The 112,973-nt window shown below is 38.5% G+C and overlaps 6 protein-coding genes and 1 long non-coding RNA gene across 8 annotated transcripts; 5 read left to right on the top strand and 2 right to left on the bottom strand.

Annotated features, from left to right (window-relative positions):
- The first annotated feature begins 13,427 nt into the window (after positions 1–13,427).
- Positions 13,428–27,825, top strand: LOC103715862 (agamous-like MADS-box protein AGL9 homolog). The gene is made up of 8 exons (XM_088709539.2): positions 13,428–13,758; positions 18,920–18,998; positions 25,298–25,359; positions 25,494–25,593; positions 25,918–25,959; positions 26,047–26,088; positions 26,201–26,340; positions 27,555–27,825. Exons 1-8 carry the CDS (start codon positions 13,574–13,576, stop codon positions 27,631–27,633), a joined length of 729 nt encoding a protein of 242 aa, XP_088565665.2. The 5' UTR covers positions 13,428–13,573; the 3' UTR covers positions 27,634–27,825.
- A 5,956-nt stretch (positions 27,826–33,781) lies between these two features.
- On the top strand, positions 33,782–41,265 carry LOC103713696 (uncharacterized). 2 transcript variants are annotated; one of them, XR_016398227.1, is made up of 3 exons: positions 33,782–34,293; positions 40,295–40,541; positions 40,675–41,265. It is a non-coding gene; the product is annotated as an uncharacterized LOC103713696 (long non-coding RNA). The 2 variants fall into 2 exon arrangements; XR_016398226.1 differs by having other exon boundaries at positions 40,295–41,265.
- A 19,372-nt stretch (positions 41,266–60,637) lies between these two features.
- On the top strand, positions 60,638–61,249 carry LOC103713697 (uncharacterized). Its single transcript, XM_008800707.6, has one exon. The coding sequence runs from the start codon at positions 60,793–60,795 to the stop codon at positions 61,003–61,005; it is 213 nt and encodes a 70-aa protein (XP_008798929.1). The 5' UTR covers positions 60,638–60,792; the 3' UTR covers positions 61,006–61,249.
- A 4,129-nt stretch (positions 61,250–65,378) lies between these two features.
- LOC103713698 (uncharacterized) lies at positions 65,379–69,058 on the top strand. The gene is made up of 2 exons (XM_008800708.6): positions 65,379–68,546; positions 68,730–69,058. Exon 1 carries the CDS (start codon positions 68,335–68,337, stop codon positions 68,539–68,541), a length of 207 nt encoding a protein of 68 aa, XP_008798930.1. The 5' UTR covers positions 65,379–68,334; the 3' UTR covers positions 68,542–68,546; positions 68,730–69,058.
- A 12,274-nt stretch (positions 69,059–81,332) lies between these two features.
- On the bottom strand, positions 81,333–82,796 carry LOC103713699 (uncharacterized). Its single transcript, XM_008800709.6, has one exon. It carries the CDS (start codon positions 82,426–82,428, stop codon positions 82,216–82,218), a length of 213 nt encoding a protein of 70 aa, XP_008798931.2. The 5' UTR covers positions 82,429–82,796; the 3' UTR covers positions 81,333–82,215.
- A 10,564-nt stretch (positions 82,797–93,360) lies between these two features.
- On the top strand, positions 93,361–105,329 carry LOC103713700 (CBS domain-containing protein CBSCBSPB1-like). Its single transcript, XM_008800710.6, has 14 exons — positions 93,361–93,619; positions 94,679–94,847; positions 94,938–95,070; positions 95,165–95,335; positions 95,491–95,569; positions 95,683–95,796; positions 95,901–95,967; positions 99,268–99,373; positions 99,529–99,587; positions 103,972–104,081; positions 104,161–104,291; positions 104,394–104,479; positions 104,587–104,676; positions 104,946–105,329. Exons 1-14 carry the CDS (start codon positions 93,510–93,512, stop codon positions 105,114–105,116), a joined length of 1,596 nt encoding a protein of 531 aa, XP_008798932.2. The 5' UTR covers positions 93,361–93,509; the 3' UTR covers positions 105,117–105,329.
- Positions 105,330–107,851: 2,522 nt separating this feature from the next.
- Positions 107,852–112,397, bottom strand: LOC103713701 (nuclear transport factor 2B-like). Its single transcript, XM_008800711.6, has 2 exons — positions 111,877–112,397; positions 107,852–108,271 (listed from the first exon to the last, which is right to left on the bottom strand). Exons 1-2 carry the CDS (start codon positions 112,171–112,173, stop codon positions 108,197–108,199), a joined length of 372 nt encoding a protein of 123 aa, XP_008798933.1. The 5' UTR covers positions 112,174–112,397; the 3' UTR covers positions 107,852–108,196.
- Positions 112,398–112,973: the final 576 nt, after the last annotated feature.

Raw genomic sequence — 112,973 nt, forward strand, 5'->3', positions numbered from 1 at the left:
TGAGGCATGCCTAGGTTCTTGAGGACATCCCCTAGAGTCCAATTCTGGTGTTGGGTCCCTAATAGATAAATTGGGTTGGCACAGTGTTTTAACTTGGTCTGGCACAAGTTAGCCGTCAGAATCTCAGATGTTTTAGTGCTTTGCTCCCCTATCCATTGAAAATTAACTTTGTTTTTTAAATGCAGTGATTTCTGGCTACATTCAGATTTACACATATGACTCCCAGAGAGATGGTTGGGGAGGGTTGATATTTAGTGGCACTGTATCTGCTAGTGCTTGTACATGGCTAGTGATTGAGATGTAAACAATCATGTATTGCATCAGTGGTAAGGCAAGTTCTTTTTAGTGGCCTAACTCCTTGATATCTTTGACCATTCCATAGTTCATGCTTTTTGGCATGCTAGTGAATGCAACTTGAGGAGTTTAACACTTTCATACACAGAACATGTTGCCTCTATTTGGAGTATTTGTTTCATAGCGCATCCCATTCTTTAGTAATCCCAGTTTGCGTTGCCCTAATAATCCAAGTTACATGAACTTATTGCTTTTCCTTTTCTTCTCTTTTGAGCTTAAAATTGTTCGTATGGTGTCATGTTCTGTCTCTGATCTCTCTGGCATGGTGTTTGCCTTCTCTGTCAGCTGAATCCATGCCAATTACGAAGATTCAGGACTGGCAGATCGATCTAAATGTTTGCTCTAGAAGAAGCTTTTCTTAAAGTTTGAAAGCTTGTAGAATATAAATTTTCTACAACTCCGTTTGCAGCAAATTCCTTCAAACAGGGCATGTGGCAATTTTCTAGTTGCCATATAAGCTCGGTTCATCCAGCTGGAATGACTGGTTCTGAGTCGAGAAATATTTTTTTATATAGATTATTTTGGCTAATCAGAACCTGCCATGATCTCTGCTCGAGATGGAAAGAAGAGGTAAGAACTTGGTTTTAAGTGCAATCTTCCCAAGGTCTGATATTACTGACATTTCCCAATTTGCAAGCAATGTAAGTCCAAAATGGAAGCAAATCCTTAATAATATCACGCTACGAAGGGGAGGGGATGCAAATGTAACATTAGTTCTTTATGTCCAACCGGCTATCAAAGTCAAACCTACGGGGATTTGACACTAGCTGCTTCAATTCTTGGGATGTCTCCCTCATAATATTCGTTGGTTTTTGATATATGCCTCGGAATTGATCATAACTGATATGGCAAGTCGACCAATGAGGGCTCACCATGTAGCCGTAGGTTGGTCATTGAGAGCCCGCTACATAGCCGACCTAAAAGGCATGCAAAGAGTCCTTCAAATTTCAAACTCTCTTCCACCTGATGATAATTCAACCCATTATCGTGAGTAGTTTCCTTACGTGCACAATGCCAGCCCTGATTTGGTTGGCAACATGTGCCAGCCCTCGTCTATGTAAAACAGACTTGGAGGCCCTCCATATAAGTTCCTTTCAACCCTACTATCATGCTGCCATTTTGCTATCTCAAACCTCCTATGTTTTCTGAGATCAGTGCCTGACTTAAGCATCGGAGGATTTCCTGTCGGACACTCTCAAGCAAGTGGACTTCCGTATTTTCTATTGTAGGTTGGATCGGGGTGCAGGAGCACCAGACCGAGTATGACCGTTACCACCCAACTCTTCCACGGTGGCTCAGAGATCAACAGTGACCCCAGACTGACCTTACCGACATGAACGGGCAACCCGCCTAGCTCTCCACCCCTACAAGCTGCTTGACACCTAAGGTCGAAACGGATTCCAGCAGCAACAGTTTTATTTCTTAAACACATTTCTTTCAGTGGATATAGGTGAATGATTGGAGTCAACACATGGTTAGTTGGCAACATATATAAAGCAATAGTAGGATCCAATCATGCTACTCAGATCGCATGCGACTCATTGCCTTCTTATATGCTTCACCTTAGTAGTGCTTCCATCACTGTGTGAACTATGTTGCGTTCTAAATAAAAACAAGCTCTTTTCCATTCAAAACCAGCCTTCTTCATGAGCTGGCCATGGGCAAATGTTGCACATCCAACAACTAAAATCTCACATAACCATGACCGTGATCAAAAAGTCAAAAACTCAGTAATGTTGTCTCGGAGTTCACACAATACCCAACGTAGCTGGACATAGGTAGAGTAGTTTGCATTATTTTATGAGGTTCAAACTTGTGTGGCTCCTGATTCATGTAACAAGGCATGCACTCGGTATTGGAAGAATGATTTCAATGTAGATGCAGAACGAGAAATTATCACATATTTTTATCCGTAGTTTGAGATCTGTTCCAAGGAACAACATATTTTATCGCATATGTACACAGATTTCTCAAATTATATCAAGTTTGCCGATGTTATTTATATGCAACCAATTGGAGACAGACTGTTTAGTTCATCATGCAGCAGGCCTAACCTTTAAACTATTTGGCGCCGTCGAACAAATTATGGACTGGCGCCATCCCGTGGGCATCCAATAGCCCTTATCTTGTCTGCTTGTACTGTTTGCATTTATGAACTATAAATTAAGATCTCTATAGATGTTGTAAGATACGGGGCTGAAGTCGGCAGCCCTCGCCGACTTCAGCCCCGATTCGATTCGGGAGGAACCGGAATAGAGGATCGCGATTGCGGCACCCCTCCTAGTCCATCCGCGGCCAATTCACGGCCGCGGATCTAGCTTGACCACCGCGAAAATCGCGGCGGAGGGCCGTTGCAATGGAGCGTTAAAACCCCATCTTTCCTTCCCCTAGGGCCACCGCCGAGCCCCCTCTTCTTCCTCTCCTCCCTCTCCTCTTCCTCTCCTTCCTCTGCTCCCGCTTCCCAAGTCGCCGGTGAGCCGCCTCGGCCAACCACCACCACCACCCGAGCCTCCCCTGTTTCGAGATCTCCTTCCTCTTCGGAAAGTGCCGTCGCCGCCGCCGCTTGACACCGGATCGAGCCTCCCTTGGCCGAGACCCACTACCTCCGACGACCGCCGATAAGCTTCCCTCCTCCTTGTCTTCGTTTCGTTGCCATTTACCCTTGATTTTCCCCTCTGTTTTGGCCCCAAACCGAGACCACTCTCTATCTCTTCCTCCCTGTTGGCCACCGCAACGGCCGCCAGCCGCCATGGCGGCCAGCTGGCCGTTGACGAGGGGTGGGCCGAACTGGGCCAAGGCCCAGTTCACTGTGGGCCCAACTTGGGCCCAGTTGGAACCTGAAAAAAAAGAGAAAGAGATGAAACCCAGTCTAGACCCGAAATCCGAAATCCAGTTCAGGCCCGAAATCCGAAACCCGAACCCATTTAGCCAATAAATGAAATTTTGCAGATAAGCCCTTGACAGTATATTATTTCACAAAAAGGGTATTCTGTAATTTATGTTTGATCCCTATAAGAAAGATTTATTGCGTAAAGGTCCTCAAATATATTATTTAGTCCCTTCACTCAAGTTTTATTATAGAATAGTACCCCGTAATTAAGTATTAGTCCCTGCAATGAATTTTTATTGCATAAATGAACCAATTAGATTCCAACCTTGGGGGCCTTATTGGGCCGGGGTATGCGGGCCCATTGGCCCGTGTTCGATGTGAGCCCTATCGGGCCATGCCCATTATGGGCCAACTCTGGGCCCTGTTAGGCCATGTCCAATAATATTATTTTTAGTTTTGCTTAGCTCTGAAATTAACAATGAAATTAATTAAATGTTAACAGGTGAACCTAATCCGCCTGCCTGAAGTAGGAATTAAGCGAGAAGAAGTAAGTAACTTAATACTTTAAGTGAAATTTCCAAATTATTTGATAAATAGATTAAATTCTGATAAATATTTTGTATTCTGTAAAATGGGTCAGGCATATTAAATGTTATTTGAAAATTATGTTATATGCTCTGAAATCCGCAAAATATGTTTGGATAATTTATGAAATGTATTTTTCTATTTATATGCATTCTCAGCATGGCTATGATCTATTCTGTTCTGTTCTGGCCCCGCCAATGGGGATTATACGTTGGACCTGTCGACTTGTAATATGTGAAAAACCGGTTTCGACACCGCGCCACCGGTGATTAGAATAGTGGTTTCTGGACACCGTTGCCACTGGTGACTAATAATAGTGGTTTCTGGCACTTTGTGCAACCCATGCCACTGGGTTATGTGGCCGTAGCCTATCATGTTGAGATTATTATATCAGAGTTTTGTAAAAATAATATTATTTGTGATTTATTCCAGACATTATCCTGTATTTTGATCTGATATACTCTGACCCCACTCTGGGGTATTTTGTTGTTTACTGGGCTAGTGTAGCTCATTATTCTGTTTTCTTCATTTTTTAGATCCAGAGGCTTGATCGCACGGGATTGGAGAGTGTGTTAGAGTTTCCGATGATTTTTCAGTTATTGGCATTTTAGTTAGTTTAGTTTGGATATTTGAATTATGTTGGCATATGTTATTTTGGAGTTTTGTAAGACTGCTTTTGAATGATTTTAAGTATTTTGTCAATTTTAAGCATCTGCTATTAATCCTTAAATAAAGTCTTGAACATCTGTATTTGCTTTGATGTAATCCGATGCCTTGCACGTCTACGCGGCCCGACGTGCGGGCGTGCGGCGTCTGCCGCGCCTCGGGCTCGGGGCGTGACAGATGTAAATCACCAAAACTTTAATACCAACTTTATTAAATCTCTCAATTCAAATATTTTTTTAAAAAATGGAAAAATGGAGAAGATCGACAAAAGTAATGTCTAGTTCCTCTTTTCTTTCGTTAATCCATAACAAATGAAGATACATAGCTTTTATTTATGCTAATGAGGTCCTTTTTGGAATAATTTGAGTTAGAATCCTTTTCTAATTTAAAGAGGACACAACCTTCTCAAAATAGACATGACTAATGGTAATATTCATGAAAAAGCTAAAATTCTACAAGAGATAGATTTCAACTTGTACATCGATTTTGGCTAAAAAGAGTCAATCGGTGCTGCTCCCCTAAGCGGCGTCGAGGAACGCCGACCTTCATAGCCTATCTCCACTGCCACCGGGACTGCGCTGCTCGGATCCATGGCTCATAAAATGTTTTCATAGAGCTCAAATAAGCCATCAAAAAAGATTATTGCTTTTGGCCATTATAATAGAAGATATGATCATTATTTGCCAAGTTAATATAAGAATATTGACTAATGCTACCTTTTACAATTAAAATGACATGAAATAGAGGCATAATGGTGTTGTTATTAAAAAAAGAGAGTCAGAATTTATAGAGTATGAAGTTGTTTTCTTCATGCTTTCTTAAAAGAATCTATATAATACATGTCATTATAAGAGCCCTTTTCACATTTAATCATGACCAAAGTCCCTCCAAATAGACTAGCGGAGGCATCTATTATCGCTAAAGACATTCTCTAATCTTCAAATAATATTGTTTTAAAAAATATTTTATTTCCCTCGATTTCATAGTCGTCGTTTGATGCTATAATTTGTCAACAAAATAAATTTTTCGTAAGAAAATGCAATAACATGTTGTTGATCCTTGTAGTTATTAAGCGACCTCGTATGGCAACCTATGTTATATAGGTTGCATTTTAGCTACATCGTCTCAGCAAATAAGTTCTTGGGCTGCCCATTTGATTCCTAAGTGATTGCTAAGATGGTGCCATTCATGCCATAATGAGTGGAGCATACATGCCTCAACCATTGAGTAAATATGACTCAACTAATTTGGCTTGAAATTGTCTTCTTTTATATATGTCAATTATGGATCAACACATGAGCTCAAAAATTGCAACCAATCAACGATGGGACAACTAAATCATGCAACATTACCATCAATATCTTTCCAAATAATTTGTTTTGCAACATTAGAAGGCAATAGCACTCAAAGAAGTTTGATTTCATATATCAGAACTATGTTCTACTGCATTATTATCAAAAGAAAAAAAGAAGGAAAAGTAGAAATAAAACATGTTCCATCATTTAGGTGACATTAGTATGTGCTTTGCATATTAGGAGCTGCCTCGTGAATAAAGCTCAAATGGATCATATAATAGTATGTATGTATATATATGTATCCATTTTTAATTAACCAATATAGATTTAAATATAGATATTAATTGGATATATTATTTTAAGAATTTTTCTCCAGTCTATAAAATACTTTACCCCACAATCTCTCCTAATGACAATCACATGTTTCATATGAGGGCAAAAAAGTAATTTAGCCACATTTACTCCTTTACCTCTTTTTTATTCTATTATTTTATTAAAACTACCATTATCATTGAACTCGTTTATTTCTTGAATTGTGAAATTACCATCACAAATGATTATTGAATTTGATAAGAGAGTTAAAAACTCTAGCCTTTTAAAGTAAAATAAAGTGCCGGTATAGTCTAGTGAATGGGGGTAAAAGAAGCGATGGAGCGAGGATAAGATATTATATGTAAAAGAGTAGGAACCTCATTTTAAATGAATATGGACATAAACTAGACCTTTATATCGGTACAAAGTAGGTACTGATCATAAAAAATATTAATGCAGATATAAATTGGATTGTTAAACTTTTATGAACCGCCAAATCAATGAAATTATTATATAAAAGATGAATTAAGTGAGATATTTTATCATGTCACCTATTTTACATTGAAGTGCATTAGAGCTATATAAAACTAAATCAGATTGCAAAATAGAACGAGATATGAGGATACCAATCGGATAATTATCCATCGATATCCATGTGTTTTTTCTTTCATGAGTATCGATGAGGATATGATTGTTGATCAAATGCTAAATTTGTATCCAAATTCAGATAAATTTGAATGCAAAAACAAATCTGAACTGATATTAGCCAGTCCATTTGCACCCTTATAAAATACCATGTTTCACAGATTTTTGATAACATAATCTCTTGTACAATACGTGAAAGAACCTGAACATGGCAAGATTATTGATAACAAGTGTACATTCTTCCATATTACATTGTAGACAGGTAAACATGAACATAACAATGAAGGTAGGTAATTGTAAAGCATACATGGAACAGCAAAGAAGAGACCATCCTTTAATTCACCAAAATCAAATAAAATTTTGGTCACAATTCATCTGAGAACATGAAAAAGAAGTATGATTTCATAAATTTTACAAGGAAGGGGCACTTTGGAGGATATCATATGGGGTCACTTCTAGAGGAAGTCCTCTTGAGTCTCAACCTTCTGGTGACCTGATATATTTTGAGCGAACTATAAGAAACTCAAGATGGCTCACCAAGTGCATCAATTCCATTCCCTTGCTTGCCTCCATGTGATGTGACATGTGAACTCAATGTGGTGCCAAATTGAGGCTGCAAGTAAAGTTGAATATTGACATCGCTTCATATTGAACTTTAAAAACTCAAAGAAGATATCATACTTCTAGTTTAGGAAGTAAAAGCAATTTAATTAAATCATGGCTACTGAGACTGGTACAACATTTAATACGGGGAGTATATGGTACAATATAGTTAGTGATATGGTTTTCGATGCAGTTAATGACTTGATTGAGCTTGCTTATGGTTGATGCATTTTGTGGTCTAATTGTGCTTACTACTACAAATTTTTGGCTAGGCCAATATTACACTAGAAGGTATAGTGGCCACGCAGAAGAGCTTAATTATTTAAAATATAAAAAAAATAAAAATAATAAGAGAGGTGTTTTATGGAAAGAAAACAACAAAAGTGGAGACATACTATAAAGATAGCCTTGTTTACAAAAATTCTTATCTCGACAGACATCAAAATAATCAGGAATTAGAAAGGCTTAAACTTGTCATTTAGTTAGAGAATAATCTTGTTATGCCTTCAACTGATAAATTTTTGGAAGTGGTGTCGAAGATAACATGGTCCTTAGTTTATCTAATCTCTTTTTTGTTATTTGTCCACTAAAAAGCATCTTGTGCTTCATTGTTATATTTAATCTATACACATTTGAATAAATGTTTTCAAAGATAAAGTTTTAGATAATAGAAAGCACTGGATCATCAATTGCAGGAAGGGGAGGACCTAGAAAGTAGCAAAAATTGCTAACCATGCCAAGAAGCTATACAAAAGTATTTCTTCTCCGTTCTATCCTGTATCATCTTACCACAACTTACCCTAGGATGCCCCTACCCTTATGTCAAAATTTGCTATTGTACGATATATTGTGATGCAACAAGGTATGCAGATGTACATATTTTAATGGTTACTAAAGAAAAGAATGCAATTCTTTTCTGAGGGAAAAATAACTCCATTATTGAGTGGAGCTAATCAGCTAAGTGGCTATCATACTTTACATGTAAATAATTTGCCCAAACTAGTTTTATTTGAGATTTTTGCAGAAAATGATGATGTTTAAGTACATTGTTAGTAGTGATTACAGGAAACATGTTGAACATATTGACTGTTGCACACCCACAAGTTGTTGTGCTTTGAAAAGTTCATCCATACTGCAATTCGATAACAAAATAATTAATGATGCTTAACATAGTTCAACAAAACCTTGCCAAATATATTGACTAGAAGAGATAATCCTCCATGCCAAGATCCTACTCTATTCTACAAGACAACCTTGATTTACCTGATAGCAAAAATACAAAAAAGTGTAGATGACCTTAAGATGTGCTCGAAGTGAATAATTGATCCTAGATGACTTGGTAATAATTATAAGAGTTAGGATATGAGTTAGCAAACTTAGAAACATCACAAAATATGTGTACTAATAAGGATAACATTTGACTTCTCTAGGCATTTCATACTCAAAGATCTAAAGCCTATTGATGGCACTGACTAGATTGATAGGTAGATTATTAACACTGCAATTAACTGCTTCACCATCCATAATATATTTTGATTTTTTTTTTTTGGTTAAAATTTGGAACTAAGGTTTTCAATATATAGCACCATTTGTTGATTTTTTTTTGCACAGATGTTGTTGATCAAGGGAAGCTCTATTATTAGGTGCCTCTAATCAAATCCTAGGTAAAAGAAATGCATGAGGGAATATTACTACCAGGTGAAAAGGCCATTTGCATGCACACAAAATTATTTAAGCTATATGTTAAAGTGTGATTAGCTTACTTCATAGGAATTGGTGGAATAAAAAGGGATGGTTGACATGATAATGTGCCAAGCTATCAATATATGGACCTGTGGAGCTTTTCGTGTGCACTAACAAGCACTGCTAAGCATTCACAAAAGAACTACACTCAATGCATGAACAACATTATACAAAGAATTTTTCTAAACAAGGGAGAACCAATTAATTACGTGTGGTCCTCATGGATTTATATGCATCTAATATGCCTCATGAAGATGGCAGATACTGATCCTTAAGACTAGACTAAACTATATAATGGTGAATACTTTAAAAAATACGAGATTACACATAATTTGTTTTCTAGATAAAGAGACAATGATATAGTTTAATTTTGGTCCACCCAGTATTTATTTGATCTTATCAAGAGATGTTACAGCCACCAATATTTAATATTGTTATTATATATTGTTTCTAGATGAGGAATTTATGTTATCCAAATTAATGCTACAGTCATCATACAAAGACTCCTTGAGAGCTCCTTTTTTCAATTAAAAAAAGAGAAAATATACCATTGTTGCTTGAGCTTGTATAGTCTTTGTCGATCTCGTAGGTTTTAGTGTCTTTGTTGTTTTCATAGTGCTGTTCGGATGGTAGCCTTAATCTTGAGTAGCTCATCCAAAGACTAAACTAGTCCCTTGATTTGATGAATAGTACTTTGCTAATTACCATTTTATGTTTAGTTTTATTTTTATGTACAACTAGACATGTTGTAGACTCATGTAAAAAATTCTTTGAAAGTCGAAACTGAGGATATAAATAAAAATATCAATCAAATTTCTATTAGAAAAAAGTAAGAGACAACCGAGATTAAACATAAAATGGCAGTCAATCCAGAAGGCAATCTCAATTTCTTTATTTTAATTTTACGTAAAATAGTTACAACACTATATATAGACAAATGGCCCTACCCACCACATAATGTCAAATGAAAGACCATCTCTCCAACTTTAAAGGTTCATTTTTGTCAAAGATAAAAGGTGCTATTACTTTTGACTATTGATGGAGGTTGGTACGCGTCTTTATTATAAGTGCATGGCTCCTAAAATTAACCAATCAAAAATAAAGTTTCATAAGTATAATGCTTTCAAAAAATCTAATTCTAGTTACCTTGCTCTTCTTTGACTATTTGTCCTTGTTAGACCCATTTCTTCCTCGTACTCCCCCTCTTTGAAGATCATGATATGAGGGGATTGGGAATCCGAGAGGTATTGTTTTATGGAAACCAATTAAGCTAATAAGACATGATTTAGAATAAGCTACAATTAATCATATATTAGCCACTTGAACCACATATATAACCAAGCCCCTACATGTGACCAAGGCCTCTGTTGATTCCATCCACTAGTTCTATGCATTCTTAAACAATGGCATTTCCTTCTCATGCAAATTAAAATTTTATGCAGGTTAAGATCTGCCACTTGCATTGCCCTTTTGAGGCCAACATTTGCGTGAGTTGTGATATACTTACACAATTTGCATGCACAAAATGGTATCCTATAATGTGCAAACACGACATTAGAAAAATGCGGCACCCTTATATCAATGCGGCAATTGCATGGTGCATGATCATGAAAATTTCATTATTTATGTACGTGTGCAAATGTTTAATACGACATCATCCACTTGTACATTCAAGAGGAATATTGTTCTTTTATACCATTAGTAGGTAGATTGGATGCGTAAGGGTGGCGATAGAGGTAAATTAGGATATGATGATGAAATTTTTTTTAGTTGACCATTTTGAAGTTTGTATTGTCCCTTGGAATAATTCTAGTTAAATCATGCCCCATTCAGATTGGGTTTTTTTATGTTGTTACTTATAATCAGCCATATTTAAAGTTTGTTTTCCAACCAAAATTCTAACTTCATCTATATCTACATATTTTTTGCCTAACTAGGACTTAGGTCAATGCAAGCAAATTTTATATGCACAGCTTAGTCAATTCCATCTAACCCATATGCAGGGCCGGCCCGAGCCTTAGGCGACCGAGGCGGTCGCCTAAGCCTTCGGGCCAATGGAAGGCCTCCAAGAGGGGAAGGGAGCAAAAAGATTGAGAGAGAGAGAGAGAGAGAGAGAAGTTCGATCCTTGCCTCTGTGATGCTGACCAAAAGGAAGCAAAGGCCCCATATAAAGCGGGAACAGGAGTTACCGGAGCTGGCTACGAGTCTTCCCCTTTGATGGAAGGGAGGTGGAGAGTTTCCTGGCCTGCAGAGGGGCAATTCAGGAAGTTGGGGACGGTAGATTTGTTTTGGGTGGAGAGGGGGAGAGAGAGAGAGAGGAGGGATTTGGTTGGCTTGATACACGCTTGAAGCCACTCTTATCTTTCATCCCTTCTCTTTTTTGGTTTTGGTCTTGGTTTTCCTTCCCTCACATTACTCCTGATCCAGCTGGGCCATCAGGAAGAAAGATAGGGGGCTTGGAGATGGACTTCTTGGAGGGTGGAGATCCTTTTAATTTTCTACTCTCGGTTTCTTCTCCCATCTTGGGTGGTAGAGAGAGAAAAGGAGGGAGGGGGTTGAATGGCTGCTGTGCCGTGATGTTGCAGTTGCTGCTTGGGTGCTCACTTGAAGGGGCAGATGGTCTTTAGCAAAAAAAAAAAAACAAAAAAAAAAAGAAGAAAGAAAAAAGGGGGGGGGGAGATGGTGGGATGGGACTTTTAATAATTAGATGGAGTGACTTTCCCATAATGCCCTTACTTTCTCTTATAGAGAGGTTCCTTTCTAGGCAAATTCTTTTCCTTACCTTGACCATGAAGTGCCATGGGATGACCTTTTCCTATTCTGCTCTAGCCTGACATGGTAAACAGTATTGCCAAGCATTATCTCAGTTATTTAATCAGTTTCATGGCCCTTCTTTTAGGACAATTATATTTCTGTGCTTCCATTCAAAAGTTATATTAAACTGAAGAGGCTTCTTATCTAGATTGTTGAAATAGTATACTTGATAGCTATCTATTTTTATATTACTTTTTAAAGTATTTTATACTTATTAAGCATTTTTATTATTAAAAAAAGAGGCCTTATTTATTGGATTCGCCTTAGGCCTCCAAATGTATTGGGCCGCCCCTGCCTATATGCAAGTTTGAAAACTGATGTCGAACCTTCATTTTTAGCCTAAAGCGATCATAAAGTTAGGTGGAGCATATAATTTCAACTACTCTCTTGATCATACCTACTTTGTTGTCTAAACATTCATTGATATGTCAAATTTATGACAGCATGTATCTTGTCCAGTAGAAAATAGTAGTCGCTTCTTGACAATCAAAGAACTATTTTGAAATTTTATATACTTTATGTGATTTATATGTAATCTAATGCTCAAGACATAGATTTCAACCATGGGCAAACTATTTAGAAAATATCAATCCTTCTATCTAATTGCTAAGATCAATTGACACATGTCTTTTCACGTTGATCCTTCTTAATATTTCTTTAATCTTTCGGTCATGCCAAATCCAAATGGCTGACCTTCGTATGCTCCACCCCTATGTAATAAGTGGGAGGACTCGTGCGGGCATGTATTTAGTCTCATATTGATTATTCGCTAGATAGATCTTGGACACTTATATAGGATCAAGGAATCCAAATAATACCTTCCGACTAGCCCTTTTAGGTGAGGTTTTAGATTGTGACAAATAGTATTAGTGCTGCAGCAAAGATTCATTGGGCTGACTACGGACTGCTCGTGGTGTTTATGACTAGATTTGAATAGATTTGAACTCTTAACCTAACGAAGACGTTTACAAACAACAGGACAAGTAGTTGAGTTACACTTATGCTTGTAACTTTTTATATATATAATTTTTTTTGTTACTTAAGTATTCTCCATATACAATTTTTATAATTATTCTAATCAAAACGATGTCTTAATCCAACTAGCACCCCAAGAAGCTTCTCCTAGCTTGCCAGTTGGTCTGGCTCTCCGAGGTTAAGTCGCAAGCCCGTCCGAACCAGTAGCAGGCATCATCCCCCGTTGCCCCATCCACACATCGACACGTGTCCACTTTATATCCCTCCTCCATCTCCTCGCTACCCGGTTAGATATCCTCAAGATTTTTTTCCCTCTCCCATCCAAACGCTCATACAGTCCCCAGCTCAACTCCCAAAACTTAACGCATCTGACGTGGGCTTACTTGATAAGTTAAGTTCAAATAATCTGTCAGTCAAAAGGAAGCCACGTGGACAGATAGATGGTTTTGTTAAATATTTTGAGTAGTGTAGCTTTCTAGCCTATTTAACCCCACAATTACGAGAACGCGAAGCCGACGAGGGACCAAAAGATAAAAAACGGAAACCCCGCGTTAAATTAAATAAAAATGATATAGAATAAAATAACACCAAGCTAAGCTCTCTTTTCATCTCTCGATCCATAAATAGCAAAGGAAGTCTCTTTCTTCTCTTCTCCCAACCAGAAGCTTTGCCCAAAGCTTTCTTAGCGTCTTCCATCGTCCTTTGAGAGAGAAAAGAGGACAGAGGAGAGAGAGAGGCGAGAGAAGAGAAGATGGGGAGGGGGAGGGTGGAGCTGAAGAGGATCGAGAACAAGATCAATCGCCAGGTGACCTTCGCGAAGCGGCGGAACGGACTCCTCAAGAAAGCCTACGAGCTCTCCGTGCTCTGCGACGCCGAGGTCGCCCTAATCATCTTCTCCAACCGCGGGAAGCTCTATGAGTTCTGCAGCAGCTCCAGGTAGTGGGCAGAGAACGAGAACTCGGTGAAAAAGGAGCGAGGAAAAAGCTTCTTTCTTATGCTTTTTTTCTTGTCTGGATGTTTTGTTATCTTTCTTGGTTTTGATCTACTTTCCGGTTTTAGATCTCAGGGAGAGGGGATGCTCTTGTTGCGGTTCTTGTGCTAGGTTTCCATTTTGGTGAAACAATAAAAAGGAAGTCAGATCTACTGAAAAAAAGAAACTGGTGATCTATAAAAATCGGAACTTTTTGGTTTTTAATTATATTTTTCTTCTTCAACTGATGATCGGAGCCATCTAGTGTTTGTAATGAGTTAGAGAAGGATCAGATCTGTGGAAAGATGGTGTTTTGGTTGCACCAGCTCTGGCTTTATGGGTTAGGGTTTCTAGTTTCTTCTCAGATCCGTTGTGTTCTTTGTTTAATTTCCTTTACATCTCTTTCTTTCACTCTTAGATGGGTTTCGGTAGTTTTTCCTTCATTAAGCTAGGATTTTTGTAGTCTTTTATGCAGTTGTGACGAATAACACGCTAGCTCTCGACGTCTGCTCATAAATTCTAGGTTTTCTCTCCTCAGATCTTCGTCGTGAATCTTTTGGAAAGTTTTATAGTTTATTTGCTGTGTCATATTTCAGCTGTGAAATTTATGCAGTGCAAAACGGTTTACGCTTTCTTTTCTTTTTCTGATAATCTTTAAGCTTTCTTCGAGGTAAAAAAAAAGGAAAAAAACTAAAAGAAAGGGTCTTATCTAGTTATGACGACATGAAACCTAGGTCGAGTTACCCATCAGTCATGTCTTTCTGTGAAAAAAGGTTGGTTGGTTTTCAAGTCTTCCACGTATTCTTCTATTATTTTCTGGTCTTAAGGTTGTGTAGTTTTTGTATGTGGATTCCATATGTACATGGTAATAACCATACGTTTGAAGCTTGTGATCTATAATCTCTGCATGGTCGTTTCCATTCTTGAGACTTTCTGAGTTGACCATTACTTTATGCTCTAATTCCTAGTATTTCTCTAGTTTTCCATGTCATTTCTGGTGCTTGTTGAGCAATAAATTACATTGAAGCTTTATGATGTGATTCTGATTTTGCTCTAATGAGTTTTCAGAGTCTCAGATTTTCAAATCCATCAGCAATTTAGCATATATAAGATTTTCATCAGCAATTTAGCGGATATAAGATTTTCATCAGCAATGTTGGATCTAAGAATTATCATCTGGTGAAATTATTTTGAATGTAAGATTTCATATGTAACAATTCCCCAATTGAAAAAAAGGAGGAAAGTCATGCTCAAAAGATGATTTTCAGATTGTTTCTTCTGTTTGTCCTTCCATTTTTTTTCCTGGAAAGCTAGATTCTGAAATCCTTGTTCTTCTCCCTCTTTCTATTCTTCGAAAGATATTCTGACCTCCAAGTCACTTTTCATTTCAGATCTCACGGTTATCCTTCTGATCAACTTCTTTTTATGTAATACCATTGTTGATCATTCTACTCATCGTTGTTTCTTCCCACTTCTTTGCCAATGGTTCTTCATGATTAGCAAGAAATTAAGGTACAACATATTGATGGTTTTCTAAGAATGAAAAGTGAACTTCAAGGAGATTGTTATTCACAAAAATTCATATAGGAGAGAAGTATTGGCAAAAGGCAGGTTAATATATACATATCTATTTGTAACCTCTCAAGTTAATAGCTTTGATATTCTAGTTTGATGTCATAATTTTATATGGTTACATGGTAAACTTCAAGGAATTTTTATATGGTAGCTTAGACTAGAAGATGTTTGATAGATATCTCCTTCTAATGTCTAATGTGTCATGCTTTTTTTTTCTTTGAGGAATCTAATGTTTTATGCATTAGATTTTGTGCTTTATCCTGAACTTCCCCCCACCTATTGTCTATATCCCGAACTTCATGAGCTTCTTTATCTTATATTTTAAGTTATGCATTTAGATTGCATTTACGTAATATGATGCATAAGCAAAGAGCTCACTGAGTAATTCTTTTCACTAGATGTTTACAATGTGCATATTATGGAAGTGTTTCTTTCATGTGATAGGCCTTCACACTTTGAGTGTCTTGGCAAATCTAGTGAAACAATGCCTTTAACTCATTTTTCATAATTTCTCTAGAAATTTCTATTTTACATCTGCATATAGAAGTATTTTAGTTTGAATTGGAATCATTATACTTGCATCTTGTTTGTTCTTTTCACCCATTTTGTCTTGTTTCCATCATTCTAGTTTTATAGAGGTTGATGTTGCACCAGCATTAATTTTGTATTGTGATGTATTTATAGAGATCTTATAACTCCAATGTTCTTCATGGTGATCCAAATAAATAAATAGATTAGTTGGCATTGAACGAGCATTCCATGAGAGCCAAGATATAACATATGGCACTATCAAAAACTTGTGAAGGTCACTCAGATATAGAACCTACTGCTTGGCACAAATTGCGACTTTAGCATGTGATGGTGATTGGCATGAGTTAGAAGCAAGCTTGGGTTCTAGTTTCATAATGTATGTAGAGCCTTATATTTTGGACAATATCCTATTCATTTCATGCATGATGGATGGTTGCTCCTTTTCTCAACTTTTTCTATTGTTTTATCTTTAGTGGAGGATCAACGTAGTGGCAATTAACATAAAAATTTTTGTTCTTGATGGGTTAGCAACCCCAAAGGACTACATAGCTACTCAAAATTAGATGTGCTCATAAATTTAAGAGGTATGAAGATTCGTTAAACAAAACTAGCAACTAATTCTTCGGGTAAGCATGTACTTAATTGGAACATATGTGGAAGGACATTGGGAAAAATGAAAAATTGAAGGTGTTGAAAGAGGAGGAAAAACAATTGAAGGAATAGTTCCTGATGAACCGAGGACCTGCTATTGAACTCCACTTATTTGTAAAACTCTTAACTATGCTCGAATTAGTTTGACAATTTCTTTTCAAAGGATTTGAAATGGTTAGTTAGGAATCCACACTTGTTATTCAATGCTTGAATGCAAACACTCAACAATTTTTGTCTCCAATGTACAAAGTGTTCATTTTCCCCATCCCTTTCCCCCCTAACCTCATAATCAATACTTTCTAGGTCTTTTATGCCATATGTTATACTTTTGGAATGAAATAAAACCTTAACACAAACATCATTCCAATTTGTTAAAATCATATATAATAATGAGAATTTGCATGGCAAGGCAATGGAGTTAGAAAAACTCAAATGGTAAGTTCAATATCTTGCCAAATGCAGAGTTGTATTCTTGGTCTTATTATATATAGCAGCTATATGGAGTCTTTCCTGAACAAGGAGAAGAAGCTAAAGAGTCATCTTTAACCTTCTGAAAAAATTGTTATAGTTTCACTTACGAAGACTAGGATTGGTTAGAAAGTCTAATAAGTCACTATATTTATATATTTAACAATGTAAGGAGACATAACTATAATAATGAAGTGAGAACTTTTGAGTTTTCTTTCACTTATCTTCGCCTCCATCATCTACAATTGGTATGCTTGAGTGGATTTTTAAGAGAAAGCCCAAGGTTTATGAACATTGACAAATAATTGAGGCAAACAATTGGTATGCTTGAAGGCAAACAATTGAACATTGGAAAATCCAAAATTGTGTTTTCTAGTGGAGAACTTATTTTTTATAACAATATAGGTGGAGAAACATTAAAGCATTTTTTTGTCCAAGAGATTGAAAAATATGCAAAATCTGAAGTATTTAAAGGCCAATGTTGCAATTTGCAAAGAGAAAGAACAATTGCACTCAAAGAAAGATCCTATACAAATAAGCAAAGATCACTATCCTTCACTGGAATTTGTTGTATTGAATGCATTGATGGTTTTATAGAAGCGAAAAAGTGGTTAACCCTGTTTTCAAAGTTAACTATAATATATTTTGAGGAATCAACTGTCTGAATTTGTAAAGCCTCTTGGTGTTAGCATAAGAGTCTGAGTTAAAGCCTCACTTTTCATGAACTCAATAAATTATTTATAGACATTGTCTATCTTCTTTTCAACAAGCATGATTTCTTTGAAAATTCTATTTATAGACATTGTCTATCTTCCTTTCAACAAGCATGATTTCTTTGTGAATTCTATTTGTATGGCATCCCGGTTAAACAGTGAGAAAACTAGAAGTGCAAATTTAGATGATGCTTAACTATTTGGAAGGTATACTATACCTTCATTTTTTTTTTAAGAGGAGAGTAATATAGAAAGTCTCCAAGTTAGTACCAGGTCATGTCCTCATAAAAATATTTAACAATGTAAAACTATCATTAAATTGGATATTTTGAATTTTGCTCTCCTTATCTCCTCCTCCATCATATACTATAAGTTGAGACAAAGAACATCATACGTAACAATGAAAGACTCCCCAGAAATCAATGAAAGTATGGTTTTTGGCCATATGAAGTAGATAAATATTTTGTTTAACTATTATCTTTATTGAAGCGGTATCTATAAAACTAGCTAGGACAAATAAATCTTGTGTAACAAATAACTTAAGATTCTTATAATGATGATAGGACTAACAAAGTCATAACACTTCATGCAATGGAAGGTTGGGAGATCCTTGATGAAGTATTCTTCACTTAACTAACAAAGTCACTAAATTATCTTATTCATTGTATTTAATGTAAAAATTTATTATGGTTATATGATAATAATAGATACTTTAAAGAAATGTTAAAATTATTTTTCATTTAGCTTGAATTTGTGTTAATGTTGATATATGAAATAAGTACTACTTTTTGAAGAAAGTAATATTTTTAGAAAGTATTTGTGCCCTTATTTTCGAACATAGTCCCAAAGAGATACACATATATTGTCACTCAAATGACATATATCTACTTTATTTATTAATTGGTTTTCTACGATACCTTAGTAGATATAATTATTTTTGGCAATTCTCATTATGAGGTGATATCATGTAAAGCTTTTAGAATAAATTAATCTTTTTATCTTGATGAATATTAATACAATTAGAGGTACAAAAGAGAATGTATTGAAGTTAAGGGATGTTTGATGCTTTGTAATTATATTATCCAGAAATTTTCTTTATACATTCTAATAGAAATTTTAGTTTTTATTATTTCTCCATCTAAATTTTTATTGAATATCTGGTTAATGTATGCTAATCTTTTGAATATAGTATGTTGAAGACACTTGAAAGGTACCAAAAATGCAACTATGGCGCACCAGAGACTAATATTGTGTCAAGAGAAACTCAGGTAAATGGATAAAACTATCTTTATTTTTTATCTTAATTTAACTTGAAATTTCTATTTGTAGTGAGTTTCCATCTTTTTTTTCTATGTTATTTCCCCTTAAGACCATTCTAGCAAACTGGTTTATTGGTAAGTATGGTCTATCAGTATTTTTAATATTTCTTTTGAATATATTAAACTTTAATGGTACATATAAATATATTTTTCTTATTTTTCTTCTTAGACAACATAGCTCAAAACTTGATAAATAAGTACATAAAATAGTAAATTAAAAAATTAAATTTAAAATGATAGTAATTGTAACTATTTAAAGTTTTATCTTGGGATGGTAGATTCTACATAAGTTTTAATTCTTTGTGTTATTTTTTTATCATTATCAAATATACTTATAATTTAATGCAAGATAAAAAAATCAATTTACAGAGCCATGTTCTATTGCTGAAATAATATGCTTGAATTTAAAAATTGAATTTCTTTTGATATATAGAGTTCTACTAGGTTGTCATATTATTAAGAATTCCAGGCACAATATTGAATTTTTATTTTCATGTAAAAATTATCTTTTTATTAGTTTGCATCAATAGACATTCAAGTTAATGAAGAAGGCAACTTGGTAAAATATGTATTTTATTTGTACATTTAATTCTTGGATTATTAAAAAAAAGGCTTACCATTATTTTAGAAAATTACGGTGTAAAGGTAGTAATTGATTATAAAGAAGATTAATTCACAAGATTTTAGGATTTTTTTTTTAATTTCAAGTTCATAGCCCTTAATATGAATCATTCATGATGAAATTCTATACCACTAGTCTTACATATTGGAATAAGGTTTAAAGTTACAACTATATTGAGAAATTATTCAATTAAGAATTGAAGCTTAAGGTCAACATATGGCCAGGTAATTTAAATATAACAAATAATTGGGTTGAATAAAGGAATATGTGCATGATAATATTAGTAATCGTGTATAGAGTTCTTTATTAACAAAAGATTAGGTCCTTGAATTTTCACTCTTTTTATTGAACTTTATTCAAGTTTATAGCTCTTAATATGAATCATTCACGATGAAACTGCATATTACTAGTTCCACATATTGGAATAAGATCTAAAAATTATGGCTATACTGCGAAATTATTCAAGAAAAGATTGAAGTTTGAGGTTAGCATATTATTCTTTTTGCAATCTTTGGATCCCATCCATTTTTTATTTACATTTTCCACCATGATCTTCATACATGAATTAGAAAATTATATTTCTAAAAAGGTGATCATATTCTTAATTTTAGTTTTCATAATATTACTTTTTTGGGTTTGTCTTTCATTCTTTTCTTTTTCATATCAACTATCCTGTTTTCTTAGGTTATCTAAATTCAGTTACTTGGGTCTGTCATATTTTACTATTCAAGTTTACTACTTATAATTGAAGTTAGCATTAATATTGAGAAAAAGCATATTCTATGATCATTCTAGATGTTGTAATATTTATTGTTTGATAAATAAATTTATCAAAGACTTCTGCAGTAAAAATATGGAGGATAAGGGCTACAAAATCAGTTTTACAGATAAAATACATAAAATGTAGTTTTAGTAAAAATAAATAAAGATAATATTCCATTCAAGGTTGATGGATGAGATTATGGATAAAGACATACATAATAGAATTGCAGCTCGTTGGATAAAGTGTACAAATGCATTTTGAGTCATATATGTTTGACTCATACTTCGGTAATTTAATAAAAATATTTAGAGAAATTTATATATATATATAGAACGAAAATAAATATATAAAATTATATATTCATAGAAAATAAATTGAGATGAAAATATAGAACATTATATCCTATAACATTATATATTTTGAAAGAAAATATTTATAGAATGACCATATATCCTATAACATTATATGTTAAATATATTGGATATAAATGGTATGCAAAATAATGAGTTGAATATAGAAGAAGTAAAAATATTGAGATGAAGTGTGATAAAACTAGGAAGAAGAGTGTATTAGAATAATTATAAGAGTTACATTGTTTAAGGATGAAGTTAAGGGTTTCCTCAAAAGAAATGGATAAACTTATGGAGATTGGACTTTTTAGGTGGAATGGATATATAGAAGGAAAGTGCCAAGAAACATCAACAAAGAGATGTAATTTATTTTTTGTTGAAAGATTTAGGAAGAGTAGGATAAAACTTGAGATACCATCAATGAAAGTTGTAAGGACATGGAGAAATTTGAAAAAGCTATCAATGCAATCTTGGATGAAAATGCTCAAATGAATATTCATAAAGCTGATCCCAAGTAATTAGGATAGAGCTTGATGATTATGGTTTGCTATTCTTTTACTTTGCTCTAATGCCTATGTTCATCTTTGTCTATTAAAGATCCTTTGGAGGCTTAACATAAAGCTTCAAAGAAGAGTTTGATAGGTGAATTTTGTGGGTAGACTTGATCTTAATCTTTGTTACCAATATTTCAAATCCAAGAAATAGAAATTGGGTGGAAGTCCTAAGTTATAGTACACATTTTCTACACTCAAAACTAATGTTCTAGAAAGAAAATTAAAAGGACAAATATTTTCTTAGAAGAAATAAAAGTTATGTACCAACTCGTTGTTTTGGAACAATCGAAAACTTTTATTTTGTTACAATACCCTGCAAGAATTTTTCTTAAGAGAATCTTATGAAAGTTGAAGATACCTACTCTAAAAATGCATGATTGAGCAAATCCAAGATGATGACATTCTAAGTATCTGTAAACATTGGAAGGAAAAATCATAGAAGGTGAAAAGATTTAGTTTTAGGCAAGAATACAAAGAAATAGAAATGATGTAGAGGAAGATCAATATATTTGAAAAAATCTTAGAAGTTTCGTGGATGAACTTTTAAGAAAAGGTAAGTTATTTATGTTATTTTGATTGTGTATATATATTTTTTAATGAAGTTGGAATGATAAGAACATGCAATTTACTTGTCATAGAGTTGATTTAGGATTGTCTAATGATGATAAAATAATGTTCAAATATAAAAGAAATTTTGAGTAAGAGGTGGATACTATGAAGAAGATATAGAATTTGAAGAGCTGCTAAATGGGTTGGATATGCTTTAGAAAACATATGTAACCTTTCTTGTTCTCTTTATCGAGTCTGTAGTATGAAAGAGAAAAAATAATCATTAGGTGAGCAAGATATTAAACAAAGTCATAAGTTATATTTTGTACAAAGATCCTAATTCTCTATATATAGAGGTAAATTTTCTCATGCAAGTCTATTATTGAGTTAAGAAAGAAATATTCAAGATATCCAATAAGCTTTTTTTGGATAACGAGTATTCTTTTAGACAATGGATATCCAATTATCATTAGTTTTTCAGGTACTTTTGTATTTCCTTTTTTTTAAAAATTTTGCATATATTTTTTATTTTGGCTACCTTTCTCATGCTTCTACTGTCATAATAATGCGCGGATATACTAGACCTTTTAAAGACTAGAGATGGGGATGCTTTATATGGCCCAAGGTTTTAAATAATGTTTCATCCTATTACAATGGACCCCATCGATATAATTATTGAAAACATTATTGACCATTATAATGATTTTTATTTTTTCAAAAAACTTCTCAAATTTTTAATATTAAAATAATCATTGGTAATGACTGTTACAATTGTGTTGTAATGAAAATAATGGATAATAATGAGAAAAATATAGAATTCACTTTCATTAGATAAAGTATTATATTTTTGACTAAATAATCATTTTTGGAGAGAATTTTTAGTTAAAAATGAATTTAAAAATATTATTTTATTCAAATGAAAGTACAATTAAAAGATATTGATCATTGTTTACATTATAACAATATGTTTAATAATAAAAAATAATGAAAAATAATGAAAAAATTTTCATTATTTTACATTAGCTTATCTCAATAACCCTTAATTATTATTTAAGACCACTGTACAGCAAAGTTAGTGAAGTTTTGTATAGACTAATGAGCTAGCTATTATATGTGCCTGAAGGCTAATAGTAGTATTTAAAGTGGCTTATTGGAGCCAAAATTGCTCATTCAGTCGCAAGAAAGCAAAATTGCTTCATTATGTTTCATAGTCTAAATGGCTACAACTTGAGTGGGTTGATTGGGTTGCAAACAAACTCTAACTTAACCCAACCTAATCTTGGGTTAGGATATCTCTAGCCTTTAAGCGACCCAATCCAATCTCAAACTAAATTCCGATTAGATTAGGTTACATGGGTTTAGTTTGTACCACCTTAATTGGGTTAGATCGGCTTGAACAAATATTTTAAGATAGGAAAATGTTTTAGATCTTTTTGTTAGATTACATATCTATTGAATTGAGATATCAATTGTTCATCAATTTCAATGATATACTTACAAATAATTTAACATGACTACAAATATAAATATATAAATAATCTATATAAAATATATTTTTATTTATAAATAATTGGATTGGGTTTCCTGTGAACCCTAACCTAAGCTACTTAAGATCGAGTTGGATATTTATTCCCAAATCCAATCCAAATTTATAACGCTTCAATCTAACCCCATGCAATGAATGGGTTGGAGGGGCAGGTTTAAATTGGTTGAGTCCTAATAAAGTTGCACCCCTAGTAATCTAACTAGCCCATAGTTTCAGAACCTTTTCTTTATGTATCTTTTTAACTGTCATCTAGATCTTTTTAATAAAAAGAAATTAGCAAATTTATTATATAATTACTCAGGAGTAGAATTAGACAGATTGTTTTGGGTTTTCCGATATATTGAAAACTAGCATGCTTCATCTTTTACCATTTGAATAGCAGCAGTGTCCAAAATATTGCATATCAAGTTTTGGCACTTCTACGAAAAAGTGTGAACTCTAACATAGCATTAAATTATGATTCAATCTTTGTTATTAAAAACACTTCAACAGATCTAACTGATTGTACATTAAATATGTACAAGCATACATATTTACACATACATCTACTTGCTACTGGTATGTATTCTTATGTTTAATTTCCTAAATTTTGTTTGTCATTGTTTTTTCGAGACCCCTGGATGCTTGATACTTAATGTGGCCTTATAACATTCTGTTCAAGGAAAACTGATATCTTTTTGATAGGTTCTTGTAACTTCTTTTGGATGTAATCTACATTGACATCATATATCTAACAATTACTAATATCGTTGTGGGCTTGGCCTTAACCATGATGGGTTAGACTAAATTTATTTGAGAAAATGTTGTTAGACTAAGTTTTATAGGTAAGAATATGTTGCTTGGAGTTGATTCAGGTTTGGCTTCCCTTAAGCTTGAATGGAAACCATTCTAGATCTCAAAAAACACGCACACAAGAAGCAATAGCATATTCTAAACTCATCATAGGTAATATATTACTGTCAATTTGATATATGCTCACCACTTAAATGGATCATAACTATTGGCGATGGAGGGACCTATCATGGCTATGTTAGTTTACACATTTCCTCTCTGCGTAAATCAACCTGAACTTTTTTTAAATGTTTCTTTGAACTCTGCCATGGGCCAGGCAAAGTTGTCCTTTTTTCAGAAATGGTTCAAATGTGTCGTAGAATGATCAAGAGGCTTCCATGGATATCCCTAACTGACTTGCTAAAAGAGGCCAAATTCAGCTAATGGTATAATTCAGTCCCGTTGAAATGGTATTTCACCCGAAAAAGCTTATAGCAAATTTCCTAACTCTCGTTGATCACCTCATTTTTGGCCATCTACATAAAAAAGCGAGCATTATGAAACCTAGTATAGTCCCTAATTCAATCCAGAAATATACCTATAAAGTGAGACTTGGGGATATAGTGCATATGAAAATTCATGCGGGTTGTCACCCTTCAAGTCATCTAGGCATCAAGAGGATTTTTGACATTAAAGGGTGCAACTTCTGTGTACTGGCGGACGACTACAAAGATGGAGTCACTTCTCCTGGCTTTCTTGAAACATCCAGTGATGAAGTCCATTTTAACACCACATGAAGGCACTCTAGCAATCTGCCAAGTGTTGATAACAATTTGTAACATTTAGGTATTAGTAAGCTTTTAAGAACCAAGACGGGTGGAAGGCCTGGCTGAAATTGGTTGCGACGGGGATATTAGTAGGTTGAACTATATGCTGTGACAAGAAGATTTGAATACTCTAAACGTTATCACCTTGTAATGGAAATAAGGGATACAAACAGATCATCACCTAGCAATTTCCTTGTGATACAACTTTTCAGATTATGTGAACCTTGTGCACTGGGGAAGACTAATGTACTTTTTTGATGGCGCAGAGTAGTCAGCAGGAGTATTTGAAACTTAAAGCACGTGTTGAAGCATTACAGAGATCACAGAGGTGGATTTCTTCCTCATTGATGATTTCAGTCTCTTCTATGCTCTGCAGAATTAAATGCAAATCTATATTTAGCCTGAGTACTTGAAGACCAATAATGGCATCTTATTTGTGTTCTTAAACCCCTGCAACTCCAGAAATCTCCTTGGTGAGGACTTGGGGCCACTCAGCAGCAAGGAGCTTGAGCAGCTTGAGCGGCAACTAGATGCATCATTGAAGCAAATCAGATCAACAAGGGTACTGTATATATTTCTTTCCCCACGCAGAATGTTTAGCATACAATGTCAAAGGTTCATAATTTTCTCTAATATAAACGCTTTTTCGGCTTGAGAAAAGTTACTGCATTAGTATCGCGGTTGAAGTCCCCTCCTACTCCCATGATGAAAAATAATGTCTCATTTATTTTAACGACCACATTTGTGAAGCTGGTGAATGCTTCATATATGGATAATTTTTCATAATTGAAGTCAGCTAGTTCCTAGTTTCTGTAAAATAATATAGGATATATTTACCTTGTCGGGCTACTTAAGCAACTCATACTGACCAATTATCTTCTCACAGACCCAATACATGCTCGATCAGCTTGCAGATCTTCAACGAAGGGTATGGTTAATGCAATCAAACAGCTTTAAAAAGCACCTTTTTTTCATTCCACCATTTCCTTCCTACTACCATTGTTCTTTCTTGCAGGAACAAATGCTCTGTGAGGCCAACAAAAGTCTAAAGCGAAGGGTAAGGAGGCCTGTTGTACCGAGAGCTCTAAATATGAATATTCTAGGTACATGGATTGTTTTACTAGTAAAAACTTGGAAGCTTATTATAGATTTTTCTTATGGATGTGCAGCTGGAGGAAAGCAACCAGGCTACTCAGCAGCAAGTTTGGGATCCCAATGCTCATGCAGTGGGCTATGGCCGGCAGCCGCCACAACCACAGGGAGATGGATTCTACCAACCGATAGAGTGCGAACCAACTCTCCATATCGGGTACCTTCTTCCAAGTGCCAGTTCTTCTTTTAGTTTTCTTCTCCATACATGAGAAAATGGCTCTATCCTTTGGAATAAAAATCACCCCAACTAACCTGTTAAAAGGGTCATGTTAAGAATTTGGAAGTATGTCAGCCACCTTGACCAAGAAAAGCAATGGCTTTTAAGGTCTGATCTCTACCTCCTTTACTTGCCGATATGGTGGGATCCATTGGTAGGTTGCATGTGGTTCTGCTACCAATGCATGGGAAATGCCCCCCAAAAGAGATCTAAAAATGACGGCCTACTCACAGAAAAAGGTGGATGATAATATCAGCCTCAGCTGGATCTTCTATTTCTTTGAGACTGCTGTCTGTTTTGGAACTCCTTCGTGGGTATTCAAAGCATTGCATGGCTGTTTCCAATCTTATTGATGGCTGAACCGCTCCCCTTAACATGCCTCGCCCACCATCTTTTTCAAATCAAAATGTGGCTCTGTTCTTTCAGACTCAAAGGACACTTGTCTTGCAAACCATTTTGTCAACTTAAATCGAGAATCCAGTAGCCTGTGCTCCAGTATACCTTGGAAGCCTATCACGCAAACAAATTCGATTCATTACTGAAGAACAATAATCACTGCATACCTGTTGATGGAAAGTAATGGAAACCACTTTTAACTCCAAACACTTAATATCAGGAATTACTTCATGCCGCAAAAATATAACGTTGCATTGTAATGTTGGGTAGTGGTTCTAACTCAAAGAGCTTCACATCATAATCCATAACATATTCAGGCTACTACAAGAATTTGGCAACTTGTGATCCAAGAAATGTATTATGAACTGTGACCTAGACAATGCGACGAGATGGTTTAAAGTTTTAGATTTGTACAAGATATATGGCTGTGGTATCTGGTCTCCAATCACAAGAATTATGAACTGGCAGTACAAGTGCATGCTTTTAAGATATGATAATCCCCATTAATGCTTTAATTTAAAAATAACATGGTTTTACACTTACCGTAAAGGAAAAAGCTCAAGATTTTTTCGTCCTTTCATGCTCCAGTCCACGAAATGCAAACCCAAGTGTTCAGATTACCTCTTCCAAATATTCTAGCAAACTATTTCATGAAAATGAAATCTTTCCTAGATGACCAGTCATGGTGTCAGAAACATCTATCTGCCACTCTTAATCTATTTATTTTTAATCAGGGCACTTTGTTATTTTTCCTGCAGGTATCATCCAGAACAAATAACGATTGCTGCAGCGCCTGGCCCAAGTGTGAGTAATTACATGCCAGGATGGCTTGCCTGAGGACAGATAATTGATTTACCTCTGCTTGTGTCCTCGGGGCATGTTGTGTGTTATATGACAATAGACACTTGCACTCCATGTCTTGATTGTAATGATCTGTAATTGGTAACTTCCGTTGTTTCTAGTAAGACAATATTGTCTACAAACCTATTCTATAAAAACTCCCTGAAATGGAGCTATTCTGCTACTGTATCCGAGATTTTTTGTTCCCAGATTCATGCTTAATTTTCTATATCAGTGTCTTGGAAGTAGGACTTCTTATATTTGGGTGGTAATTTTTGATCAGCCTGTTTTAGTTGTAGGTACAAGTAAGCTGATAGTTAGGTTATCATCTTGTTAGACAGCATTTTTCACCTGGTAATAATCTGTCACGCTGAAATCTTATTATGTAATATGGAATCTATATGCAAATATTCATCTGTTGAGGCATGCCTAGGTTCTTGAGGACATCCCCTAGAGTCCAATTCTGGTGTTGGGTCCCTAATAGATAAATTGGGTTGGCACAGTGTATTAACTTGGTCTGGCACAAGTTAGCCGTCAGAATCTCAGATGTTTTAGTGCTCTGCTCCCCTATCCATTGAAAATTACTTTTGGTTTTTAAATGCAGTGATTTCTGGCTACATTCAGATTTACACATATGACTCCCAGAGAGATGGTTGGGGAGGGTTGATATTTAGTGGCACTGTATCTGCTAGTGCTTGTACATGGCTAGTGATTGAGATGTAAACAATCATGTATTGCATCAGTGGTAAGGCAAGTTCTTTTTAGTGGCCTAACTCCTTGATATCTTTGACCATTCCATAGTTCATGCTTTTTGGCATGCTAGTGAATGCAACTTGAGGAGTTTAACACTTTCATACACAGAACATGTTGCCTCTATTTGGAGTATTTGTTTCATAGCGCATCCCATTCTTTAGTAATCCCAGTTTGCGTTGCCCTAATAATCCAAGTTACATGAGCTTATTGCTTTCCTTTTCTTCTACATAATGGCATGACAACATGCAGCTGTGAATCGACCTTCTCTTTTGAGCTTAAAATTGTTCGTATGTTGTCATGATCTGTCTCTGATCTCTCTGGAATGGTGTTTGCCTTCTCTGTCAGCTGAATCCATGCCAATTACGAAGATTCAGGACTGGCAGATCGATCTAAATGTTTGCTCTAGAAGAAGCTTTTCTTAAAGTTTGAAAGCTTGTAGAATATAAATTTTCTACAACTCCGTTTGCAGCAAATTCCTTCAAACAGGGCATGTGGCAATTTTCTAGTTGCCATATAAGCTCGGTTCATCCAGCTGGAATGACTGGTTCTCAGTGGAGAAATATTTTTTTATATAGATTATTTTGGCTAATCAGAACCTGCCATGATCTCTGCTCGAGATGGAAAGAAGAGGTAGGAACTTGGTTTTAAGTGCAATCTTCCCAAGATCTGATATTACTGATATTTCCCAATTTGCATGCAATGTAAGTCCAAAATGGAAGCAAATCCTTAATAATATCACGCTACAAAGGGGAGGGGATGCAAATCTAACATTAGCTCTTATGCCCAACCAGCTATCAAAGTCAAACCTACAGGGATTTGACACTAGCTGCTTCAATTCCTGGGATATCTCCCTCATAATATCCGCTGGTTTTTGATATATGCCTCGGAATTGATCATAACTGATATGGCAAGTCGACCAGTGAGGGCTCACCATGTAGCCGTAGGCTGGTCATTGAGAGCCCGCTACATGACCGACTTAAAAGGCATACAAAGAGTTCCTCAAATTTCAAACTCTCTTCCACTTGATGATAATTCAACCCATGATTGTGAGTAGTTTCCTTATGTACACAATGTCCGAACTATCTGCATAGGCATGATCCTCGGGTGAGATGTATATGTTGTTACCATAATTACTAAAGCACGTCCCTGATTTGGTTGGCAACAGGTGCCAGCCCTCGTCTATGTAAAATAGACTTGGAGGATAAGTTCTTTTCAACCCTACCATCATGCTGCCATTTTGCTATCTCAAACCTCCTATGTTCTCTAAGATCAGCATATGACTTAAGCATCGGAGGATTCCCTGCCGGACACTCTCAAGCAAGTGGACTTCCGTATTTTCTATTGTAGGTTGGATTGGGGTGCAGGAGCACCAGACCGAGTGTGACCATTATTACCCAACTCTTCCACGGTGGCTCAGAGATCAACAGTGACCCTAGACCGACCTTACCAACATGAACGGGCAACCTGCCTATTTCTCCACCCCTATAAGCTGCTTGACACCTAAGATCAAAACGGATTCTAGCAGCAACAGTTTTATTTCTTAAACACATTTCATTCAGTGGATATAGGTGAATGATTGGAGTCAAGACAGTTAGTTGGCAACATATATAAAGCAATAGTAGGATCCAATCATGCTATTCAGATCGCATGCGACTCATTGCCTTCTTATATGCGTCACCTTAGTAGCGCTTCCATCATTGTGTGAACTATGTTGCATTCTAAATAAAAACGAGCACTTTTCCATTCAAAACCAGCCTTCTTCATGACCTGGCCGTGGGCAAATGTTGCACATCCAACAACTAAAATCTCACATAACCATGACATTGATCAAATGTCGAAAACTCAGTAATGTTGTCTCGGAGTTCACACAATACCCAATATAGCTGGACATAGGTAGGGTAATTTGCATTATTTTATGAGGTTCAAACTTGTGTGGCTCCTGATTCATGTAACAAGGCATGCACTCGGTATTGGAAGAATGATTTCAATGTAGATGCAGAATGAGAAATTATCACATATTTTTATCGGTAGTTTGAGATCTGTTCCAAGGAACAACATATTTTTATCGCATACGTACACATATTTCTCAAATTATATCAAGTTTGCTGATGTTATTTATATGCAACCAGTTCATCATGTTGGAAAAATGTGCCTCGAAACTTGAAACGACTGTAATTGAATTTGGCTCAAGTTTGCTTGAAAAAGTCTGTGCCAACTGAATGGAATCGACCCCTAGCATCTAGGAGTCGACTCATGTGAAGCTTGAGTCGACCCCAAGAATGAGAGAGTCGACTCGCTATGTGCCACAGTGAAGAAATAGAAAGCTGTTTTTGGGGTCGCTTGCAGGAGTCGACTCCAGCCCTATTGGAGTCGACTCCAGCCCTGCAGGAGTCGACTCGAGGTCTACTCGAGTCGACTCCAAGATTGAAGGAGTCGACTCTCTTAGGAAGACAGAGCATGCCAGTTTTTGGAAGACAGAGCATGCAAGTTTTTGGTGCTGATACTTGGAGTCGACCCGAGGATGTCCGAGTCGACTCAAACTTATCAAGAGTCGACCCCTAAAAGTGAAGAGTCGATTCCTGATCATGGGATTGATTCAAACGATGGCAAGATGGGCTTTTGACTTAGGGTTTTGTTTGGCAAGTCTCCCTATATTTTGGGAACCTATAAATAGGGGTCTTGTGTGAACCCTAGGTGCGTAGAGAGTTCTTTTCGAGTCCTATCTCTCTTGTAAACCCTAGAAAGCTTGGATTTCTCTTGTAAGCCCTAGTTATGCAATCTCCAACGGGGAAGAGAGATTGTTGTAACCCTTGCTGAATATATTGAATCTGTGTGTGTGGCCTCCGTGGACGTAACCCGTATTGGGGTGAACCACGTAAAATTGTTGTCTTTGTGATTGTTTGATTTTATTCTCTACTACTTATTCTTCTCGATTCGTCTTTCCATAGTTTGGATTCAGAAAAGAGAATAGTGTGATCCAAGGATGAGTGCCTTCATCCATAATACATCATGCAGCAGGCCTAACCTTTAAAATATTTGGCGTCGTCGAGCAAATTATGGACTGGCCCCATCTCGTGGGCATCCAATAGCCTTTATCTTGTTTGCTTGTACTGTTTGCATATATGAACCATAAATTAAGATCTCTATAGATGTAAATTCCCAAAGCTTTAATACCAACTTTATTAAATCTCTCAATTCAAATATTTTAAATTTTTTTTGGAAAAATGGAGAAGATCGACGAAAGTAATGTCTAGTTCCTCTTTTCTTTCGTTAATCCATAACAAACGAAGATACACAGCTTTTATTTATGCTAATGAGGTCCTTTTTGGAATAATTTGAGTTAGAATACTCTTCTAATTTAAAGAGGACACAACCTTCTTAAAATAGACGTGGCTCATGGTAATAAGTATGAAGAAGCTAAAATTCCACAATAGGTAGATTTCGACTTCTACATCGATTTTGGCTAGTGCCACTTCATCTGATTCTTTTCGAATTAAGAGATATGCCACGCCAAAATTTTTCTCAAAAATGAATTTCTTGGTATCTTGACACTGGCATATTTCAAAATCCAAAAGATGGAATTTAGCCATAATCGCTCAGTTAGCTGCACCTTCAAAAAAGGCACCATGTTGTAAAGTTTGAAAAGTTACTTGCTTTTTAAGAAAAGAAAAGTATCTTAATCGGATATTGTATTGTATAGACAAGTTATTGCTTTTAGAAGTTTGAAATAGGATTTGTCTTTGGCAAATATCACTTCTAAATATTATCTCCAAAGTACATCGCATCTCCAAAATGCTCTACATCGAATTTGAAGATCCCGTTGAATCATCATTTTTTCTTTTCAACATATAAAAATTCAATATGCATTTTGATGATTATAGCATACGTGGATTCCATTTTATAAATATTTTAGTAAACAAATATTTTTGTGCAGCCACACCGACCCTTTTCTCGGTTCCTAAGGCCAAAGGGTTTTAATGGCCATCAATAAGGATAATGTTTTTTTAAGCACATAGGGTTGCCATTTCATACCATTAAAAAAATGTCATTCAAATGCAAAAGCATTCGTAACGCTGGTACTATATTGCTAGAAGCTTTTATTTCTAACCCTTGCTTTAATACAGTGATAATAAAATTAAATTTATTAATTTCTATCCCAAAAGTTCATTAAATGCCAACAATACTGTTAACAGTAACACTCCGGCCCTGGAGTACAATCACCATGCACCGATTTATTAGTTGTGCCCCTAACATTTTAGGGTATCTTTTTTGAGTGTGACATTTTAGGGTATCTTTGGCTAGATATTTGATTATATTTTTTTTTTCTAATTCAAAGCATTTCGAATAAAACTTTGGACTTCACTATTGCATAAAGCATTTGCAATTTGATCCCAAGATTTATTTATTTATTTTTTGCTCAGGAAAAGGGAAGAGAGGGATGAGGAGAACCTCACCTGCGTAGCAGCTCTTACTGGGCCCCCTCTCCACTGGAGAGTGTTCGATGTGAGTAGAACATTTTTTACTCATATCCTCCCCGCCCGTGGCAGAGCCTCACCAGGGTGGTAGCCCTATCTCCATGTGAGTACGTCACACCAGCATCACCTAAATAAAGGCAAACCAGATAGCAACTTTATCGGGCAAAGCAGACAGAGAGCATCCAGTCCCCGCATTTAATCGACGCCCACGTGTTTCGAATCTGAGCCACTCCGATAAAATCGAAGCTCCGTTCCTGCCGTGCTACCACCCCAATGGTACCCAAGATTTATTTTCAGTACAGACTAACAAAAGAAAAATTATAAAGACTCTCGTTTTGTCCCCCTCTCTCTCTCTCTCACACACACATAATACAAAAAAATAATTTCATATATTTAAATCTCTCATCGAGTTTGAAATATAATTATATTATTTTCGACCTAGATCTGGCCAACCTAAATATTATTTTTCTCTTACTCTTGACCCTCAAGGAATAAACCGAGTCCTATCTTCTTTTAGCCATTGTAGCCTAGATTTCAAGTCGACTCTTCGAAAGCTATCCAGATTCTTTACAAAATTAACAAGCTAGGTCATTGTTCGCTGCGAGGCACGAAAAAATCACTCCCGTTAGCTATAATCTGATTAAAACTTTTACCTCTTCTTCGTACCTCGTAACATCTAAGCCAACTTTTTCCTTCCTAATTTTAAACAAAATAACCTTTTAATTACTTTAGGAAAACAAGATACCCTATTAATTGCTCCAAAATAAATAACTACACTATTGATTCACTCTTTGCTCAACTAGTTACAGTAACCCGGGTGGATATATCAAAGTTTGATTATTTTAAAAATTAAATACTGTGTCCGCATGAATATTTATATCCAAGATTTACCCGGTGTGGGACTAAATATACGCCCGCATGCACCCTCGGGAGAGGGTAGAGTTTTGATCCCATTCTATCCACTCCCCCGCCCACCTCCATCGCCGGAAAGTTTATCCGCCGCCCGGGATATTTTGGGAATCCTCTTCTCCCTCCTCTCCCTCTCTCTTAGGGCCAGGGTTTCTGCCATGAGAGGCGAGGACGAGCCATCGCGGGTTCTCTACGAGCTCTGCTCCCTCCTCCTCTCCGTCCTCCGATCCCCCCACCTCGCCGTCCCGGAGATGCCGCCGCCGCCCCGGCCGGGAAGGCGGCCGCAGCCGCAGCTGTCGCCGGCGGGGCTGGCGTCGCTGCTGATCGGGATGTCGCTGGCCATGATGTTCTGCGGGTCAGTGACGTTCGTGATCGGGTTCATTCTGATGCCCTGGGTGCTGGGGATGGTGATCGTGCTTTGTTTCCTTGGGATCGTCTCCAATCTCTTAGGGTTGGGGGCGCGCGATCCTTTGCCTCGGCTTCCCCGCAGCGTGTAGAGTGTCATCCAACGAGGCGCCAGGTGAGATTTTCTTGTCTATGGATTGTTTAGTTCTTGTCTATGGATCTCTGTTGTGGTATCAGTTGAATTTTCTACTAAAAATTGGATTCTTACTTTGTTTTTCTGCATTTCTGATTGATTGATTGATTCTTGTTCCAAATACATGTGCTAATCAATGAACTTGATATGTTGCTTATTTCTGATGAATAAAATTTTTGATGTTTAGTTTGTTCCTGTTCTAGATCACTTTGAATCTTTCTGAGATATTCTGTTTCATGTTTGTAAAATCAAAACATGGTTTCATTTGTGTAAGGCGCTCTTTTGTCTGATTTAATGTTTGAATTTAATTACATACTTTTTTTTATATGACATAATTGCAGGTTTGTCGAATTATATGGGACATGTGAAGGTCTGGTAGGACGCTATATGTTTATTGGACTGTCAAGATTATGTCTTTGTTTATTGGTACTACAATAATAGTCTGTTTTGTTACCAAATGTTAGCTGTTTGTGAATGAGACCCCCTTGGAAGGCCTCTGGTTAGGGTTTGGCATAGTATCGGTCCTTTCCAATTATTCGGGGATGCATTCATGTATTTTTTTTTGTTGCTAAAATAGGCATTTCATACATCACGGGAATGAATGCATTCATGTATTCTCTGTAAGTCCTTTTCCTTTAGACAAGTGCTCAATTATTCTGATTCTTTGGCTCATAATCTGTGTATGGCTTTTTGGTTCCTCATTCTATCTTGTCCTTGTCTCATTTCTTATTGTTAAGGTCCTCAGATTCCCTATAAAAATTATTGGAGTGCAGTTGGGCACGTATATGTATGCATGAACCCTTTCTCAATGATGTGGCAGCATGTGGGGCATGCATGGTCCATCTGCTTTGGTCATCAATCTCATCCTAGAATCCTATAGATGCCATTTGCAGTGTGGGCTTGCTTTTTAAGTCACTTTCATGAATGAAAGTCCATCTCGGCGTGTCATTTATTTGATTTTTTAGAGTATTTTATTCTTTCCATCTAACATTAACTCACATCACAGACTGATCTCATGTTTATACACATTTTGAACTACATATAGCTGTGATGTGAGTCTTTGGGAACCGACAGATGGCACATGGAGAAATCCTAATATTTTCTTTTTGACCAAAGTAGAGCATGCTATTATCATGTTGTGATCTCATCATTTTGTCAACATAACCAGCAAAAAAAAAAAAAAAAAAACAAACTTCAAGATGTTTCAGTAGCCCAAATGATACATCCAATTAGTGGAACTTGCTGTTATAGTCTCTTTTGTTGATCATCCAGTGAAAAAGCATGCTCGAAAGCACTTAACAACAATTTATTCGTCCAATACAAGTTACCAACACTGTAAAGTGATCATGATGTTTGCTATTTCTTATCAAAGAAAAGTTCTCATTGCATATTTAATGCAATAAGTTAAAGGTCAATATATCATGACTTTAGTGTTGTCAAGAGCAAGCTTAAAACTTTTAAATTACATGACTGAAAAATGTGAAGCTATTTAGAGAAACGCAAGACTTCTGAAGTCATTATGACTTTTCTTTCATAGCACCTTCACCAAATGCAGGTGCTGAATATGATCTAAAAAGCTATTTGTGAATGTCAGTGTTGCTAAATTGGAGTTGGTGGTAGGCAGGCATGCAGGGAGTGTCTGGCTGTTGGAACCTAGGCCGGGTCCTATAGGTCAAGGCAGCCCAAAAATGATAAATTAAAAATAAAGTTAAATACAAGAAGCCTTGATGATTCATAAAACCAATAAATGGAACATAATTAATTAAATAAGATATAGTAGGCACAGTGAAGGGAAACTTCAAAGTGCAATCCCCACTTAACTCTAAGGATATTCCTATTCTTTCCTTTTTCTTCTTAGGGATCTGCTACTAGGCATCTGCACCTAAATCCACTTCACACACTCTCCTACTTCAGGTGACAAAGATAATAGTCAATTGGCTACCAACTTGGCAACATCTAGTACCAATTTATATATAAACCCCGTTCTCCATATTTGAACATTATGTGAAATTTATAAGCAGGTTCCCAGTCAGTCCCACCTGGTGGGCCATCTAGGCAACCAAGCAGCTGTGTTTTAAATCATCAATAGAAACTTAGCAATAAAGTGTTTTGTCACTTGTTTTGAAACCTGCATATCGTGCAGGTACATTTGACAACTCAGACAACATAACGAGCAACTCGTAGTTTTTTTCGTGTCCTGAACACTGTCATTTATCTGTCAGCTTGCAGGTGTATGTAATTGTAGAAAAGCATTGTGGAAGTCAATCATTAATTAATCCTGATAATGAAGCCAACATATTGTCTAATAAGAGATTGATTGCTAATAGAGTAATTGTACTAAAGGTACAGACTGGAATCATGTATGACAGGATGGGCTTGTATATATAATTATAGGCTTCTGTTTCCCCACTGCAGTTGTGCTGAAGTTTGTTGACTTCACAGCTTTCTACATACATGGGCAAAGTGTCTATGATGTCTGTGAGGCCTTCAGCAAAGAGCTAGGACCATTCTCAATTAGCTCCTCATTTAGCCGATTTTCTATTTGTTGTTGTAGAAATTTATACGCATTAGGACTAGTTCAATAGTGGAAATTTGGAATTGGTGGCCTTCAAGATCAAATAAATTTTATGTTGTGTTTTCTGTCAGATGTTAATGTTCGTGTGCAACTACCCCTTCTGTTCCAAGAGAAGTTTGTACACGGTAGGAAAATTTAATTTGTAAAAGTGGTTCTTAAACCTTTTATTCTTATTAATTGTCATTAGGTATTCCTCAATCTCCTTGGTGTCTCTAATAGTGTTATGAGTTCATAAAATTCCTCAGGCATTATCCACTATATGCTTCCTTGTCCATCTGCTCTTAATTGAGAAGTATTTCTTTCATTGTCGCCTCCATTTTCCCACTTTAAATTCCTGACCTTTTAGGACCTGTTCTGTCCATTCCTATGCAACGTCCTCTAGATAGTTTGATGATTTCAGGTCATCATTATCATCATCATTATTGAAAAAAACTGCTGATGAGGTTGCTGCCCCCCACTGCTAGGCCTGCAAGTGGGTTGGGTTGGATCAAGAATAGACACAACACAAATCCAATCCATATTTGAATCAAGTCAAAAAATTGAATCCAAATCTAATCCAGATCCATTTGGGTTGGATCAGATCGGGTATAATACTATATTTACAAGTCCATCAAATTCTTTGGATCAAATCGGTCACAAGTAATCTAAATATAAATCATAATAGACATATATAAATTGATTGTGTAATTATCATATATTTATAATAAACATAATGGTATGCAATATGTCGACGTAATATTAGATTTGATTGACAAATAGTTATAATTAACAACATAAATCATTGACTGAATATATTGTGAAAAGAAAACTAATTTTCTTATATTTAAGGAGAGTTTTGAAGCATATGTCATACCAGTTTGGGATTGGTTCAAGTTGGTTTCGGTTCTGATTAGAAACTTAGTGATTCAAATCCAATCCACTTCAAAAGAGGTCATGTTTTGGAATCCAAGCCTGATCCAAAAAACACTCTGCCTCAAGTTGGACCAAATTAAATTTGGATTGGTTCCAAATTGGAAGCAGGTCATCCAATTCACTCGCAGCCCTACCTACCGCAACACAGATATGCAAAGAGGCAGGACAGCAACCAAACCCTTATCTCAGTGGTGATAGATTAGATGCATGGCTAAAATTTTCTACAAACTTGTAAGGATAACTGTTAAGGAGATTGCCGCACCCACCTCACACCCACATAAAAATAGGCAGACTACAAAGAAAACCCTTATCTAAAAGGTGATAGATCAGATGGATGGCTAAAATTCCTACCAACTTGTGGGGTTACATAAGGAGGTTGCTGCACACCAACAATGACGCAGAAAGATGCAGGGTAGCAACCAAACTCTTATCTAATAGGTGATAGATTAGCTGGATGGCTAAAATTTTCTACAAATTTGTAGGGTTAATATATTATAGACTAATGGTGAATATGTGTGGATTCAATAAAACTTTTCTAGTGGTAACAATGTTATTCCTTCTCCCTGAGGTGGATCCCTGATAGATTAGTCGTTTCACTTAAATTTCATTTTTATGTAAGTTTTGGCAGCAGATTTATCCCACATTAGATATGACTTTTTCTGGCAAATGCTCTATGATATACTTCATAATTAGTCAAATGTGTTCTACTGCATATTTAGGATTCAAATCCAGAGATTCAGCAATCCTGCAATCCTCTATTTCTCAAAGCATGTAACCCTATCATAAGGTTTGCATTAAATTGGCATTGCAGCCCAAAGCTTGATGCTAATTTTAATTAAGTTTTCATGTCGCTATTCCATCATGGTCAGGTTGTATCTCTTCGGTGCCATAAACTTCCTTGAGTCAACTAGCAATAGCAATGCAAAAATTATAACTCGAAGAGGGTCATTTGCTAGGTTAAGGAGGTTACCCAGCAGTCCCCTGCTGCTTTTTGTACATGGGATTACCTGTGACCATCTTCACTTTCAGTGCTGTAGAAAGATCCATATGTCCTTTGTTGTGGAATTGCTCCCAGCAAAAATTTTCTTATTTTTTGAATGTTTTCATCTTGAATTATGATTTCTTCAACCCAGAGGTTATGTTTGATGAAAATACTTCGATACATCTTTCCATTTTGTCCAAATCTGATAGAAGCCAATATAAAGACCCCCATCAGATGCAGCATTTACCAGGAGGTTTAGATCCTTCCTCATGAGTCTTTCACTGTTAATATGAGCATTTCTGGACCGGGACCAGAACCAAAACCTATACACTTTAGTACCTGGCCATTTTTGTCATGAGCTGTGCCACAGAACTAAAGTTCCGAGCAACACAGCTATGTTCTTTCACAAGACAGACATACCAAGCTTCCAAAAACATTAGTACCTAGAAATATGCGCAGTCATTATCTGGTTAATGACAACATGATCCATCCTGAGGTGGTTATTTGTGTGATTAAATTTCTTTGAATAACAATTACAATGAAATACATGTGCAAGCCACTTTTGTTTTTAATAACTATTCAACTTTCATAGAAATCATATCCCTGCTATTAAAAGCAAATTAGGGGAGCAATTAAATGGATCTTCACAAGAATCAATAAAGTGGAGATATGGTGGTCTTATGCATGGTAGAAAGTAGGAACAGCATCATGGTTAGGCCATCTACTGCAGAGCATTGCCATCGGATAGATATTGTCTGGGAGAGGAGGCCAAGGAATAGAAGGGAGAGGGAAGGCATTGAATTTGTAGCTCTACGACATTTGGGATTTATGCTGTGTTTTGTCAGTCCTAACTATCCACGACCCGAGCTGGTTGTTTGCTGTATTGGATGATGCACAAGTTTTCCGACTCCTAATCTTGTGAGACATGATGATTTTATGTAAGGTTAGCTTAATTACTTGCTGTTTGATGACCTGACCATTTGATAGCAGTTGCATACTTCTCATCCTTCATCTTAAATAATGGCTGCTATGATGATTATAATGTTTTATTAACCATTGCAAGGCCAGTATTTATATGTTTTGGTTGATTTGGCAGTTGAATAACGTATTAGCTGTCACACATAAATAAGGGTTATAATAGCCATTACTTGATTTTTTTGATGTTACAATATTTATTTCTTTACTGTATTTTTTTCTATGTACAGAGTGATGTTCATTAAAGCATAACAGCACATCCTATGAATATGTTTTGCCATGTAACATCATCAATAAAAAGATGCTATAATTTTTACTCACAAAAGATGCAGTAAAAGGTTGGATTTAGCGCACAGCAACTGATATTACTTTCACAGTTGGTAACAGAGTGACCTCAGAATGATGTTATAACAGATCATAATGGTGCCATTGGGACCTTAACATGGAATAGAGCAGGAAAATTACACATCAGCTGCGTAACTTCTATTGTCATTTCTCATTGGAACCTTGATTTCATCTCCCTCACTTTGTCGTTGCAGGCCAGCTCTTTTCTAAACTTCCAATTGATGCCATGCCAAGCTACAGCTGAGATAGCAGTCGGCTCTCCTGTTTATCAAGAGCCGTCGAATTTTATATTGCTGGTCCTGGCCCACCGATGGTGGTACCAGATGCCTCTACTCTCCTGTCTAATGTCCATCCAAATGATTGGTTAAAATGTACGAGATAATAGCTATTGTTTGGTTCCTGTAACAACTCAGGACCTGACCCAAAAAGATTAGTTGAAAGGTATGGATTTTTTGATCCTGTATAAGTCTTCAAGATTTATTCAGCAAATAACTGATGTGAGACCAAACACACGCCTGCATAAGTCTTCACAGTTCTTGCTCTAAATTTCTCATCTTTTTATTATATTTTACAGCAACTTAGTCAGGAAAGATAGATGCAGGTGATGGTTGGTGAAACTATTTTTCCTTGGGTGCAGTCTTAGGTTGCCGGCAGCTCTCTGAGCTCAGACTGTTTCTCCTAGACTAGTGTCTTGGGTGCCCCCACCCTGCAACATGCTTAAAATCAACTTTGTACTTTATGCTGACACTCCTCTCTCTGCTGCAACCTCAGTGCCAGAAGCGGAGCTTCAACCAGCAGGATTTATCTTGGAGGCGATTCTTTTACGGTCGAACAGCATCCAAATGCCTATGCGGTCTCTTTATCCCCTGTTCACTGATATTGTCCACTTTATTTCACTGTTGGAATATCTCATTGCCTCCCAGACTCTTACAGAAGCTAACCAGCCAGCAGATGGGTTAGCTCGACTTGCTGATAATTTTGTTTTCTACTCTGCTTCCAGTCTTCCTCAACATATTCGTGCTCTTATCATGGCTGACATGGTAGGAGTCCATTTCCCCGTCTGTAAATGTTTTGAATTCTTTCTTTTGTTCCTGTTGGGGCTCTAATTCCCCCTGTGTACATTTCCTTATATTAACGTTCAAATCCAAGTTGTTCTCTGTGTGTATCTTCTATTATTTTGTCCGAGGGAGAACCGTGGTTCATCTAATATTGCATTCAGGTTAGAGACAGGGACGAGCAGAATCCTACGCACGTCGATGAATCCTACGCAAATGAAGCACAGAAAATTATATTTAGCTGTCACTCACTATCAGAGTGGATCATCCATATCCTTGCTTCTTTTAATCAATATCAATATCCTTGCCGAAGCCTGTGGGCCCTATGAGCACCGACTGCCATGCAAGTGATTCCACGTCCAAGATTTCTGCAGCCAAGCATCCCTAACGTGGGCCCCGTTGGAGGTCTCCATCTATTTCAACCTTCATCACCATTAATTAAGACTAATGCCGTTTCGCCTCTCTCTCTCCCTTCCACACACACAGTTAGAGATAGAGAGAGAGAGGGAGACTGTCAGAGTTGTAGGTTGTACCAAGTCTATGGAACAAAGGAATATTAAGAGAAGAGGAGGAGAAGGAAGAAAGATTGCATCTTGTGCGCAAAAGAATGATTCATCTTTTTTCGTATGAATTTACTGTTGGATTGTGCAGTGATCGATTGTGCAACGGAGCGATTCAATGGTCAACGTCGCGAGAAAAGAATAATTATTTTTTCGTGCAAAAGATACAGCCCGAATTCAGAAGGAATTTACGAAGGATGCAATCCGAACCAGAAGGAAGGAAGAAAGAAGAACGAGCCTCGTGGCCGTCTAGGCGCGGCTCTGTTCTCCCCATCTTGCGACGTTTGTTTTATTTGGTTCTGCTTTGTTTTGGTGCGTTTAATCCTTGGAAAAAAACGGAGGATGGTGTGATTTTGGTGCCTTGAGTCTGGCTCCGACTGACAGTCACGTAAGGGGCTCGCTACTTGGGATCCTTTCCCTCAGCTGGTCGAAATAAATCTTTTTTTAATATAGTTTATTATATGTCATTTTAAAAAATAATTATTTATATTTTTTAAAGTTATAGAAAATTTTTCTTGTAGGGTTCTATTTGGATTAATTTGAGCTAAATTTTCTGTTGAATTAATGAACTCAAAAGCTTATTTGAGCATGATCCACATCAACTAACATGTGAGGCTGAATCTTGTGAGAAAGAGAAAAAAAAATAATTTTTTTTTCTTCTTGCAGGCCACAAACCAACAGGCTACGATTTAGTTTGGGACTTCGATGGATCTTTAAAAGATGCTAGGTTGGGTGAGCTAATAGGCTCAAGTTCTGCAAGATATTTTACAAGAATATCTAAATAGATCATAATTTTTTTTTCTCTATTAGCCTGGAGGGGATCCCAAGTTGATATGGATGATATACTATGTAATTATCATCAAAATCTTTCTAAATATAGCTGGATTTGCCTTTTGGAGCATATCCACCTAGTTACAATTTAAGTCAATTCTTGAGCTGGTTAGTCATTTTTATGCTCGATTTAGAAAATATCAACAGAGTCAAATAGATGAACTAGAAGAAAAATTATATATCTATATCCATACTGGGCAATCAAAGGGGAGTGAGTCTAGGCTCTCCCAGCAAACCACAGGTTAAGCATTTCATACGCCATGCAATTTTTTATTCTTTTCTTTCTTTTGGTAGCCTCTTCTTGGTTAGCGGCACGGAGAAGGGCGCCCGCCCGCCCTTCCCTGCATGCTAACATGGAGAGGGATGCATGACCTCTCTCTCATGAATTTTTCCTTTTACAGTGACTACGGCGGGAGTAGAGCTGATCATGAGCCGAATTTTGGGCCTAAACTCTATTTATTTTTAATCGGGCTTCAGGCCAGCCTATGTAAAATTTGATATTTTTTATGCCCAAGCCTAGCTCATGATCATCTCAACCCCTCGTTGTATACATACTCTCTCCCACACTCTAATGTGAAGGTGACCACTCCATCTAAGAGAAGTGGAGGATGCTTTTGCCATACCCTCATGCACCCTCCCCATATTATGCCATGCACCACCCAACCTCTTTATAGGTCGACCCGCAATGTCTTCCATACCACCCACCTCTTAAAAATCGGATCCAATCTGGATCCACTAAGCAAGTCGGATCCGCTTTCCATCTAATCCGTACATGCCAGCTGTCCATATGAGAGAATCGGGGCAGAAGCCGATGATTCCACCATGTCCCCGTACATCCTCACCTCACCCCTACCCTATGCCACCTACCCCCTTTATAGGTCAACCCTTCACCACTAGAGCTAATCATAAGCTAAGCCTCGGGCCTAACTTTTATTTATTTTAACCGGGCTTCGGGTTGAATCTATGTAAAATTTGATATTTTATCTGCTCAAGCCCGACTTATGATCAGCTCTACTCACCACCCTCTACTCTTTCATACACATCCTACAACATGATCCCCCCATACGGCCAAACATGGTTCAAAGAGGAAACGGACGCAGGTCCCCTCATTTGTCTTTCCTATCCCCATGCACCCTGGCTTGTACCCCTTGCCCCCTCTATAGGACAACCCCTCACCGCCTTCCACTCCTCCCATACCCCATGCAGAACCTAGTGCATCTGCTCTAATTTCTCTCCTCGTTGTCCTAAGACCACCACCACCATCCCCCCTTCTCCCCTCCTATGTTTGTCCACCCTCACCACCATTAACCACTGTCGCCAACACAATCATCTCCTTTTTTTTCCTCTCGCTACTATTCTGCGTGCCGAGATAGGAGAAGATCAAGAGTTTTTTTTTACTATCGCTACTATTAGATCGAAAGATCCATGATCGAGACAGATAGACAAATAATGTCCCATCACTACTATTAGATAAAATCCATGATCTACACTAGCCAAAGCATTTGTGGTGTTTATATAATTATAAATTTCTTAAAACTGCTATAATAAAAAATAAATATATTTAAATAGTTAATTTTAATATAATATTTATTTATAGCGCTTTCTCTATCTTCACTCTTCAGTAGGGCTGAAAACCGGTTGAATATGGATCAGATATTGATATATCTATATTTGTACCTATATTTGTATCCATATTTTTTGAAATGAATATGGAGATGAATTAGATATTAATACATATACAAATCATATATTAAGCATATCCATATTTTTATATCTAGATACATATATAAACTGGATACTATTTCGGATATTAATCAAATTTTGAGCAAAATTCAAGGATGAAAACCAATAACAATAACATAATCGTAAAGAAAAGATTCAATTTTAAAAAATGTAACTTTAACAAAAATTAATTGAAACAAGAAGCCATAATCAAAATTAGAAAACTTCATTAAAATCAAGAATTCAATAATATCGATCAGGGCGTCAGTGCTCCTACATTTGGCGTGAGATATGCATTCAAGTTCCTCTAGTACTTCCTTGCATCTCCTGGGCGGTGGGAGATGGTCGCAGTATCGATGTTGTTGAGGATAGTTGGATGGCCGGATTGCCGCTATCCAGATGCCCTACCATGTTCGACCCAGTTGCGACGTTGGGGAGCAGATAGGATACTGATCGGATTCATCTGCTTTTCGTCAATGACTTAGCTGAGAGGGTGCTGGCCACACCTTTACCCCTTGAGGGGATGGTAGATAGGAGGATGTGGAGCTCGACTGGGAGGGCGAGAGTTACAGTCGGTGATCTCCAGAAGATAGTGTACTCAGGGACGGCCCGCCGGTTGGAGGGCTGCTGGATTTGGCGGTTACGAGTACACCCACGTGTGGCTAGGTTCTTATGGAGGGTGGCATGGGGCATTCTACCGACCAGAGGGATCTTGTCCAGGAGGGAGGGTCCGGATACCAACCGACTGCAAGGGATGCACTAGGGAGGAGGAGACCATCGATCACGTTCTATTTACATGTTTGCGGGCACTTCAAGTTTGGGGCCTTGCATCTGCTCACCGGCAAACCTTCACTTCGACGGAGTGTTTTCTACGACAGTTGAGGGATTCAGCTCGAAAACATGACACGACAGATAGGGGAGTAGTATGGGTCTATGTGGCATATCACATCTGGCTGGACAAGAATGCGAGGATCTTCGAGGGCAGAGAATTTTATCCAAGATCAGTGGCTGATAGAGCTCTTGCATATGCAGCCGAGCTGGTGAGCGCTGTAGTTAACATTTCACCTGGAGATTACAGGGATACCTGGGGTTCCTCTTTGGCTCCTGCAGCGCTTGGGCATGTGATGATACCGATGGTATCCTAGGATCCCCCACCCCCTGATTTTCTCAAGATGAATTTCGATGGCAGTGTATCGGAGGGCGACAGCAGAAGTGGCGTAGGCTTTGTGATCAGAAACTAGTACTCCATATTGATTGCGACCGGAGGTCAGCGCATATTTGGTGGTTCCATTCTTGTGGAGGAGTTGCACGCAACGTGGGAGGGTCTCGTTCATGCTAGAGTACATCTGGGTACTCGACGGGTATTCCTAGAGGGTGATTCCACCACAGTGATCGGCTAAATCCGGAGCCGGCAGGCCAGGTTAGACTTGCATCCACTACTACGGGACATTTGGTGCTTGGCGGAGGAGCTAGATTCATTCCGGGTTTGACATGTATTTCGGAAGGCGAACTGTGGACTGGGTCGCCTCCTTTGCAGCCCACCACTCCGAATTTGTAGTATGGGGTGTTTCCGATCGAGTGCCGCTGGCATTAGATCGTGAATATTTGATTTAATTAAAGGATAGATTTAACTAAAAATTATAATTTCAATAATATTTATTACATGCAAGAGATAGAACATAATCCATAGGAACCTACTTTCCACATCAGATACCAGATCAATAGTATAGTACAAGTGAATATTTGACGACTAGACTAAGGGTTCAAAATTTCCTACCTAGATTTAGAATTGGATTGAATGATTGACACTACCAACCGCCTCACGTTACCATTCACAATAGCTCGTCACCAAACTGGACAAGATTACCTAAGAGCAGGAACCACAGTAAAGAAAAACAAAAAGAAAACAATCAAAATCCAATCAAGTTAATGAAGAAACACTAGCTTTTTGAGATAAGACGGTGTAGAATCAAGAGAGAAGAAGGCCAAACACGGCAAAGGGGAAGAGAGCTCACCATTTTCGGATCAAAACTTGGCCGAGGTTCAGCTAGATTTGGCTGCAATAATCCCCAAATTGGATAGGAACCATGGCACCTCCAAAAAATCTCACAATCGTCACGGGTTGCAATCGTTGGGCTTTGAGCCTTCGGGCGTCGGAACCTAGTTGCTCGAAGATGATAAAGAGGAAAGAGGAACGAGTTCCGAAGTAGTAGAGGCATGTAGGGTGAGTTCTATGGCACCTCTAAAGAATCTCACAGTTGTCGCCAGTTGCAATCACTGCCTTCGGATCTTCAAAAATCGGAACCCTAGCCGCACAAAGACGATGAAAAGGAAAGTGGAATAAATTCGAAAGTAGTAGAGGCACCCAGGGTATGGCACCTCCAAGTAATCTCACAATTATCGCTGGTTACAATTGCCATACTTCAATCTTCTTGAACCTTAACTGCTCAAAGACAACGAAGAGAAAAACCAGGTTATCGAACGATAGAGGTTGCGGGGTGAGTTCGAATGAAAAGAAGCCTGACTGCTGAAGGTTAAAGCTTAAATGGTTAATCGAATTGAGGTGATGGATTATCAACAATCAAGTGCATTCACCATCGGGCTTAGAAGATCATTTTTTTTGTCATACTGATGTTTTTGGATCTGAATCTAGGTAAACTAATTTAATCTGACTTTATATCCGTATCGGAAAAATTTTTGAATCAACTATATCTTATCCGATCACATAAAAAAATAGTATCTAAAATTAATTCAAGTTAGATATGAAAAAAATACGGATAAAATCTGCCCCACTTTCGGCCGTGCAGTTACTTGCCGGACCAGTGCTTTTGAGTTGTTTTTTAAATATTAAACCAAAGATATTGAGGGGTGGAAAGGGGTTCTCATGGGTGGGTTAGAAAGCTCAGGGGGATTCGCTGCCGACATGCTAGGTCGGACTTGCACCCATTACTCCGGGACATCCGGAGCATGGGGGAGGAGCTAGACTTACTTCGAGTTTCACATGTGTTTCGGGAGGCGAATAGGGCTGCGGACTGGGTCGCCTCCTATGCAGCCCACCATTCCGGTTTTGTATTTTGGGGTCCCTCCGACCATGTGCCGCAGGCATGTGATCGTGTTTTGCTTTGTGATAGTTCTGAGCTCTCTCATCGTCGTATGTAGTGAGAAGCCGATAAAAAAAAAAAAAAAAGAAAAAAAAAAGAAAAAAGAAGAAGAAAGAAAGAAAGAAAGAAAGAAAGAAAGAAGAAGAAGAAGAAGAAGAAGAAGAAGAAGAAGAAGAAAGAAAGAAAGAAAGAAAGAAAGAAAGAAAGAAAGAAGCTCACGGAAGCACTGGGAGTGGGGCCCACGGCTGTGGGACCCTCCCTGCCCTCCACCGCCTCTGTAAATTTAGCTTGGCGATGGCCTCTGGAGCAACTGCACTTTGAATCCGTGGTTCTTAACCGTTCTATATTCCTTGGTTTTTTTTATTCTAAATCTCCCAACCCCCTCCCCTCTCGCTCTTATATTTTTGGCTATTAGTTTTAGTTCTGTGTCTAATGGTTCCCCTTCTTCTATAATATTTTTGTCTATCTCTACGGTCTTGCATTTTCTTTTATTATCCATCGCTTCTATCATTAAGCATGCCAATAATAACAATAAAAATATCACGTATGATTATATGGTTTTTTTTAAATAAAGTAGGTTAAAATTATAAATTTTTTGCTTGTGATTCTGGATTTTCATCTAAATTTCCCGAGCAAATCTATCTCCTATGGTATTTAATTATCTATAATTTTTTATATTATTCAACTTATTAAGCAGAGGCATGTTTCCAATACTGCCTAAAAAAAAAGACATGCATAAGATGATCTATCTTTAATTAATACTATGTTGTTTTGTTACTTGTTTTGTTTATTATTCTTTACTACTTATATCATTTTATATGCATATGTATTTTAATTGTTATTTTTATCAAGTCCTACCAATGATGGTCATACTATAAATTGCTTAAATCATATTTTTCTATACAATGAACCCATACCAAATGACATAAAATGAGAAAAATAGGTTCCATCAAATTTATTTATTCTTTTATCATCAATGCTGATAATTTTTCTTTTCTTTTTTTCACCTCTAGCATGGATGAGATGGGAGAAGCAAAATGGAGGTGAAGTTTCAGAACTCTCCTCAGCCAAGTGAAAAAAAAAAATGTTCAAAAAAAATTAACTATAATTGTATTTTTGTAAGGAAAAATAGCTTTTGTATTTATGTACCATCTATATCTTGATATAGGAGCAGTATTTTGTGAAAATCATCCCAGACAAATATATCAGAATTTTGTTCGGTGTCTAATATTTGATACAACTATTAGTTTTTGCTTATCACCATATTCCTACTTTTTTTCCCCTATTTTTCAATTAGACTTGCCAACACAGTATGGGTTACTTGCTAGTAGATCAAAAAGGTGGAAACATTAAAATAGATGGATTTTTTTTTAAGAAAAAGGAACTAAAATGGAGGTAATCTAGAATACCTCCTTGTTGACATATATCACATGCTCATTTCTTATGTTACTTTCAAGTATAGCTCTACCTAGACATTTCTAATGAAGGATCAACATCATAGGTTAAACTAGAGAATACAAGAAAGGAAACCTAGAGACTTAACTTGGGTTACATATGCATCTAAAAATCAAAAAATTTTGGTTAAGAAGGATCATGAGATAAATGTTACTTGACTCGGGTTAGTTTGAGATTAAAGCTTAGTTAGGGCGAGCCCGACCGTAATAAGAAGGCTAATCTCGCCCTCAACTGGGATCGAATCTCTGGTGAATCCGACCAGTGGAGCATTCATTTTCCGGAGCTAGCTTTCCGTCATCCCCATTTTATGGTAGGCATCGTAGTACAAAATATTTGCCGAGCTTCCATTATTAACTAGGACGCGCTTTACATCAAATTTATTTACAATCATAGAGATGACCACAGCGTCATCGTGAGGAGCCTCAACTCCTTCTAAGTCCTCGTCCGAGAACGAGATAGCTTCGGAAGTACGTGGGCGCTTCAGAGGGGTTTCTCTCCCGGTTGGCTCTTCAGCCGAGCCTCCTTCGGCCGAGCCTCTCCCGATGGTGTTGATAGTGCCAGCAATGGTCCTGTTGTCGTTTGGATTTTCGGGCGGCGTGGCATTCTCCGCCGGCCTTCTTTCTTCACGCCGGTTCTGCACGAACCGGTTAAGTACTCCTCAACGAATGAGTGCCTCGATCTCATCCTAGAGCTGGAAGCATTCCTCCGTGTCGTGACCGTGGTCCCGGTGGAAGCGGCAATACTTCCTGGGGTTGCGCCGAGCCCCTGTATCCCGCATCGGGGGTGGAGGTCGGAGGTAGTCTCGACCTTTTATCTCCATTAGGATCTCTGCCCGGGGTACATTAAGGGGAGTGTAGTTCTCGTACTTCCCCAGGGGCATTCATGGCCGCGATGGAGATCTCGATCGAGATGGGGACCTCGGTCGAAGCTGTCCCCGCTGTCGAGGTGGACTTCTTAGCCGAGGCAGGTTCTTATCTCGGTGGGGAGATCAGCTCCTCGGGCGGCCACGCTCCTCGCGGCGTCTCTTCTGCTTCTTTCAAGCCTGCTCGGTTGCGCCTCGTCTAGAGGCGATAGCCTCTTCGGCCTTCGCATACTTCCGAGCTCGGGCCAACATCTCAGTGAAGTCGGCAGGGAAACTGATGGGGACATCAGCTAGGTCCCCATTTTATTTGCATATTTGCTTATTGTTATTTCTGGGTTTATTTGTGTTTAGGGATTTATTTGTAGTTTATTCTATTCTGGGCTTATTTTCATTTTAGGGCTTATTTGTGGGGGATTATTTTATGTAAGGGGTTTATTTTAATTGTTCTTATGGGGCCCTATTTAAAGGGAACTTGTAAGCTGATTAGGGCTTAATGCAGAATTAGAAATTTTCTCCCCACCTAATCTCTTTCTCTCTTCTTCTCTTCTCCCTCTTCTCCTTCTCCTCCTCTTTCCCTTCTCCCTCTTCTCTGTTCTGGTTTAAATTCCCGCTGAAGCTCTTCCTCCAGATTTGGTCCGGCATCAACTTGGTATCAGAGCAAGAGGCTTTGCCCCTGCTGCCAAAGCCCGATCCAGATCGTCCGAGCCTTCCTGTGAAATAGAAGAAGACTGTGTTGGGCACTTCCATCTCCCGGCTACTCCTCCAAACCGAGAGCCAAAAGAAAAAAAAAAAAAAAGAGAGAACACTGCCGAGTCTGTGAAGGCCCAGATCGACAGCCATTCACCTCCGATTCCCCTCTCTCTCGGTCTGTGTTTTCACCAGAGCAAAAAAAAAAAAAAAAAAAAAAAAATCGGATCACGTGACCTGCACGGGTTTCCAACAAAAAAAAAAAAAAAAAAAAAAAAACGGATCACGTGACCTGCACGGGTTTCCAACAAAAAAAAAAAAAAAAAAAAACCTAACCTCTGTTCTGCCGAAGAGGAAACCCTAGGGTTTCCACCGCCTCCTTCGCCGCCGTCGCCGAGCTCCGCCTGCAGCGCCACCACCGACCGTCCGCCGTTTCCTCCTCGCCGCCTCTGCCGTGCCGTTTCTGCCGCCGACGCCATTTCCTCCGTCACCCGAGCCCGCGCCGTCCCTGTGCCCGTGCCGCTCGTGTCGCTGCGCCGTCGCCGCCCCCGCCCGTGCCGCTTCCTGCCGCCGCCGAGATCCGCCATCGCCTGAACCCCTCCGCTACGCCGCCCGAACCAGCTGCGACGCCGTTGGGCAGCTAACACACCACCCGAGTCCGCCCGCTTCCTCCGATTGTCATCGTCTCTCCCTCCACTGAGCCACGCCACCACGCCCCGCCGCTACGCCCGCCTCCGCTTGCCGCTGCACCAGACCACCGCCTCCACCTTTCCCCTTTTCTCTCCACTCCACCACACCCCGCCGCTACACCCACCTCCGCTTGCCGCTGCACCAGACCACCGCTTCCACCTTTCCCCCTTCTTTCCCCTCTTTTCCACTCCCCTTTCGGTCCCAGTTTCTCCTTCACTCGAGCTCCATCGCGCCCGATCCACTGAGCCACCTGCGGCCCAACTGACTGCAGGGCCCGCCACTGATTCCCGATCCACCGTAGCACCTGCGGCCCACTGACTGCAGGGCCCGCCACTGATTCAAGGATCAACTCACAAGCCTTCCTCATTTACAGGCCCGCTAGCCACACCATACAGTATACCCCAAAGTTGACAGGTTCAGCAGGCCCCCAGTTGCTGTAACGCGACCAGATTCACGCCATCCGACGACCCGACTCACTGCGTCCCGACCGTCGCCCCAGCCCACGAGTACCTGATTCTGATTGGCTGTATCCGCCACAGGTAATAGGTTCTTCCTCCCTTGGACTTGCTTATTTAGATATGTTCTAGTTCTCTTGCATGACAGCCCTGTTTTGAAACTTATTTTATTGTCAAACTGCAAAACCTAGAACATTTTTTCACCACACCTGTCCTACCTCCCAATTAAATCTAAATATTAAATTAGCACACCTTAGTGTCAGGACATCATCAACATCCATAGATCAGATTACTTTTAGACTTTGAATGACTGTAAAACGTGTTTGCAACCTAACTTCTTATAGTGACTAATTTTCTACTTTAATTCTGAAATAACCAAAGTACAAATTAGTAACATTTAATTTTAAGTTATTTTTGTGAAAAGTTGCTGATTTCCGAATTCATAGTAGGTTGCATTAGTGAGTTGCATCAGTAGGTTGTCCTGCATTACCTTTAGACAATTAGGGTTCATTAGTAGTATTGCATATCATATCACCAACTAGAGTAGCTCCTGTATGCCCACCCGTAGTGGTAGAGAGTACCTCCTCACTGACTCCCAGACCCCTTCATCCACCATGGACCCCAGAGTCATACAAGATATTCTAGAACAATTAGCTGCAATACGAGCTGATCACGACGAATTCAAACGTGAGGTCCGTGCTCAAATACAACACCTTAGGACTCCGGAACCATCATCCCCAATCGCAGCTTATCCCGAGTTTGGTTTGACCACACCGCCTGCAGCTTTCCCCCATCCCCCTAGGAACCAACATCATCCTGATCACCAGCGCGATCTTGACGAGCGACTACTTCGTACCGTGCGAGTAGAAGCCCCTACATTTGCTGGTCAATTAGAGCCGAGCGTGTACCTTGATTGGAGAGCAGCCATGGATAATTATTTTGAGTGGTACGATATGACTGAAGATAGAAAAGTACGGTTTGCCAAAATGAAGCTTATTGGGCAAGCTCACTGGTACTGGCATAACGTTGAACATCGGCGTGAGACCCAGAGGCTTCCACGCATCACCACTTGGGAGGATATGAAAGAGAAACTGAATGAGAAGTATCTGCCATTCTCTTACCGACAACGCCTCATGGATAGGTGGCAGAAACTAACCCAAGGAACTTCAACTGTTGCCGATTACATTGCACAATTTGAGGAGTTTCACATGAGGTGTGGTGTAATTGAAGAAGAGACTGTTACTCTTTCTAGGTTTCGGGCAGGACTCCGTGAGGAGATCCAGAAAGAACTGATCCTCCGAGAGATTACTACCCTTGGCCAGGCATACCAATTGGCTCAAGACGTGGATAGTTTTTTACGAGTCCCTGTGGTGAGACGTACCGATTCTCGGTTCTTACCCCCAGGAGCCCGACCTAATCAAAGCCATCTCCCACAACCTAGACCACTCTCCAACCATCCTTCACAGCCTGGTTCTAGCCAAACACCGACTAGGACGTTCCCGGTGCCTGCTCAAAGTACATCCACTGATAAAGGAAAAGGCATATTAGGGTCCAACCCGCCCTTGAGAAACCAAACCCAGTGTTTCAGGTGCCAAAAGTTTGGCCATATTGCGTCTCAATGTAATGCCAAGACCTATTTGATGACTGAACTGGAAGCAGGAACCCAGGATACTGAATGTGTCGAAGAAGTCTATGAACCAAACATCGAGGATTTTGTAGATGACTTTGGAGACGAAAAGACCGGGTTAGAATTTGTTCAGACTGAATACCAAAATGAGCCCACTGATAGGAATGACCAAAACCATAGGCTCCATGTGGTTAGGTGCACACTAGCCCAAACAAAGACCGAACAAGACTGGCGAAGAACCTCCCTATTTTACACACTTATTAAGATCAATGGTAAAACATGCAAAATCTTATTTGATAGCGGGAGTTGCATCAATGCCATTGCATCTGGAGTTGTTTCTCGCCTTGGCCTAAAATCTACCCCTCATCCTAATCCATATAAAGTAGCCTGGGTAGATAAGACGTCCATTTCGGTTTCAGAAAGGTGCCTTGTCCCGATTCAATTCCTATCTTATAAAGACGAGATTTGGTGCGACTGCCTTCCGATGGACGTAGGTCAAGTCATCTTAGGAAGACCTTGGTTATACGATAGGGACGTCACACTTCATGGTCGGTCAAATTCGTGTAGTTTTATGTTCCAGGGTCGGAAAATTATATTGAATTCATTGCCTCCTAGAGAGCCCGTACCTGAGAAGAAGGGTGCTACACCACAAAAAGAAGAGTCACTCCACATCATTACTTCGAAAGAGGTAATGAAAGATATCGAAAGCCATTCACCTGTGTTCGCCCTTGTGGCCAGAGTTATTAATGTGGAGTCAAATGTCGAACATCCGGCCGCCGTAGTCCCTTTGTTGGAGGAGTTTCAATCTGTCTTTCCGACTGATCTTCCAGAGGCACTCCCTCCAATGCGTGATATCCAGCACGTAATTGATCTCATTCCTGGAGCGTCACTGCCAAATCTTCCCCACCATAGACTCAATCCAAACGAGCACACTGAACTGAAACGCCAAGTTGACGAACTCGTCACTCGAGGGTACATTCGTGAGAGCTTGAGTCCATGTGCTGTACCTGCACTCCTCACTCCCAAGAAAGATGGCTCTTGGAGGATGTGCGTCGATAGCCGTGCTATCAATAAAATCACGGTAAAGTATCGTTTTTCCATTCCTAGGCTGGACGACCTTTTAGACTACATGTCTGGTGCTACAGTTTTTTCCAAGATCGACCTAAAGAGTGGGTACCACCAGATTCGGATTCGTCCTGGGGATGAATGGAAAACAGCATTCAAAACCAAAGATGGACTCTACGAATGGTTAGTAATGCCTTTCGGATTAACAAATGCTCCAAGTACTTTTATGAGGGTGATGACACAGATCTTGCGACCTTTCTTGAACAAATTTGTCGTTGTATACTTTGATGACATCCTCATTTATAGTCAAACTCAAGAGCTCCATCTTTCACACCTAAGGCAGGTTTGTGAAGTCCTGCAGAGAGAAAGCTTCTTTGCAAACCCTAAGAAGTGTGCCTTCCTGACTGATCACGTCACTTTCTTAGGGTTCATAGTATCTTCCAAGGGTGTCTCCGCTGATCCAGAAAAAGTAAGCGCGATAGTCGATTGGCCTGAGCCCAAGACCTTAGTCGAAGTACGTAGTTTTCATGGTCTGGCTACTTTCTATCGTCGCTTCATTAGGAATTTTAGTTCCATAATGTCTCCTATCACAGATTGCATGAAGAAAGGAGATTTTATCTGGACTAAGTCGGCATCCCAAGCATTTAAAGATATTAAGCATAGGATGACCGAAGCACCTGTCTTGCGGCTCCCTGATTTCACTAAGGTATTCGAGGTCGCATGTGATGCCTCTGGCGTTGGCATAGGCGGTGTGTTAAGCCAAGAAGGTCACCCTGTCGCGTTCTTTAGCGAAAAGTTAAGTGACGGCAGGTTGCGTTATTCCACCTATGATAAGGAATTCTATGCGGTAGTGCAAACTTTGCGACATTGGCGACATTATTTGCTACCGCAAGAATTTGTCCTGTATTCAGACCATGAGGCTTTAAAGTATCTCAATTCTCAAAAGAAATTAAACTTTCGACATGGCCGATGGATTGAGTTTCTACAAGCCTATACTTTTGTGCTGAAACATAAAGCTGGAGTTGAGAATAAGGCTGCTGATGCGCTCAGTCGACGGATCTTCCTCCTATCCATGATGAGCACTGAAGTAATTGGTTTTGAAAGGATCAGGGAACAATATACCACCTGTCCCGATTTTAGTAATGTATACCTGACCTTACGAGATGGAGTAGAGAGAGAGCACGATGATTTCTTTTTACACGATGATTATCTCTTTCGCTCCGACCGATTGTGTATTCCTTGAACTTCTTTGCGAGATTTTCTAGTATGGGAAGTACACGCTGGAGGACTGTCTGGGCATTTCGGGAGAGACAAAACCATTGAGATGGTGGAAAGACGTTTCTTCTGGCCGAGTCTCAAGAGAGACGTGGCCAAGATCGTCGCTCAGTGCCGCACATGTCAATTAGCAAAACAACGTAAACAGAACACTGGGCTTTACACTCCACTACCAGTTCCTGATTGTCCGTGGCAAGATGTTAGCATGGATTTTGTGTTAGGGCTTCCACGTACCTCGACCAGACATGATTCCATTTTTGTAGTAGTGGACCGGTTCTCTAAAATGGCTCATTTTCTACCATGTTCTAAGACTTCTGATGCTTCTAGGATTGCGAAAATCTATTTTGACGAAGTCGTTAGACTCCATGGTATCCCTAAATCTATTGTGTCCGATAGGGATGTTAAATTTATAAGCTATTTTTGGAAAACTCTTTGGCACATGATGGGTACCAAATTAAAATTTTCCTCTGCCTATCATCCCCAAACTGATGGCCAGACCGAAGTTGTCAACCGAAGTCTAGGGAGTCTTCTCAGATGTCTGGTAGGTGAGCATACTAGGACTTGGGATCTCGTGTTACCAACTGCCGAGTTTGCATATAATAGTTCGGTCAATAGGACCATAGGCATGAGTCCTTTTGAAGTGGTGAATGGTTATAAACCTAGGCAACCCATAGACTTGATCCCCATGTCTCATCAGCATAGAGTCTCTGAGTCTGCACAATCATTTGCTTCACACCTGTATTCATTGCATCAGGAGATCAGCAAAATTATTCACTCTAATAACTTAAAATATAAATCCTTTGCTGATTTGCACCGCCGTTATAAAGAATTAAATGTAGGTGATTCAGTCATGGTAAGAATTAGACCTGAACGACTTCCTTCGGGGACGTTCAAAAAGTTGCAATCTCGTAGTGCGGGACCATTCAAAGTCTTAAAGAAAATCAGTTCGAATGCGTATGTTGTAGATCTTCCTGAAGACTATGGGATTAGTGCGACATTTAATATTGAAGATTTAGTCCCATACAAGAAATCAACATTCATTCCTTCTGACCCTTTTGTTGATACATCCACTGTTGTTGATCACCCTGCTCTAGCACCTGCTAGTGAGCCTCCACCTCCCCAGTTTCATGCACGCAGAGAACACATAGAACATATATTAGATGAGCAGGTTATCTCTACCAGGAGAGGAAGCTACCAACGTTACCTTGTTCGGTGGAAAGGTCGACCCGAATCAGATGTGTCGTGGATTTCGCGAGCTGAGTTGCAGCGCCTTGACCCGGATCTTCTGGGGCAGTACGACAGCCGCCCCGATTTACACTCGACGGGGTCGAGTTTTTCTCACCCGGGAGGAGTTGATGGGGACATCAGCTAGGTCCCCATTTTATTTGCATATTTGCTTATTGTTATTTCTGGGTTTATTTGTGTTTAGGGATTTATTTGTAGTTTATTCTATTCTGGGCTTATTTTCATTTTAGGGCTTATTTGTGGAGGATTATTTTATGTAAGGGGTTTATTTTAATTGTTCTTATGGGGCCCTATTTAAAGGGAACTTGTAAGCTGATTAGGGCTTAATGCAGAATTAGAAATTTTCTCCCCACCTAATCTCTTTCTCTCTTCTTCTCTTCTCCCTCTTCTCCTTCTCCTCCTCTTTCCCTTCTCCCTCTTCTCTGTTCTGGTTTAAATTCCCGCTGAAGCTCTTCCTCCAGATTTGGTCCGGCATCAGAAACTCTTCTCAATAGAGAAGAGAAACCTGTAGGATCGAGCCCCAGTCTTCAGTGCCGACATGGCTATCGACTGGTTGAGCTCGCGAACCTCCCAGGTTGCAGCGGTGAAACGGTCGAGGTAGTCTTTGAGGGACTCTCCCTCCTTTTGCTTGATATTAAGGAGGGAATCCGACGTTCGCCGCTGACGTCGGCTGGCAGCAAAGCTGGTGGCGAACTGTCTGCCGAGCTACTCAATAGAGGATACCGTGCTCACTTCAGTCTAGAGAACCCGAGCCGAGCCGTTTCCCGAAGAGTCGTTGGGAAGGCCTTGCAAAGCACATCCTCTAAGGACCCCTGCAATGCCATTAGGGCTCGGTAACTTTCCAAGTAGTCGAGGGGGTCGGTAGTTCCATTGTAGGGCTCCACTTGGGGCATTTTGAACCTCGGTGGGATCGGCTCATCCTCGATCTGGCGGAAAAAGGAGGACTTGGTGGTGAACTCAAAGTCACCCTCGCGCCTTGCCTTCATGCTGTGGAGCGCCTCAATCTGGCGCTCGAGCTTCTCGACCTTCCTGTCGAGTTCTCTGCCCTAAGGGATTGCCACGGTAGTCTGCTCCGATTCGGATTGGTCCGGGGCTAACTCAGCTTTCGAGTGCTACGGCCTTCTGTCTATGCTCCTCCCTAGCAGTTCTCTCCGGGAAGACGCTCGGGCTGAGCCTTTGTAGCAGCACCGTTCTTCATTGTTGGCTCTCGAGGAGCCATGAAGATTTTGGCCATGGGGCGCCGGTTCGTCTGGAGGAAGCACTGGCTGGACCTGGACCTGTGGAGGCGGCATAAGTGGGGCCTCCGTACGTTGCAGGCCTTGGACGGCTGCGGCCAAGGCTTGAACTTGTTGCACCAGGATATTGAACTATTCCGGCTGGACTTGAGGGACTGGGTCCGCCGGAGGTCTTGGCGGTGAATTCTGGACAGAGTGTCTAGGGCTTGGTGGGGGACGTCGGGAGGCATTGGAGGCTCCTTTGCTTCTCAACTTCATGGCCACAACTCGGTCCCTTCCTCTAGCGCCAACTGTTGCTGGAAATTGGACCCGGGGGCGACCACTGGCTGAGAAGGAGGAAGCTCCGGCAAGAGATGGTGGGTGGTGGTCTGTCGGCAGGCGGCGTCCTCCAGGGGACCTGCAAAAAGCCGGTGACCGGGGTTTCCGGCGCCAGCCCTTCGATGCTTAAGTCAGAGAGGGCTAATGTGTAAGGGGAGAGAGATTATCTTCTCTATTTTTCAAAGTCCAGACCCCCTCTAAGAGGGAGGGGTTTTCCCTTTTATAGAGGTGTACAGGATTACCTGTGATGTAACGGGGCGAACGAGTTACCGTTATGATTGAGTACGATCGTATGAATTAATGCACGATCGTGTGAATTAATGCATTACCATGGGAGATCAGGCTAGAGCCAGTGAGTCGTCGCGGCTGATCGGACGTAGTCGAGTGGGTCAACTGGTTGCCGTGGAGAGCCTGAGATCCGTGGATAGCATGCGCATTAATTGTTGAGTGAGCCGGAGATCTGCAAAGGCCATGCGTATTAACTGTTGAGTGAGCTGGAGATCTGCGGAGGCCATGCGCATTAATTGTAGACAGCGGTAGCAGGGCATGGTCCCCGGTCGAGCTGCAGAAGGATGTGACCGCAGCGGGTGGATGGTGAGGTCGGGCTTCCGAGGTCAAGAATGCTGAGGTCGGGTGCCCGGGTCGGACATCTTGAAGTCGAGCGCCTGGTCGGGCGCCAGATTGGGAGCCATGAGGTCGGGCGCCTTGAAGTCGGGCGCCCCCAGGTCGGGCGCCTCCAGGTCGGGCGCCCCCGGTCACGTGATGGCGATGCGTTCACGTATTTTGGGGCAATCCATTTTTCCCCCAACAATTAGTTTTCAGAATTGAGAAGAATAGATGCTTTCTTCTCTTAAGGGAAATATAGTCTATCTCTACATACGCACGCGCGCACTCATATATATATATATATATATATATAAGGTCTCGTCGCTTCGGTGAATCACTTGAGCCCTGAGACATTTTCGGTGCCATGGAGATATAGGCCTGAAATTTTATTTTGATGATGATACAGATATTATTTATAAAATTTTATTAGCCGACAAACTTTATCCTTTTTGACATACTTGTCACATCATTTGAGATCGTGGATGTTATGTTTGCAAATCGAGATAATCCATGCAGCTAAAATCAATAAATGATAATTGCATGACTAATTTATTTGACAAATTACTGAACATTAACTACCAAAAAAATATAGGGAACACATCTATATATTTTTTTAAAAAAATATTATCTCAACAAAGTTGGAGGACTGAGATATCCCCTCAACTACTTGCTAGTGTTTCATCAATAAATGAATTAGTTTTGAGTAAATGAATTAATTTACTTTATAAAAAGGAATTGGGCAAAGTCCAATTAATCTTTTTAAAAATTAATAAATGAATGAATGGACAAATGACTTTACAACCGACCCATTTTAGTCTCGAATAACCTACTGTACTCTACAGGAAGGAATATTTTAAACTGTCTTTACTTTTTTTCTCCCAAAAATTATTTAATGGATTAATTTTGTAGTTAGTATATTAAAATAGTTTATTACACTTCAACCTTGGACCAAATGGAGTTCCACAGAGATCTACACAGGAGGGGTTACCCTTCCACACTCTCTGAACATAAAACATTTTTTCATCAATGGGAAAAAAATGGTTGTGCAATTTTTCCTATCAAATCTCTCTGTTACTACTTTAGAATTTAGAAAATTGATGATGCAAAGGGTTACCAAGCACCATATGATCTCATACATTAATGCTCAAAAAAAAATATTAATGAATTTTTTCATTATCCCATAATTAAGCCAAAAAGGCAAAACTATAGCATAAACGATATCTTTTATTAGAAGCATGATGTGTCAGAGCCTTGATTGAAATCTATGTGGGATCATGGTATTCCATACCGGTCTGAACCAAATGGTACGGGCATATCATACCGGTTTAGTACCGGTACTCGGTACAGGTGGCTTACTGAAACTCGATATGCCAAAAAAATCTCATACTGTATTGTACCAATACTGTGCTAGTGTGGTACGGGTATAAAGTCTGGTATCGATATCGAGACAGTGAATCTTACTTGAAATCATTCTAAATAAAACAAAGTAAGGAATCTCAAGCTCCCAACTTTGTTCTGGCTATTTGCAATTCTATTGGCATCTTGAAAGGAGGACAGTCATTCGAAGTCTATTCCTTTGCCACAAGTTCACAAGGAAACAAGTAATTAATGGGTCTCGAGATAGCTTTCCTAAAGGCTCATTCCCAACTTGTCCTACCACCATATGAAAAGAAGCCATGAGTGGCCCATGATCAAAAGGATTGGTGTAAACTGTAAAGCATGTATTCCCTTTTAACTTAAAAAGCTACCACCCCTTGGTTCTTTTCCCTCCCCTTGCTTTCTTCTTAAGTGTGGCTTCTCTTCCTTCTCCAAGAACATTTCTTATTACCACCTACCATTCTTATCTGCATCAAAAAAGAATAAACCATCCTTCTTTTGAAGCTTGGGGAGGAGAGAGATCAAGATGTCGACGGATTGGGGGCCGGTGATCATCGCGGTAATCCTCTTTATTCTCCTATCACCAGGTCTCTTGTTTCAGCTACCAGCGAGGACAAGAGTAATAGAGTTTGGTAATATGTACACGAGTGGGATATCAGTTCTGGTTCACAGTATCATCTTCTTCGCAATACTAACCATCCTGGTGATTGCAGTAGGCATTCATGTGCATGCCGGATGATCAAAGATGGTGAAAGTTTCATGGCCTTCCACTTCGGTTTGGACTACTCTATGCTTTATATATGGTTCCTCTGAAAATTGTTCTTTTGCTTTGCAACTGTAACTTGGTAGAGTTATTTGGTATTTTTATCCATCTTCACATAAGATGCATCAATTTGGATTCACAAGTGTATACTGAATTATTGATGTTGTGCCATAGTTGGGGAATGGATGAACTTGAGTCAAAAATCAAAACCATTTATGAAGTCTTATCTTCTAAAATAACCCATTTATTTCATTTTAATTGCTTTTCTTTTTTAAAAAAAAATTGATCTAGGTAAGATTGGTGAGTAATTTTAGGTTACACAATAAAAGTAGTCATGCCCATCAAATTTGGTGAAGACACTTTAATTCTCAGATCTCTCCTAGTAGTGTTTAAAATAAATTCACAAGGAAATTACAAAATAATTGTACCAAACTTAATCCTGAGTTGGGATCGGCTTGAAGAATCTACTTTCCAATCTAGTGATCATCTCCAACAATTAAATCTTGAATATAGGAAGTGTAACTGTCACGCCCCCGCCTGCGCGAGGCACGTGAGGCACCTAGTGCCCACGTGGGGGCCACATGAGGGGGGAATACGAGGCTCCCCTGCCAGATATTGTCCGGTTCTGGGGCTTCACGCAAGCGTCCTTCACCCCTCCCGGGTTTTGTTTTCCATCCAAAATGCGTCTGTAGGATTTGGAGTCACCCGCCTCATATGCCCAGGCTCTGGAACGAGTCTTTCCGATGTGGGACTATTGGGCTCCACACCCTTTCCACCATCGGACAAGAGCCGTCCTCGGCTCTGATACCAAATGTCACGCCCCCGCCTCTGCGAGGCACGTGAGGCACCTAGTGCCCACGTGGGGGCCACATGAGGGGGGAACACGGGGCTCCCCTGCCAGATATTGTCCGGTTCTGGGGCTTCACGCAAGCGTCCTTCACCCCTCCCCGGTTTTGTTTTCCACCCAAAACGCGTCTGCAGGATTAGGAGACACCCCCCTCATATGCCCTGGCTCTGGAACGAGTCTTTCCGATGTGGAACTATTGGATAAGATCCTAAATTGTTACAAATGGTATCAGAGCGGACCCGGCCTATAACCTATGTGGACTAGGGGACACTGCGGCACAGATCTATTGGAGCTGACCACGGGCTGATCGTGGTATTTGTAATTAGATTCGAATGGATTTGAACCCTTAGCCTGACGAGGACGTCAGAGCTTGAACGAGGAGAGTATGTGAGGATCCGTGCGGGCGTGTGTTTAGTCCCACATTGGTTATTCGCTGGGTAGATCTTGGGTACTTATACAGGATCAAGGAACCCAAACAATACCTTCCGGCTAGCCATTTTGGGTGAGATCCTGGGTTGTTACAAATAGGTGTGAGGCCCAATAGTCCCACATCGGAAAGACTCGTTCCAGAGCCTGGGCATATGAGGCGGGTGTCTCCTAATCATGCAGACGTGTTTTGGATGGAAAACAAAACCGGGGAGGGGTGAAGGACGCTTGCGTGAAGCTCCAGAACCGGACAATATCTGGCAGGGGAGCTCCGTATTCCCCCCTCATGTGGCCCCCACGTGGGCACTAGGTGCCTCACGTGCCTCGCGGAGGCGGGGGCGTGACATTTGGTATCAGAGCCGAGGACGGCTCTTGTCCGATGGTGGAAAGGGTGTGAGGCCCAATAGTCCCATATCGGAAAGACTCGTTCCAGAGCCTGGGCATATGAGGCGGGTGTCTCCTAATCCTGCAGACGCGTTTTGGGTGGAAAACAAAACCGGGGAGGGGTGAAGGACGCTTGCGTGAAGCTCCAGAACCGGACAATATCTGGCAGGGGAGCTCCGTATTCCCCCCTCATGTGGCCCCTACGTGGGCACTAGGTGCCTCACGTGCCTCGCAGAGGCGGGGGCGTGACAGTAACCTCAAAGGGAATCGAGTAGATTCAAATTCATTATGATGGTTGTAATATTTGTTGGATGCGAAATGTGTACTGGACACATACAAATGTTATATTTATTTTAGAACAAAGCGAGTGCTTAGTTGCAAATTGTCCAAGGAAGAATGTATGTGAAGAATTATATCTTTTGAATCTATAGTCCAATGATTATGTCCCTCTTCAATTTGGAGAAAAAGTTCCACTTTTGAATCTATTGAGAGGTTTTCTCAATGAATTTTTTTTTCTGAATTATATCTTTAAAATAATTGGCAATAGCAGCACCACCATTCTCAAAGCACATAGAGTTGAGGGCAACCATTAAACACTATCATCTGGATTGTGTTTAAAATGCGGCCAATGTTGAAAGGGCTATCTCTTCCTAAGGATACAACTTTTCAAATCATCTAAAAAAAATTCATAAAGATATTGATTTTCCTTGTAGAACTGATTGACTCTTTTATAAGTTTCATAGATTTAGCCTTATACATCTAACATGATGAAGGGGCCAACTTACCAAGCTAGTAAAATTTTTGGTAGTCGTAACAAAAGATTTGGGATCAGCTCTTACCTTTACCATGATTTATTAGGTTAAGAGTATTTGGGAGAGAACTATAACCCACGCCCCACCCCTTCCGCCATATGACCATAATTAATATTTAGAGTAGATCGCCACAAAATTTAAGACATAAACTTACCCAATTGACCTATTATTCAGAAAGCCTCATCTATGAACCCTATTTCCATATAACATACTCATCTATTATAAATCCACTCTGGAATGCTTATCCTTTAAAATATAAAGTTCAATCCTTCAAAAGAACAGAAAATGACCTGCTTCTTTTCCTTTTCTTATGACAATAATAACTAGTAAATCTCTTTTTCCTTGTATAAAAGATAGAGAAGAATGACCTATACTACTGCTCTTTAGCATTCGCATGTAAAGATGGGAGGAACAATTTACCTTCTTGTTTGGCTCATTTCTTAGGGTTTGCGATGATAATGGTGGTGATGGCTTGGTGAAGGTTATAGCTTCATGAAAAATAGAAAGAAAATATAAAATGATGAATAAAGTTAGAACACGAGGCCTAACATTATGGACTGGACCTATCACTAGCATGATGTCATAAAATATGAGTTGTTTCAGTCTTCAGAATATGAGAGAGCTAGGCTCATGAGCAAAGGATACAAACAAAATAAGATGAGCAGCCTCAAATCTAGCATCCCAAATGGCATGTCTTTTTCATTTTTGGATGCAACACATTTTTCTCCTCTCTTTTTCAAAAATATTTTGAAAGTGCAATCACCGTATTCGAATCATGATCCCAAGCAATCCCTTAAAAGAGGAGTGTCAATGATCAGACCAAGACTGATTAGAATTGCAAGTTGTGTAACATATAATTTAAGCATTAGATTTGTGAATTGGCAGAGTCAAATGGTGGCATCCCCATTATATTTCCTGAATTAAAAGAAAAAATATGCTCAGTCGAACCTATTACATTTGGTGTGTTTGCTGGTCAAAATCAGTGGGTTCGTTGCATGTTTACTAATGATTGTTGGTCTGATCAGAACTTTATGGCAGCAGTTAGCCAAGTATGTGGTTAGGTTAAAGAAGTCTGTGACTGGACTGATCTTGTTCATCCTTCAGCCTGCCTAACTAAATAATTTCATTTGATAGCTCATTGTCAAGATCAAGTTGGCCAAGCATGAACCTAACTTGAGTTAAATTTGGGCCTAGTGTTAGACCAATTTCAAATAGGTCAGTTTTGGATTCAAGAACTAAGCAGCATGAGCAAATCCAATCTCTTGACTAGTTCCTTCTATGCAACAATTTGTACTTTTAGAGGGCAGTCTTGTAAATATAAATGTATTTCTTTGCAAATATACAAAAATATTAAATCAAATGACGGAATTATTATCATCCATAACATGATTCCACTTGCCTGCACTCCATATGTGCTACATCTACTACAATATAAATATAACATAAGCCATGGCATGAAACTTCTGATTAGGTCAAAGATTTTCATGCGATCGTTGTGGTATGGAATATGCAATTATTCATACGAAAGCATATATATATATACATCTACCCAACTACCACATGAAAAAAAAAAGAAGAATTCCTTGTGTTTTTTTAGTATGCTTGTCCTTATTCTCCTATATAAGACAATTCAATCAAATAGTATTTGCAAGAATTATAATTTATTTCAGAATTATTAACGAAAGCAAAAAATTCAAATTTATGCTTAAGAAAACAAATTAAAGTAGAATACAAAGGACTGAGGGAACTTATTCAAGCTCTTGTTATTCTGGAATCAAATAGGGCCTGAAGGACTAGACCTAACCTAGACCTTGGTAGTCTATTAATGGGTCAGATTACTTCCAAAGTCCGGTCTAGGTCAAGGAGTTACATTCAAATTATTTATTCTAGCTATTTTTTCTCTCTCGAGTGGAACGGGCTCCAATCAAATTGGGCTCAATTGTGTTCCATCCAGTTTGATTCGGATTTAGATCAGATCCTGATCTATCTAATCCCACCAATTTGTAGCACTACAACCGAATAGCGGAATAGGGGTGTCAGTGGCTTATACACTGAAGCTGGCCTAAACTAAAGGACTAGATTAGAGAAGTCTGGTTACTTTATTGGGCCATGCCTGACAAAGTGCAAATTGGACCTCAATTTATCCCTTCTGTTTTGTTGCTTCGAGGACCGAGACTATAAATCAATCATTAGATTTAATTCTTCAAATTATCATGTGGAGGAACTTTAGGACATCCTCGGAAAAAGTCATCCGGTGTCGTAGCTAATCAAGTGGCTTTAGAAGCATATGTATAAGCTCGTAACGAGGGACATGATTTTGCTCGTAAAGGTAATGAAATTGTCAGTGAAGCTAGCAAATGGAGATATGAACTAGCCGCTTCATCCTCGAAACCCGGTTCCTGAGTCCCTTGGCCCCTAATCCCTCTTCGTCAGATATATAAGTATAAATAAAGCCAGAATTACTTGTTTGTGCTTGATCTGTTCTATTTGAAGACTTCATTTCTAGATCTACTTCGATTCAAATCAATTCTTCGAACCTGCCACAGGCTTTCCAATTTTCTGTCAGATGGAACGAACCTTGACTGTTTGAACAGCTTTTAAACCACGGAGTGAACCCAGGCTTAATTTTCCCAGTCTGAGCTAGCCCTAGAGCTATAGCATATTAGGCAGAGTCTTTCTGTATACCTTCCTACAAGTAAATCTTGCTCTCATCTAAACCCAACTTTAGAACTACTATAACCAACGTGCATCAAAGTTGTAGCATAACTGCAGTGACCTATCTCTGGAGTGTGATTTCCAATGTGATGATTATTTCAAATATTTTAGCTTTGTGATAGAGATGGGCAGGTACTCTGAGAAACCTCTTTTCAAGAGACAACAGCAAAGTTGGTGAGGCATCACTCATGCATTAACAGATCTGAAACTAATTCATAATAGGCCTATTAGTTGCTCTAATTGCTTTTATGCATGTATGTTCTTGCATATTTGCTGTACATAATTTGCCAAAGTGCTTTTAACTGCAGTTTGAAGTCAATCTGAAAATAGGCTTGGCCTAGCAATATCATGCAAAACAACCCCTATACAACCAAAGTGTATTTTGTCTCAACTTGATAAATAATCAATAGCATGCAAGTCAAGGCAACCCCTATTACAACCACAAGACAACCTTGATTATTACAAATTTGCTTCTCAGCTTTTTGTCTGATGCTTTGTCAGAGGAGACACCTCTTAGACATGCTTATCCAACCCTATGATCTTGCTGTCGGAAAAGATGCTAAGGTAACAGATATTTTAAATGAGGAAAGAGATCAGAATTGGATCATTGATTTAGGAATCTAGTTACTAATGGACAGGCTCTTGAGATCTTTTTTTACATGCTTAGTTACAGGGAATCAATCTTTACCTTTTTTCCTTGGTGATGGAGTAAGAATGGAACTTTTTATGTTCACAACTGCTACTCAATAATCAATATGGAGGAACTTCTTGTTTAATAGCCACAAATTTCTGGATTTTACCTATTCAAAAGAAGATCAAGGTTTTCCTTGTGGTGCTATTCAAGAAAAAAAAATCTTATTAATTTTTCAAACTTAGGAGCTTTTCTAGGCACGGATCTTTGTGGTGCATGGGTCACCCACAAAGAGCTGTGCAGTCCTCGAGCCATCATTAGGAGATAGACGGTCATCAAACAAGACGGTCCACGAACAAGTACTATGTCATGCATAACATGTATTTTGGATAGTCGTCCATCTTTTGGTGGCGGCCATCAAGGGTTACACAACACTTTGCGGTGCACCCGTGCACCACAGAGGATCCTAGCTGACCTTCCCTTGGCATACATGAATGTAAGCCAGGATCTTTCAACCAAACTGGCCTAAGTCCTATTGGCCTATCATAATTGTAGTTTCTGGTGTTTAAGAAGAAACCATACTAGTCTGCATGTCAATTTGTGCACCTTCATGTGAGGGACCATTGTTTCACCTACTGCATTCAGCTGCTGTTGAAACTATTGGAAATAATTCAAACTTGTGCTGAAGAGAATAATCAATTGTATTTTGTTTTTTAAATAAGTCAAAACGTGTCTAGTTTGTTGCTAGGATGTTGGGCATGTTTCCTAGTATGTAGGACAGTTTTAACTAATGCTATGATGTAGGACTGTTTGTATTTGTTAGAGAAAAAATAAGGCAAGTGTAGAACGTGTTTACTTCCTTGTCAAGTCACCAAGTCTATTTAAGAATATTATGTTATGTGTTCTGAATGTATAAAAAAAAAAGAAGATTTTTTAATATAACAGAGCCTTTGTTTTTCAGATTTTCTGTATCCTCCATATCTGGTCCTTGTTTTCTATTCTCTGTATTCTCTTCAAAAACAAGTCAAAAGGTAATTGAAAGAACTTTAAAGTGATTCAGCTTTATCATGCAAGCATTACTTGAAACCTGGTTAGAACAAGCCCAAGTCCAATTAGACCATGGCAAACATTCCCCAACCTAATCCGCACTCCGTAATCTAAGGCACATTTCCAGGTCTTCATTATAATATTACTTTGTTATCACTAGGTTGAAAGGAGCATATACCTTTTTTTTTTAAAAAAAAAGGTGGGTTCCTTGGCATGATTGTTCTATTCTAGCTTTCCCAGATTCCCATCCAAGCAATGGGCATTTTGGCATCCGAGGTGCCTTTTTCTTCTCATTTCAAGAGCATCATCTTCTCTCTGTCATCTTGGATCCAAACACTTCAAAGGTCTCGTTCTTCCTCTAAGCTCCTCCTCTCCCTTTTTCTGAGGTGAAACATAAGCTTCAGAAGAGGTGGTCAGTTTAAGGCAGTTGGAAATTTCCAACCATGAAGGATTGGGCTCCATCCATCATAGCTTCAGCTTTGTTTGCATTCCTGAGCCCCGGAGTAATCTTGCAGCTGCCGGGGAGGAATCGGCCGGTCGACTTCATGAACATGAAGACCAGCTGGGTCTCCATTCTGGCCCATGCTCTCATCTTTGGTTTGCTTCTCATGTTGTTCCTTGTCATTCTGCAAGCTCACCTGTATGTCTAATGAAGGTGGTGTGAGGCAGATTATAGTTCTATGTTCAGCAGTCTCAAAGGATCAGTCTTGTTTTTTCTCATCTTTTTTTTCATTCTTCTTTTCCCACTTTTATGAGGTTGTGTTATCCTTCTCTGGGCATGAATTTCATATGATCATCTCTAACTGAAAAGAATTTCTTTGGCATGCACTGGCCGCAGATTGCATCTGTCTTGAAGGTGACTCAGCCATGGTAATCGACTGAATTTAGGGCTGGCACAGCAGCGACGATCAGCACTCGCTGCTTCGGGACATCTATAGGCTTTCAAGGGAGCTTGACGCTTTTCGGATCATTTATATCTTTCATGAAGCGAATAGTGTCGTCGACTAGTTTCTACGGGAGTGCCTCGAGGCCGTTCCTCCCCCTCTTCATCCACTCTTTTTTTTTTGGATTTTGCTGGTGCACTCGCACTTGTTTAGCGTAAGGTGCCGTTGTATCGAAAAAGAAGAAAAAAATCAAAAATTCCTTTCCTTTTCCACTAACAAGAAATATTCTGAAAATTGCGTAAGACAAACTTGTCACACTCTATGGGTAGTCAGTTCAACAAGTTGATCATGCAATGTTGGCAACTCACTAGTTCCAAGTGAATTGCTCTTAATTGCAATTGTTAGATAGTTAATGAGCAAAAATTTTAAGATCCCTAATAATATATTTTTCTTGAAAAATTTCATGGTAATATAATTTTTTCTCTAAATTATTTCGTTAATGCACATAGTAAAGCTTACGAAGGTTAGTACTAAGAACCTGAGTTCGAGTCTCGAGTTAAGTTCAAAACATAAACTAGAAGGGATGAAAAATTCGGGGACATTAAAATGTAGGTTTAGGTCCAAAAGACGATCCATGCTGTGAACCAATGGCACCCCTTTTCTGACTCTCTTTTTTGTGTACTTTTCTTTTATTATATTCTTCAATACTTAACAATGCTACAAGGAGATAATGCCCACTATTGTCAACTAAGGAGTTTTAAACTAAGTTACTAACATAATTAAACTAGATATTTATCATTGTTTCTATGATGATGAAGCTTCTCCATATTTGCTTGCGCATCAGAATCATAGTTCTTCATGTTGACATTGAGATATGTATTTGTAGCCTGTTTATGTTCACTGAAACGAAGAAGAAGATTTTGACAAACTCAACCCTGACAACTTGCTTTTGTTACATATAACATGAAAATGAGTCATATATATTTGAATATTTGTTCATTTAACAAAATAATTATTATTTTTTTGTTTACTTGGCACTCCTGTTATTTATTATTTATTTGTTTGTTTATTTTGTTATTTATTTATGTATTTATTTATTTTAAATCAATTAAGATAATCAAGCTAGGCAGATACGATGAATAAAATAATGATTAAGCCTTTTAGCACCAAGTGGGTCAAATGGGATGCTCCCGCAAGTAGAGAACTTGTTTCTTAAGAGCATCTCTGGCTTCTCGCCTCTATCTTTTTAGGAAAATTATACCCTATACCACATACATCATATGGTCTTGTACCACGTCAATCATCTCATCGTCTTCCTGTGGGCTTCATTAATTCATCATGTATTAGTGTCAAAAATGACTTTCCCATGGCCAACAAAGATAGAGTTTTGAGTGTCAAAGCACTTCCATGTCCCTAACATCATGGTAGATTTCAAGTGAATCTTGGATCATCTAACTTGGAACTTAGACCAGAAAGATATGGCCAAAAATGCAAGACAGTGTCGATGTTGTCAATTCTTGTTAGAGATAATTCATTAAAATTAATTTATAAAACCAAAATGAAAAGTTAAAAATCTGGATTGAAGGCATATTAGGTACTGTCCTAGGAGTATTATTATCCCCATTGCGTCTCAAATTTAGGGATGAAAGTGGATTGGATAATATTCATTCGAATCCATTTTCATATCCGAAACTATCCAGATATGGATAGAAATTTGATCATCCGACTAGTATCCGTATCGGTATCTATATTCGCCAAAGAAAAATAGATATGTATATGGATAGACAACTATTTGATCCATATCTAAATATCTAATTCCATTTGTAACCCTATTTAATTTATATAGCATTAACAATTCTTTAAAAAATGAAGGACCATATTAACATGTTATTAACTTAATTTATGATCCACTTAGTAATATCTTTGATTCTGTGGTAATAAAGTTTAATTATCCGACTTATATCCGTATTTATATCCATATTTTTGGTATCCGATTTGTATTCTCATTTGTTTAAAATAAATATAGATATGATTTTTTTACATTCGATTAACATTCTTATCTGTATTTATATTCGTCAAATAAAATAAATATAGATATGGATATCTTAATTAGTATCTATTCCGATTTCAACCCTACTTAAATTATTAGAACTCCTAGCTTGGCCTAGCTCCTTCTTGACATAGCATGAGCACATACAAGGCGATTTGATCAAATCCTTCGGTTGCCCCAAAAAAATTAAAGATTTTATAAAAACAAGATGGAGAAAATATGATGACTACTTTCTTGTGTGATCGGTAGAAAGTACCTAGGCCCGATTCCAAGTAACTATAGAAAATCTGGTTAAGTTGGATCCAATTAGGTCAGGCCTAAAGTCTGGGTATGGATTGATCCAAGAAATTTGGAACCCTATGTTTTAAGCATATATGCTTGAGGGTGTGAACCCAAGCTTGAAAGATTAAGATTAAGCTCTCGGGTTACCACCAATGAAACCCCTTGCAATGCCAAGTTCCCTTATCTTTTTCCTGATGGCAGCCTCAGCCTAATCAAGAACCAATGCATATATAGGTCTATCACAGCACCTCCATGGCCGAAGGGTTGACCTTCTCATGGGCATATTGTCATGCCCCGAATTCGGTTCATGACACGGCCGTGTTATTGCCAAGTTAAGCATACAATAACACGCAGTCACTTTAAAAAAAACTTCAAATTGTAAACAACTATATTCATGAAGGTCATTAAATGTTCATGTATTAAAATCCATACAAAGCTTCTAAAAACAATATCAACATTTAATATTCGTCTTTCCCATAACCCTGGAGCATGTTACGCTCCTTGTTCCAAGCATCTCCTATTCATCTGTAAAGATATAATTAAAATGGTGTGAGCTATAAAACCCAGTAAGTAAACAAGAATAATCTTATCGGATCCAGCATAATATTCTTCATACTAGTGCATTATTTTAAGAAACTAAAGGTTGTAATAAAGTAAACACTTTATACAACATATAATCAAACCAGACTTAAAACTTGTCTTTATTCCATGCTTTGAAATCCGTACTCATCATTATTCATGCTTTGAAATCTGTGCTGTAATAAAGTAAACATTTCATATAATCCAAACAGTCATAAATTATGCAAGTCCATTTATGTAACTTCATAAATATGATTATGCATCATAAAACTTTTGCCATATATGCATCATAAAACTTTTGCCATTATTCCATACTTTGAAATTCATACTCTCAGATGGTAGTGTAGCTATGGCCGCTCTTATTCCCACGGCAAGGCCTTTACCACTGCAGGGTCATCTTCCAGTTACTATTACCCACTGGCGGGGGTCGTAAAGCCAAGTTACTTTTACCGACTGGCAGGGGTCATATGCCTAGTTACTGTTACCCACTGGCGGGGGTCATACATAGCGATCTGAGAGTTCTTAAAACATATCATGCTTTTCATAAATCTTTTCTCATAGATACATTGGAAAGTGAATAATGGCATTATGCTAATAAAACTCATGATCATGCTGAAAACTTTATTTTTCCATGCATCTTTCTACATCATCATAATCATGTTTACATAATATAATAATAATAATCATGATGGATGCTATGTATCCAAAATCATGTAATCATTTGCCAACACATGCTTGATCCTAATTTTGTGAAAACATAAATAATCATATACAATTTCATAATCGAGTAATCATAAGTATTTGATAAAACATAAGATTATATCAGGTACGTTTTCCACAATTCTTATACATAATTCCAATTGCATAAATAATACTTTTTCATCTTATAAAACGTGATACATGATCCATAATAAGATTAAGATAGGTTACTTACCTTAATTTGCTCACCAAATGCCAATTCTCCAATACCTAACAAGATCATTAAATTACATGTCACTTGCACATTTAATTTCTATTTATAATCTTAAAGTCATTTACAGCCCATTCTTAGGACTCAATTTCATTTTCGGGTTCATAGCCTAATTCAATTTCTGGTTCAGGCCCATGGCCCAATTCAATTTCTGGTTCTGGTCTAAGCTAATTTATGGTTCGGATTTGATTCCATTTCTGGTTCAGGTCTGGGTCCATTGCATACTGGCTCAGATCTGACCCAATTTCTGGTTCAGGTCTGGGTCAATTGCATACTGGCTCAGATCTGACCCAATTTCTGGTTCAGGTCTGGGTCAATTGCATACTGGTTCAGTTAATTCTGGGTTAAAAATTATTTAGCTCGGACCAAGGCCCAGCCCGGCTTTAGGCTTCTAAATCCAAATCTCTTTGAAGCCCGCCCCGGAATTAGGCCCATTTCGGCCCACCGAACTCTTCATTTTATTTTTCTTTTTCTTTTTCTCCTCCTTTTCTTTTCTTTCTTTTTTCCTTTTCTTTTCTTTATTTATTCCTTTTCTTTTCTTTCTTCTATTTCTTTTCTTTTCTTCTTCTCCCTTCCCGAACCTTCTCTTTCTTCCTTCTTCGTTCCATCCCGATCTCCTCCCCTTTTCTCCTTTTCTCCCACGAAACTGGGGAGCGAGCTCAGCAGGCGCTCGGGAGGAGGCCGGCCCGAAGCCGGCGGCGCGGCGGCACCTGCGGCGGCCGTGGTTCCACCTACAGCACCCACGGCCCGACTAGGAGCTCTCCTCCTCCACCTCCGACGGAGGAGATGGGGCACGGTCACCTGTCGAGGAGTGGCAGAACCGGCCGAAGCTGGTGGTGCACGCGTAACGCGCGGCCGACACCTGCGGGCGGCCCGACGATGTCCACAGTGTCCCGAGCCGGCAGCGTCCATGGGCAAAATAGGGAGATCCCGCTTCCGGCTCTTCTTCTCCGGTCATCTTCGGCCGAAAATCAAATCAGTTCCACCCATGGGAACCCGATTTACTCCAGCCGAGGGCTCTCCCCATGGACCGGCCGGTACGTTTGCATTTTAGGTTTACTAGATTTAGGATTTGATTTACAAGGGAAGAAGGTGGAGGGAGGAGATCCACCGCATGAGTCGGCCGTAACCTCGGTTGGCTGAACCGGCGTCGGCTCAAGGTCATCCCCAAGCTAGGTCTTCCCCCTTCGTCCTCCTCATCTTCTCTGTTAGCCTAGATCTCATCTAGCCAGGTAAATCATGAATGAAAGAAAGGATTAAGGGTTTACCTAGCTCCGGGAAGCCGTGAAGTATTCCCGGCGACTACTATGCCTGCTCCGGCGGCTCAATTGCGGTGACGAGCTGGATTGTCTCCTCCTCCGTCGCTCCCGATCCAGCTCCTTTGGACAGAAGGAAAAGGAAATGAGAGGCAGTGAGAGGGTGAGGGATGAAGCATCTCTGAGAAGACTCCTAGGTTCTTATAGCCCTGGTGTGGGGGAGTGGGGGAGAAGAATGGTGGTGATCGTGGCTGCCAGGCAGTTGTAACCGCCTCAGCTGGCGATCACCACCTCTGGGTCTCCAAATGGGCCGGCCATGTTAGACTTGGCCCATTAGCTCACTGTCTTATGGGTTGGTTTTCACACATATTGTTTCCTTTGATTCGCAGCGAAGTTCTATCATCTTACACATGCTTCGTTGCCCTCTCGTGCGATCCTCCATTGCTTTTAGGCTTTTTCTCTTGAATTATAGTTGATTTTTTCCTATATTAGTGTGGTCAGAAGGATATTATTTCATACTTTCATTTGTTGATTTGTTTTTCTCCTAAAGTTAGACATGTGATTATCAGATGTAGAATGGCATACTACTCAATATAAAACAGATGTACCAGCGTAGGAACTAGAACAAACATTAATTAAATGAACAAAAAGTGACAGAAAAAAATATTTGGGAGAAAAAAATAAATTTATCTAAAAAAATAAATGCGGAAACAATAATTTCAGCTTCTCATAAGAAATCTCACATCTCTTTAACACGCCTTATCTCACCTAAAAGAATTCTCTTATGATTTTCACATTACTCTCTCACATGCTCTCTCTCCCAGTATAAGACAAAAACATCATCATTTTCCACTTCCACTAAAAAACAAACTCAAGTATATGATACCTAAGACTCAACCTAACTTAATAGAGAATAGCACTAAATAAATTTCTAACAAGATAAGGACTCAGCAAGAAATCTCAATGCCATATTGGGCTTTTGTTATGGGTCTACTGATGTTTTCGATCTGTAGAATTTTATGATGTTTGTCTCATCTCATCTTGTTTTGTTAATCTTCTTTCCTTTTTCTGTTTTTTTATACAATTTACTTCTTGGCCTGGGATTTGTTCTTCTAATTCCTGGTCCGTTTTAGCATTTCATAACTTCAATCAATAGATGTTTTTATTTTGCACCATTTCTGTAAACCCCGGACCAGATGGACCGGCTTGGACCAAAGTCGGCGGTCCATTTGGTGGTTTCGGGAGTAAGGCGGTGGAGAACCGCAGCTGTTGAGGCAGTTAAAACTGCCTAACAGCCGCGGTCCCCCACCCCTCCGAGCTGGATGAAGAGCTACAAAAGCCCATGGAGTCACAGAGAACTCCATCGACCATCTCTTACCCCCCTACTCTTTCTTCCTTCTGTGCAAGGTGTTGGATCGAGAGCAGCGGCGCCGGAGGAGGAGGGGTTGACAGCCTGTCACCGCACTGTGCCGCCGGAGCAGGCACAGTAGTTCGCCGGAATCCCTCACGGCTCATCGGAGCTAGGTAACCCTTTAATCCTTCCTTTCATTCACGGTTTACCTACTGTTAGCTTAGATCTAATCTAGCTAGGAGGTAATTAATTGAAGAAGAGGGATTAAAATAACAGAGAAGAGGAGGAGGAGGAAGGGGGAAGACCTAACCTGGGGATGATCTTGAGCCGACGCCGGTTCAAGCAACCGAGGTTACCGCCGCCTCATGCTGTAGATCCCCTCCCTCCATTCGAACATGGATCTTCTTCCCTTATTAATCAAACCCTAAATCTAGTAAATCTAAAATGCAGACGTACCGGCCGATCCATGGGAAGAGCCCTCGGCTGGAGCAAATCCGGTTCCTATGGGTGGAACCGGTTTGATGTTCGGCCAAAGATGACCGGAGAAGAGGAGCCGAAGGGAATCTCCCGGTTTTGCCATGGATGCCGCCGGCTTGGGGGCATCGTGTATGCCGTCAGGCCAAGCATGGGCGTCGGCCGCATGCTACATGGGCACCACCGGCTTCGGCCGGTTCCTCTGCTTTTTGAGGAGTGCCGTAACCCATCTCCTCCACTGGAGGTGGAGAAGGAGAGCGGCCAACCGGGCCATGGCCGCTGCAGGCGCCGCCGGTTGGCTGCAGCGCCGCCGGCTTCAGGCCGGCCTCATCCCGAGCCCCTTCCGAGCTCACCCCTAGCTTCGTGGGGGGAAAGAGGAGAAGAGGAGGAGGGGATCGGGATGGAAAATGGAAGAAGAAGAAAAGAAGAGAAGGTTCGGGAAGGGAGGAGAAGAAAGAAAAGAAAAAGAAGAAAGAAAAGAAAAGAAAAGGAAGAAAGAAAAGAAAAGGAAAATAAAAATAAAATAAAATAAAAATACTGTGGGCCGAATTGGGCCTGATTCCGGCGGTGGGCTTCATATGAATCGGGCTTTAAAGGCCCGAGGCCGGGCTGGGCCCTGATCCGAGCCCAGTGTTCTTAAAACCAGAACTAACTGGGCCTAAAGAGTTCAAGTTTTAATATAGGGACTAAATGGAATATAGTTTAAGGCTAGGCTCCCTTTAAAATAATTAGAACTGATAAGATTTAATTAATTAATTGTGTTTCTGGGCCTGAGTACAAATGGGCCCAGTAATTGAATCAGGCCAAGGGCCTGATCCAGAATCTAATTAAAAGTCGGGCCTGAATGCAAATGGGCCCAGACCTGAACCAGAAGCTGGATCAGACCTGAATTAGAGGCTGAACCAGAAGCTGAATCAGACTTGAACCAGAAATTGAATTGGGCCATGGGCCTGAACCAGAAATTGAATTAAGTTATTAAGAAAGACAGTAATTAAATGAAGTCGAATGTGTAATTAACAAGTAATTTAATGATGTTGCTAGGTCATTGAAAAATTGGCACTCAAACCTAAGTTTGGTGGGCGAACTAAGGTAAGTAATCCTGATATAATCTTATGGTTTATCAAATACTTGATTATGAAATTGTATATGATTATTTATGTTTATACAAAAATTAAGATCAAGCATGTGTTAGCAATAGTTGCATGATTTTGGATATATAGCATCCATCATGTTTATTATTATATTATGTACACATGATTATGATGATATAGAAAGATGCACGAAAATCAAAGGTTTCAGCATGAACATGAATTTTATTTATCATGATGCCATTATCCATTTTTCAATGTTTCTATGAAATGAGATTTAAGAAAAGCATGATATATTTTAAGAACTCTCAGATCGCTATGTATGACCCCCGCCAGTGGGTAACAGTAACTAGGCATATGACCCCCGCCAGTGGGTAAAAGTAACTTGGCTTTACGACCCCCGCCAGTGGGTAATAGTAACTGGAAGATGACCCTGCAGTGGTAAAGGCCTTGCTGTGGGAATAAGAGCGGCCATAGCTGCACTACCATCTGAGAGTACGGATTTCAAAGCATGAATAATGGCAAAAAGTTTTATGATGCATAATCATGTTTATAAAGTTGCATAAATGGACATGCATAGTTTTATGTTGGGTTTGATTATAAAAAATGCTCTTGTTACTACAACTGTTTGTTCTTCAAATAGTGCATTAGCATACATAACATATTGCTTGATCCGATAAGATTATTCTTGTTTACTTACTGGGCTTTATAGCTCACACCATTTTAATTATATCTTTACAGATGAATAGGAGATGCTTGGAACAAGGAGTGTAACATGCTCCAGGGTTATGGGAAAGACGAATATTAAATGTTGTTTTTTTTTAGAAGCTTTGTATGGATTTTAATACATGAACATTTAATGACTTCCATGAATATAGTTGTTTACAATTTGAAGTTTTTTTTGTGTTTGCGTATTATTGTATGCTTAACTTGGTAATAACACGGCCGTGTCATGAACCGAATTCGGGGCGTGACAATTTCGGCCTCACGGACCCTCATTTCAAAGGGTATGCATGACGAGGATACTTCAAGTTGGGCAGAAATAATGCAGTTAAGTGCAGGAGAAGCAAAATCAGTTTTTGCAAGGAGGAAATCTTAAACACTTGCATTCAAGATAAAAAAGCAAAGAGTAGAGAATTGAAGGAAAACACTCTAATTTACTTTTTAATGGGTTTTAATGGAAATTGTCAAATAAATCATCCTCCCACTGGTCATGAGTTCCTCTGCTTCCACATGCCCATGCATACTAATACATATATGTACTTATAGAAACCTTGTGTTGTTTCTTTGTTATGGTTAATTGAGCCTTTTAATGATGGTAGAAGGTAACTCAGAGTCCATCCACCCATATCATTGCCCCTAAACCAACCTCACTCATTACCAATTATACAACTTTCATTTGAAGAAGCAAGGTCTTCTCAAGATTCGTCGTCTCGATATCGGATCCCGTACGGGTATCACACTAGTATAATGTCGGTACGGTATGGTACGGAGTTTTTAGGCTTATCGAGTATTAGTACGCCACTCATACCGAGTACCAGTTCTGAATTAGTATGGTATGCCCCGCATCTCCTAGTTCGAGCCGGTACAGTGTACTATGATTGTAATGTGGTAGGTGAATCTGCCATTTCGGCTAGCACAATTCTGTGTTTCCTAGAGCGAGCGAGAGAGAGAGAGAGAGAGAGAGAGAGAGAGAGAGAGAGGAGGGGGGCGGGTGGCGGGGGGCAATTCTAAACCATCTCATGTAGGTGATATTTGCAAGAAGCTAATTCTTGGTTTCTAGGATAACCTCAAGCACGTTGTCAATAGAAGATTGTTGAAGTATATTGATTTAAGACTAAATACAATCAAGTCCGTAGTGCAGGTGCCATATTACACTATTACCTCCTTAATTACCAGGTTTGTCTATCTTTGAAACTTCATATATTTACAACTACTTTGATTTCATGTTTATCGAATTTTTCATGCTCCATGCTTCCTCCTCTGGCCTATAGTCAAGTAGTTGCTTTCCTACTCCACATTGGAGAGGTTCTAGGTCCGAACTTTGGTACTATTATTTATCAAGTTTCCCTCTTTTAGTCTCTAAGGGAAGAAACAAAAAACTCCAATGGTTTGTTAATCCTCTGCGGCTAGATCAGATCTGACTAATTTATGCTTTGATCCCTTGAAACTATATTTTCCTACATCAATAACTACTGAGTTGCCGTGGGTGTTCAAGCTCCTTTCTACCGAAAATTATATAAGAATATTCATATAACCATATTTTCCTATATTAAATGGAACTAAGGATCATAAGAAAATCAAGATTACAATTATAAAGTATAGATCAGAATAACCGAACAAGATATAGAGTGACCATAACCATAACTATCAAGTCTTGTTCTTATTATACTTAAAAAAAAAAAAACCCATCATTAGTTCCAATCCAAGATTATTTTCTCAAAATAAGAAAAAAGAAGAAGATGCTATCGTAAATGCTCAAATAAACATGAAGCAATAGAGTGGGTAAATGTAATTACTGTTAAAATCTATTGATTGATTGATTGTGCCAAACTTAATCGACCTTACTAAATTTCACTTGATTGATTTGTGATTGATTGTGCCAAACTTAGTCGGCCTTACCAAACTTCGTCAACCTCCTAGTCTATATAAAGGCTGCTCCTGTATATTGTTAGAGACAAGTAGAAATATAATTTTTTTCTCTTTTTCTTCAATTTCAACAATTACCAAGATTGTGCACAAGCTGCCTGAGTGATACGAGGACGAGGTCATATTTAAGGCTTTTTTTCAATAGAAAATAACTGAGCAAATAGTTTATTGAAGGTTATCACAGATGTCATTACTCACTCCAGCCTTGCTTCTGTAGGAGTTCTCCTGTTTGCAGTTTGTTGTTTAATCCTTGCCACATGAAGATCTTTCATCTTTTTTGGGGACAGCACTGCTCCAAACGCTTGCAGAACAAGGACAGAATCTGTGGAAGGAATGAATTGAGCCATCTAGGAGACTTCCCAAGTTGCACCAGCTCTAGTAAAGAGATGAGTTAATTAAATTCACTAATGAGTTGATCTTAAAGCGGCAAGATGTTGTAGGTTCCAGTTCTGATTTGAGGCATTCCAAACCTTTGACCCCTTCAAAAATTGTGTGAGAGACAGGAAGCAAATAGTGCTGGGAAAATTTCTTGTGGAGGGATATCTCCTGGCCAACAATCTTTCTACAAGAGAATACTATATCTCCAATGCCCAACATGAATGCGATTCCAATCTAGGATGGATTGAGAGTCCAGTTTGAAACGGAGGAGTTTGGCATCTTGAAGCTCCTTCTATAGTTAGAACCTAACACCTTTGGCACCCAAAGAGCCTCCGTTTTGATAAGAAAGCTTGATTGATGACCTTCAAATTGTCTCTGCGAACAATTTTTCAGTTCGCTAGGCAAGAGAAGCTTGATACCATGTCACAAGAACATTCAATGGATTCTATCCACTTTCTTGCAATAATATGAATGACCAGGCACAGATGTTTTGACATCCAAGATATTTGAGTTATATTGGGGAGATTCAAATTTGTTCAAAGTTATTTCATGTTAAACTTGGTGTCTTACCATGTTCAATATTTAATGTCATATTATAGTCTAAGTAGATTATTTTTTTTTTTTTTTACTAAAATGGATGTATCATACATTATGGATATAGATACAACCAAAAAAAATAAAAAATAATAGATCCTGAAGTGCACTAAGTAGCTCCCTCTTCTCCATCCAAAAAGTATCTCCGAAGTGGTTGGCCATATAGGAGCCTTTTAAATTTTCTCCAGTAAAAGTCCTTCTGTCTTGGGTTCACCCATGACATGGTTGCATCTTCGGTAGAGTATAAATAAAATTTATCATTCTAATAAGACAAATGACTCCAATATTATTAAATAACAACAATCCAAATATAAGTTATTAACCATTCAGTGGTCCCGGTGGATTTCTATTTCATCCTTATCGCTAACTAGTTGACCTACTTCAGTCCACTGCTATTCCCTTGACGCTCTGAAAAGATAATAAGAAACTAGCATGAGCTAACCAACTCAATACAAAAATCCCCATAAGCATACCCTAACATATAAAGTGGTATAAAATATAATGATAAACATAATTGATCAAGTAATAGCAATCATAATATGTATATACTAAAAATAATCAATCATCAAAATCTGAATACCAGTCGATAAAAACTCAAGAGGCATCAATTATGTGCCAACAAAGCAATTTGCCTCAATAATATTTTTAGATGAGTAATTTATATTCAGATTAACCAAGTTGGACTCAGTGACAATTGCAGGAGTTCACAACAAAAACTTCCAATTATCTTTTTAGCATTGGAGTAGCCACGGTCATGCTCTAGCTTGTGACTAGCAAATAAAATAACGACATTACTGCTCATGGCGGAGCTATCCATAATGCCATGTTCCTACCTATGGCGGGCTATCCACAATACCATAAAGCTTGCCTCAGACCACCGGGATGGGAGGGGAGGTGTTAGTGAGGACGCAGACGGCAACGGCCAGCCGGATTGAACCTAGGATTTGAGGCTTCGTCGGTTACCCGGCAACCATTGGGAGAAGGGCTAGAATGCCGGCAACCATAGGGAGAAGGAAAGAGAGACATAATTATGTAAACGAATCAGCTCTGTGTGTGTGTGTGTGTGTGTGTGTTTCTTTGAACTCAATTAGAGCAACATTATTGAATGAAAGACATGAAATGAAGCAAGTAGGTCATTGAAGTCTTCCGATTCTTGTATTGCTTTGGTAACAGAAGTCCTCCAATTCAAGCATTGTCTTCATCAAGATCTCGAGAGTAACTGGCTCATAAAATCCACTCAACATCAAGCAAGTAGATATTCCCATTGCTATCCGACAAATTCAACTAAACATAGACATGATCGTCAATACATTTCAAACAAATTATGGCACCGTTATTATACTCTTACAAACAAAATATTGAGCATGGTACCCCATTCAGTTACAGAACACTACAGCACAGAGATTGAAACAAAACAAAAAAAAAAAGACCAAACTCATAAAACACAAAGTGATAATATGACTGAACAATGATTATTTTTTTTTTTTTGATGGTGAGGAAAGATTACATTGAACTAGGAGAACCCATCTGGGAATCGGTTCCAAGATGTTATCTTGTTTTTTTTATTTTTGGTGGAATACATTGAACTAAGAAAACACACATAGGAATCAATTCGAAGATGGGATTTCTTTTTTTTTTTTTTGGTGGAAAGAAAATTGTACACTGGACCAAAATGAGATTTTGGAGCAAAGTTTACACTGAGCTAACACCACTCATTTGGAGACCAAGTCCAAGATGGGACTTTATTCTAGGTGCATGCATGACAATAGTTAGGAGCCGAGATACATGTGGACGCCGAGGGCAAGGAGGAAGATGGCAATGAGACCAAAGAAGATAATGGCATGGATTACGATAGAGACTCCACTTGTCTGGAAGTTGCCAAACTCCACTATTCTGTGCTTCCCTGGGATCTGGAAGAGGAGTCCCGGAGAGAGAAGAATGAAGAGCACCACCGCTATGAACACTGGCCCCCAGTCCGACATCTCCTACTCTTTCCTGCTTCTTAGACCTCTGAATTTCTCTCTCTCTGTTTCTCTGTTCTCTTTATAGAGAACCACCTATGTGATGATGTTATCTTCCCTCAATATATAAAACCTTTCAAAGTTAAAGTGGGGAGGAAGTAGCAGTAAGAAGTGAGAATAGGGTGGCAGGGAGTGTGGTGGAAAGAGGTTTAAGGTGTGGGAATCAAGGTAGCTGCCAAGATCCAAAACCCCACAAAGGCAGCCACCACTCACACCTCTCCCACCACTCCAAAACTTTTATTTCCTCATCCCGGATTCCCCATGCAGCTTTGCCACCTTACTTGTCCTCTTGTAGCTTCAGGGGAGGCATGGACCGCAAAGTTAGGTCAGAGGATGTCTTCAAGGGTTTGGGTCCCCAATGGTAGTTATAGCTAGATGGGTCCATATTGAACAAGTGCTAATTAAAGACCATATAAGGCACCAATGGGTGTCATTGCTTGGACTTGAATTCACCATACTTGTCACATCCGACATTATATTGAGATGGCATGGTTCCCTATTTGATCATGTTACAAGATAAAGTAGCCAAATGATTGAGTTAGAATCTTTTGCAATTTGCGAATCGAAAAATATTAGGGTTACATTAACGACACATCTTAGGTGATCTAATATAATGAGACTCATGTACATATGTCGCATGCTGTTCAATTATTTACCATCCATTGATACATTAAACAAAAATGATTTAACAACTTAGAAATCTCATCCAATTTTAGCTTCTTTCAGCTAGAAATTTTTCTCATACTTCATTTGTTTGGTGGCTTGAAATTGTTTGTCTCTATGTCAAGCAATTATCTCGAATGAGATTTCCTAGGCTTTGCTTCCTAAGTTTTGCTTCCTATCTTAGCACTTTCATTCAAGTAGGAAAGATGCAAAAGTACTTGAAAGAAGCTTTGCAGTCCAAAATTATTCGGGGACCCCAACTACATCTCTCTCCTCACCAACTTAACTATTAGATTGGAAACTACAAACAGTATGGATCCAAATGAGTCCAAATCTCCAAAACTAACCTCACCACCACTTGATGCCCCTGCTTGGAGGATGTGTCCTTCCAACTACCTTCTTAGACTTCCATCAACAAGGCCAAGGGATGCACGAGAGTGCATCCACTGGTAAACGATAAAACAAGCCAAAATAGATTGATCCTTGCAAAGAGTAATTAACTATTCTAGTGTGGCCTGCTTCCATCACCCTTGACTAAAATTTAAGCAGATCTTGCTGGAAAATCCCAGCAAGATGCTCCATTGGAAAAACAGATGTAAGAGAGCACTTTAGAAGAGGGTGGATTAGTGGCAGTTCTATGTAGGACTCCGAATGATCATAGAACTGCTAGAAGCTCATAGTCATTTGTTTGATGAACTGGAATGCTCCCCGCTCTACGTTTAGCCTCAACTAGACATAAGCATTGAGAATGGGGCCTTTCATAAGGGAGCAGAATGTCATGGGGTGAGTATTTTTCTGACTCTAGCATCCATACGGTTGCCTAGCATACCACACATCAAGGCCAGCCCTCTTAAGTCCTTTCCTTTGGATATACATGTAAGCATGCAGCAATCCAGCAGCATGCACCTCCATGCCTTCATCTGGCAATTCTGTCGAACTAAATATACACAGTATCCTCGAGTGCCTGCAAGCAACCTGATCCTTTAGGTCAATTGCAATGCTCATGCGTACCTTTGTGCTATAGCATATACTCTTTCCAAGAGTGCTCCGTAGTTAGAACCTCCGTTCCGATTCCATAGCTTTGCCCCACAAACCAAGTACTGATCACCCAATATATTATGATTCTTAGAAAAGCACTTCTGTGCCATGGCATATCTACTGTGCAACTGATTTGCAAGCCACCAAGCTACCCTTCAGGGCTCAGTAGAACATGAAGCCAACATGTTATTGGAGTAATCAACTCAAAGAACTCAAATAATCCACAAATAATTTAATATCATTGAAACAACTGGTTCCGATGCATATCCCTTTGATGTCGTTTTCTTTCGATCCAAAATAAAATGAATAATACCTGTAGATCGGTTCGAGGCGTGTAATCACTGTCTTTGAAAGAGATTCACCTTCTTACGTGCACCGGATTCTGGTGATCCCTCCCAAGATACAACGAACCGTTGAATTTGTCGACGTGTACAGTACTACAAAATCTCTTGAACTCAGCAAGAACTTTTTTGTATGCTCGTACACAATAGATTTAGAGCCAAAGGACAGAGAGATCGGCGAAGAGGAGACCAACAGCAAGATCTCCCCTCTTCTCTTCTCCCCTCACCGCTTGAAAGAAAACATCAGAAAAGAAAGGAAAGAAAAACCAAAGAAGGAAAAGCCTCTAATGGATATGAAGCGGAATTACATGAGGGTGAGAGGGCTCTCCTCTCTCTCCCACCTCGAGTAACGTTGGAGCCGAATGTATATATGGCATTCACGATGGGTTTAAATGAGTTTAAATGGGGTGGAACGGTTTCATAATCGTTTCAAATTTCAAAACCTCTTACACATGCCCCACAAACCCTCGAAGCTACGATTAATCTTGCATGTTGGAGCTCTCTCAAGTTCCACTACTCAAGCTCCTCTATAGGTTCTCATACCATGATCCCAATTTGGCATCCTTGGCATGCCTTCCCATACATGGGCACACTACTCGATAATGTTTATAGTTTGTTCGCATATAGCTATGCACTGCTACGATCCTCAAGGTCAATAGCCATATTGCCCAATATTCTCTATCCACAGCCTGTTCGTATACCACTATGCACTGCTATGGCATTGGCATCCAAGCTTGCCTTTTGAGTAAATATATTCGACCGGCCAACCCTTGTATCATGGTATCCTTTCCTCGACTTGATTCTCTTGACCATCCTTGATCCATGGCCTAGCTCCAAGGCACACATTCCAATCGATATTCTATAAGCCACACTTATTGATGCGAACCCACAAGGATTAGATCCTTATAACCCACGGACAATATGGTATTCTAACCCCAAGAAAGCAAAAACCAGATTTTTGGATAATCCACTAGAACCCTTGAATATAATGAAACAAGGACCCAAAGTGCTGAAACGCCACAAGGTTGATCAATCCTTGATAAGTTTAGGCAGTTCAATGAAGAACATAAGAGAAAGCTTCTCTCAAATCTGAAATTCAGAACAAACTCATTGTTTTCCATTCTCTATATGACCTAAAATATAAATACTAGTCTTGGAACATCCCTCCAAGCATAAGAAACACAAAGCATTAATTAACTACCTTAGAACGTCCCTTTAAGCATGGGAAAGATAAAGCAACTAATAAGAAGTTTCAAATGATGAAAAGTCTTCATAAATTCGTGCACCCCATTAAATGAAGATAAAAACACCATGTTGAGCTCAAATTAATGAAATTCAGGTTCAAATGAATCAGCCCATGTATGAAATTCAGTAAGATTTCTTTATTTATGGTAGATTTGGCCCAAGTGTCATCAACAACTTCCATCTTGTACTTGAATGACAATGATGACTTCTTGTGAATTGCTCAAGCCCAACTTTATATCTGTAGATCCACTCGAAGCTTGCCTAGCCCATATGTTTAGAACAAGCCCAATTAGAGTTTCTCTAAGTTTTTTAACTTGAGACCTTGTAATAGACTCACTTGGAATGTGCAAAGGATCACTTGATATACTTGACTCAGCTTGTTCCTCTTAATGAGTCACATCATTCCCCCTTTCCTCAAAAGTATTCATCCTCGAATCATCATCTACATCAAAGGAAGAAAGATCAGCAACATTGAATATAGCACTAATGTTATACTCACCTGAAAGATCTATCTTATAAGCATTGTCATTGAACTTCTCAAGAACTTGAAATGGACCATCTCCTCTAGGATTCAGTTTGCACTTTCTTTGTGCTGGAAACCTCTCCTTTCTCATATGCACCCACACCCAATCACCTGGCTCAAAAACAACCTGCTTTTGTCCTTTGTTAGCCTTAGATGCATATTGTTCATTTTTCTTCTCAATGTGCTGTTTAACACGTTCATGAAGTTGCTTCACCATTTCCGCTTTCTTTCTTCCCATCAAGGCTAACTCTTGCATCGGTAGGCAAAGGTAGCATATCCAAAGAAGTTAGTAGATTAAAACCATAAACTATCTCAAAAGGTAAATATGCAGTAGATGAATGTACAGTTCTATTATATACAAACTCAATGAAAAGGAAGCAATCTTCCCAACTCTTCAAATTCTTTTGAATAACAATCCGAAGCAATTGAGTTAAAGTTCGATCAACGACCTCAGTTTGACCGTCAGTCTGTGGATGATAAGCTGTAGAAAATGACAACTTAGTACCAAGCTTTTCCCACAAGACCTTCCAAAAGTAACTAAGAAACTTTACATCCCTATCAGAAATAATACTTTTAGGGACACCGTGAAGTCTCACAATTTTCTTGAAGAACAAATCAGCAATATGCATGGCATCATCAGTTTTATGGCAAGGAACAAAATGAGCCATTTTAGAAAACCTATCAACTACCACAAATATTGAATCCTTACCTTTCTTTGATCTAGGCAGCCCCAGAATGAAGCCCATTAAGATGTCTACCCATGGTTCACTAGGTACAGGCAAAGGCGTATAAAGCCCATGTGGTAAGGCCCTAGATTTATCCTTCTTACAAGTTATACATCTATCACAGATTCGTTCTACATCACGTTGCATCCTAGGCCAAAAGAAATGTTCAAGCAAGACTATTAAGATCTTTTTGACACCAAAGTGCCCCATTAACCCTCCCCCGTGAGATTCTTTGACAAGCAATTCACACATAGAGCATTGAGGCACACATAACTTATTTTCCTTGAACAAATACCCATCAACTCTATAAAATTTACCAATTGCTCCCTTTTCACAAGCAACAAACACATCAGCAAAGTCATGATTATTGGCATACAATTCCTTGACATACTCAAAACTAAGCAACCTTGCATTTAAAGAAGTAAGAAAAACATACCTTCGAGATAAGGCGTCTGCAACTATATTCTCCTTACTTTGCTTGTATTTGATGACGTATGGGAAGGTTTCAATAAATTCCAGCCATCGAGCATGCCTTTCGTTCAACTTTTCTTGACCTTTAAGATGCTTCAAAGATTCATGATCTGTGTGAATGACAAATTCTTGGGGCCAAAGGTAGTGTTGCCAAGTCTCTAATGCCCTCACAAGTGCATAAAGCTCCTTGTCGTATGTTGGATAGTTCAAGAATGCCCCGTTTAGCTTTTTACCGAAATAAGCAATAGGCCGCATCTCCTGCATCAAAACAGCTCCTATACCAACTCCCGAGGCATCACACTTAATTTCAAAAATTTTATCAAAGTTAGGTAACGCTAATACAGATGCAGAACATAACCTATCTTTAATAACATTAAATGCATGCTCATGTTCATTGCCCCATTTAAAACGAACAAATTTTTTAATAACTTCAGTGAGAGGTGCAGCAAGTGTGCTAAAATTCTTGACAAAACGCCTATAAAAACTAGCTAAACCATGAAAACTTCTTACCTCGGTTATGCTTTTAGGTGTTGGCCAGTCTTTAATTGCCCTTACCTTCTCGTCATCAACCTCTATTCCTTGTGCACTTACAACGAAACCAAGAAAAATAACCTTGTTCATGCAGAAACTGTACTTTTTATGGTTAGCATACATTTTTTCTTTCCTTAGCACATCAAGTACACATTGTAAATGACGCATATGTTTATCAAAATCTCTTCTGTATACTAAAATGTCATCAAAGTATACCACAACAAACTTCTCAATAAATGCACGTAAAACATGATTCATTAACCTTATAAAAGTGCTCGGTGCATTAGTGAGTCCAAACGGTGTTACTAACCATTCATAAAGTCCATGCTTAGTTTCGAATGCAATTTTCCACTCATCTCCTTCCCTCATCCTAATTTGATGATATCCAGACTTCAAATCGATTTTAGTGAACATGCTAGATCTATGCAACTCATCTAGCATATCATCTAACCTAGAAATAGGATGGCGATACTTTACCGTTATGTTATTCACAGCTCCGCAATCAATGCACATCCTCCATGAACCATCTTTTTTAGGAACTAGAAGTACAGGAACTGCGCAATAACTCAAACTCTCTCTAATATATCCCTTTGCCATGAGCTCTTCCACTTGCCTCTAAAGTTCCGTAGTCTCCTTCGGATTACTTCTATAGGCTGGACGGTTCGGAATGGCAACTCCAGGAATGAGATCAATCTGATGTTCTATGCCTCTAATAGGAGGTAACCCACTAAAAACATCCTCAGAAAACACATCCTCAAATTCCTGCAATAAAGAAACAGCAACACTAGGAAGAGAAGGGTTAAGGTCATTAGCAACGAAACAAGTCTCTTTGTACACAAGTACAAACAAAGGCTGTTTAGCAAGATAAGCAACTTTCACATCACTCTCTTTTGTATAAAAACTCACCTTTCCCTTTTCTTTTCTCTCCTCTCTTTCTTTTTCTTTTCTCTCCTCTCTTTCTTTTTTTTCTCTCTTGTGGCCTTTCTTTTTTTTGCGCCACTTCGTTCTTTTCCTTTTGAATTCTCAGTCTTACTAGCATTTTCACTCTCTTTTCTTTTTGAACTCTCTACCTCACTTTCTGTCTTCAACTTCAATTGGTCTTCATAGACCTGTTTTGACGTTAATGGTACAAGAGTAACCTTTTGGTTATCTTTTACAAATGAGTACATATTCTTAAACCCATCATGTATCACCTTTCTATCAAATTGCCAAGGTCTCCCCAAAAGTATATGACTAGCATGCATAGGGACTACATCACACAGCACTTCATCACTATATCTACCAATTGAAAAAGAAATCAAAACTTGCTTGTTAACCTTAACTTCCCTACATTCATTCAACCACTGCAACTTGTAAGGTCTAGGGTGTTTAATGGTAGACAAGTGTAATTTTTTAACTAATGTGGTGCTTGCAACGTTTGTGCAACTTCCCCCATCTATAATCATACTGCATATCTTACTGTTTATATGACAACGAGTATGTAAGATGATCTCCCTTTGCTGCTCCATGTCATCTCCTTTAACTTGGAAATTCAAGGCATGTCTGGCCACAAGTGACTCTCCCTCCACTGGATATTCAACCCCATCATCACTAGCATCCTCAAGTGAAGGCATTAATTCATCACTCTCACTGCCGGTCAGCACGTCCTCATTGTCATAAATGTGCATGGTCCTTTTGTTTGGACATTGTGAAGCAATATGTCCTGTTTCCAAGCACTTGAAACATTTTATATCTCTATTTCTAGAGCGTTGGGAGTCAGATTTACCTTTGTTTTTGGTGGAAGCATCATTTGTATCCTTGAGTTTTTCCGTAGGAACAACTTTGTCATCCTTCTTCCAATTCGACCTTCAAGATGAACCAGAACCCGAAGTATACTTTGCTGCCCCCTTGCGTTTTAACTGCCTTTCCACCTTCATTGCCATATGCACCATATCTTCTAACTCCACATAGTGCTGAAGCTCCACTACTTTGGCTATATCATCAAGAGGAACAAGCTGAGTCAAGTATATCAAGTGATTCTTTGTACATTTCAAGTGAGCTTATTACAAGGTCCCAGGCTAAAAAACTTAGAGAAGCTCTGATACCAAATGATGCGAACCCATAAGGATTAGATCCTTAGAACCCACGGACAATATGGTATTCTAACCCCAAGAAAGCAAAAATCAGATTTTTGGATGATTCACTAGAACCCTTGAATATGATGAAACAAGGACCCAAAGTGTTGAAACGCCACAAGGTTGATCAATCCTTGATAAGTTTAGGCAATTCAATGAAGAACATAAGAGAAAGCTTCTCTCAAATCTGAAATTCATAACAAACTCATTGTTTTCCATTCTCTACATGATCTGAAATATAAATGCTAGTCTTAGAATACCCCTCCAAGCATAAGAAACATAAAGAATTAATTAACTACCTTGGAACACCCCTCCAAGCATAGAAAACACAAAGCATTAATTAACTACCTTGGAACATCCCTCCAAGCATGGGAAAGACAAAGCAACTAATGAGAAGTTTCAAATGATAAAAAGTCTTCATAAATTCGTGCACCCCATTAAATGAAGATAAAAACACCATGTTGAGCTCAAATTAATAAAATCCAGGTTCAAATGAATCAGCCCATGTATGAAATTTAGCAAGACTTCTTCATTTATGGTAGATTTGGCCCAAGTGTTATCAATAGCTCCCATCTTCTACTTGAATGACATTGATGACTTCTTATGAATTGCTCAAGCCTAGCTTTATATCTGTAGATCCACTCGAAGCTTGCCTAGCCCATATATTTGGAACAAGCCCAATCAGAGCTTCTCTAAGTCTTTTAGTCTGGGACCTTGTAATAGGCTTACTTGGAATGTGCAAAGGATCACTTGATATACTTGACTCAGCTTGTTCCTCTTGATGAGTCACATCACTTATGCTCCATAATTAATTGGCTCCCATGAGCTCCTGCAAGGCATCACCCAACAATGTTCACAAGACTTGCCTGTTTGGGTAGGCCAAACCATTGCCCACTAGTCCCGTGTTGTTTTAATACTCTATCTTACAGATCATATAGAGTAACCCAGATAATTTCTCCAGCCAAACATCTGCAAGTCCTCATTGCATAGTCTAGCGAACTCATCCGACCAACATTGCCCCGAACACCTCCATGTGAGACCATTCAGGGATGGAAATGCCTTGCCCCAGTAAGCCTGTGTCCTATGGGCCTATAAAAGTCAGGAATGCTTCCAAAGCACCTTGTCCTCCTCATTTCCATGAGAAATCCTTGGATCCACATATGTCTTGGTAGTCTACTGCCATGCCAAACATCATGCTTCCCAAGTCCTCTGCTATCATGCTATGGCCATGTTGTGCCACGAGTAACTATTGCTCCTCATTACCCCAATAAGGCATCCACTAGATGGTCACCATGCGGATTCCAAATTATCGTGGAGCATTATAGCTTTTGGCACGCATAAAATTCTCTGCCACACTATGCCATGCCCTGTCGGCACCTCTTGAAATGAGCTTGCAGCTACATGGGTGACAAGTGGCAGTATTTTCAAAGCCATGAAGCAGTCCATGCCAACTACAAACTGAAGCATGCTCCAGGCCTCATCTTCAATACCATCGGTCACTAATATCGGGTCAGCAATTTCACCATCACATCATGTTTGGAAAGCTGAACAAAGCTTTTAATAATATCCACACAACATGTGTCCAAGGGATGAATGGTGATACAACCATCTTGCTTGCTTTCCATTTGTATTGACCAACTCTTCTAGAAGATTTTCCTAGCCCTCATCCCAATCATTACTACTGTAGTTGGTGGATTCCATAGGCGATTCATTTCTCGTTTCTTTCTCTATTTTGGCTCTTCCCATTCTCCTAAAATAGCTCTCAATATATTGAGTTTTTTACATAATCAACACTATATATATATATATATATATATATATATATATATATATATATATATATGCATAGATGTATGTATTTATACATGTATGTATATATGTATATATTTACATATATGCACATATATATGTACATACATACACATATATGTATATGCACGTACATGTGTATGTGTGTACATATATGTACATACATACATGCACACACACACATTTATATGAGTTTAGTGGAATTATATAGGCTTTCAAGATAAGTATCCTAAAATAAATTTGGGCTATACAATAATGTCAAGAGTTACTAAAATTGATCAAAACTATTAAAATAGTTTACTAAAGCATCTTTGAACTTTTGGATGCAACTCTAATTTATGGTTCATGTCTATACAAGATATGTCTTGCTACTTAATATTGCTGGCTAAAAGTTAGCTACATTCTCTATGGCTATCAAGTCTTGTTTTTCCAAGAAGATTAGCATAGACCTAATCACTTTCATTGAGAAAATGAAAGAAAAATATCTACTAAGTTATATGAAGAGATATTATATTTAAAGGAGTGCTTGCAAAACTTAGAGATAGCCGATCAATAAGCAATTCCACTTAAAAATTTTGTATTTTTCACTAGTAAAGCTATTGAAAAAAATTTAAAGTAAAGCAAGCATTTAACCAATATTTTTATTACCTTATTTATGACCACTCATTTGGTCTAATTTTGAAATCTTTAGAATTTTCACACCTCATTTATTTTATTTTTTATGCATATAAAGTTAAAAGAAAATCTATTTTTCTATAGTAATACATATAAATGTGGATGTAAATCAAATAATTAAAATTATGGATCATCAAACCAAAATATGAGTATATGAAAGATAGATTAAGTATAAGATTCGTTAATTTTGCCATTATTCCTTTTAAAATATATGAGGGCTATATAAGATTATATTTTTCTTGCCTATTTATATGTTTCTCTTTTTCATTAATAGATATGTATAGGGATCTTAGATGGATAGTGAAATTTATATCTATATGTGGATGGTATCAAATAGGTAAATCGGATCTAGATAAATATTATCCTATCTATTTTTAACCCCTAATGAAATATTAAAAATAATACCTTTTGAAAAAAATGTGTATTTGTAAGTAAGATCGCAGGAACACATAATGGAAGACCAGTGTTTGCTGTTGTGACCAGACAGCTACCCCTCGTCCCCTTCGCTGCCACGTAAAACGACCCTCCCCAATTCTAACATTTCGGATCGTCCAATCATAAAAAACAAACGAGAAACTTGGATCGGGATTCCAAAGCAACACCCCCACACCCACACCCTCTCTCTCTGATAATGGGAACTCCACGTGTGGGAGACCCCTAAAATTGCTGGGTGCGAAGATGTGTGATTAAATGTTGGTTACATTGCTTCCCTTAATTTTTCTCCCTCTTTTAATACGAGGATACTTACCGTTACAAGAAGCTTCCGTTCCGTCGGAAACGGGAGAAGGAAGCGAAGCGACCGTAACACCTTCGTCTCTCCCCACGAGATTTTCCCGCTCCCTTGCCGGATATCGGAGCGACTCGTCACAGGACCGATAATTCCGACCGGAGTAGAGACCGGACGGGGATGGACGGCCACCGGAGGAGCATGTCGGTGTCCAGCTCGCTGGGAAAGAAGAAGCCCTCCGAGAATGCGGGCTCCGATTCCGGCCGGAGGCCGCCCGTGACTCGCTCTCCGTACGATCCTTCCCTTTGTTGCCATTTTAATTCGTCGGAGTTCTTTGTCTGATGGATTCCTTTTGATTCTTCCTCTTTCCTGTAATCTTGGATTTGGTTTCAAGAAAATATATATATATATATATATATATATATATATATATATATATATATATATATATATATATATATTTCCTGCTGTCTATTTTAATTTTTTTTCCATTTATTGTTGTTGGTGCTTTTTGTTGGATATGAAATTATTGTTGCATTATTCCCTTTGTATGATTATCTATAACTGCTTTTGGTGAGAATTTTTGAATTGTCACGGATAATGTTGGTAGGATTTGGAGAGTGAATTGAAATGAGGCTCTTGAATAAGATTTATCCTACCACTTATCATGGATATATCATTAAAATGCTTTATAGAACTGTTCATGGATGATAGGGGCGTTTATGGTGATCAAATTATCAATGTATAGAAGAAATAGTATTCAATGTGGTTAGGGTATAATATTTTCGTTTTGTTCACTAATTATTGCTAAAATTTATGACAGCCAAGTGAGCACCACCTTGGCTATCCTGTGAACAGAAAACATGGTATCCTTGCTCAATGTTTTCATGTTCTTGTCTTGGAAGCCTACCTTTTGTCCATATACATGTTACCATTGCTTGTAATCCACTCTGATTGTTATCTTCATGCATGGCTTTTACGAGTATAACATCCCCGTGTTGTTTCTTGATCCATTATGATATTCCATGTCAAAAGCTTCTACTTGCTACTGTTATAAAACTTGATGTTCTGGGAGGTACAACTTATTCTATGATTTTGCTTTAAAATGCAGTATTTTTGTCATGATTATTGGGCATCAGTCAAGTTAATGTTGATGGAGTTATGCTGCATTTGTACTTTTATAACTGCTGGAATATGAATACCTTAACCAATTATCCATCTATCAAGTACATAAATCTTGTAAGAATAAATTGATTTGAACTGGTCTCACTCAGTCCAATCTTTGCCTCAAAAATCTTTAAGAATAAACTTAGTGTGTCTATGCTGTGCATTTATCTCCTCGAGAGCAGGACTCTAGGTGGTGAGAGAACCGTAAAGAGACTGCGTCTGTCTAAAGCCTTAACAATGCCTGAAAATACAACAGTTCATGAGGCCTGCCGAAGGATGGCTGCTCGTAGGGCTGATGCTGCTTTGCTGACTGACTCGAATGCCTTGCTTTGTGGAATCCTGACAGACAAGGTCGCTGCCCTTTCTTTCATGGATAATATACTTATGGGTACTCGCTCTATCGTAGCACATGATGCTGCTTGTGTCTTTTCTGAATTGAAGGATATAGCAACGAGAGTCATTGCCGCTGGACTAAAGCTTGAGGATACACCTGTTTCCAAAGTCATGACACGGAATCCTATTTTTGTTCTTTCAGACACACTAGCCGTTGAAGCATTGCAAAAGATGGTGCGAGGTTTGTATGGATTTTAGTGCGCTATGGGATTTTTTGAAAAAAAAACTTGTATATGAAACCGAAAATGTTTTACCTTCAAAACTTTCAATTCCAGGAAAGTTCAGGCATTTGCCTGTTGTGGAGAATGGTGAGGTAATTGCATTGCTTGATATAGCAAAGTGTCTATATGATGCCATTGCACGAATGGAAAGGACAGCTGAGAAGGGAAAAGCCATTGCAGCTGCTGTTGAAGGAGTGGAAAAGCATTGGGGAACTTCTGTTTCTGGTGTGTGCATGGTGAATGGTTGAAAGTAAATGAGTGACATCACGTGATTGCATACTATCTAATTTCCTTTTGCTTTATACATCATCAAATCGTTCTTAATTATTATATGAAATAGCTCTCATTGAAGCTTCCTGTCTTCACTGGTTTCTGTGCAGGGCCTAATACATTCATTGAAACTCTCCGAGAGCGAATATTTAGGCCTTCTTTGTCGACCATTATTTCTGGGAATACAAAGTAGGCAACATCTTCATGTGGAATTTACATGAATTAATTTATTAGATTTTGTATGATTTTATTAAGATAAATTTAATGGTTTTATGATTAACTAGTTCTAACATCATATATAGGGTTCTTACAGTTTCACCAACAGAGTCAGTATTAACTGCAACAAGGAAGATGCTTGAAGTTCAAATAAGTTCAGCAGTTGTAACAGTTCAAAATAAACCTCAGGGCATATTGACGTAAGCTCCACATATATGTTTCTTTGAACTATAGTTTTTATTAATTTTTAACTCTTTTATGGTAGTCTTTATCTCTCTGTTTTTTCTCGTTGCTTTTGAATCAGTTCAAGTGATATCTTGATGCGGGTGATTGCAAAAAATCTTTCTCCAGATTCAACCCCTGTGGAGAAGGTATTAATACCCCATGGAGTCTTTCATTTCACAAATTTTGTTCTCTATGATGCTCTGCCATATGATTGTGCAATTAGCTTCCATATCCATTCTTGTGAAGAGCATTATGCTTTAGGTAATGCTTGCTTGTGATGACAGGATGCCAAAAGTAGAGATACCTCTCGTATTGTTCATAAAAAAAAAAAAAAAAAACATAAGAAGTTTTGTGGTCATTGAAGTACAAAATAATATTTTTTGTTTCATGTTACAACTGCTTTGTAATTCTCTAGTCTATTGTTTTCTTTCCTTTATACTTCTTGACTACTATACATTGGTACAAAAGTTTTTAAATATTGTATATTTTGCTTAGATTTGCAAATAATTAACATGTTACCCTGATCAGATCCTGTTAATTCACAAAAATATTCAGATTCTGAGCTTATTATTAATAGATTGTACTATTATTCATCGTGTGAGATGCATGTGCATTCTTCAAGGGAGGGAACTTGGATGGCTGTGACACTATCCAGCAAGAGTGCAGCTGCAGAAACTTTTATGCGCAGCCATGTAGAAGCTGCTGGGAACTCCTAGAAATAAATATCGAAGAAAATATATTTATCGTGAGCCTCATGCATGAAAATTACATGAAGGGCTTTGAAGTCTAGGAGTGTGCTAGACTACAAACCATTTTCATTATACATATGTGTGTGTGTGTCTGTGAGTGTGTGTGTGTGTATGTAGGTATACATATATATGTGTATATATATATATACATATATATCTATGTATATGTATATATATGTATGGGGATTGATAACCGACTCTCTGTTATGGTAAGTTATCAATCTACCCATTTTTCATTGGAGAAAAAATACTCTTACTTTTTATAACTCTTAAGGGTATTTTATATCTTTTTACAATCCCACATTAACTCACCCTCTCAACCCCCCAATTAATACTCTCTCCCTCTCTCTCTCTCTCCGGTATATATATATATAAGCAGGTATGTATATGTATGTATATATATATATATACATGTATATATATAGATGTATGTATATAGATAGATAGATATATGTATGTATATATACGTACGTATATGCATATATATATATATATATATATTAACATATATATATTAATATATATATATATATGTATGTATCTACATATATATACATGTATACATATATATATACACACACACACACACATACCTACACATATATATATATGCATACATATACATACCTACACACACACACACACACACACACACATATATATATATATACCGCAGAGAGAGAGAGAGAGAGAGAGGAAGAGAGTATTAATTAGGAGGTTGAGAGGGTGAGTTAATGTGGGATTGTAAAAAGACATAAAATATCCTTAAGAGTTATAAAAAGTAAGAATATTTTTTGTCTACGAAAAAATGGGTAGATTGATAACCTACCATAACAGAGAGTGGGTTATCAATCCCCTATATGTGTATATACATATAGATATATATGTGTGTGTATATATCTATATGTACATATATATATATGTGTGTGTGTGTGTGTGTGTATCTATATGTACATATATATATACACACTTATATACATATCTATGTGTACATATAAATGTGTATAAATATCTATATGCGTATGTATATATATATATATATGTATGTATGTATGTATGTATGTGTGTATATATATATACATAAATATAGATATATAGGTATGTATATATACCTATATGTACGTATATGTGTGTGTGTGTGTATATACATAAATATATAGATATATATGTATATGTATATGTGTGTATATCAAGAATCGCCGAACCGATACCGATAGGCGTATCGGTCAACCACCGGACCGGTTCAGCCTTCAAAAGCCCAAAAAAATTTGGCCTAGCCGATAAGGGCAGGTTCGGGCTAGTACCTTTTTTAACGCCGAATCGGACTAGTCAGAGATCGGACCGGTTCAGTATGGCTGGTACGGGCCGGTTCAGCATTCTTTGGTGTGTGTGTGTGTGTGTGTATATGTCTGTGTATATGTATGTATATGCATGTACGTGTGTTGTCTAAGTGACAAATTTATGAATGTATAATCCCCTTGTATCACATAACTGATGTATTGTCTTTGATCCAGACAAATTAAATGATCAAACACCATCTTCCATGTTGAGAAGTATTTCTAATTCTTCTTTTTTTGTTTGGAGGAAAAAATCCATCCATGATGAATATTTTCAAAAGTTTCTAATTCATTATAAGAAAAGGAAGTAGAGTTCCTATAGGAAATCTGATCATCTCCCAAGTTAAATTTTGGCTTATCATAGAAAAAGAATCAATATCCTTTCAGATAGCAGGAGGCCTCCCCTATGGCCATTTTAAGGTTGATTTGTATAAAGATAATGATGCAGGCTGGCCCCACACCCTTAGCTGCCACAAGACCCCTGAGTAACCTTTGAGCCCTTCCAAGACTATTAGAGAGAGGATACAAAGTGATACTTGAGTCACAAGTGTCCAATATGCTTAAATTTTGTGAATCAGGTTAGTACGAGGTTAAGTCATGGTCTTAGTAGCAGTCCAATGCACAACTGACTTAAAGATGTCTTCGCCACGGATAGCACAGGTTGAATCTGAGTCTCAATCACTTCCATTGTGTCTAATATTGATACTTAGACAGGTTTTGTCAGGTTTGGTCCAATTTTGTCAGATCCATACCTGGCCTCGTTGGAGGTTGTATCCTAATTTGGGACACATTCCCAACACATTTTGCTCCTTACATGGGGTATAAGTCAGGCTAGATATTGGTCTATTCAAGCCACTTGCAGGCTCCTACTATGTACCATAACATCGTGATTAGTATGCTACTATATGGATTGTTAGTGGTTCAATACCATGCCTAACAAAGGAACTCTTATGATAAGGTTTCATGCAGTCTAAATATCATCTAATAGATAGATACACTATGAACCGAGGCAAGGTTTGCCGTCTTGGTACCGAACCCCATACAGGTGCCACACTAGCACAGTGTCGATATGGTACGGTACGAAATTTTTTGGCGTACCGAGTGTTGATACGCCATCTATACCAGGTACCGATACCGAACCAGTACGGTATGGTATCTCCGTACCATCCGGTTCAGGCTGGTACGGCGTGCCTTAAACCAAGGTAATACCAGTCCACTGCTATATATCTGTTGTCAGAGTTGTTTCACAAAATTTTGCTAATGACATAAACGTACAACATGCACACTCACCTTTGACAAGTTGATATTTCAATTGCATGATGAAACTCAAAGCATGGAACATGGGATTCTCAAATTGCAGGTCATGACTCCAAGTCCTGAATGCGCAACTGTTGATACGCCAATCCTTGATGCTCTTCATATCATGCAGAATGGCAAATTTTTACATCTCCCTGTTGTAGATAGAGGTAACCTTTCTCTGTGCCAACAAAGTAAATAGGATGACAAATAAATATATAAGTAATATCTATGTGAGTGATAAATACGCATATAGAATTATTTGTATTTTTATTAGTGATAGCAATCCTTTTGATTGTTTCTGACATTTTGTTCTTTCAAATAGATGGGAAAATTGTTTCCATGGTTGATGTAATATGCATTACTCATGCTGCAGTAGCCACAGTAAGTCACTATTGTATTTCTGTTGGGCCATTATATGGTTTGTTTTTCCTTCACTTTATTTTCCAAATTTAGCAAGCTTGCTTCAACTGCATTTTAGATACCAAGTACCATTAACTAGTTATATATGACTAAATGCTGATATCAAGCTTAGCATTTGTCATCTTTTCTTCCAATCTGTCTTTAGTCAATTATTTGACTGGATGATAGAAGTCCATGCCTCAGAATCAGATGTAACTTGCTGACAATTTCTGTAGTAATCCACAAAAAATGCCACTAAATAACTATGCTAGTTTTGCAATTTCTAGTCCTACAATATATTTACTTCATTTCTCTCTTTGCTTCTTAATCAAGCCCAAATAGATGGGAATAGGCAGAATGGTTGTGGTTATGGTTCTCTCTTTGCTTCTCAAGTTTCTGCTCATCTTTGATATTTAAATTTTATGGATATTACTTGGACTTAGAAGAAGCTGAGTGGGCCAAGATGCTAGTAAACTGAGCTAATCCTACGATGACTTAAATGACAAAGTTGGAGTTCACGAAAGCCAAGATGGAAAATACTAAAAAAACCTCAAGGTAAGGATAAGGGAAATATTGATAACCAGACTGAGTTATGCAATAATAGCCAGGAATATTTCGTTTCTTGATTATCAAGATTCAAGATTCAATCATGTTATACACATTATTTTCTTATTAGAGGGATTGATACATAAATATTGTGAAGTGCTACCAAGAAAGCCTAATGGCTATGGTTTCACCCTAGGAATAAGGAAACTGATGAAATCATAGATGTTGAAGTACATGTTTTTGGAAACTGTAAGGAGATAATATAATGACCTTTAGAGACATTTATCTTTTAATTTTCCCCTCTCCTTGGGTTGGGGGGAGATGGTGTCAAATGAGGGCAACTAAACTTGAAGATTTTGCTGACCACTATGGCAGTTCAAATGATAAATTCTACAAAAACCACTCGAATAGTTATTGGAAAATCTGTGATAAGACAGCACATATGTAATAGACTTGGTATTTCAATGTTGATGTCCAAATGTCTAGGAAAGCAATCATGCTTTTTAGAATGACAAAAATTAAATGGCATAAAGTGGATGAGATATAAAACTGAAAAAAATAAGGTAAACCTGACAAAGTGAATATGGAATTTATCCATTTGCAATATGAGAGGTTGCCTTAAATGATGTCAAATATATCTGAGTATATAGGTGAGGCATCAGTGCGAGTCTATGTTGGATTATTCCCATATCCATTTCTTTTTAATGGACTCATTGCAAAGTGCAAAAACTAATACCCATGTCTAAGCATTGGAGTCGGGTGCTTAAAAATTGATGTTTTATCCCATTAATGAGAGCCTTGAAAAGTGTATAGAATCTAGACTTATTTGGAAGATGAGGGAGAAGAAAATTAGATAAATCAAATCAATATATAAAGAGTTAAAATGCTATCTTATTGATGATGGATTGGGAGAATAAGGACACATAAATAAGATTATTTCATAAGTTATTAAATGAAGACTCTGCCAGAGGATATTTTTTGAGAATGAGCATGATACCCCAGGTGGCATTGTAATTCAGATATCCAACACATGGATAACTGTCAAATTGATGCAATGTTATGAGAGCAATGCATAATACAAACTAAGAATCTTATTCAGTAAGATTTAAAGTTGGAACATCAAATGATTGGCGAAGTCTTTCTACCTTCTAGGCCTTATTATAAGAAGAAGATTAGATGCAACCTACAAATTTGCGGTCAACTAGTTGAATTAAACATATTGCCTACAAAATGAGGTTACAATGATTAGTGCAAGAATGATGATAATGACCTTAAAAATCCAAAGTTTGAGCACATGGTTCTGGTCTGAAATTTCTTAAAGATATACAAGTTATTTGAAATATTTTGTAAGCAATAAAAGAAGGAAAGTTTAGAAAAACTTTCAAAAATAATACATACTAAAAAGACATATTACACATTACTTTTAAAGTATATCTATGTTTTGTTGTACAGTTCAATGGTTTCAATTGATGACCATCAAAATATTTAAAACTATAAAAGAAATGAATTCATAAATTAAATTCAAAAAAACATCATTTACTTTTTTGTTTGGGAATCTTGCACACCATACACGAAAAATTGACACACTTTATTGCCACCAAATGCATATACTCTGGCAGTCTTGTGCAATGTTGGTGTAGAATGGACCTAAAGCCAATCCACATCGAAATGTGCAAGAGGTTCACATATCTTAGATTGTTTCAAGGAATAATAAGTTAAATTTTAATTTCTCTTTAGTTTAAGAAAAATGTAGTTCCTTGAGATCTATCTACAAAGCCTTTCTTGGTGTGAATCCCATATGCAACGATTTATGAATACTAAAAAATTCACGAAACCTAAGTAATCTTAATAACAAGCTTCTAGACCTAGATCTGTCATAATCAGTAACAATTGAAAAAAGAAAAAAAAGAAAAGCAGATCCAAAAGTGGTACTAAAGTCCAACGTTAATTGATCAACTTCAAGTGAAACCTAAAGGTCATAAAGATTCGAAACAAGAGTAGGTATGAATAGGTTCCTCATGGAACTGCTCCAAACCAAACTGTGTTGGTTTCTGTCAGAAAATCTTACTAACAAATTCATTTTTCTTTATTCTAGTGATGTCAACTATATATAATTGATAAATAGAAGAAAAGAAACTAACATGGTTTTAGTGAACTTGGGGGAAAGCATAGAGTACTGCAAGTAGTTATTTGGTGGGTGTGAAGGAAGAAATATGTAATAAAAGTTTACGCCAAGACTATCAAGTACATCCATGGAGTAGGGAATATTGTCAGTAGCAGATTTTTGAGAGAAGTTTCATTTTATGTTTTCCTTCGTTTTCCCTTTTTCTTGAGAGGACAATTGTTAGAAGTAGTTAGCAGAAGGAACTTCAGTTTCCTTTTATAGTAGCCTATGCTCGGTAGGTCATCTCTTTACATATTGTTTATGTAGCTGCCTCTCTCTCTCTCTCTCTCTCTCTCTCTCTCTCTCTCTCTCTTAAAAAGAAGAAAAAGAAAGAAAGCAAGAGGCTGCTGATAAGAAGTGCCGTGGTTATGTTAAATGATATGATATTGTGGTAATTGTGAAATGAGAATAAGTTTGAATGCATATTTGGATATATGGAGGATAAGACATAATTAGAAACAAATGGAATGATATTTAGGTGGGGAAAATGAAGAGCTTTCCAAACCTGACTGCAAAGAGATGACCCAACATCATCATTTCTTTCTCTCTTTCATTTTTTCCCTCAAAAAGCTGATGAGAAGGAATACATATATCTAAAGGTGTTAAAACATGTTAGACAAAGTGGAAGGGCATCTTTGAGAATTCAAGATCCAACATAAGACAACAATGATGCCTGCAATATTCTATGGAATACAATCGGCAATAATGAGGGTCCAAGCTCATACATTAGGCATCACATAGATGAGAATGATAAGGTGGAGAATTGTAAAACTAAGAAGATATTATTTGAACTGAGTGAATTGATGAAGGCATAGAAACTGAACTGGCCAAGGGAATGAAGATGGAAAACTGAGTAGATTTTGGCATCGACATCAAAGAACTCATGGCATCAGGAAAATTGAATGGATACAATATGTAGCTCAAATCGAAGATGTGACTGTCAAAAGAAGAAAATGGGGAAAGAATAAGTAAAGCCATATTTTTATAATTTTTAAGTTCAGTAGGCATTGGTTATGGACTATATTTCTAACACCTATAATAGTTATGTAATATCTTATATGAGGTTTTGCATTATGGAAGTGAATTATTAATCAATATTGAGGATGAAGGTGTCAGTATATTTGATCTATATTTAGTTCAACTCCTTTCCTTCGACAATATGCCACATAGTTATATGATACCATATTGGTATTTGGTATGTCTAGATCCTGGGCCTGAACTTCAGGCAAACGCTAGATCCTGTGGTGGTCCAAAGGTCACCATCTATGTCAAGATGTGACCTCATTACTTCTGACTTTCAGGCTCTTTTCTTTGAGATCACTTAGAGTACTGGTCTCAGAAATTAAACTATATACTTGGTTATATCATGTTTTCCATCATTTAGCTATTCTAGTTATCCCACATATCTCACATTGGTGCATAACTGTCACAATTCCATTTGCTTTAGGAACAAAAGCTGTATGCTAGGGATTCTGGGGTTTATCCTGTATCCAAATTCTAATTGTAACCTCTGCAATGAGAATATCGTACTTTGTACTTTTTTACAAGCATATGTAGTTAAGGTTTTGCAATTTAACTTATATATTTAGCTTTATGGTCTTTCTCTGTGCATTATTGATGGGATGTAATCTGGATCTCTACCTGTCATAAATCAAGGTTGAAAGCACAGGGGGAGTTGGAAATGAGGCAACAATTTCCATGATGCAAAAGTTCTGGGATTCTGCTATGGCCTTAGGGCCTTCAGACGATGATGACGATGCACGGAGGTTACATGCTCTAGTTTGCATCATGAGAACCTTCAATACTCAATAGCACATCTAACTCAGTCATGTGGTTGTGTTCCAGTGAAAATTCCATCAAGATTGCATCTGAAGGGACAGACATAGTAGGGTCTCCTAATCCTTCTTCAAGCTTACCTACCACATTCGCGTTTAAGCTCGAGGACAGAAAGGGCAGGATGCATAGATTTAATTGTGGTACGATCTGCGCCCTCATTATCTTTCAGTCTAAAAATATTGATCCCTGTTAAAAGTCCTGCATTCTTAGACGATTGGTCATGTTGGTGGTGTCCATTTCAGACACACGAAGTTTGACATACCTCATCACTTCCATCCTCCAGAGGGTGGGTAATGACATCGACAGGAATCATTTGCCACAAATTCTGGTATCTTAGAAATGCCTTTACTAACTTCAGCAGCAGTATATTTGATGGTAATCCTATCCTGTTGAGAGGTTCTTTAACATGATTCCTTTCGATAACATTTTTTGCAGTATGAAGACGAGGATCATGACAAAGTCATTCTTGCATCGGACAGCGACCTATCTGCAGCTGTGGACCATGCTAGACTAGTTGGTTGGAAGGTATCATGGCCTTGCCCCAGATAATTATCACTCTTTTATCTCTCCAATGCTACCTCGAACTCTCCTTTTGCTACCAAGACTAGCTGTCGTAAAATCTGGCTTTCAACCTTTTCTTTCGGGATGAGAAACTCTTTTCACCCATTGTCAGTTGCTTGCATGAATGACAGCTGAATCCTCTGGTGGCATCAGTTAGTCTCGATGCCTAGTTTGCTCTGGATCAAGGGAGTTCACTTCTGTTTTCTTTTTTCTTCCTTCTCTTCTTTTTGTAGGGTTTAAGGTTATATTTAGATTACACAGGCACAGGAGGTCGAAAGAAGCGAGGCGGATCAGGAAGTATGGACTATGCTAACACGGATGCATGGGCATCGGCGTATGGTGCGGTTGCAGCAGGAGCTGCACTTGTTGCTGGGCTCGGTGTGATAGCTTACCTGAAGAGATGAGGCTTGTGAGTGGTATCAATTCCTAAAGGCCACTCATCTATCCAGAAAAAAACAGCAAGCAGAGAGGTTAAAACACGCGATTCCCAACGGCCAATTTAAGTATCCCACCAAATTGCTGTACAAAATCATGAATGATATCATAATGATGCATGTGAATGTATACTAAGTATTCCCATTGTTACTGTATTAAATCATGAGAATGTTTCAGTGCTCTGGCCGTCCTTTGGAAAAAAACAGTGAACATGCTGTCCTCTTTTGTCTTGGATGATCCTGTGTTCCTCACGTTTTTGTTTGTGGGTGGGTGCGACAGCATGGATATTTGATGGTATTCATGTCTGAAAGGATTCCATCTACCTTGTCAGATACCTGATGACGTGGAACACATTAAAGTAACCATATTGCCCTGCATACATGTGCATGCAAAATATATATAAGAGCTTCTGCTGAATAGACTTGACTACGTCTGAACTGTAAGTTAAAAGTTAGGAGCCTTAATCCTATGATCCTACAAAGATTCCTTAAGCTTTTCATGCATCCCTAGTGCCTTGCCCTCTAATAACCCTACCATTTTGTTTTCGAACCTGCCCTCTTTCATTGTGCATCTATCCTTCTGAGATATACTGATTTCATCAGTCATTAGTCATGTATTAAGAAGTGCTCTTTACTCCTATACCAAGAAAAGCATAATTAGTCAAAATTTTCCTTAGTCATTTAGGAATTGCGAATACATTGTTCGATAATGAAGATTTTCTAGTTTTATTGTAGCATTGAAGGATTATAATTCTAGAAAGATGGAAAACTACAAAAAGCTTGAAGAGTTATTGTTATGTTGAGAGTACTCAGCCTTCTGTGTATTGGGATCGAAATGCGTATCAAAGATGGCACATGCAATTGGAATGGAATTGGATAAGTTACTTTCTTCCAGACTTGTGATGAGGTGGAACCTTTTACTTTTAAAAAGAATGTCTTTGTGTTGCCATTTGGCCATTTCATTACAATTCCATGCTTCAAATTGATCTAAGGAATAATACTGTGACACCTAGAGCATGTTACAATGTCATAGATTCATAAACAGAATTATTATCTACTTTAGTGTACAATGCTTAGAGATCAGGAGTTGATACCTTACGTCTCACGATGGCCGCCAATCTGCTCGTGAGAATTTGTCAAACTGTCCGAGTCATGACACTAATGACTTGATGAGTCAGAGACACTGAAACTTAATCTATGTCTGACCACGCTTCCTTCATTACCAATGGCTAGATGAGTTATTAAGCACCATACACCAGCTAGGAGAGGTTAGAGTTATGGCTGTATTCATCCAAAGGCCATGTACAGCAGTAATGCCAGTTCGAGTTATCAGGTCCATCAGAACCTGAATTAGTTATCCATGTCTCATACTCTCATCTGACTTAATATGCAATTCCTGTGAATCATCCTCAGGATTTCTGTGTCAAGACCTGTGGACTCCTTTGGGAGGGAGTATGAGGGTTCTGAAGATTGTTATTTGGCTATATCCAGCAGGTCTGAACTCTATTTCAGTCCGTTGTTTCAGCAAGGAGCATCCATCACATGGCCGTAGTTCTACTTCATGGCCGGAACATTATCCCCCTCTGGTGGTCTTTCAGCTGTAGCGCATGTTTCCAGAACTTCAATTTTCTTTCATTTTCCTAGCACTTCATCATTTTGTACAATGATGGGAACATAAATTTACAAAAGAAAATAATAACAATAATTTGAAGAGATTACATGACTATAATCTAAGAGAACAAAGTAGAACATGCATTGCCTCTTTGCCCCGATCATATCGTGTTGAGATGGTGTTGTTGCAGAAGTATCAACTATATGGATCGAACAAATTTCAAATTATAATACTTCACCATCAAAACAAACCATGTTAATAAAAGGACATGAGGACTTGCAGAGCAATGTTACCACTGAAGATGTTATTTCTCAAGTGCAGGAAAAAGACTCACACATGCAGCAGATGAGCAAATCACCTGGGGCTATAAAGTCTGTTTCAGCATTGATTGATTGGCAAACCATCAACTCCACAATAAATTTGGTATTTTATTCAAAAAATAAAAAGAAGAAGATTAGATGACTATAATCTAGGAGACATAGGAAAACAAGCATTGCCTCTTTGCCACTATCATATGGTATTGAGATGTTGTTGCAAAAGTATCCTGCACGGATCGAATAAATTTCAGACTAAAAGACTTCACCATCAAAACAGATTATATCAGTAAAAGGACATGAGGACTCGCAGATCAATATCAACTAATTCTGTAATGTTTGTTTCAGCATTGATTGGTTGACAAACTATCAGTTCCACAATAAATTTGGCAACAACACACTTTGGCAGACCATTGATTATTCCCTCAAAGAGGGCAGGCAGAAGCCAGACAAATCCAGTGATTCTTCCAAAGAGCAAAATAAAAGGGAGCGAGAAAATGAGTCAGCTAAACATCTCTCAGCTCTACATATGTTTCCAAAATTATACAGTCTCTGTTCTCAAAATGTGTTGCCCTATTATGCATGGAAAACCAAAATGCTCATGGTGCAGCTTATAAAACACAGCACCCCATGAGACAGGATGGATCTCTGATAGCATCATGAACAGATTCCACGGCCAGACTTAATATACATGTCGTGGTAAGCTTTCTTCCTTTATAGAGCCACAGCCGACCAGTTTCCAATGGATATTCTAGATCTTCCAATAAGATCACCTCAAATGAGAGAAAAGACAAGCCACCATTGCAAAAACCATACCATAGTGTTCGAATAACTTTTTACATAATCTGGCTGTCCAAACTAGCCATTTCATTATTGATCTACTGAAGAAAGCAACAAAACATGTCCCCCTCAAACAAGAGGAAATAATATATAGAAATGATCATGTTCTCATTTCTGTAAATCTATGGCAAGTTTTAACATTCCTTTTCAAACCATCGATTCAACCACAAAGCGAAATAAACAGCCAAATAAGAGAACAACCACCCTCATTCAATAGAAAACCCATAACACAAAACACTTTTATCGCCCGGCATTCCTGAAACAGCCAGCAGCTCTGAGACTCCTCAAGCATAGTTCAGCCGGAATATGTCATTCAGCACATAGAAGCTTCCCTGAGGTGTTGGCATCAAATGAAACATCTATGGAAGAAAGAAAACAAAGTGTCAATTTTGATTAGTTGTCATGATCAAATAGATGAGCACAACAAATATAATATTGTCTCGTGAAATGATGGAAAGCAACATGCATAAAGCAAGGGCAACAAGCGAATAGCTTTATTACATCTTACCCGTTATCAACTAACACAATCAACAAAAATCAGACACGACACTAAGTTTCAGATCTATTAAATTAATTTGAAAGTTGTCAATCAAAACAAAGGAATGGCACTATTTTTGATCTCACATAGACTGTTTCGTGACTCCCAAATTTGATGGTTGAACAGGTGTAGCCCTAACTTGCCATCTTGTGTTCACCAGAAACAGGTGATTCACTGGTTGGATGCCAAGGATTATTGTCCCCATTCACTAAAAGAGAGGTTCTAGATATCTTTCTACAATAGAAGGGTAAGTTATAGAAATGGGCTGAGTAAGGGGGACTAATATGTCTAAATCACTTAATTAGTATCAAATCAAATATTAGTTCTTTCTTTTATTACCATATCTCCAGAAAAGCAAACCAAGAAACACGAGAATGTAAATACACAAAAACAAAGACAGAAAAATGGCACGCCATGGTTAAGCATGTGGTTTGTTTTTTAAGAGGATTTACTGTGACACTGTCCACCAGCCTAAATTTTTGAAAATGACCTGGTTTGCCTCCCTGTCAGTGGCAGAGCCAATACTTTTCTCAAGGTGGAGCAGCAACAAGAATATAATACACACACATACACACACACACATAAACATGTTAAACCATGTAGAAAGAAAAAATTAATAAAAACTTTAGTAAGGACTCACTTTAAAGAGGCATGCAATAAAGATAGCCCAATTTATGAGGCTTCTTCATAGGTATCAAGATAATTGGAAATTGGGAAGAGTTAAAGAAGAGAAACATAAGCAATATTTCACTTAGTGACTCATACATGACCAAATTGCCATTCGTCTATTGTATCCCTCATCTAACTGTAGGTGAGGTTTTATACTTTTGATTATCCAAATTTGTCCAGCCTTCAAAACATCAAACTATTCCGACATGGTGAGAATAGGATCTCATATCAACACTCTTTTTATCTAACGACATAATTCTAATGGCAAATGAAAATTGTTTTATCATCATTCCCTTCTCTTTATTTTTATTTTGTATTTTAGTTTATACTATAGTTTTATTACACATATAATAACACAGCTTTCTTCTTACAACTTGATGAAACTTGTTGACAAAAGCAAAAGAAAAATCAAAGATAAGAGTTAAATAGTCCAAGAATAATGAAATATAACAAAGAGATGTTCAGCATTTTTTAAGCTAATGACATGGTCTAATATACTCTCAAACAAGAAACATCTTGCAAGAATTATAAATAGATGAAAATGAAGAAATAAAGAGATACCACCCATATGAAGAAGCTGTCCCAAGAAAAAGAAGAAGAAGAAGAAGAAGAAGAAGAAATGGAAACATGCAAAGAAAATGTAAAAACATCTCTGACAATCTGAACACAAACAACCCCATCCCTTTGCCTTTCTTCTTCTTCCTCTTCAAGATAAAAACAACCTTCTCTAGTTCTCCCTTAGCAGCTTTCTCTAATCCTTCTACACCTTTCCTTCTTCTTTCACAGGATAACCCCCTTGTCCATCCATTTCTTTCTTCTACTTCAAGCTAGAAGCCACCAGCCAGACTTCCCCTTCCTTCCTTTCTTCTTCAATGTCGCGACAGCAAGATGGAGGTTAAGAGCAATCCACACATGCCAACTGCTTTCTCTCTAATTAATGTCTACTATTTAGGTTAAGTTCTGAAAAGGCAAGACTGTCCAGCTCAAGACTGCCCTCCTTTTCTTGTTATTCCTCCCCACCCAATCTATCACTGTCATACTCTTCCCTTCCTATCCTCTTTTTCTTTCCTTGTTTCACCATACTTTGGTGCTATAACAGATATGATTTCATACAAATCCTATTTACTGCAAAAACAACCCACAAAACCAGAATGCTACATCTCACTGCCTCATAGACAAAATCCTACACCATCTTAACCTGTTAGGCCCAGCCCTAAGCAACTCTCTTTCAACCTAATTTCTTCCTCACCTTGTCATGTTTCCTATTGAATCAAACACATGATATGACTCATTCTGCATAAATGAAACACCATGACACCTTAAACCTTATGCTACTTCATTCATCTTATAATCCTTGATGCCTAGAAGACCCAAAGACCCATTTATATCATCCCAAAACTTCCCTGCTGCAAATATCAAGTCAGCAAGCCAGCCTCATCTGAAGCACCATTTCCACTCTCATAAGCCATGTTATATGTGAACATTAACACAAGGGCTCACACTGTAGATACCCCTTTTGTTAATCGTTATATATCCAATACTCCAGACACAACTTTGAAAATATATTGATAACACAGAATTTCATAACTTACCAAAATCTACATCCCTTGGCATACCAGTAGAACTTCCCTAATATTTGCCATGCTAAGGATAAGCATAGAGAAGATCATTTATGTGCCAACAGCCTATCTAATAAAATACATATTTGATTGATATACATACAAATTTTGGATCTCACATCACTTATATTACATCATATCAGATTTCCTTCTCATACAACATATTATAAATCATTTGCAACAAATTATAGAATCTTAAGCATAAACAAGAAGCCTTCAAGTAAAGCATTTTTTTATGAATGCAGTTAACCTTTCCCTCCTGAATTCAGTGTAAGGTGGATAAAAGTCAGATATTCAGCAGCAGTCTAACAATGTATATAAGTAAGGCTAAAACCAATATATTTCAGCACCTAAGCCATCTCACATACCACCTTGGCGTAAGGAAGCATCCACACATTTGCATACTGTTACATATACTTAACTGATTATACTCACTAATTCTTAAAAAAAACAAACAAAACAAAACAAAACAGAGCATCATTTGTTTCCTACAGGTAACCTGCATAAAAGAACCGTTCATTAGGTAACAGTGCAATTATCTATGCGTGAAAATAATATATAAGCAAGCAAACTGAACATGCATGATCAAAACTGTTCTGGTCATGATATTTTACATTCAATCTTGAAAGTCCCTTTTATCTACAATTAAAGTTTTTCTGCTGCTCGGAGAAATCTAAACACATATTAACCCTTGATATTCTTATATAAATTCACTGATAATTAACCATGAAAATTCCCAGAATGCATAATGGAAAACCATAAGCAACAGCAGAACATAAAGCGAAAAGAGAGAACATCCATTTAGTTACAAACACAAGACTTCCTTCTTCAGTCTAATTTTATAAATTAAAGCACCCATCAATTTCAAAAAACAAATAGATCACATGTCGACAACCACTAGTATTGATAATATAATTTTACTAATAAAAATCACAAATGCATAAAACCCTAGATCAGGTCACATAATCAGTAGATCCTAAGCAGCAGGTCATCAGATCGCAAACGAACCAAACCCTGGAATCATCATCCCAACCCAAAACGAACAGATCAAACCGGCGATCGGATCAAGATAACAAACCCTAGATCAAGAAAGATGCCGTGTTGATCAAAGTGAAAGAGGAGGGGGAGGGGTATGTACCTGGCTGAACTTGAGGGGGTGCTGCTCGCCGGCGAGCTGGAGGGAGCCGCTGACGAAGACGAGCATTCCGCCGGCGGGGCCGGAGGGCTGGCAGTCGACGGTGGAGACGTTGTGCTGGCACTGCTGGAAGGGAAGACTGGTGAGCTTGGCGACGATGGCCTGCGCCCCCTGCGTCTTCGCCCCTTCGAAGGTCAGCATCGAGCCCTCCTGGTAGAGGTTCCCCAGCCCCGGACGGCTCGTGTCAAACGTCCGGTAGTAGTGCTCCACGAACGCCTTCGCCAGCGCGTCCGGATCCATCGCTTCCGGCCCTTTCCAAAGAGCTCCCCCGCCTCCGCCTCCGCCGGCGCCGGCAGACGATAATACGCCGCTCTCTGGACTCCCTTTCTCTCTCTCGGAAGGAGAAAGCAAGAGACAAGGGCGAGAGAGATTGCGTAGAGGTGACGAGCGAGGGTGAAGGAGCGAGAGGTGGAGGGTTTATATCGTACGGCAGCGGCGGAGAGGAACCGGACCGGGCTGGACCGGACTGGGCCGAGCCGGAATTCGGCCGTGGTTTGAAACAACGGCTGTAAAAGCCCCTGCTGTTACGGGTTATAAAAATTGTTTATAATACAAATAATGACATTATTTTTATTTTTTGACCATTGTTTTTGCACATCATACTTTATACGTATATTTCATTTTAAACTTGTTATGCACATTTATATATCAAGTCAAATAAATTTATGCTTTATATTTAATGGTACTTATAGCTTAAGTATCCGTTATTAGTTCATCGAATAGTCATTATTATAAGTATTCGAATGAATGTTTTATATCAATTTATTCTCTCAGTCTTCTTCCTCCTCTACCTTTGTGATAAGCGATGCATCACAAGAATCACTCTCAACCTAGTTGGTGCCCCTTTTTCCCACTCTCCTCTTATTCCTCTTTCCCACAATAAGGGCTCGTTTGGTTCGCGGGAAGCATTTTCCTTTCTAGGAATATGATTCCTGGGAAACAAATTCCTGGGAAGAGGATGCCTAGGAAAGTACTTTTGGCATGTTTGGTTGACCATGGGAAAGTGACAAATTTCCAAGGTGCTTATGTTTGGTTGGCCA

The sequence above is a fragment of the Phoenix dactylifera genome, chromosome 13, assembly GCF_051530095.1.
Source record: "Phoenix dactylifera cultivar Ajwa chromosome 13, Ajwa_hap1_PhDact_Kaust_v1.1, whole genome shotgun sequence".
Taxonomy (NCBI): Eukaryota; Viridiplantae; Streptophyta; class Magnoliopsida; order Arecales; family Arecaceae; genus Phoenix; species Phoenix dactylifera.

What these genes read in the sequence shown, in the direction of transcription:
- LOC103715862 (XM_088709539.2), top strand. Translation starts at nt 13,574, where the DNA reads ATGGGGAGGGGGAGGGTGGAGCTGAAGAGGATCGAGAACAAGATCAAT. An exon ending in GCATTACAGAGATCACAGAG is followed by an intron (nt 25,360 to 25,493) that starts GTGGATTTCTTC and finishes CTGCAACTCCAG; the next exon opens with AAATCTCCTTGGTGAGGACT. An exon ending in AGCAAATCAGATCAACAAGG is followed by an intron (nt 25,594 to 25,917) that starts GTACTGTATATA and finishes ATCTTCTCACAG; the next exon opens with ACCCAATACATGCTCGATCA.
- LOC103713697 (XM_008800707.6), top strand. Translation starts at nt 60,793, where the DNA reads ATGTCGACGGATTGGGGGCCGGTGATCATCGCGGTAATCCTCTTTATT.
- LOC103713698 (XM_008800708.6), top strand. Translation starts at nt 68,335, where the DNA reads ATGAAGGATTGGGCTCCATCCATCATAGCTTCAGCTTTGTTTGCATTC.
- LOC103713699 (XM_008800709.6), bottom strand. Translation starts at nt 82,428, where the DNA reads ATGTCGGACTGGGGGCCAGTGTTCATAGCGGTGGTGCTCTTCATTCTT.
- LOC103713700 (XM_008800710.6), top strand. Translation starts at nt 93,510, where the DNA reads ATGGACGGCCACCGGAGGAGCATGTCGGTGTCCAGCTCGCTGGGAAAG. An exon ending in ATTATTTCTGGGAATACAAA is followed by an intron (nt 95,570 to 95,682) that starts GTAGGCAACATC and finishes CATCATATATAG; the next exon opens with GGTTCTTACAGTTTCACCAA. An exon ending in GATGCATAGATTTAATTGTG is followed by an intron (nt 104,292 to 104,393) that starts GTACGATCTGCG and finishes TGTCCATTTCAG; the next exon opens with ACACACGAAGTTTGACATAC.
- LOC103713701 (XM_008800711.6), bottom strand. Translation starts at nt 112,173, where the DNA reads ATGGATCCGGACGCGCTGGCGAAGGCGTTCGTGGAGCACTACTACCGG. An exon ending in ACCCCCTCAAGTTCAGCCAG is followed by an intron (nt 108,272 to 111,876) that starts GTACATACCCCT and finishes TTTCTTCCATAG; the next exon opens with ATGTTTCATTTGATGCCAAC.